This window comes from Prorops nasuta, unplaced genomic scaffold, assembly GCF_024137725.1.
Source record: "Prorops nasuta isolate Cenicafe-Biocafe unplaced genomic scaffold, Cenicafe_Pnas_1.2 PNAS00007, whole genome shotgun sequence".
Lineage (NCBI taxonomy): Eukaryota > Metazoa > Arthropoda > Insecta > Hymenoptera > Bethylidae > Prorops > Prorops nasuta.
This window is the reverse complement of record NW_027116804.1, coordinates 2,110,019-2,250,299: the sequence shown is the minus strand read 5'-3', so window position 1 is coordinate 2,250,299 and position 140,281 is coordinate 2,110,019. Positions and strand designations below refer to the sequence as shown.

Below are 140,281 nucleotides of genomic sequence, written 5' to 3'. Positions count from 1 at the left end.
CCCCCCCTGGAAAAAGAGGGTGGGTGGTTAATAATCGGGGTTGTATTGAAGGTTTACTGCTTGCTCAGGTGTGACGATGATCATGTGCGTCGGGGCAGCGTCGTCCGTTGCTGGGGCGGCGGCGTCATCTGTTACGATGGCATTGGATGGCAATGCCTGTATTGACCTGAGTCTTGGCTTAGGTTTTGGTCTTCTGTGAAGATATCGCCAGATTATGTAAATGGTTAATCCTATGATGATTAACGTTGTAGTAGAATATGAGATGGCCATATGTTGATAGGTGTGGTGTTGTCCTAGGTCTTCGTTTTGTACATCCTTTTTCAGCTGTTTTAACTGGATGCTGAGCGTGTTGAGGTCGTTGACCTTGTTCAGGATGTTATGCAGCCTGGGAATTTTGGTTGTGTTGATTGCTGCTACGTAGTTTTCAGGATCTATGGCTCTCAAAGAGAAATTATAGTGCGGGATATAGTGTTTATGTTTGTTGGGCTTGGAGGTTTGTACGGGTTCCAAAACAAAATCAGTAGCTGTTAGGATACAATTTTTATATAAATTAATTACTCCGGAGCCCATTAATTCTATATTATAAGTAGGTTTTTGTTTGCAGATTACTTCTACAATTTCTAATCGCGGTGTGGAGTATATCCACGAGGCTTGGTTTTTCATGGGAATTAGCATCGGTTGCACTAAATGTATAAGTTTATGCTCGCACGTATTTATCTCTATGTGTTTTAAGTATAATGCAATTTCGCATGGATTAATTGTCTTTATTTTGTTGGATGGTTTATCCGTTGGACAGAAATAATTATCTTTTATCGTATAACATTTTTGTAGTTCGTCTTCATTATACTCTGTATAGTGCTCAGCAATGCTGTCTATTGCTATGTATTCCTGTCTTAAATCTATTATGGAGTGTAATGTTGTAGAATTCTGAATAGGGATTGGAATTGGATATATTTGCAAGAGATCGAATTCTTTGGGCGTTATTAGAGGTATGTGAAATACTACAATTAGTTTGTTGGTTTTGGTATAAATTGTGGGTTTCATTAGTTTTGAAATTAAATGTATATTTAGTGTTTCTAATGGAAAAGGGAATTGCGTGCCAGGAGGGATGTGAGGGATCGCATCTTTAAGGTATTCGAGAATTTTTGTATATCGAATAATTTTTGGATTTATTACTCCTTGGCTCGCCTGTATTACGAAATTTAGTAAGTGTTCCGTGTCTATCATTAATTCTTCGGATGTAAGATTAATGTTATATAGAGCTTCTCGCTCGTCCGCTTGGGCTTCTAGATCACGTACTGTTTTCATCAGCATTTTTTCGTTCGCATCTATTTTTTGTATCGTGTTATTATAAGTTTCTATAGTTTGGTCGATAATTTGTATTTGTTTTAAGAGTGCTATTCTGTTGGTCTCTACTGTTTGGTCTATGCTTTGTAGATGTTTATTTATTTCTTCTTCGTCGTTACTGTCCATTATTCCGAATAAAATTTTTCCGATTGATCCTACTCCGTTTGCTAGTCCTCGTTTGTTTCTTTCTTGGTGTAATGTTATTTCATCTATTTCGTCTAGGTTCTTTTCGGCTGTCTCTAGCTTGTAGACGGTATCAATAACGGGGTGTTTACAGATTTTTCTTCCTTCTTGTTTGTAGCAAAGGGTTTGATCATATAGGAATTTGTCTAGTTGCGCGAGTCTTTGGCGATATTCTACTATGTCGGTGATTATCACTAATTTCCATTTTTCTTTATAAAAATTGACCGTGCCGAATTTTTCATAAAATAGTCCCGGTTGACCTTTGATGGGAATGTTTTGGACTTGCTGGGAGCTTCCGTGGATCGTTATGACCATAAGGGTCAGCATGCACCTATAATAAAGGGTAACTGTGGTTAATTGTGTAGTTTTAATGTGAAAAAATTTTAACGAGTTTTTAATTTTTACTGGGAGTTATTTTAGTCCGTCGCGAAGGTGCGTCTGGTTCGTAGACATTGGGTCAGCGTTTTTGCGTGAATTTGCGCGAAGTGGGGAATGGACTATATATTAGTGGTTTCCGTACGGGGAATTTCATTTCTATTCTCAAAGTTCGTAAACCGACAGTGACATGGCTGTACAAATTTACAAGCGAAAGGATATGTATGACCAAGGGGAAATTGACGGCCAGGGGCGTCGCCTTTTCTTAAGGCTGGATAATGGTGAGTGTCTCTCTCTTTTTTTTTGTTTTAGTTTTTGTTTCTACTTAATTTTAATTTCGTTGTTTCTATCCCTTTTCTTTTGTTTATTTAGTCATAATTTTCAACGTGGGTGCGGTGCAGTTCCGGAGGATGTGCCGAAAGTCGGACCGCATCCAGAGGCATCACGAGTGGGATTATGACTGCCTGGAGGACAGCTTCTGGGTCGTCTTCGACTTGTTTGGGATAAGGTGGCTCCAGTACACCGGGGTGGAGCCCTACCGTGGTTGGGGGTACCCCAACCAGCAGGTTGAGGGGTGGACGGGTCCACCCTTGGAGGAAAATGATGTCCTCCGATACCATGGCTTAATTTAGCCAAAAAAAAAATTTTTTTTTTGTATCTTAAAAATTCAAACAAATGTATTTATATTAAAAAAAATTCTTTGTTTAACAATTGTCAGAGACGGTGAGGTGATTCCTTGAATAAATTTCAATTTATTTAAATGTATGTCTAATTTCTAATTTTAGTACCTTTCCCTGATATTTAAGTTTTAGAGATAGTTAGGGCAAGAGGGAGGAGGGAGAAATTAGAGAAATTCTAATAATAATAAGGGAGGGGAAAAGTTATAAAAATATCTTAGGGATTAAAATTATGTATATATATCTCTTTCCCCCTTTTTTTTTTTTTTTTTTTTGAATCGAGCTTTACTTATTAATTGTAACGAAAATATTTAAGAGTTGATTATTCATAAAATTTAATTATTATGGTTAGATAATTCTAGTGGTAGTAGCATATAGAATTGATTTAATTTTAATAGTAATTATAAGAGTAAATTGTAGTAGGAAATTGATTAGGGTGATGGGAAAAGGAGGTGAGAGAGGATGGTATGTGTGGGTGGTTGAGTCGGTAACTACACGTGATACGGCTTTAGCCTATTGACGTGGGTTACGATTTTCTTTTTACCCACTGCTAACTCATAATTTAACTCGCTTAGTTTTGCGGTTATGGTATAAGGACCGTCGTATAGGGGTTCCAATTTCTTCGGTCTTCCAGCGCGAATCATTTCTCGCTTTAACAATACTTGGTCTCCTACTTCGTAATTTGATTCTTGTGTATTGTGATCGTAATAGATCTTCGATTTTTCCTTTTCCCATATTAATTGGTCTTTCATTATGTTACCCGTTGAGCGAATTCTTTCGCGGAGCTCGTTATAGTAATCTTCAAATGTATACGTAGGTTGCGGCGGATATTTGAGCGTGGTCGGTAATTCAACCTCGCGTCCGAATAGCAATGAAAAAGGCGTTCGGCCTGTAGCTGTGTGTGGCGTAGTGTTATAGGTGAACATGGCGTAGGGTAACCATTCGTCCCAGTTATCTAAATCTTCGTTGACAAAGTTTTTTAAGTACGACGCCAATGTTCGGTGCGACCGTTCTAGCGCACCATTCGACTGTGGGTGGTATGCCGTGGTCTGTATTTTGTCAATTTTTAATAGCTTACAGACGTCCTTAAATAGGTTACTTAGAAAGTTAGTACCCTGGTCAGTTAAAACCTTTTGGGGTAACCCGTAAGAAAAAATGATCCTTTCAACGAATAGTCGTGCCACAGTAGAGGCTGACTGGTCTTGAATTGGTAAGGCTATGCTGTATCTTGTAAAAAGGTCTTGGAAGGTTAAGGCATACTTGTTTCCTTGTTTGGTCGCAGGGTATGGTCCTATTATATCTAGGGCGACCTTTTCGAAGGGTTCTACTGGCGTGTCTGTTATCTGCATTGGTGCACGTTTCACGTTGCCTGTTTTATTGCGCTGGCACTTGTCACATTTTTTTATGTATTCTTCGATGTCCTTTTTCATATTTGGCCATACGTGTTTAATTTTAATTCTTTGCAGGGTTCTATTTACGCCTTCATGTCCTCCGAATGGAGTATCGTGATACTCGTAAAGGATTTGATTTATCATTGTGGGAGTATAGGTCGATGATTTCTCATCAGCTGTTTCTTCCTCGGCGTCGGAGTTAGCTGAGGCTGCATCTTCGTTTGAGTCGGTTGGCCTTGGGGCGGCTTGCCGTGCTCTGGAGCGCGTGGTTACGTATATACGACTTAGCGCATCTGCGTTTGTATTCTGAGTACCTGGTTTGTATCTAATTTCGTAATCGTACTCGGCTAACTTTAATCTCCAACGCATCAATCTGGAGCCTGGGTTTTCTACATTGAAAAGCCAAGTAAGTGGTTGATGATCGGTGATGATGGTAAATCTAGTACCATATAAGTAAGGTCGAAAATTTTGTACAGCCCAAACTATAGCTGCTAATTCTTTTTCCGTGGTGCTGTAGTTTACTTCGGCCTTGTTAAGCGTTCTGCTGGCGTAAGCAACGGGGAGGTCTTTGCCTACCTCGCCTTGCGATAACACGGCTCCTATTGCTTTATTGGAGGCGTCCGTGGTCAGAATGAAAGGAAGATGAAAGTCTGGATACTGTAAAAGTGGTGCAGTAGTCAATCTTTCCTTTAGATTTTCAGATGATGATTGTTCTAGGGAGGTCCAGTTGAACTTCACTCCTTTCTTTAATAGGTTCGTCATGGGTTTCGACAGGTCAGCAAAATGGTCAATGAACCTTCGGTAATAGCCTGCTAGGCCTAAAAAGGATTGTACGTCCTTTACGCTCTTGGGTGCTGGAAAATTTTTTACAGCTTCTATTTTAGTTGGGTCTGGAGAGATGCCTTTGTCCGTAATTATATGACCCAGGTAACAAGTTTCCTTGCGAAGGAAACGGCATTTTTCCGGTTGCAACTTTAGAGTATTTTCACGCAGTCGAATGAATACTTGTTTCAGTCTTTTGTTGTGCTCTATTAGAGTAGGGGCGTGAATTACTATGTCGTCAAGGTAAACGAAACATTGGATCCCTTGGAGTCCGGATAATACGGTGTTCATTAAACGTTGAAACGTAGCTGGCGCGTTTTTCAATCCAAAGGGCATGCGGTTGTACTCGTAGTGCCCTAGGGGTGTGGAGAAGGCTGTTTTTTCCTTGTCTTCTTCAGCCATGCCTATCTGGTGAAATCCAGAGGCTAGGTCAAGGGTGGTGAAATATTTCGAGTGGCCTAGTTGGTCCAATATTTCGGTGATGTTTGGCAATGGATAGGCATCACCTATAGTAGCTTCGTTTAGCTTGCGAAAATCTACGACGATGCGCATTTTTATATTTCCTTGTGCATCGGGTTTCTTGGGTACCACGAGCAGTGGCGCGTTCCACTGGCTTCGGCTCGGCCGTACTATTCCGTCAGCTTCTAGCTGAGAAATTTGTTTATCAATTTCTTGTTTATGCTTTTCAGGTAACCTATAGGGTTTTTTAAAGATAGGTTTGGTATTTTCTACCAAAGTAATGGTATGTTTTACCGCTTCAGTGGTGAGGAGTTTGTCACCTTCTAAGTGAAATATATCATTGTATTCCTCACAGAGTTCTGTTAGAGTGCGCAATTCTTCCTGATTTAAATGATTTAGTTCTAATTGAGACTTTAACCGGGCGAGTCGATCGCTGGCGCAGTTATTGACAGCGTATACGGTTATGGGTACAGAGGGGTCGTCGCCCTGAGTCGGTGGACTCGGGATATCTTCTAACACAACTGTAGGCAAGGGTATCTCTAGTTCTTTCTCCGTGATGTTCAAAATGCTGACGCAGCAGATAGAGTTGGTTGGCCTAGTGGCACAGTTACCTATATACACTCCAGGTAGTATTTGGTGTCCGTTTACAATGCCGTCTTGTTTACTATCTGTTAACGCGGCTACTAATGTTTGGGATCTCGGTTTTAGTGATACCGTGCGTGATACTACTTGTTTCATTGGCCAGGTGTGTCCCAGCATCGTCAAGGACATATCCTTTTCATAATGGAAGCTGTTTCTTTTCCAGAAATCCATGCCGATTAGTCCGTCGGCTATTAGCGAAAAGGTGTCTGGTACTATTTGAAATTTATGGGTTATAGTGTATTTTCCGACTTTTATGTGTAGGTAAACTGACCCTAGTATCTTCACGGGTGTTCCACTTATTCCTGTTAACGTAATTGGAGTTTTGTCAGCTATTGTTTCTTTGCGCAGGACTTTTATTTTAATTATGGAGACATCGGCTCCAGTATCGAAGAGTAAGGTTGCTGGTCGTATGAATTCATCGGCTTGTACTTCGATCAGATTTTTTATGGGAGTACATAATACCATATTAGCGGTTAGATTTCCTACAGGTGTTGGTCGATTCAAGTTTTCATTAACTGGCTGCTCTGAATTATTTGCATTCTGTTGAGCTTCTCTTTCTCGCTTTGCTTTTAGGGTGCGGCACTCTTGGACAGTGTGTCCTGGTTTTTTACAATAATTGCAAGAGGTGGATACTTTGTTAACAGAAGATGAGTGACTCTGAGTCCGTTTTGCGTTGCTAAGTCTCGCGTAGCATTTTTCGGCTACATGTCCTTTCCTATCGCAGCGTTTGCAATGGAGGTGCGAATTGTTCCGTTGTCCGGAGGATCGTTGTTGTCCTTGGTGATCGCGCCTGCCATGGGTCGAGCCCTGTTGAGTTCTGTACTCTTCGTCGGAGCGAGTCAAGGATTCGCGATCGATTGCGATAGCAATTGATTCTCTGAAAGTTGCGCTCTCGCATGATGCTACCATAACTTGGAGTTTAAAATTCAATCCTTTTATGAATTGATGCTTCGCTTGTTGCGTTAACAATTCTTCTATGGCTTCGTTTTTAGCCGGATCATTTGCTGGCGTGATGCATCTTTCTTTCAAACCTGATAATATGTCTTCTAGTCGGGAAGCATAGGATCGCACCGATTCATCTTTTCCTTGTCGGCATCGATTTAAACTATTTTGGAGGGTCGCGGTAGACCGTCGGGGTTTGAACGCTTCTTCTAATTCTCGTATTAATTGTTCGATGTTTTCGATTACTTTGTGCTTAGTTTCAGTATAAGCTTTGCCTCTTAGTATTGTGAATCTAACCTGCCGTAGAAATTCGTCTCTATCTAACGGGTGTAGATTTTGATTTGCCATAACTATAGAATTCACAAACGGTTCTAGCTCGTCTGGGTCTCCTTTGTATTTTGGGATTCTTCCGAGAGTTACATGTAGGGAAGCATATCCGTGGTGAGGTTCTTCTTCTTCCTCATCGTCTAGATCTGGCACGTATCGAGGTCTTTCGCAGGGAGTCACATACGATGTTCTTTGTGCCGGTCTTGCCGTGGAGGTCCTCGCGGGGAACCTATTAAAATTTTGGCGTAGCCTGGAGAGTTCGTCTCTCAGTCTCGCGTTTTCTTCTTCAATTGCGCTAATTTCGCGGGGCCTTATGCTGTTGTGTAATCTTCTAATTTCAGCATCTATGGCGCTAGGAGGTATGCTCTCGTCAAGAGGAATCGTGTTTGTTGGTGCGTCTTCTATTCTGACAGGCGGACGTTCCGCGGTGTAACTATGATCTAATTCTGGGGCGTCGTTATTCGCGTTGCCACGGTGAGCCATAGTTAGTCTATTCCGTCTTCGCGTATTTACGTTTCGAAATGGGGTTCCTTCGTCGGTTTCCCTAAGAGTACGCAAAGTTCTATTCCCTAATTGAGAGATGCAACTGTCTATCTCTCGGGAGATTGAAACACGATTTGGTCGATGTACACTATGTGTCGCGGGAGTTAAGCTGGGTTCAAATTGAGTTCGGTCTAAATTATCGGGATTACGGTACATGGAAAAAATTTAGTACTTACGAACGCTATGGGCTCGCGGTTACAATGTTCACAAATAAAATTGCTACTGATATGATTGGTACCGTACTCACCAAAAGCTCATTTTCACTGGTTGGCTGGCTGCAAGTTCTGCTGGTTTCCAGTCGTTGATTTCTTGTAGTCGTGAGGTAGTATGCGGGGTGAACCTCGAAGTTGTGGGTTTGTCGCTCCGTTGCTGAGAAAGGCGAAGTTGGCGGATGTCTCGTTGAGTATCGATGATCATCCACGTCGATTCGTCCTTGTAGAGGTTGGTAGATCGGAGAAATAAATTTTCCTGATTTTCCTTGGGATGAAGATTTATGTAGGTTTGATCTTCACCAGTCAACGGATCCCACCGCTGCCACCAGTTTGTTGTGGTTCTATCGCTGATTCACGACAAACTCGAAATTCTTTTGTATAATAAAGTTTATTGACGTTTGATTTACAATGTTTCTTCTTTATACAAATTGATAACCAGAGCTATGAGCTAGATAATTATAGTTTTAAGAGACAAAGGATTGCCTGGATAAGTTTAAGAGATAAGAGGACTGAAGGTCCTAGGAGACTCGACTTGTTCCTTCCAGCTTTTGACTCGAACTGATTTTTGGGGCTGCACGTTTGGAGCTCCTACCCTCAAAGTGCAGCGTCAAACATTACCTTATATGGTAACATTTGCGGGTCCCAATGGTCAAATGCGTCATTGTTCTAGAACATTCGACTGCCGTCGAAGTGCATTTTGCCACGTGTCGGGACTTAGCCTTGGCGACTGTGTGAACGAGCTGCGTCTGGCGCTTCGTATTACATTTAGGAATTTGTCGCTTTTAGGAGTATCTCTCCTTTACAATGAGGCTATTGATATTTTAATATAATCATGATAGATTTAGAGTTATTAATTATATCTTTAAATGATAATAATATTAATAATATTAATTATATAATGCTTATTGTAGCAATGAGTTATGTATGTTTATTCTATGTACATAACATATGTTAAAATTTAAAAGAAATAACTCTTCTTAGTCTGATTAATAAACGAGTGAATTTTATTAATTAAAATTATGTTATATTTACAAGAAAAGTTACATAAGTGGAAAGCAGTATATTCTTATATTTAAATGAGTTTCTTCTATAATGCCAATAACTTATTGGTTTAAAAAATTAAAAGTAAATTAACATATGTATATATATATGTGCATTACAGAATATCACATAATAATCCAGACTTATAATGTTAATTGCACCAAACGCTGTAAGCGACAATAATCTTTCATACTGACGTTTGACAGTGACAGGTGCACAGTATTTTAAAATCCCCGCTGTAATCGCAGTCTTCAATGGTGTCGCCTGAGAAAATCTTCTTTAGAGAGTATCCATTGGCGTAGAACTGACCTAAACAAGGACGGACGAATGATTCTTACCGAGCGAGAGAGATAGCCATAGGCAATGGCACAGATAGAAATAAGCCTCGGGACGCCTGGCTTGCCCTGCTATGCCGTATAAAGCTCTCTCTCTCGCACTCACGCATTTAGAGCGAGATAAACTAACTACTATAGTTATCGCGTTCCATTCCCCTATCTCCGCCTAGCAGAATAGAGTATACAGTGAAGGATCCTAAAATGCGGTTCCTAAACGCATCAAGGGACGCCATTTCTGCCGGTCATTGTACATACGCTGGACAAGGTAACAAGCTGCAGAGGGGAGAGGGGAAGCCAACTTTATTTACTCCGAGTACGCATCTTGTTACAGTTTGCATTATAATGACCAAAAGAAGCGTTGCAAAATTATGAAAATATTATAAAAGCGTCTCCCCTTTTCATGCTCTATTCAATGATGCCACCCAAGTTGTTGGTGCATTTTTATTTTGCTCGGAATAAATAGCAGAATGAACGAGTTAGTGACGCTTGAAGACCTGAAATTACGGCAAAACGCGGGACAATGGTACAGGCGTATTTCTCAATAGAATTTGATGGGACTAGTCATAATTAAAGCCATTCTTCATGTAGATTGTCCTAAAGAGCTCGCATTTTCAATAAAGCTCATAGTTTTCCAGTTATGAACGATTGAAGATGGACGTGCGCAACAGCTTATCTACGCGAGAGAAGAAATAAGTATTTGAGCGCCGTGCAACTTCAAACGTTCATAGCTGAAAAATTAAGTTTTATCGAAAATGTGAGCTCTTTAGGACAATCTACATGAAGAATGGCTTTAATTATGGCTAGTCTCATCAAATTCTGTTGAAAAATACGACTGTACCATTGTCCCGCGTGTCGCCGTATGCCCCATATTTCAAGCATTACGAAATCTCTTTTTCTACAATTTTATATCAAAATGATAATTGGATTATTAGCAATTTCATTATATCGGCGAAATGAAATGTTCTCAACATTATTTTAGCGGTATTTATATGAGTATAGCTACAGATAGAGGAATAGCGTAAATATGAGGAAAGCTTCGCAGTAAGTTTCGATGCTGGATTGGGGGAACACGTTAGCGTAAGCCGCGAGAGGGGAGGAAGCCTAGTTTCCTTCCTAAAAATTTTTGCTTTTCGTCCACCTCAGAAACGCGGGACAATGGTACGGCTCTATTTCTCAACCGATTTCAATGTTTTTGGGCTTGTTGGAATCGTTAGGTCTGGCATCTCGTCATAAAGAAGCCCGATTTTTCAATTTGTTTTGCGTTTAAATATTATTAATGCAAATTTTTAAACAATTTTATTTTTTTTACGTTTTTTGGAAAATACGGCTTTATTTATGATACGGTGCGAGTCCTAACGATTCCAACAAGCCAAAAAACATTGAAATCGGTCGAAAAATAACGCTGGACAATTCTCTCTCGTTTTTCGTTCCGTAATGTTGGCTACAGAGGGCTTGAGGGATCCCGTTAAGTGATTTTGTAACATCGGAAACACTTAATTTTTTTACTAGATTTAAAACTCCAACGGACATTTTAAAAGAAGATCCTAATTTATGGCAGGAACGGCAAGACTATAAAAAGGGAATAGAAATATTAACACATTTCAAGCGGGAGTTCTCAATAGCGTAACTTGACTGCGTAGCGGGGCGAATTACACCATGTATGGTGTGTGAAAAAAATTGCAACAAAGTAAAACGCTATAATTTTTTTTATTTTATTGAAAATAATCAAAAGTCGGAAATGACATCAAAATTCAGAATCAGTTTACATATTTGTGGAACCTTTAAAAAATTAAAAATAAGATGTAAAATAAAATTTCCTTATCTTATCTTATTTTATATACCAAATAATTACTTTTTATTTATTTCATTTTAAATATGTTTAAATTCATTAAGTAACAGGTATTTGTGCCTTATCCCGCATTTAACGTAAGTCGTCTTTCGACGGGTACTAATACCCGCCCCGCTTGAAATGTGTTAACATCCACCAGTAGTAAATGATGCAGTAGAAAGAGGCATTAAATTAATAGAAGAATATAATAGTATTTTAAAAAAAATTGAAAGTCAGAAACAATTTTTACTTCAAATTGTCAGTGATTATAGAAAAAATTATCCGGACTATAAAAAAGAAACGTTGCTTAAAAATGAACAATCTAATGTATAATTTGGTTGACTTTATATAGTTGCAATAAATAATTTGTATTAGCGTTTATGTTATTTCAAATTTATACTTTTCTAATTTATTTACCCAAATATTCCCAGCGCCTTTTATATCTTATTATTATTATAATCATTATCATTTAATACTAGTCATTGAATAATGTAATGAGCAAATATATTTTCAGTTAAAACTATGCATAATTAGTGTGACACTTTAGAGAAATTACAAGAAATATTAATACAAATTATGAGGCAAGGACATTGCTGGAGTTTCCGCTTTTAAATACATTGTGATACTTTTACCTCTTCTTACCGACGCGATACTTAACTACGATTATCTACAAAACAATTATTAACACAGAAAAAACATTAAAGACGTCTATTATAGAAAATTTAATGCTCTTTCAAAGCTATTAAAAAAAATTCGGTAGGAGTTATCATTCGTAAGATGTAAGTCGTAATATTCGTTAATGTAGTACAAAATACCTTTTTTTTCAACTTCAAATACTTTGTGGCACCAGTTAATATTTTTCAATCAAGCTTAATCTTTATATGCTGCATTTTTTCAAGATTTAAAAACATTTTAGAGAGTGAGGTACAAAAAAATTGAAAGTCAATATCTAAGGGCCACCCTAATATATATACATTAAAAACTAATATTACAGAAAATTTAAACAATTATATTGAATGTAAAAAAATCAAATAGAATACATTTGTTAAATTTATAACAATTTATGAGAAAAAATATTTTAGTTCTTATATTTATCATTCATTAGCTAGCAGCTATATATCATTTTTGCTATATGTTTGACGTTCAACACGCAAAATTAGTAAAAATATCGCCGTCGAAGGGTGAAAAATAGACAAAAATTAACTTGTAGGGGAGAGTGAGCCAAAATGATCCCCCTAAGGAAAACCCCTTCTTAGTGACGCTAATGTCGATTTTAACATAGCAAAAACTTTATTTAACGAAGATCACATATTCCTTTATATTTCTACGTGGTCGCGACAATTCAATTGTTAAAGATGTTTTGTAGTAATCAATTTAAAGTAAATCTTACAAAAGGATCAATTTACCCTCATCCGTGGGGTAAAATGATCCCATGCCGAATAATTTAAAATAATGAATTTATATTTATATATACGATAGACAAAAGCTATAATACTTTCTATAAAAAAGTAGAAAAGCATATTTTAGCGCTAACATTCAGAATTTTATGAAAAGAAAACGTGTTATTCAAGTATAATCGCTTCAAGCGCAAAAAGCGTGAAAAAAGTACACTGGATCCAATCTTCTCAATAAGTCTCGTTTTTAAACTGTTTGTTGTATGAAAAATACATTCGTTGTCATCATCGTTACTACTTTTTGAGCACCGGCTGCTTCTTACAAATGAATCCACTATGGGATCGTTTTGCCCTAAATGAGCTGCGCATCTTCCATCGAATCTTAAAATTTTACCAAAGCCGATTTTAAATTAATTTTAAGAGGAAATAAAAGTTCATACTTTTTATGATTTACCCAATTTTGCGATTTGAAAAGTATCCCCACATTTATTTCCTACATGATTCAAAAATCGCTTATCTTACAGAAAAATGATGAGAAACACAAATGCCACTAACAATTTTTTACGTATTAAAAATAGACATTACAATATTGTGTATTTAGAAGTTTATATTTTAATATTGATTAATGTTTAAACGAATAGTATCAAAAGCTTCCATAAAACCCTCAGGCATCATTTTACCCCGAGTGATCATTTTGCCTCACTCTCCCCTAAATATTTCGAAAGCTAACGGAAAAGCATAATACCAATTTGAAGTATAAAATAAATATTTCAGGTACAATATAGCGTCAGGAAGTACTTACCATCTTCGAGTCAATATACAGGGTGTATCAGCAATGATGCTTTTAATTTTAACCATATATTCTTGAGCATAAACTAAGTCGAAAAGTCCTGTACTATAAGGTCCGGAAAAGCATCATTGCTGAGATAAATCAATTTTAAACCGATAAATCAGGGATTTGATTAAACGAAAAAATTACTTTCATTTCACTTTCGTTGACAGTTCCCCTTCAAAAAAAGAAATTTGTATTTCTCCGCCGATCAGTATTGTCGTACACGCATATACACACACGCACGCAACTACGCCGATTATTAATATTATCTCCTAATGTTTTACATTCCTGATCCTGATGCTGATGAAATTCATTTTATGCCTATTTTTAAAACGATCCTTGATAGCACCCATTTTGTTGAAAAATCTGGAGAATAATACGGCGTTATTCGTAGATTAATTTTCAAGTCGCTTTATCTTTTCGGTGGCGCGGCATATGAACTGCCCCAAGGTAGTCAAAACATAAGTATTTTATTATAAAAGCTATTACAAGAAATTGTATGTTTTTCTGTTTTTGGAGGTCTCAAAATGTTTTATCAGATAGAACAGTTTGCTGCATCATTGGAAGATCAAAATGACTCGAAAATGGATTCTCAAATAAGGCCATAGTCTACAAGAAAGTTTAATCTAAGAGAGTGGAGAACTTGAAAGATCCCTTTAAGAATGAATTAGCCATTTTTTCTTTTTATGAAGGGACAAGCCATAAAATTAAAAATAATTTTTTCTTTATATCGTAGATTGTCCATAGTTTTTGCCTTTTTGCATAGTGTCTGCCTAAATGGACCAGCCAGTAAAATTAGCCAATTGCTAGGTCAGATTCTAGTTTATAGTGATTATAAGTTGATATGGTCAACAAAAAGAAATATTTTACAATTCACCAAGCAAATCGTAATAAAGTGAAGAGAAAAACATAAGCATTTATTAATTTATCTTTGAAATATTTTCATACCTAAGAGCGTGCAAAGACTGAATAATAATCTACAGCATTAACAAAAAATTATTTTTAATTTTTTGGCTTGTCCCTTCAGAAAATGAAAAAAGGCTTATTTATTCTTAAAGGGATCCCTCAACCTCTCCATTTAGATTGAAATTTCCAGAGAAGACTATGGCCTTACTTGAAAATCTATTAACGAGTCATTTTGATCTTCCAATGATGCACACAGCAAACTGCTCTATCTGATAAAACAGTAAGATTTTTAAAAACAGAAAAAAATAAAATTTCTTATAATAGCTTTTTTAATATAATACTTATTTCTTGACTACCTTAGAACAGTTCATATGTCGTGTCACCGCAAAGATAAAACGCCTTGAAATTAATCTACAAATAACGCCGTATTATTCTTTAGACTTTTCAATTTTGAAATGGATGCTGTCGAGGATCCTTTTAAAAATAGGCAGAAAATGAATTTCATCAACAACAGGATCAGAAATGTAGGACATTAGGAGGTAATATTAATAATCGGCGTAGTTGCGTGCGTGTGTGTATACGGATCGGCAGAGAAGTACAAACTTCTTTTGTTTTTTAAAGGGGAACTGTCAACGAAAGTGAAATGAAAGTAATTTTTCCGTTGAATCAAATCCCTGATTTATGGGTTTAAAATTGATTTATCTCAGCAATGATGCTTTTCCAGACCTTATAGTATAGGACTTTTCGTGTTAGTTTAGTCCCAAGAATACGTTGTTAAAATTAAATGCATCATTACTGATACACCCTGTATAATATACTAATGATTGAAAGGATGCATCGAGTGGCAAAAATGTAATTCCAACAAATTTCCTATAAATGGAGGAATATAAATTTTCATATGAACCAAATTACCTCTGCTTTTAATCTATTTAAAGTACGTAAAGGCATATTTTTCCGATTTAAAAAAAAAGTTGAATATAAATAATTATTTTTTACTCCTATCAGTAATTACAAAAAAAGGAGCCTATATTGCACTTTGGCAGAATTCACTGATTGATTTTTTGTTAGAAAGAAACAAACGTTCTTAGAATTGTATATAAAAGATTATTTTGACAAAACTTTAAGAGTAAAACGGAGACATATTTGAAATTTGACTTAGGCGCGCTATTACAATTATTCCAAGGAATCTTCTAAAATTTTAAGAATATCTACTTCTTTCTAGAGTAAAATTGCTCAGTGAATTTTTTCAAAGTGCGATAAAGTTTCTGTTCGATCTTTACATGGTAACAGATCGAATCCCGGCTTTTCTTCAGGTAATCGATATTAGTGGCGTAGTAATCGATTATAAATCATTGGCAAGTTTGGTTTTTGTTACACTACAAGAGTCAATTCCCTGAAACATATGCCGAAAGCAGATATCTTCTTGGTAATAGCCCTTCAATCAAGACGTCCCCGAGCACCTTAACCTGATTAAAAAGACGAATTACCTACCGATAATTGAAATATCGAAGTAATAAGCGAGCTCGGTTCCCCTTGAAGCTTTAAACTTTTGATCATACCGCAGCGCGGTTTTTTGTAAAGTTATAAGGCCTGGTCTTAAACGAATACGAATGATTCCGCACAACCTGGCTGCTCGCAAAAGACATAAGGCCCGATTCTAAACGAATACGAATGGTTCGACAGCTCGGTTGTTTGGAAAAATGACGTGACTCGTGCTAAACGATAATATGTACGAAATGTGGAATGATTCGCCAATTGAATGCGAAAGTACGTAACAAACATTGTAACCGGCATACGGCTTAATTCATTGCACGATCGTATATCATTTGTAATCGTGATTAGTGTAAAAGGTGTATAAAACAGTAAAAAGAGTTTTTTGTGCTTTCAGACTTTTTTTCTTAATTTGTATACATTTTATTTATTTAAATACTAAGCAGTTCCTTCATGCGGAGTTGCCCCTCAAGAATAGCCTTCTTTGCTATTGAACAGTCTCTATTTTTTTAAATTATAGATGGGTAATAAAATACATATAATTACACAGGACAATAAAATTAGGGGTTTTAAAAGTTGTTTAAGACTTCGAAGTGTAATTTTATATAAATTTTCTCGCTGAATCCAAATTTGGTTCTAAAATTATTACATCATCTGCACTTTTCAAGATATTAAAATTTTCAGATGTAAAAAAAATGTGTTTGGGTATGTTGATTAATCTACAATGTTACCAGCATTAATTATGCTGCGCAACTCTATATTTTTACAAATAGTACTAGATTAAACGTTTAAAAAAATATTGTGTTCATAGCGATGTCTGTTTTACATACTTAGATATATCAATCAAAATTGCTATGATAGAAACACGATTCTTAATACCAATGCGACTATGGAACAATTTTCGGTTCTTTTGTTATGCTTAAAATGAAGAAGAAAGTATCATATATCTTTTAATTACAAATCATCACCCTATAAAAAAAATATTTTCTTCTTATTTTGACGTAAATAAAAGAACCGAAGATTGTTCCATGATTATATTGGCCTTAAAATTTGTTTTTTATCTGAGAATTTAAAAAAAAATGAAAAATGATGTTCACTTTGAAAAACTAAAAATTTTACTTTGATTCGATGCAAAATAAATAGATAATAGGGAAATTATTATTTCATATTTTTTACAATAAAATTAAATTCAAGATGAGGAAATTGGCATGCCGAACATTGAAATATCTTACTTCTTCTTTTAAATATAAACATTTAAAACCTCGGAATCGTTAAAGCGTTGAATTTTCAACAATTCAAAAGTTTTTTTAGAATTAATGAAAAATTCTACAAATTTACACGGAAGTTTATATCAAAAAGTCCTACTCAGTAAACAATTTTCAAGAAAATAAAAAGTAGTTTGTTTTTTAGCTCCGTGATTTGATGAGGAATGCCCCATGTTTCAATTAGAACGTTTATTCGGAGTATTAAAATTAAAGGACAACCTTTAAAATATTTTAAATATTCTTTTATTGTAAACATTTAAATAAATTTATGATATGTAGAATAGTTAGTTGCAATTCATTTAAACGATTTTCGGTTCTTATAATATTTTGGTATTCAGTTTTCATTAAAGCTGGCTCCTTTCACCATATTATCGCATCAAACTAAAAGCATTGGATTTTTAATTATTTTGTTACTTTAATTATATTTTTTACTGTTCATTATAGATACCATTTTGTCTCAAATAATTTTATTCATTACGTTTAATACAACTGAATTAAACGAAATTTGGTAATATTCCTATAGTGAATTATGCTATAGTCAAGTAACAAGATATCGTCCTTACTAACCTAACGTGACCATTTTTCACCCAACGCATCAAGCACTGCTACAAACTTAAATACTGTATTTTCCTCAATTTTAACTTTTTTTAGTTGGCTAAGAATTGCCTTCGGTACAAATAATTCGAGCCTTCGAGGCTTGAGTGTCCAGCCCCTGGTCCTGAGCAGTCCTAAGTGTCCTACTACGTTTCGGCCATTAATCTTCCGCCAGGCGAGGGGAAGTAGGAATTAGAGGGGTGAAGGGATATCTAGGGAGTTTGTCCGTAGCTGTCAAATGGCGCGATTAACCCTCAATTTTGGATCGTAAACAAAAGTAATATTTTCGGAAAACGATTGCGGAAAAGAAGGAAGGATTTTAATACATAACACAGAAGACAAAATATATCAGATGAGTATAAATTAATAACAAAAAATGAAAATTATTGTGAAATTATAAGAAAATATATACTTTGTGGTTATTTTATTTCTGTTACAGGCTAAATCCTATTCTTCATGAGTTTAAATCGCAGGAAAGAAATACTTAAGCAACAATGAATGAAAAAGGACTAATTTATGAAGCGTTTCTGTGTGGCCTAGCCATTTCAATAATTGTGACATAATGTTGTAATAGTGAATGTATAAGCGAATGCTGTGTATACAAAGAAATTTTATTACAAAATAATAATAATGTAGGATAATGTTTTGATTCCTATTATTATAAATTAAAGCTAGTTCAAATAAAATTTATTATTTTAATTTCTTCCTTAACCACACACAAATTCTATACGTACATAGTAATTATATATTCTTGTAGAACCTATCTTTAAGCTATTCTAACCAAATTGCAACTATTTTAAATCCACAGCTCATAACTATTTACTTCAATGATTTTTATTATTCAATGTGAGATTATTTGTATAAAGTTTCTGCTAATTTCTTATTCATCCGTACTTCACATGCTTCCACATCTCGTATGACATTTATTTCCCTTTATTATTCCTTCTTCTTCTAGTTTTGAACACATATACCAATAATTCTCTAAATATTTTCAAATATGCTCAGATATGCTTATTCTGCTGTCTATTTATTTCTATAATAATTAGGATAATTGGTAAACTATTGCTGTATTAAATTTGAAGAATGGACACTGGACTTATTGTATTTAAATATGTTTGGCACCTCATCCACATGATATCTTTTCCTTCCATTTGAGAGGATATTGTTGACCAATATGTTTATGTATACTGCTGAGTTCATCTTGTTTTTAGCTTCAAATTATATTTTCCAGCTACATATTTGGATATCCATTCCCAATATGCAATACTTATTTTATTATTCCCATTTGTTCATGAGACTTATCTGTCCTAAAACTTTAATTTATCCAGTCGTCATATGTATATCCTATCATTTTCAGATGATTGAAATATCTTTCTATCAATCCTGACAACATTATAATAAGAGTAAGGAAATAAGATGAGTATTCTATATTCAAAATGTATATTCAAACACAAGCTGGAAAACTACTTGAAGCTAAAAAATAAGATGAACTCAGTATTATACACATATAACTTTTATGGAACTTTATCTATCCAACTATTATGAAAACATATCTCACAGAAGAGAGGCCCAATTTAAATTGCATCATGCAAATGCCAATTTTCCAAATTTAATAAGACAATGGTTTAACAATCATTCCAATATTTATAAAATTAATGACATATCAACATAATCATCTTATCTGCATGTATTTAAAATTGATAATAAAATTATTGTTATATGTTATAGACTAGAAGAAAATAGTGCAAAGGAGTCATATAAATATCATAAAAGGTAATATGTCGAAGAATGTGACAGACTAATAAGAAATTTGCAGAAACTGTACGCAATTTGTCTCACTTTGAAAAATAAAAATCATTGAAGTAAATAATTATGAGCTGTAGATTTAAAATAGTTGCAATTTAGTTAGACTAGCTTAAAGATAGGTTCTGCAAGAATATGTAATTACTATGTACGTATAGAAATTGTGTATGGTTAAGGAAGAAATTAAAATAATATTTTTATTGAACTAACTTTAATTTATAATAATAGGAATCAAAACATTATTAAACATCATTATTATTTTATAATAAAATTTCTTTGTATAGGGACCGTGCACATCAACACAATGACAGTGAGATGAGAATGTGTATTGGTGTATATGCATACTATCAGCGCAAACTATCTGTCAATTTTCGCAGTTTTTAAGTGTAATTTATTTATACGTATATAGTTAAGGGGAATCTGTATATCGACATTACAGAGCGAAATCTTGCGCCAAACGAAACGGCCTCATTTCTTAACCGATTGTAACGTTTATGAACCTTTTTGGAAACGCCAAAAGATTATTTAGCGATCTTCGTTGGCCGATTTTTTAAATTTCACTTTTTTTAAATTTTTTTTTAGTTTTTCATTTTTGGAAAAATCGGCCGACGAAGATCGCTAGATAATCTTCGGGCGTTTCCAAAAAGGTGCATAAACGTTAAAATCGGTTAAGAAATGAGACCGTTTCGTTTGGCGCAAGATTTGACTATTTTGTTGAAATATACGCAGAGCCGACAATAACAAAGAGAACGCTGGAACCTAACTTGCCTCACACCTCGTTGCTCAAATGGGGGGGGGGGGGGCAAGCTGGTTCCAGCGTTCCCTTTGTTATTATCGGCTCTGCGTATATTTCAACAAATTAGTCAAATCTTGCCCCAAACCAAACAGCTTCATTTCTTAACCGATTTTCACGTTTATGCACCTTTTTGAAAACGCCCGAAGATTATCTAGCGATCTTTGTTGGCCGATTTTTCAAAAAATTAAAAACTAAAAAAAAAATAAAAAAAAGTGAAATTTAAAAAATCGGCCAACGAAGATCGCTAGATAATCTTTTGGCGTTTTTCCAAAAAGGTGTATTAACGTTAAAATCGGTTAAGAAATGAGACCGTTTCGTTTGGCGCAAGATTTCGCTCTGTAATGTCGATATACAGATTCCCCTTAAGGGTGTCCCTCCGTGTGACGGTCAATATTTTGGCTTTTTTTTGGGATCGAATATAATAAAATTGTGAAAAGATATACACTCTAAGTTTTTATATCAAATTTATTACTATTTGAGGGGTATGTAAATTTTTTTTTTGAAGCAAAAACTTCAATAATAAATACGTGGCATCAGTTCAAATGAACCCATGTAGAAAAAACGGAGCAGGATGATCTCCACGATTGCGGCTGATCGGCTTGTCTAAAATGAAAAAAAAAACGGCGTTATAATCAGTAGAATTGCCGCTATCGTATGAACTACAATCGATCAAAAATATTAAAAATTGAAAAAGTGTCATGCTTTTGAAAAAAAAAAATAAATTTTTCGATTTTTTTTTATTAATTTTTATTTAAAAAAAAACGGCTTGGAATTTGTTATTGATTTTAGTTCATACGGAAACTATAGATGTGATGAAGCTACAGTTAAAATTTCAAAGCAATTGGTCAACCCGTTTTCAAGATATTATGGAGACCAGATTGAAAAATATAGTTTCGAGAAAAACGCGTTTAAAAGTTTGAATACCTTTCAGACTATGAATAATCGTTACTGACCATTAATCTGCAATTCCTGGTCCATATAAAACTCCTTCCTCAAGTTCTTGAAATTCCTTTAAGGCTGCCTGTTCCATTCTTGCTGCGATTCTTGCTTCTTTAGCTACATTACTCAAGCGCCGTTCGGACCGAGCCATACGTGCTTCGTCTCGATGTTGAACGTAAGCATTCACAATGCGGCCAATTGAGCAGCCCAATGTTGACAATATTTTTGTGATTCCTTCAGATCCTTCATTAAAAATAATTGCTACCAAAAATGTTGCAATTTCAATGATTTTGGGACCAGAATGAAGATGCTTTGGAGCAATAGTCCAGATCAATGAATTCAGAGATTCATTATTATTTTGCGTCTCTGCTCCTACACATCGGGTTAACAAATCTGTTCTTAACAAATCTTCGTACACAGGCTTTACAACTGCTTGGACTTGTGGCGCTAAAGGTGGTTTATCGTGACGAAATTGGCTAAGTTCGCCCTTGGCTTCAGCCTGGCGATATTTACACCAACTGCCATTACCTTTAGGACAATTTTGATGCTGAGGATTTTGATCTGATGAACATTTATGATAGAAAGTAGCCCAAACTGCTTTCTGCATTTCTTCAACACAATTTGAATGTCTACGAATTGCTAGTCCGTAGTATTTTGTCATATCATTGATGATCTTGTCAGTCAGTTTGCCTGTGCCTTTTCCACCGATTCCTTTGTTAAACTTTTTTGCATTACGGAGACGCGTTCCCATTCTTTTTTCTACGTGTCCAACGCATTCTTTTTTAACTACTGTGCTTTCTCCATATGGTGCAGCATTTACTATTCCATTGAATGTTTTACTCTCTCCGTCCCCTATATACGTTACATATTTAACACCATATTTATTTAGAGATCGTGAAAATATTTCCGTGATGGCATTTATTTCCATTTTACCGGAGCTGCCAGAATGATTCACGTCACATTGATCTTGGTGTTCTTCGTACCATAAATCGTATGCCATTGGATCAGTAGTTTTCTTTTTTTTCCAGTAATTACATCCACCGCAAAAACTGCTCATCACCATTGTATCTAAAACTTTTCCTGTATATTTTCCTATCAACGTAGAGACACCAAATAAAGAAGAGAAGCCTCGCTTCTTCCAAGTACCATCGCCTGAAACAGTTAGTTCATCCGGTGCTTTTCCAGCTTTTTCATTTGCATTTTGCTCTTGCGTTACAGCAAATTTCAACGCAGCATCATAAACTGCAGATGCAGCTATATAAATATTTTCCAAGAGTGCATAATATGTAGAACTACCAACACCACCACATATGTCCATAAGACTGCAAAAAAGTTTAATTCCTTCTTGACCAATACCTAATAAGCGCATCACAAACACAAAACGGCGATTAATTTCGTATGCATTCTGAATCAATAGGCACGAGTCGATAAACTGTTGTCTTTGACATTTGCACGAGTGTATAATTTTAAAACCTAAGCCTCGCAAGTTGGATTGCGTGAAAGACACTTCACTTTTGCATATCTTGCAAATGACATTTGCAGAGATGGCAAAAAACACAGAAGAAAACTCCAAAATACAGTATGCAAAACAAGAAGCAAGTGGTACGTTCATGTTCATGTTGCTTTTAAGTTTCTTAGCTGAAGTTGATGCATATTCTTTATCAGCTTCCAGTGTATAACGATTCGTAATAAACTTTCGTTTTTTAGCCCGACCCGGATGAATATTAGTGGTTCTGCTTCCTTTCCTGTCACACATCGCAAAAATATATAATTTTCAAACTAAGCAAGTAAGCTTAACTTTTAAATCTCACTCAACAGTCGTTTTGAAAAGTCTCAGATATAAACAAGAAGTGTCAAAATAAACCCGGAATCCCCCCCACCCCCGCGCCGACACCCAAGCCGCGCTCCGAGCTCCTATTACACTTCTCGCTTATAACCGCTATAACTTTTCAACGACTTGGAATATTAGAAAAATATTTTACCAGCATAATCTACCCATAATTAGGAATACATTTATGTAATAAAAAAAAAATCGATTTTTTTGACATGTCACACGGAGGGACCCCCTTAAACCAGAGATGAAACGGGAGATTGCTCATGCGAGGTCCCGAGGCAATCTCTACCGGTAGGCGGCGCTGGTTTTGACCAGTGTTGGCAACGCGTCTCAGGTCCATCTAACCCCTAACGCCATCTATCGGAAGAGACCACGAAGCACGAGCGTTAAGCTTAGAATAGGGTAAAACAGATATGCATTGTTGCCAGAAAGCGGACTAAAAGAGAGCGGAGATACTTTCTCGGACCTCTCTGTCTTTCTCGCTGTTAGCGTCTAGCAGAAGAGTCGAGGCAAAATCTTTCCGCTTCGCTTCGCCGAAAATCTACCAATATTCGATGTCATTTACATTTGCATCCCAATGCCTTTATAACTGATTTTTTCAGAATATTTATTTATAAGCATTGACTTATTTAAATCAATAATCAATTAAGGAAATGCGTATTTGATATATAATAATTCTTTTAATTACAATTTCATCGCTATATTTCGCTTATTTCCGTAAAATCTGCATTTCTTTAATTTATTATTGATTATTGTAAGTCAATGGCCATTAAGAAAAAAAGAAAAGAACCGAGCAGGAATCGAACCCGGGCCCACCAATCGCCACGCGGTTACCTTACCGCCTAGACCACGAGGCTTCTTCAGTGCACCGTAAACAGATAGTCTTCTTAAGGGCTTGAAATCTTCTTTTAAACCATATAAATAAACGAGCAACCGACAGCTTTACTCATTATTATTCTATCATAATGGTACACAAATTAAAGAATAATTATATAATGAATAGTTTTCAAAAGCTTTTCCAATAGCCAAGAACGAAGATAAATAATCAACGCTCGCAGTTTCCGTTCTTGGCTATTGGAAAAGCTTTTGAAAACTATTCAAAATATAATTATTCCTTAATTTGTGTACCATTATGACAGAATAATAATGAATAAAGCTGTCGGTTGCTCGTTTATTTATATGGTTTAAAAGAAGATTTCAAGCCCTTAAGAAGACTATCTGTTTAGGGTGCACTGAAGAAGCCTCGTGGTCTAGGCAGTAAAGTAATCGCGTGGCGATTCGTGGGTCCGGGTTCGATTCCTGATCGGTACTTTTTTTTTAAGATTAAATTTTTTTTAATGGCCATTGACTTACAATAATCAATAATAAACTAAAGAAATGCAGATTTTACGGAAATAAGCGAAATATAACGATGAAATTATAGTTAAAATAATTATTATATATCAAATACGCATTTTCTTAATTTATTATTGATTTAAATAAGTAATGCTCATAAATAAATATGCTGAAAAAATCATGTATAAAGGCATTGGGCTGCAAATGTAAATGACATCGAATATTGGTAGATCTTCGGCAAAGCGAAACGGAAAGATTTTGCCTCGACTCTTCTGCTAGACGCTAACAGCGAGAAAGACAGAGAGGTCCGAGAAAATATCTCCGTTCTCTCTTTAGTACGCTTTCTGGCATCTGTTTTACCCTATTCTAATCTTAACGCTCGTGCTTCGTGGTCTCTTCCGATAGATGGCGTTAGGGGTTAGATGGACCCAAGTTTGCCAAGTGTAGTACTTTCGGTACTACCGTAGTACCCCGACATATCTTATAGCGTAGTACTATTTTGGGTACTACGCTATAGTCGCTGCTGATAGTACTACTGGTCGGCGGAAATACGTCAGAGGGTAGAGACTGTAGAGGGACCGCAATATAGATATTTCTAATTACTAATTTCAAAATACATAATGGATGGTCCGTGAGCCAAGACAAATGTTAGTATTTATTCTATCGTACACTGTGCCAAATTGATTTTTTTTTTTTTTTTTTTCTTCTTTATTCTGCTGGGGAAATGCGTTTACGCATACCCGCCTCATCTAGGCGAGGTATGTGGGACTCCCCATTTCTGGGACTACCCACTAAAACCCCAACAGTGGCGTACACCCTTGTCCTGGTAACTTAATGTAAAATCCTTCGGGACAAGTGCAATGGGTGTCGCCTCTCCCACTTCACTCCTCTAGCGGGGGTGCCAAATCGCTCTCCCCACCATGGGTCTCCTCCTGGCTGCCCCGCTGGTCCTTGGCCCGGATGATCCTGCCACAAAACACAACGAAGGCCTTCCATTTGTCCTTGTCCTCCGCCATCTCCATAAATTTGGACAAGTCCAGCGTCCATTCGAACCTGCAGTCCCTAAGGAGGGTTGCCCGCTCCCTTCCCCATGCTACGCACTCCATTAAAGTGTGCTCAGGGCTGTCGCTGCACCCTCTGACACACCACACGCATGTGTCAGTTTCCACCTTTCTAATTCGCCGTCGATACGCTTGGAAATTACCGTGCCCGGTTAACATTTGCACGACACCTCTGTCGACGGAGGCACGAGTGTTATTGCACCATAGTGCCACAGATGGCAGAAACTCATACGTCCATCTCGCCTTCAGAGACGCGTCCCACTGTTGCTGCCACTCTTCTAATGTGCGCATGCGCAGCTCCAGCTTCACTTCTGCCATTTTGTCCAATTCGTTGGTAGCCCTGTGCTCGCAGTATCGGCCATAGACCGCTGTCCTCTCTTTTGCCAACAGCTCAATCGGAATGCGCCGGTTTATTACACATAAAGCGTCCGTGGACACTGTTTTATGCGCCCCACAAGCGCGTATGAGCGGGACCCGCATTGCCGACACAAGTTTATCCACATTTCTCCTTTTGTCCAATGCCGAAATCCATACCGGAGCCGCATAGAGGATTATGGACTCGATAACACCCACGTATAGTGATTTCACCCGTTGCGAAGGTCCCCTCAGGCGTGGCATCAGTGCTGACAGGTAGTTTGCCGCTCTCCTTGTTCTTTCCGCTACGTAGTCCACATGGGGGCCGAAGCTTAGCTTCCTATCTAGTATCACCCCAAGGTATTTCGCTGTAATGACTAAGGGGACCGCCTCCCCAGCAATTTGTACACTTACTCCCGCCAATCTTTCTGCCTTATACCGCGTGAAAGGGAGTGCCTCGCACTTATGGACCGCCAACGTTAGGCCGACCTCCTGAAGCCAGCCATGGATGGTTGTGAGCGCCTCATGTACAGCGACGTTAAGACTCGCCACCCCCCTAGCTTTAGCCACTAACGCCAAATCGTCGGCAAAGCCCGTTAAAAAACATCCCTGTGGAAGGTCAAGGCCGAAAACTGGATCAAAGGCGATGTTCCAGAGCAGCGGGCCCAAGACCGAACCTTGTGGGACGCCACACGTCACCCGAGTTTCGAACACTTCCGTTTCGTTCGCGGGGTTGGCAAACCTGAGTAGCCTGTTCTTAAGATAGCTTTCCACCAGTTCCACCAGGTATGTAGGCACATTCACATTGTTTTGCAGCTGTCGCAGAATGACTCCGTGCTCGATGGAGTTAAAGGCGTTTTTAATGTCAAGTGTGACGAGCACACTGACGTCAGTTACGCATACCCGCCCCGGCTGTTCACTATTTGTCGACACTGAGACCATATCACTCTCCGCTATAGCTGCCGCCGCCTCGTAGTTTGCCAACATCAAATTGGTGACCCGCTGAAGCGCATCGACCGTGGATCTCCTTTGTCTGAAGCCGAACTGACATCTAGATAGGCCTTCCGCATAAACCTGCTCGAGTCTCGCCTTAATAACCTGCTCGAACAGTTTGCCCAAGGTTGGCAATAGGCAGATAGGCCGAAATTTACCAGGGTCAGCCTTAGGCAAGAGTACCAACTGCTGTAGTTTCCACTGCTCGGGAAAAATTCGTTCACGCAACAGCCTATTAAAGAGATCGAGGAAGAGCGAATACTTCGCCGAAAACGCGATCTTTACCACCCCCGGCAAGATGTTGTCCCCTCCCGGAGCGGACGCCATCTTCATTCTATCCGCTGCGAGCAAAACTTCATTATAAGTGGCCACAGGTGGCGCTACCGTTGACAGAGCCCTTGGAGTCGGTGCACTGGGACGCGATGTTTGCGGGAAAAGCTCCGCAACTATGGTTGGCATCATTTGAAAGGGCACCATCGCATACCCGGTTCGCCTAAACTTACTAACGAAGCACCTATATGGCCTTCCCCACGGATCCTCGTTCAAAGTTTCCAAAAAAGAGTTCCACGCAGTGTCCTTGGTTTCTACAATGGCCCTACGCAACTCCCGCCGGACTTCCGAGTACTCTGCCGCCAGTATTTCTCGTGTAGTTGCGCCCTTTGCGCGCACTAGTTGCCTATGCCACTTGTTCGCATCTCTTTTCGCCGAAGCAACCGATTCGTTCCACCAGTATGACGCCTTAAAACTCCCAATTGGTCCGAAACGTTTCATACAAGCGTCCGAGGCGCCCTCTAGGACCGTTCGTACCGTGCCAAATTGATTCGTGGTCCATTTGGCTAACTTCAGTCCGTACTCCTCTGGCCTATACTGCGCTATAGCAAAAAGATTAAAAGTTGGTAATACACACAGACTGTAGCAAAAAGTCTACCCAACTGAGGATGCTTACGTTCAGTGATCTGATGCGGGTTAGGGTTAGACCCAGTTTCAGAGCTGCAACTTTCGAAAAAACTCTAGATGGATCCGAGTCTAGTGAGGAGGCTTCCGCGAGTGGATCTGATCGGATCCGGGTTAAAGGGGATTAAGGTAGGACGTACTCAGACGTGATCGAAATTCAAAACAGCATTGGTAAAATTTCAATAAGCAAATAAAGGTAAACTTAGTTATATACTTTTATTATTAACATTTTATCACGTAGTTTTTTAATTTCATCAGGTAAAAATAAAAAATTAATAAGAATTAAATTATATTTAAAATGATAACCTTAATCTTATTTTTATTGTATTTAAATGGCAATAAATTTTCTGTATATTTGCAATTAATTACTAAATTTTTTCAGAAATAAAGATGGATCAATACTACGCTCACAATAGATATGTAGGTATGTAAAGTTTAAATGTAGTACAGAATACTAAAATAGTAAAGTATTCAGTTTTATTAATTATACTTTAATTTCCTGCACAACCTAAAACATTGGAGTGAAAAAAGTGTATTTGCATTAATTATTAAATCTTAATTTCATTAGACTTTATTAAAAGGAAATATTTTAATTAATACTTTCTTTTTTTTGACAGATCTGAATAAATATTCCTGGACAATTGGAAGCACAAAATTGTTGTTGGAACATATAAGGAAAAATAAAAATATTGGTCAAAAAAAATTATGGGAGGTAATTGCTGCAGAATTAGGTAAAAAAGGATATTTAGTTAATGGCAAGCAGTATTCAAATAAATGGAAATCCTTTAACTTGTTGGTAAAACCTATTGCTATTGGTCACTTGTCCGTTTTTGACACTTCAATCACGTCGGAATACGTCCTACCTTAACCCCTTTAACCCAGGCCCGATCAGATCCACACGCGGAAGCCTCCTCACCAAATCCGGGTTAATCTACGGTTTTTTTCGAAAGTTGTATTACTGCGACTGTAGTAAATCCTAACCCGGATCAGATCACTGAACGTAAACATCCTGAAATGAAAATTTGACTATAGTGTCGAACAGTGCCATAGTTGAAGCCGAGTCAAGCAATTATGAAATGGTAGTACAATAGTTTGTCAGAAAATATAACCTGTGCATTATTTACTAAAGCGGTTGAGGATAATCTTGATTAATTATAAAATAAAATAATTGTTATATGTAAATAAACAATATTCGTTTTTATTTATTTAATAAAATATTGCCATTTATAATGTTTCAGATTTTTCTCCTACAAATTTCAACCCTGATTTTTCAGGTGACAGCTACCCTAAAATGTCAAAAATGTCAAATTAGTGAAGGTTAAGTCCTTTACATTCAGTTTCTGCGATGTTTTTAAATGCATAAGTTTGAAATATTATTAATTCTGGTTCGTCATTTGTTAAATATATTATAATGTTCATAAATTTGTTTTTAATTAATAAAGAAATTATTTAATTCATATAAATATTACCTGTGTTGTTTAATTGTTTCAAAAAATTAAATATACGGATGAACATTTTTGAGAAAAAAATTGATTGACTTTTCAACATTTAGGTGTAACAAAATATTTTGGAAGACATTTCATCTGGACCAATGAAAAGTAATTGTCTACGGCAAAAATGTATTTTTGGATGCTAGACAAAAAGGTTTGAATTATATATATACATTTATCCACATAATTATAGCTGCTAGGTATCTATACCATATAAGGACTGGATATCTAATCTTTGTATTGACACTAAAATAAATCAAAATTATATACAGATGTTTGAATAAATGTAATGTTCATGGAAAAAGAATCTATTCTGCAGAAAAGTTGCCTATTACGTAGTATGTATAAGCAAGACAATAAAAGTGACAATCATAATATTATTAAAAATATATGGGAATGATCGATCAAACGCTAAAGATTAGAGATAAAGAAAATAACAAAAACATTAAGAGACATTATTACAAGAGCACAGGAGCTGAGGAGAGATCAGGAAATAGTGAGTTTAATGAGAAAGAATTGTTAAAAGTCAATGGCATGGCCATTGTTATTTATAATCTGGTTTAATCTGCGAGGAACAGAGTTCACCAGATTCTCACATATTTCCGGTTCTCTTCTCAATTCTTCCCACTCCCTTGTAACATGTCTTCTTAATGCTTCCTTGGTTCTCTCTGCCTCTGGTCTCCAACGCTTGGTGATGATGCCCCATATATTTTCAATTACGTTGATATCTGGCGACTTGGATGGCCAGTCAATTAGTTCAATGTCTTAACGCCTATTAAACCAGTCTCTGGTATGGTATGATTTATGCATACTCGAGTTGTCTTGCACATACTTTATAATGGGCATTTCATCCACAGGATAAATTGCTCTAACCGTTGGAAGCATTACATTTTCCAATACATCTGTATATATGTTTGAGTTCATTTTTGTGTCAATCTCATGGAGTTCTCCAACTCCATACTTAGACATCCACCCCCAGTATGCCAGAGATATTCTGCAACTTCTATCACGGGGTAAAGTATATTTTTCATTCATCCTTTGATCGTCTGGTCTCCAAACATGCATCCTTCCATCTGCCGTAGACACAAATACTTTTTCATCTGTCTAGATGACATTGTCCCAATAATCATTAGGTACACTTAAATGTTGAAGGGCAAAACCAACTCTTCTCTCACGATGCTCATCCGTATATTTAATCTTCCTACAGGGTCGATGACAATGAATTCCCTGCCTGTGAAGAATATTACGCACAGTTTGCACAGTGATATTAGGATTCACTTGTAACAAACTGTGGCAAGGCTGAAAAGGATTTTGATCCATAATTTCAGCCATTCTCCTATTCTCTTCAGCTGTCGTTTTAGCAACTCCTGAATTCATTTTTCTTTTGTCTATTAACCCATCAAGGCCACTTTCTTCAAATCTATTTATCCACTTATTTACAGTTTTTATATTAATATTTAATTTTTGCGATATTTTCCTGTTACTAAGACATTGCTCTTTAAGGGCTATTATTTTCCCTTTCAAAAAGAAATCTTTTTCACTGCTATTCATGATAAAAATTGCACAATATATTGAGCCACTGTTTATTAAACAAAACAAATGAAGGTTTTAGAGTTGCTAAGACAAAAACAAAAGAATTCTCTATTGAATGAAAGAAATTCCTTTTCAACCTTTAATAATTTTTTTTAAGTACATAAAATTAAAACATTTTATTACTGATGATATGTATAGCTAGAGACAAGGTTTTAATTATTGTAGTTGTAAAAAAATCAAATATAGAGAAGAGTATCGTAATAAGAGAAGAATTTTATTTATATATAATATTTATTAATTTAATAACTTACAAGACTTTACAGAAAATATCATGCACAAATGAAAAATTATTTCTAGTTACAGCAGATGAAAAAATAGACATCTGGAGATTAGGTGATAATCGTTTCAATCATCCAGACATGCCAGTTATAAAGTATGTGTAAAATTATTTAAATATACATAATTTCTAGATAATTAAATATTAAATTAAATGTTACTGCTATTTGAATTAATCTGTACATGAAAGCTATTGTGATATAAAATACGTTTTGTAGTTCTACGCATTGATATATAATATATTGTTCCCTTTGACATTAGCGTAGACATACTCATTCTCCAGTTGACCAAACCGCATAAATAATTCATCCTCTTATAAATGCTATCTGTAACAGAAATTTTAAGAACAATTTAACAAAGATAATTATTCTCACTTCCCTATTATAACTGGAAATACTTATCTGATGATTTCCTTTTTATTGTTGCCACAAAATAAACCTCTTACTTTAATTATTCCAAATCTTGTACTCAAATTTATGAACATTATAATATATTTAACAAACGACGAACCAGAATTAATAATATTTCAAACTTATGCATTTAAAAACATCGCAGAAACTGAATGTAAAGGACTTAACCTTCACTAATTTGACATTTTTGACATTTTAGGGTAGCTGTCACCTGAAAAATCAGGGTTGAAATTTGAAGGAGAAAAATCTGAAACATTATAAATGGCAATATTTTATTAAATAAATAAAAACGAATTTTGTTTATTTATATATAACAATTATTTTATTTTATAATTAATCAAGATTATCCTCAACCGCTTTAGTAAATAATGCACAGGTTATATTTTCTGTCAAACTATTATACACAGTGGGAAATTGAATCGTGTGTGGTTCGGCTAGTTTCACTCTGTAATTTAACATGGAAAATGATATACTACACTATAGTTAAAAGCACACACGATTCAATTTCCCACTGTGTACTACCATTTCATAATTGCTTGACTCGGCTTCAACTATGGCACTGTTCGACACTATAGTCAAATTTTCATTTCAGTTGGGTAGACTGTTTGCTACAGTCTGTGTGTATTACCAACTTTTAATCTTTTTGCTATAGCGCAGTGAGGCCAGAGGAGTACGGACTGAAGTTAGCCAAATGGACCACGAATCAATTTGGCCCAGTGTACATACATACGGTAGTACACAGTGGGAAATTGAATCGTGTGTGCTTCGGCTAGCTTCACTATGTATTTTAACGTGCAAAATGATATACAACACTATAGTTTGGAAGCACACACGATTCAATTTCCCACTGTGTAGGTCAAGTGTCCTACTTTTCGGTGGGGATAAAATGGCGGCGACAGGAACGTTCTTGCATAGTGCGTATACAATCTACCATAATCATGATTCAATCCCCTTAGAAGTATGTCACGTGATTTATAGTACAGTCTGTACCAAATGTACTCTAATATCATTAATTGTGACAGATAATTAATATGTCAAAAAAATAATTTCTTAAAATTTGATTTAAAGAGTTCACTCTGCGTCAGCAATAAAAGGAAGGAGTTTAATTGTCAGATAAATAACTTGCTAATGATTAAGATTTCAAGTTTATCCTAAATAAAGATCAGATACTTTGCGTTATTTATGATGTGTTACAGGATAAAAGGCAGAGGAATACAAAAAAAAAGATGTTAGACAATTAAACATCTTTTATGTGCTACTATTTACAGCATGAGAATGTATGTAGATCAACTGGAATTTACTCAGAATGTCCTGTTTTCACATTGAGAGCTACTCATTATGAATTCTTCTTGGTTACTGGTGCACTGTAAGCTTAAAGGAACATCCTGATTTTTAATTAAAGACTAATAGTGATTCCACTATTATTTAATTTATTAACGCTACTGTTAAAAAGGAATTATTTTAACAAAAGCTTTTTTAGCCACTGGGGACTGCCTAGGTGAGTTATTTGTGACAAATTGACACACTTTCAGTAAAATTTCCTAGAATAGTATATGGTTTATCGCTTTTGTTTTAGCTTGTTAAAACAAAAGTCATAGACAATATATTGCTGTAAAAGCTTTATTGAAAGAGTGTCAATTGGTCACAACTCTCTCGAGTGGTCCTCGCAACAGGTTTAAGGATCTAATATATTTTACTTTTCTAGGTTATTGAAACTTATCACAATAGGAAAACATTTGCAGAGAATATCAATGAAGAATCTTTTTAAAGGGAGAGATAATAGACAGTTCCTGTTTCTATTTATGCAACTTTTAAAGCAGTTATAATTCTTACAGGTAATAGTTTGATACAGTATTCTATTATTGTAATAAACATTTTAATTTTTTTAGTCAGTTTAGTAAAAATGAATGTGTAATAAAATATATGGAGATATTTAAACGAATATAAAATATATATAAAATATTAAAAGACTAAATAACATATTTTTTGTAAAAGCTTAGATGAAATGTCATTAAAATTTACATACAACAGACGCATGCTTACGGTTTAATGTTGATATTTCTATTGGTCATGTTCTTGCGGCACCTGGTGGACTGAAATCAATAATAATGTTAAAGTATGTGGATTACATTTCCATGCATGTAGAAAGTACATAAGACAATCATATTTCTTCTGAACTTCATACCCAGTTTCATTTTTGTTCTAAGAGATAAACTTTTATGTTGAAACTTACTTTTAATATATAATAATTTATCACTATCTGCTATACTTAATTCTGCTTTCTTGCAGGGTATAGTATCATCTGTGGAATAATACATTAATCAATATGGTTTAGCATCAGAAATAAGGAATGTAAGTCATTTACAGAATTTAAATTTCCATTTTAATAAATTTTACCTGTGTTTCTTAAAATATTTCTAATCTTGTTTATCATAGATTTTTTTTTAAAAGCAGATATAACTAAAAAGTGTTTTATTTTTGTATTTTCTTCATCCGTTGATTGCATCAATTTCTTCCAGCCCCTATTTAACCAGTTCGCATAATTTATTTCATTTCTTGTTCTATTGCTAGCTGATATGTTTAAATTATTATTTAATTGAGAAATCTCAATGAAGGTTTTGATCATCAAATCTTTCAGTTTTACTGCAGTTATTGAAATAGTTATGGAATATTAAATAAAAAAAAATAATGGTTTTATAATATATTACACTAGATTTAATATTGATTGATATAGTTGAAAATCAGGAAGCATTAATAATAATACTTTGCTTTTCTATTAATTTATAGAATGTAAAGAAATAGAAAGAAAAGAGAAAGGGAAAGAGAAAGAATATTTACATATTAATTTGTAAAATGTTGGCTTATGCTTCACTAAAATATTTAGAGACCTATGATAACGTTCTTGACTGTTATTGGGACTCACATCTTGATTGAAAACGCTAAGTATTTCACTATTTGTTTGTTTAATCCAAAACCTTTCAATTGTGACGTGGCCAATTCTATGCGTTTTGGTGTCGTCATAAAACATAATTAGAAAGAACTATCGCACACCCTCGGATATAACATCCCGAGTTAATACCGTCAATCACATTAATATCCGATAATTGTGATATTTTGGCCCTCTGTCACTTACAATTTTATGAGCATGTTAGAGTAAGATTTTACAGCTCAAGGTCAAAGGAAGCTCCAGAATCACCTTGGAATTCCACCACAAACAAAGGTTAGAAATCTCATTTTCTCATTCATTTCCGTTTTATGTCGATGACGACATATGTTATTTTATTTTATATTAGACTACGCTTTGTAGCTCATTTTTGTAAAGTGTTTGCTCTGTAAATTAAACTCTCTGTACGGCGTGTCGATCTGGGTGGGGGCCTTGCCTCTCCTCCTTCTCCTCCATCACCAACCTAGAGGAAGACTACGTCATCGGAAAAATCATCGGAGGGAATACCGCATTTTCGTCTTCTTGCTATCGACCAACGAGGGATTTCGGCCAGTAAAAGGACAACACCTAGACTTGAGAAGATCTACCGAGGTCAGGATGCAGGAAGAACTACATTGGAGCAATAATGGAACTATCGTGGAGTCCTCCAAATTCGAGGAATAATTACATCAGAATGGGCTATCATCACTTGCTCATATTCTCCTACGGTTTTTATCCATCACTGGTTCACGAACGGCGACAGCCTATACCTCACGCTACCGCTATGCCTACCGACAATATTTAGAGTCGTTCAGGACAAGTCTTACTCCTGGCGACAGAAAGAAGAGAAAACGAGCTATCGACCAGGATCACAGAATATCGTGGATCCTCGTAATTATTCGGAAGTACGATCGATATCCGAACCTTTTAATCAGTAGGTGGGGATAATCGAAAATTACCGAAAGTACTGTCCTGCTATCGTCACTCTTTGGGTATCGCTTACGAGAGGATCACTTACTCCTTGTCTACCGCTTACGAGAGTAACACTCGTAATTTACCTGTGAGAAGAGTCATTCGGAATATAGCTCTTGGAGCAGTAACTTCGTATTCTGACTTTGAGTCGAGACCTAGCTCAGAGAGGACTCGTATCTTAGTCCTTACGGGAGGAGAGACTCATATTCTAGTTCTTGGAGCATTAAGAGTCGAAATCTAGTGCTGATGGGAGTCTGACGTGAACTCTGGAGCATCCTGGACCGAACACACTACCGTTCTTCTGAGGCTTTTTGACGACCAACTGACTGTTGTTTCCCTGCCGCTTCCTGTATCCGAGAGGAAGACTTATAGACTACCGAATAGACGAGAGTTTGCGGATTGGTGAGTGCCTCATTCAGGTCGACCTAGTGATGTTCAATAAGTCCTGAAATATCGATATCTAGTATCGATAATAATTGATATCTAAGTTATTGATACATATAATATATTACATAAAAGATATCAATATTATAGATATTGCTAACATTTTTTACAATCGATATTTTTTATGTAACATTATTATTTAAGTATTAGAATAATAGAGTATTAATTATTCATTAGTCTTTAGATTATATTTATTTATTGTAATTTGTACTTTGTACAGGCACAGCCCTTTTACAAAACCATAATACTACAATTACAAGTTAATAAAAAAATACAACTTTTACAAATATAATTAATTAATCAAAGCGCCAATCGTCAGATGATAGGGTCGATAAAAAAAGGAGATTCTGAAAGTGCTCCGATGTCAACCGACTTCTTTTTTCCGTTAAAATCAACGCAGCTCGTGAAAAGAGTCGTTCTGAAGGCACCGAAGTACTTATCACCGTTAAATATCGAATTGCAATCTTTGATAATTCCAAATCTGAGCTTCGAGTCCAGAACATTATAGGATCCTCATTTCTTCCTATAACTGGTTGATTTAAATAATACCTAAAATTCTCCGGCATTTCACTTTGACTCTGACTTTGTATTTTATTTGCGTGACTCTCTAGAACTAGCTTCTCATGATGACTCCAGAAATTTGCTTCAATATCAGTAGACTTACTTTGATTTTGATTGTTAGGATTGTTTTCACAGCTTGCTTTTGACGATTCTAGAATAACGCTATTAAGTAACTTAGTTATTTTATTGACAGCGCTTGAGCAAGCAAGTTTATCGGAGAAATACAAGCGTTTGAATCGAGGATCCAATATGGTTGACATAGCTATGGTTGGCATGCTTTCTATTTTTCCAAATCGATATATATATAATCATCTGTCAACAGCTTTTTCATTTGCCTGCCAAGATCCGTATCCACATCGAGTGAGTCTAAAGCTAATTTCAAATTCTTAACCACCGGGATAGCCTGACTACCGGTTACATAGTTTTCTCCGCTAACAATTTTCGTAGCCTCTTTAAAAGGTCTTAATAATCCTACAAATTCCTTTACAATCTTCAACTCTGATCCGGACAACATGTCAGGTGCTGATGAACTATTTAAGAGTATCGGAGCAATTTTATCCGATAATTCTGCAAATCTTTCGTACATGTCGTGAGAAGAGTTCCACCTTGTATCAACGCTCTGGATAAGCATTAAATCAGACACGAGTCTGAGCGCATCGGCGGCTGATACTGACTGCTTAAAATACTTTACGATAGTTTTTACTTTAGAATGAATTGGACTGATTATATCCGATTTGATTAATTTTACAGGTATCAAGTTGAGAGTATGTGCTAAGCAGGGTAACCATTTGTCAGCACCAAACCCATCAATTATCCCCTTCTTTATATTTGCAGCGTTATCTGATACAAAGGCAACGATGTTGTCCATATTTATTCGCCAGTCTTGAACGATAGTAAGCAACCAACTTTTTATATTCTCAGCAGTATGATGATCTGCTAATCCAGTTACTCCAATCATTATGGATTTGTGCTTATTATCAAATACATAGTGGCTGGTTACTCCGATATAACTCTTATTGTTTAATGTGTCCGTCCATATGTCAGCTGTCAGAGATATACTCTCGACAGTGGACAGTTCAGTTTTGATAATTTCTGATAGTACATCGTACTTATCTTGCATGAGTCGAGTTATAGTCAGTCTTCAAGGCATCTTGAATAATGGAGCTATGTACTTTACGAAGGTTTTGAACCCTTCGTTCTCTACCGTGCTGTAAGGCATTTTGTCCTTTGCGATCATAAAAAGAAGCCTGTTTATTGCTTCATTAGATCTAGTACCTCCATCTATGAAAAAAAATAATTTGTAAATAATTTGTAAATATAATTTATATTGAAATAGTACTTTGAAAAGATTTTTGTACAGCAAACGCTGTATCAATTCTGGTTTGGCATCTCTTTGAGCTTGTAGGAGTTGTATGAGTCAACTGCATTTTCGACGTACATTTAGGTGACGTACTGTTGGGATTGTCTTGTGTCAATTCTTTTTCAAGGACGTTAGCTTCATCTGTCACTGTCTTCAATCTTTTAGTTGATGATTGTGAAGTATCCGTCTCCGTCAACATGTTACATGAATCTTCAGAATTTTCCTGTAACTAATAATGAAAAATTAATTTAGTATAAAAGTGTACCTAAATTAGAGCAATTGTTCTATATGATATTTTTATAATACGTACAGTTTCATTTAATGTTCTTTTTGTAGATTGGCTCGAGCTTGAGGGACTCATATTGATTTCAGGGTGGTTGTGTATCATGTGAGAATACAAATTAGTGGTATTGCCCTTAGACTTTACATTCTTGTTACACCACTTACATTCGCCACCTTCAGATGTCTTCACAAAATAGGTCCAGATAGTACTTTTTTTTACCTTTAGGCACTAAATTAAAAAAATTTTTTAGTTAATTTGTAATGCATAATTTTGAATAAAAATATTTATATTTTTTTAAATTTTTGATGAAAATGAAATGATATATATGAAACTCGCGAAAGCATAAATTGTAAGTTAGTATTATTAATATCGAATTAGTTTTAGGGTGTGCACTATTCTTCCTATAATACTTACTATTTACTATCGTTTTATTTTTTTAATTATTCAACTCTTCCTCGTCACTACTAGTAGTACTACTTGTAATGATAACTGTATCTGATATATCTAGTAGCAAAGTCTGATCAGATATAATACTTAAAAGATTTTTAAGATTAGATAAATTATCTGTTAACTTAATGTGAATTTCGTATAGAATAACTGAATTATCATGAACTTGTATTTGGATTATATCTAAAATTTCCCTAATAGATTGTAGATGAAATTGTAGGTCTCGTAAATCATCAATAGTAAAATTATTATTTAGAAGCAATTTATCTTTCAGCAGTACTAATAAATATTTTAGTTTATCTAAACAATTTGACAAATCAATTATAGCTCCTGAATAATTATTCATCTATAAAAAAAAATTTGATCCCGTATTAAATTAGTGTAAGATAATATAAAATAATATTGAATTGTTATAATTATTTAGCAAAGGATAATGGAAATATGCATACTGTTTTTGGAGAACGGAGAATAGTGATTTGAGGATTTTGAGGTTATGGTGTTAATTCTGTTAATAAAAAATTATGAAAGAAAAGAATCCCTCAGTCTGAGTCCGTCACTGTAATGTAAACGTAACAATTACTGTGAAAATGCAAAATCAATAGCAACCTATTACAATATCATATATAAGTATTTACTTTAACTGTAGCTATAATTAAAACAAAACAAACCTTTCTACAGAATATATAGATGCTATGTTGACGGTATAACCGAGCGATGTCGATTGTAGTGAGTGCCGGCGCAACGGAAATCGAGTTCTTGGAATGTTCGAATCTTAACGAATATATAGTCGCCACTCGCCTTGCCAGTAGATGGATGTATTTACATTTAAAATATCTTGAATAACGTATCACTTGTTAGTTTATTTCTAAAGAAATATTATAATTTGATGTACTTACAATACAAATTCTTAGTCTTTATTAAAAAACGATGATAAAGTCGAATCTATAACCTGCACATACGGTGCACACACGATGGCGATGACCGACAGAAACGGTAGAGAGTTTACAAGTTTACATTTTTACAACTTCGAAGCTCGTACTGATTCCCGATAAATAATGTACTTACTAACAAAATTCTTAGTCTTTACTTTAATGTTTCGTTGATAAAATTTATGACCTACGCACAACTTCTTAACTCGTAGCCTCAAAGAAAGTGAAAGAGTATTAGAGTAGGTTAGGTATGAGCATTGAGCACAGACCCCGTATTCTGTAACTTTAACGAAAATTTTCGGTGTCGGTACGGACCGAAAACCATATATATAGATATACATTTATCATTGCACGTACCGATATTTATCGTTAACTTCTGCTTAACGATACCGAAATTTGTCGGTAAGAGTTACAGAATTGCCCTACAGGTTCTTGTGGGAATGAAAGTCACAATAACAGTTCACAGCGATGCCACTGTAGCGCTGTCGATAACCGGAACGGGGCGATGAGAAACGGAGACGGCCGAAATCCCGAGACACCGAGGCGTGAGCGTGAGCTTACAGTTTTACGTTTTACGTTTCTATATACTTACTTACGGCATACGGGCTACGCGGTGCGTAATTTCTTACAAATATTTACATTCGATATTGACATAAAACATATCGATACGTATAATAATTGGTTAACAAGATATTGATATTTTTTATCGATATATTGAAACAAAAATATCGATATCTAGACTTATCGATACATATTGAACATCACTACTTCAGAAAATTAAAAAAGGCTTATTTATTCTTAAAGGGATCCCTCAACCTCTCCATTTAGATTGAAATTTCCAGAGAAGACTATTGCCTTACTTGAACATCTATTTCCGAGTCATTTTGATCTTCCAATGATGTACACAGCAAACTGCTCTATCTGATAAAAATAGTAAGATTTTTAAAAACAGAAAAAAATAAAATTACTTATAATAGCTTTTTTAATATAATACTTATTTCTTGACTACCTTAGAACAGTCCATATGTCGTGTCTCCGCAAATATAAAACGCCTTTAAAATTAATCTACAAATAACGCCGTATTATTCTTTAGACTTATCAATTATGTAAATGGATGTTGTCGAGGATCGTTTTAAAAATAGGCAGAAAATGAATCAAGAGACACGGTAGTGTCTCGACGGCAAGTACATATAAAAGTAGATAATGACATGTCTATACCGCAGAGCACTACCGTTAACTTATACAGTAGGTTTGGCCGCCTCAATTTTCAAACCGATTTATTTTCGTGAATGATCCACTGTCATGATTTAAGTAAAGCTTTCCTTAAACTAGTTTGGAACAAGCTTTCATTTAAGACTATGAACATTAAAAACGGTTCATGCAATCCAGAGATCTCATACTGAGTTAGCTATAATATATCGAAAATTGAGATTCTTCTCCTTCATAATCTTCTTCTTCTTCTTTTCCAGCCAGAGTGTATGTCTCGGGCTGAAGTTGGCTGCTTAACGTAGGTTTAGTGACGTCAGTAGACGTAAACGTAAATATAGTTGCACACATCGTAAACAGTGTGTCTGTGTGTATCTCCTAGATATATGTTTTACTTCGTTTATTACGGTAAATCAGGTTAAGCTGCAAAATTGACAGTATTAACCTTAAAACAATTTGAATCTAATTATGAAATAAATAAATGAAAAAACATGATTAGGCTGTTCTTATTTAAATTTGATGAGGTTATACTCATTAAAAGGATTTTTAATTACATAAAGGACTCAACAGATTAGATAAGTATAAAAATGAATTTTATGATATAAAATGTAATATATTTTCTGGTACTTTGTGTGATTTTATTGCAGATTAAATAGTGATGTGTTTATTATCTGACTGCTAAGGGTCGAGCTGTGTGGAGTGAAAGATTAAAATATAATATACACCGTGTCTCTTGATTGCTGAGGATGAAACTACGTGGATTGAGTTGCTGAGGATAAAGCTGACTGGATGAAGTAAAATTAATATTTATATATTTTTAACACTGCCAAGAAGAAGTATACTGTCAACATTTATGTGCATCGGTAATTATCCAGAGTATATATTGTTATGGGTTCACACCGTGACAAACTAATTCAAGTACTTTTGGTACAACTAAATTTATTCAGTCCTTGTAGAGTTATTTTACAATGTTGAATTATAAAAATAAATTATAGTTATACAGGTTTTTAGAGGTTTTAAATAAAAAGATTATCTAATTGAAGTTAGATTGAATTTAGAGTAACTTGGGAGCTAATGCTCGGTTAAAGTCACAGATGACTTGTTCTAGTTACTGCTGGGCCTGGACTGATCGGTCAGGAACCGAGCAGTCAAGTCGTTGCCTCAAAATGCATCGATTCTCATGACCATATATGGTATGGTTTTAGGGAATCGATCGTGCGTCAGTGGTTACTAAGTCAACCGTGCGTCAATAAGACGATTGTTCTAATAGCTGACTAAGATTTTTAGCCACGCGCGCTCTGAGGCCCTGGCAACAGAGAAGTACTGTTGCCTAAGAAAGAGGTTCAGGTTGCATACGAATGACGCCACACGGCTCTTGGTTAGAATGCAACCGGAGCCTTTTTGAATTAAACTAACTTTTATTAATTAAATGTTTTAATTCTAGTTATTGGCTAGTTAATAGAGAAAAGTAGTATAAGTAGTTATATGTATATAACAATATAAATTGCAAGAAATTTTTAAGGTATTTGAAAACCATATGCTAAACTTCCAAGTATTGAAATCATTAACAAAATACATATTTAACTATTTCTTTTCTTTAAATTGATGAGGATTTCAACTGTCCGATAGGTTATCATACTGGGGGTGAATAGAGTTGACTGGATGAAGTAAGATTAATATTTATATATTTTCAATATTTATGTGCATCAGTGATTATCAGGTTTGCAAGAAATTGTTAAGGTATTTGAAAATCATATGTTAAAATTCCAGGTATTGAAATCATTAACAAAATACATGTTTAACTGTTTCTTTTCTTTAAACTGATATGGATTTCAATTGTCCGATAGGTTATATCATACTGAGGATGAAACTATGTGGATTGAGTCATTGCTGAGGATAGAGCTAACTGGATGAAGTAAGATTCATTTTCAACACTGTGCCAAGGAGAAGTATACTTTCAACATTTATATGCATCGGTGATTATCAAGAGCATATTAATTGCAAGAAATTGTTAAAGTATTTGAAAACCATATGCTAAACTTCCAGGCATTGAAATCATTAACAAAATACATTTTTAGTTGTTTCTTTTCTATAAACTGATGTGGGTTTCATCTGTCCGATAGGTTATACCTTTGTCAAGAATTAGCAGCATAAATGTGACAGTAATTGGTGCTAAAAAGAAATGTGGTATGCAAAACGACAATGTCAGCTTTAATTATATGCTTGATTGTAGTTTATTTAAAGCTTTGCGAATTGCTTGTCCAGTCATGCCCCTGCATTACCCCAAGCAGCTGATGGAGTTACTGAAGTTTCGCAAAGTCAGATGTTGGTAAAAAGTAAAATGTTGATTAATAAATGGAATGATTCATGTTTCTTTAAAATATTATTTTCTTTGAAGAATTGAGATTTTTAAATGATGAATTTGATTTTAGGTTTACTCAGATGTTATCATTTAGTATTTTACAGTCACTGTGCAATAGGGTGTATCGAAAAAATCGAAATCACAGCAATTGGTTCGGCGGGATGCGGAAAGTTTGTGTTAAGATATATAAAAGGAGTACCCAAAGTTTGATGGCGATCGGATAATTTTTACTATCCCCGCAACACGTTTGAAATTTACGAAATTTTACAAAAAACTGATTTTTATTGTATTTCACATTTCAGGTCAAATACTGCATTTCTGTATCCCTGCTATTCATTCAGTTATATAAAAAATATAAGAGTTGGAAAAATTATTTAATCCCAACAAACTATATATCCATTCATCTTTCTTCTTACCTTCTGCAAATGCTAATAAAGGAACCTTGCACTTGTTATTCTCACGGATACACATTAATACACAAGTCATCATATGCATTGTTTTAAGTCGCTAAATCTCTTACTTGGTATTTTGTATAGCATCCTTTCATATGATAACATAGAAATAGTCCTTTAAAATACAAGATTGAACTGGAAATAAAAAAATATAAAAAACTAATCTTTTGTAAAATTTCGTAAATTTCAAACGTGTTGCGGGGATAGTAAAAATTATCCGATCGCCATCAAACTTTGGGTACTCCTTTTATATATCTTAACACAAACTTTCCGCATCCCGCCGAACCAATTGCTGTGATTTCGATTTTTTCGATACACCCTACTGTGCAAGTCTATTATAGCAAATAGTAATACTTGTGCTTTGACTTAAATACATTTGGTACAATTGAATTAAAAATCCAAGGAGGAAGGTTCGCACACATACTGACTATTGGAGTTGAATCAACAATTAGGCTTTTCACTCCTGCATTCTGGTACTAGAAACAGGCAAAGATGCAAGCATTGAAAGATTGGCAAAGTAAGAATAAGCCAATATTCAGAAAAACGTCATCCATTGCTCAGCCATAATTTAAGGATGAGACTCATTGGATGAAATTCTGTAAAATTGAGTTAATAACTGTTGATTGTTTTCCTCTGTTACCTATGCTAGTATTCTAGGCCAAAGGCAGTATACTGGTCATTGGTATGGATGAAAAAATGCACGTTTATTCTCAATTGAAACTCAGTCCAAAAATTAATGGTTTCCACTCCATTTTGCAGCTCCAGAAATCCGACCAGTTTAACAGTGTATATAAATTAGCGAAACGAACATTTGAGGACTCTGGCACAGGAAATGTTATAAGGACGACTCGCCAATGTATCTCCTATATCACCTTTGTCAAGAATTAGCAGCATAAATGTGATAGTAATTGGTGCTAAAAAGAAACGTGGTATGCAAAACGACATTGTCAGCTTTGAATATATGCTTGATTGTAGCTTATTCAAAGCTTTGCGAATTGCTTGTCCAGTCTTGCCCCAATATCAATTCAAGTAGTTGGAAACTACCCAGGTAGCAAGGTGCCTTCATTTTGGCGTAAAGAATTAGTCAGGTTTGTCCAAATGAAGTCTAATGACGAAAGAAAGACGTCATGTAAAATGACTAAAATATGACCATATTAATATGACGTCTGTTAGACCTAAATTTAACGTCTTTATTATATAATTTCAAAAAAGGGATGCCAGGTTAATTTGAATTTATTATAATATATATATATATATATATAGTGTTTTGTTATACGTGCTAATTCATTTTTTTGTTTACATTATTCACAATATATAATAATAATCCACAAGAAATAATGTACCTAGCATTTAATTTTACTTGTCCTTCTATTTAAAATCTTTTGAAATTTTTTATTATCCCTATTGCTTCCGCCGCCATGTTATCGTTGTGCTGCCATCTGAATTAACTTGAGACCGCGAATATTCCGCGAACCTTTCTTTTCGTCCATTTGCAATTTGTTCTCTCCAATAAGCCGCAGCCGCCATATTGTATAATAATGTCCATAAAGTTCACTGAGCAAACCACGACAACTTTATTCTTATATTATTGTACTTTGCAGCTAGTCATTGCAGGGTATTAAAAAAAATTTATATCCCAGTGTATATGCTGTGAGTATAGCATATGGCATTTATCGGCGTTGAATTTTGTGAAACAGAAGAAAATACTCCAGGAGTAATTGCTCTGGTTCACAGATCGTGGGTGACTGCATTTAAGAAAGAAGTTTTCTGGCCGCCTTTCAAAAATAATATTAAATTTAAGAGACTTCTTTCATCGGGTGAGACTCCTGAAGAGGAAAGTTGGAAATTATTCAAAATTAAACGAATTTTGTTTGAAAATGGTAAGTACGCTTACACTAGCTGAATCAATTATATCAGCAGACATTCCATAACCTTTCTGAAAATGAAGCTACAACAAATTCCATCTATTATATAATTCTTAATACTTTAAAAAATAATTTGTTCTGTTTCCATTTTTTTACACTAATATTTTCCTATCTCCTAACATGTATTGCTTACCTCTCTAAATATAGATGATATTAATAAGGCATATAAATATTTAAAAAAGAGTGAAGATTACTCTGACGTACAAAGTTCTGATAAGGATTTGACAAGAAGAAAAAGGAAACGAAAACCGAATTTAAAATATCTCTTAAGTGATAGTAGTAGTGAAGAACCTAGTTGCTCATTACTTCCTTCTCCTCCTAAAATTCCTAAGCTTGGTAAGGACAGGGTTATTTCAAGAAATGCACTGAAGCTTCTAATTTGAAAATAAAACAAATATGTTGTATAAGGTATGGAGAAAATGTTTATTGCGATTTAAAATATATTCAATATTATAATGACTTTTAAGTAATATCGTTGAAACGACCATGATGAATTTTTAAATGCAGTTTGCTTAGTAAAGTTCGATTTTCCTTACACTGTTAATTATTTGGGCTAAATTCTATTAATAAATTAAATAATTATATTTTTCAATTAGTACATATCATTATTCAAATCATTGTTGAGAATAGCAGTCTCACTAATTGATATGTATAAAAATCTATTAAGGAAAATTTTACCATTCGGTTCGTCTTATAAACAAAAAACTGATCATTTAAATATAGCATCACTTTAAATCATAATATATGATATAAAATTTGTTTTTAATTACAACAATTATTTAACTGTTCTTATATCTTGCAGAACATGTTTTTTTTCAAATAGAAATTACTTATGAACACAATTATTGTAAGGTTTTGTATTAATCTAAGTGAATATTTTAGTATGAAGGTGTTTCCTAAGCTGAAGCAAATATAGTTTTATTAATGCACTAATTAATTGATTAATTAATAAAGATAATTTTGCCATAGCTTACTTTAAACACATTATTAATGCTAAAGTGCATACTCTCGGTATCATAAAAATCTTTTTAAAATTTTTATATTTGCAACATGCTGTTCTAATAATATTTTTATTAATATAGGTTCTACAATGACAAGACCTCCAACAAAAAATTCTTCTTTAGTAAAGAGTGTTATTAATATCAATGAGAATGAATTCAATAATGCTGTGAATCAAATAGGAAAATATGCTGCAAAAGAGGTTACTATCCTGACGAAAGGCACTGGAGATGAAGACGGAAGCACTACGCAGGAATTAATTGATAAGCCTAATATAACGTTTTATTTAGGTATCTACGGTTATCTAAAAATGAGTACAAACAGGAAAGCTTATGCAAGTAGAGGAGCTATGCGGTTCCGATGACAGGGAGTGGGGGAAGCTGTTTTGTGGTGTGGAAGGGGGATGGGTGGGGATAAGACTCTCTTAGTATGGTAGTGGTGGGGATGAGGAAGGAAAGGGTCTTATAGTGGGATCGCGTTTGGTTAGGGAGGGTGGGGGTATTTTTCACCCTATGTCACAGTTGGAAGGTCTTATAGTGGGACCGAGTTTGATTAGGTAGGGGGTATTTTTCACCCTATGTCACAGTTGGAAGGTTTTATAGTGGGACCGGGTTTGGTTAGGGAGGTGGTATTTTTCACCCTATGGTACCGTTGGTTAGTTATCCTACGGGGACCTAAGTTATCCTACGGGGCCCTAGTTGAGGGAAGGTTTTTTCACCCTTCGAAGTCGATGGTTAGTTACCTTACGTAGCCTAACTATTTCCGACTCTGCTACACAGATAAACTAGGTTGAGTTAATTGCTAGTTCCAGTAGTCACCGCTAGGTGACTGCCTTTCTTAATCTTCTTTCGCGCTAATGGTATTTTAATATTACGTAATTACACACACGGGTGAACTAGTTCAATTTAATTGATAGTACCAGTAATTGCCGCTAGGTGGCTACCGCAATCCCCCCTTTTCTCGTTAGTTAAATTGTAGATAGCTATTGTGATAAGTTGCTGATATCGTGCAAGGAATTAACTTTCCATCGAGCATGGAATTATAACTTTGCATGGCTTTAACAAAACCTATGCAGCGAATAACGAAATATCCTCTAAATGAAAGGGTATAGTTTTAATAGTCTCCCCTATTGGGGAGAATAACAATTTAACATCAATTTCAGGAATATTAATATTTTGATAGGGCAACTTATTAAGTCCTAGCTGTTACTAAACCTATGTATCTTATAAAAGAGATTGCAGTTTCAAGATTTTCTTAGTTCAACGTGCTACTTCACTATGTCGATAAATAAATTCGGATCTGGTTTCAATACCGGTAAAGTGAGAAATTATTCACACAAAATTGACAATGATACGTTAAAGTTTGATAAAAAAAGGAATGCATTTAATGCCAAGAAGAAAATAATTTCAAACTTAGAATGTGATGTTACTGATGAGACAAGTGCTGTGAATATGGCTGCTCTGTTACGTAATTCGATGACTGTACGTGATAGCTTAATGAGGGAATTGTTTGAATACAGTGAAAAGCTAACTCACTATTACCTAAAAGGTAACCGCCTTGAGGAAAAAGTTACAACTCTGCTGAAAAAAACTGATGAAATTGATGAAATTGATGAAAAAATTAATGATATTAGTGAAAGAATTAATCAATTGAATGATAAAGTCAATTATATTGAAAATAAATTGGAGCGAAAAGTTGAGGCATTACGGAAAGATATGTATGGTAGATTGAAAATTGTTGCAAATTATATCTCTAATGAGCATCAAAAAGAGGAAATCACGACTGCCAATGAGAAGAAAAGAGAAAATGATTGGAATTATGCTCTAAAGAAACTTATATTACCGCCAGTGATTGATGAGCTAGTGTAAACATAATACGTAGTGGAATAGTCATGGGAGTGAGGAGAAGAAAGAATTGGTAGAAGAGTTACATGACAGACGGAATTTATTTATATATATAAAATGAAATGTTTTTACAATTAAACTTATAATTAAACAAATATACATAAAATTTATATAAATGATAAAAACTTATAATTGATCTGATATACAAATATATAAAAAATGAAGGAAATATACATCAATTTATACAAATATATAAAATTAAATGTTTTACAATTAAACTAATAATTAAACTTATATCAATATATATATATATATATTTTATTCAATCATCTGAAACAGAGAAATCCAGTTAATATTTTACAAATTGTAAGTTTAACATTTGATACTCACATCTATTTGTTGATATACCCATCGTGCGAAAACGTTTACCTCTTGATATACACAATGTATAGGCTTTCTCGTATGATTGGTGAACATTTTTACGTGTAGTTTACACGGGGTGTTGCAAGGTTTTATAGTGGCTATCAAATTATCAAATTTAGGACAACCAAACCTTTCCAAATTTGTATTTGGGATATCCAAGTAATTCAGAACATCCCGTTCTACATGTCCCCCTTTATAAGCTACTAGGGGGTATTCACAATCCAATTTTATGCTATTCACAAATTTGTAAATATCTTCTTGATTATAATGTTCATATCCTGTGTTGCAATATTTTATCCCGTGAATATTTTTGAAGACGAAATTTACGCTTTTTTGGTCCTTAGTCGATAAACTTTTATACGGCTCATGAACACGAAATGCACCGTAATTCGTATTTCCCGTAGTTAAGTTTTTGATTGCCACTTCTTTATGCACAAACTTTCTGTTTATCATAAACCCGTCAAAATCGATTATATGTGTAATATGAAACAGTGAAGACATTTTTAAAATGGAATGTTATTTGTCGTACGAATCAAACGTTCAAGCAATACTGATGCCTGTCCTACGATTTCTTCGTACTTTTTCTAGGCACTCGCAGTCCTAAGCCGAGTTTCCGTTTTGCATTCATTGATGCCCAGACAGCAGTCGCTGTCGCTCGTTCACCTACGGATGAGTCACTAGCTATGATACGTTGTCGTGCACGGCGTGCAAGTACTTTATCAGCATGATGACGCGAGGGCAGGTCCTTATATACTGAATATGCGATATCATGCTCACGGCAAGCATCATCCAGAGGGTTTATTCCTCGATCACCACGTGCTAACCGTTCATGAAGGCGAGTACCTGGACCCCAATAATTGTAGCCAGGTACATGCAGCTCGAAGGGTAGTTTATTTAGCAGCTTATTGAAAAAAGATCCACAACCATATCTCATCATGTCATGCTTTCCTAACGGGTTCGTTGGCACATCCAGCAATTTTATATTGAAGGCGGTATTCCATCAAACTGATCTTGATTAGGTAAATTATAATGTTCCGTACAGGCACGATATTGTTGCACTTCAGGATCTGCACGAATGTGCTCAGGTAATTTACACCAAACAAGTCGAATACTGTTTGGAAAGCGCTTCAATAGTAAAATTTTTGGAATGTATTCAAGCTGCTCAATAGTTAAATCCTCCAAACGTAGCACATCTAACATTAACAACGACATAATGAGAACTGATGAGATAATCTGCTTCGAGCCTATAAATAGCTTGCATGATCATAGAGTTTTACAGTTATGGATTTCGTAAAGCAACCACTGCACATTCGTGTCTCCAACGCCGATCGTTTTATTGTCGGTGGGGGTTGTGGAGGAAGGAGTAAACGTCATGGATCCCTACTTCCATCTACAATTCGTAGTATAATTTGCGGACCCTCGAATTGCGGTAAAACAAACGTACTGCTTAGTCTCGTAGAAAGTCCTAACGGTGTGAGATTTGAAAATATTTATGTATACTCAAAGTCGCTTCAACAACCCAAGTATCAATACCTTGAACGGTTATTAAAAGGACTAAAAGGTATTGGATATTTTAAATTTTCAAACAATAGCGACGTTGTAAAGGTAACTGAGGCGTTACCCAATTCTATTTTCATATTTGATGATGTTGCTAATGATAAGCAGGATAATATCAGAGACTACTTCTCCATGGGTAGACATTCAAATATTGACTGCTTCTATCTCTGCCAGACTTATGCTAAAATTCCTAAACACATGATTCGTGATAATGCAAACCTTCTCATAATCTTTAAGCAAGATGGTACTAATTTAAAACATATTTATAACGATCATGTAAACACGGATATGTCATTTGAAAAATTCAATGAATTGTGTTCAAAGTGCTGGCACCATGATTATGGATTTCTAGTGATCGACAAGGATAGTACAATTCAAAATGGTAGATATCGGAAAGGTTTCGATGAGTATGCTAAGATTAAATAGTATACCGTTTGCTTAAGATTGTTCAGTTTAGAGCTAAGTGTCCATCAAAACACACACATCAAATGAGCATGGAATAAACCTAGTATAAACGTGGAAATAAAAACGTGGACTGAATCTAAATTGAACGTGAATTGAACATGGAAACGTAGATTGAACGTGGATTGAACGTGGATTGAACGTGGATTGAACGTGGATTGAACGTGGATTTGAACGTGGATTGAACGTGGATTGAACGTGGATTGAACGTGGATTGAACGTGGATTGAACGTGGATTGAACGTGGATTGAACGTGGATTGAACGTGGATTGAACATGGAAAGCAGGAAAATGGAAGAAAAGATGCTGCTAAAGAAGATTGCCGCGAAAAGTAAAGTAATTCGTGAAAAATATCGTGCACTCAAATCAGGAAGAGAAATGATGGAAACCAATTTAAATGAAACTTTTAAACCAATTGTTGAGCCATTGAAGAAGCTCACTGAACATAATGAGATGACCTTCGTGTCCCCGAAATATGAGTATAAACAGGAACCGCTACAGAAGACTACTGCAAGCGATAATTCTTTGATTATTCCATCGGAACGTAAAAGAACTTATTTCTCATCGACTCCACAACGTAAATATTTCGCAGACAACTCTAGAATTAAAATTCCAACCCCTTCATCTGATGATGATGATGATGATGAGCAAGGAAATTCACGACCTAATGAAACATTATACCTTTCTCTGGAAGAGGATGGGGAGGAGGAGGAGGAGGAGGAGGAGGAGGGAGTGAAAGTGGAAAAGGATGTTAATGATTTAGCAATACCATCACCAATGCAAGCAGAAACTCCATCATCACCATTGCAAAGATCCTTAGATTTAAATAGTTCTTTGTCAGAATATGCACCAATTGGACGTAAATATATAGAGATGTTTCTGCGTAAAAATAAGGATTTAATTGATGATAATTTTGGAATTGAACGAGATGTTAGACTTAAGAAAATGAGACTTGGAAAATGTTCTTTTAAAGTAAATCGTAAAGATTTTATTATTATTGATGATGAGTATTATCAGGGTACTATTGGTCTATTTGAATTGATCTTCATGAAAGAGCCACATGATTATACTGAAGATGATTTAAAAACATATAAGAATATTCTTTCTCAAACTAATGTACACAGAGCAGATTACAGTAGCGAGGGAAAGCTTCGTGGGAATAAGGGTCATAAATGGAAGAAAATAATTAGCCCATTATTTCCTCCAAAGAACCTTGTAAAAGGTAGCGGTTATATGTGTGTTAATAATAAACCAGTGAACTATGTACATTGGAATGATCCGAACGAATTAGTTGAACGTTTGAGACTTTTGATTGCATCATCTGCTGCAGGACATACGAATCATCATAATGAGATACAATCAATAATTGAGGAGCTTCATGAAGAACGTATTATCCTATAAAAGAGATTACACTTTCCATAATTTCCCAGTTGATTGTGTTACTTCACAATGTCGATAAATAAATTTGGAGGTATTTCCACTGCCAGTAATGTGAGAAAATATTTCCGCAAAACTGAAGATGAAACATTAAAATTTGATAAACGTATGAATGCATTTAATGCTAAGGGGAATATTATTTCAAATTTAGGATTTGATGCTACTGATGAGAAATGTGCTGTGAATATGCGTGTTCTGCTGGATAATATGAATGCTGTACGTGAGAACCTTAAAAATGAAATGCAAGAAAACAGTGATATTTTACGAAGTATTGCATTAAGACTGGATGAAACCGAGTTAAGGCTGAATGATTTTCAAGTGAAATTGAGTAATTTCATGCAGAAACATGCTGAAGATAATGCAGATTTAAAGAAATATGTATCAATTTTCATGGAGAATCAGACTAAAGAGGATGCTGAATCAAAGAAACATATAATGAAGATAATGCGGAATTAAAAAAAAAAAAGTGCTATTTTTCATGGGGAGAATCATGCTAAGGAGAATTCTTCTTGAAATAATTCGACAAAGAGTTTTATTAGGAAAAAGAAAGTTTTACTACCATCAGTGCTCGTTGTACCCCTGTAAACCCAACACATACCTGAAGAGTTATGGATAGTGAAGAAAAGAAAAAATTGGTCGAAGAACTGCATGTACCTGCAAGACGGAATTTTCAACGTAGAAGAGTTATAATACGAGGCTTCGATGACCTCTGGCAAGCAGATCTGGTTGATATGAAGAATTATACTGACGGAGGTTACCACTATATTCTCACAGTTATTGATGCATTGTCGAAATTTGGATGGGCAGTAGCACTAAAAACCAAAACTGGCAAGGAAGTGACAGACGCATTTACGAAGATTCTGAAAAGTGGGAGATGTCCCAAAAATTTGCAGACAGATGATGGCAAGGAGTTTTATAATAGTGATTTCAAATCGCTTATAAAAAAACGTAGAATAAATCATTACTCAACATACAGCGTATTGAAAGCTACGATAGTTGAGCGCTGGAATCGCACGCTGAAGACTGAAATGTGGAAACGATTTACGTTGAATGGAAATTATAAGTGGCGAGGCATACTGCAGCGACTAGTTGAAGACTACAACGCAAGAAAACATCGTACTATAGGAATGCGACCAGTTGATGTGACGCCAGATCATGCTAATATGCTCCTGACTACAGTATACAATAATATAAAGATTGTTGGTCGTGCCAAGTTCAAAGTAGGTGATTTTGTACGAATCAGTAAATACAAGAATGTATTCGCAAAGGGATACACACCAAATTGGACAACTGAAATATTTGAAATTATAAAAGTGCAGAAAACAAATCCTGTTACATATTTACTTAGAGACTCTAGTGGTACTTATATATACGGAGGATTCTACGAATATGAACTTTTAAAAACTGCTAATCCTAATGTATATCTAGTGGAGAAGGTATTACGTAAGAAGGGTGATAAGGTCTTTGTGAAGTGGTTAGGATTCGATAATAAACATAATTCATGGATAAATAAAGATAATATTTTGTAAAAACAATATTTATTAATAAAATTATTCAATTTAAATATAATTAATTTATTCTATAATGACCCCATGGTAGAGTCGATACAGTTCCGTGCACGATATAACGCTTATCATCGTATGGGCTGAGAGCTACTTTCCGTTGCGTAATCGAATAAACATTATGCAATTTTGAGCGAATTAAATTTTGATTGCGGACTTGTACAGTAAAATTTGTTAAACAGTCCTTATAGTCCTCGAAGGTTATGTTTCTAGCAACAACGTAAGTCTTAATACCTTTAGCTTTTTTGATAATTTTATTTTGTACTTTAAATGTGTACATTTTTGATCTCAGTCCAATAAACTCTGTCATTATCTGCCCATTATTCTCATCTTTCATCAGCCCAGGGACTTTTTTATTTACTAGAGGTAAATTGTACTGATTGTTGGGAGAATAATCGCTTGTATCGAATCTAGCAAGATTCTCCCTCATAATAGTGTAAATATCATCACACTCAATGCTGTATATTAGACTATCCGTATCGGTATATAACGCTTTACATTTGCTACCGAACGTAGGAAGCATATAATCATAATGAAAATCATACAAACATGTTTTCGAAATATCAAGAATGCTCATACCTACGTATATAGGCTTATCGAATTTAGCTGCTAATTTTGTTAATTCAATCGTGACCAAATTCTCACTGAATATAGTGCGACTGTGAAAATTAGGCTTAGCAATCATTGCTTCAGCACCATATCTTCCCTCCCACTTACTCACGAGTCTCACATCAACTCTATTTCTAACATTCTCCATAGTCTTACCGAACACCGCATTGTTCATTAATTTGAAAAAATTTTTCTCAAACTCATTTTTAGATGCTGCACGCAAACTAGTGTTCAAATCGATATATTTACGTAACCAGGTGGACTGCTGAAATCCTAAAACGCGATGAATGTGTTTTAAGACAACACCATTACGCATACATTGCTGTAAAGCACGATAGTGTATAACATAGCGCTTCTTATTTTCTAAAGTTGCAAGTAGCTTCTTCTGACGTGTACCCGGTGGTGCATCACGTACGGGACAAAATGGAAGGTCGGAATGTTTATCGTGAAGCATGCTTGGATACTCTAAGTCAACCTCTAAAATATAACCCTCGGGTGAATCTATCGGTATATTAGAGATATCCAAATTATTAACATTTTCAATCCAGCGAAATCCGTGAGTAGGTAGCGGTTGAGACATTGCCCACCCATACAAATTATTTACATCGTAGTACATTAAATACTTAGAAGGTTCCTCGGGATTGTAGTTTTGCATGTACCGATTGTTAGCCTTTTCATAGCGGTGCGAGCATTGGCTTAAACCACCACGTATGCCTCGTTCTACGAAAAGCAGCATTTCTACGTCAGTAAAAAGTTCTAATCTTATTTCTGTATGTTTGAGCATTGCATCCCAAGTGAAGCCTGGGAGTGTATAATAATGAGCAGGATCCAAATTATAAGTTTGCATGCAGCTATCACGAAAATTTTCGAAAACGTCAGCCAACAATAGTACATCAGTTTTCAAATAGAGATCGCTATACTCCCCAAGTGTTCGTATTTGAAATTTGGTCCATACCTCCTTAGCGTGATTATACGCACCCTCACTAATATCACTATCGGATAATCTATTATAGAATATCTCGCGTGGAGGTAAAGCAGTTTCTTCCAGACGGTTCAGACTATCTATGTAATCGTAAGGAAAAATACCTTTCCTTGTCAGAAGGTTAAATTGTTCTATGTTTAAATATGAGAATTCTGACTCTAAATTTTTTAACTGTGATCTCGTTAAATATGAACTCAATTTGTCTAAACTAGATGCCATAAATTTGAAAGAATCGATAAACCTTAGTTGTATATTATATTTACGGATGAATTTAGTGAATGAAATATACTTCTCCTTATGTACAGGTAACAAGTGTACTGAACCTTCATACAAGTTAGCGATTGTACCGAAACTAAAATGTGCGTCATAACCTGATAAATTATGAAAAATTACAGGTATTACATGCGAATCGTTAAAGTTTAAATTACAATTATTATGAGCAGGTCCCCTATATTTACCAGTTAAATGATCATGATCGCGAACACGTATTTGATCTGGAAGAAACGGCTTTTTACATATATGACAGTTGGGCTCAGTATAATGCCTTGAATTTTCACTAATACTTAGCGTTCTCATAGGCACTACAGTCTTTAGTTTTTCGCTCGCTATGCTAGCAATTTTATCGAGTTCTCGCACAAACCATTCTATACACTCGAGTCCACGATATGATTTGTAAGTTGAGAGCGATGAATCACGAACGCTTTTAAAATAATAACCTATACTAAAAGGTATGTGTTTTTGATAAATACCAATTTCGTCATCCGTTTGCTCAACTTTTTCAAGCAAGCATTCAATGTCAGCGTATATGACAAATGGCACCCTCTCACTGTTCTTCATGTTATTGAAGGAAACCCAACGGTCCTTGTCAGGTAGCACAATTCTGATGTTTTTATTGAGTTGCGCACAATCACGTTCATGCGATTTTAGTTTCTCATCATTGTGGAAATAGTGTAAGCAACTATAGGAGGGAAAAAGTAATATTAGAATATAGAAGCAGTAATTATATATATATATATATATATATATATATATAGTAAAACATACCGATCACAAATAAGATGAGAGCGTTTTCCTCTAGTAAGCTGTCCATTTAGCAGTCTGGAAAGGTTCCTGATGCATATAAAATGTGCTGCTCCTTGATGCTCGAGAAGAAGAAGATTAGCGTGTCTGGTCCTCTTGCATTTTGTTAATTGTAGAGGTGCTATGATTGTATTCTCATTCGTCTCAGTCTCTTCCACCATAGTAAAAATATTAATAGAGACATCATTATCTTCCTCAAATTTCGGAATCTGTTTTAATGTAGTCGGAAACGTTATACTTCTAACATCGAAAACATTTGTAAAATGAGGATATGAAGATTTTCGTTGTGGATGAGTATTCGGTTTTGCCGGATAGAGTGCAGCCGTTACAGCCCATGCAAAACATGTATTATCATCACTGTGTATGTTTATCACAGCCTGTTTATTCTTAATAGATTCTGGAAGCTCGATGGCACAACCTATATGCAGCGGGTTATAATAATTTATATTTATAATTAAATTCAGAATTTTTTCCAACGCCCATCCGCTATCACGCTCTTGAAACTCACTCAATTCTTTTAGAATTTTCTCTATTATATTTGTATTGTATCATTCACTAAAACTATCAGTTTTGTATAAAACTGCATTGCGGGTTGAGATATGTTTAATATCACTTATCTCTTTACAAATAAATTGTCCGTTAAAGATGCAATTTATCTTAACTGCGTTCACGTTATTAAACACTTTTTCTGTGTAGGTCTGTACTAAGTCTTTTGCACCTGTTAGAAAATCACGCGGTTCTATATAATTATAATTTACAACCATTCCGCTACATATTCGAGATTTAAATGAAGACTCGAGATCTTTCCAAATAAGCTTTCTCACTCCAATTGATTTCTTATTTTTTGCCGCATGCAGAAGTAGACGCTGGATAGTTGTTATTTCAGTCAGATTTTTGTGTACTGTATCGGGAGCTGCAGATCTATTAGCATCTCTTAAACTTCGAATATAATCACGACACTTGCGTACCCACTCATGATAATTATGCTGATTTCCTAAATCAGGATTCTTGAGAGCATGATTCAAACAATAACTCTTATCCTTAGCTGCTCTAAGTAGAAGACACTGTATTTGTGCAATTTCTGCAAAATTTTTCTGCAGCGTGCCTATAGGTGCGTTGCGATTAGAGATTCTGAGTTTATGAATATATTCACGACACTCGCGTACCCACTCGCGATATTCTTCTTGCGTTTTCAAAACTCTATTTCGTAGAGACATCTTTTGTTCTTTTCTTCGAGAGGACTAATCAGGAACTGAGGAAAAGTGGGTGGGAAACTGAGCTCTCTTTAGATAAAGGATCTCTGAAACACTTCAGGGGGTAAGAGAACATTGAGGACATGTAACGACATGTTAGAAAATAGATGCAAGCGTTTTTCAGTTATACATATATTCCAGATTTTTGCTCATACATATATTTCATATAATAGACATTTTTTAAGGCACATACACCTTCATGATTCAAACATGCTGGAAGATGTGAATTATGCAAGCTATCTTCTAAATCAAAATCCCCCCACATAAAATTATCTACATTAGTTATTTCTAAATTACAAATATCTCTTAACCAATTTGTATTTTCAATTCCTTTCACAAAAATCTCATCCTCATCATCATAAATATACTTCCTTATAATATCTTTATATTTATAGTAGGGTGAGTAGCCATCCGCCCAATTTAAACCGTGATAATTTAGAAAGAACCAGCTAAAAAGAAACATTATATTAAACAAAAATAATATATATTTTTTCTTTTTCATATACTTACTCTGTCCGCTTTCGCTCCTCTTCACTTAGCCACGAATATGAATAGGGCGGTGAAAAAAAAATATGGAACACTTTTTGTTCTTGTATAACAGCAAATTCTTTGATTATAAATGACTTATCCGTCAAACGGAATCCTTGAAAATCAACGAACGATGGTGCCATTATGCCTACGTTTTTTATACTAAAATAATTCTATTTAAATATGAATGTTTCATAAAAATTTCTCCCTCTCTTCAAGCTAATTGTTCTTCATCCCTCCTACTATCCTCACCATAGGTCAAAACTATCTCCCACTATACGTAGCATAGGTCATAAATATTTTCTTGAGGACCAATGACGTTTCCGTTCTTCCAAGAGTGGCAGGTCAGTCATTTCCCCACCGTAGGACAAAAGTTTTGTCAACCCTTAAAGCATCTTAGAATTACCGCCCACTACATGTAGCATAGGGCAGAAAATATTCTCTCTTAGAGCCAATGACGTTTCCGTTTTTCTAAGAGTAATATAGGCATCTTCCTACCGTAGATTAAAAAAATTGTTGACACCTCCCTAACTGTGCTTAAAAGCTCGAAGAAATCGTAGGACAGGCATCAGTATTGCTTGAACGTTTGATTCGTACGACAAATAACATTCCATTTTAAAAATGTCTTCACTGTTTCATATTACACATATAATCGATTTTGACGGGTTTATGATAAACAGAAAGTTTGTGCATAAAGAAGTGGCAATCAAAAACTTAACTACGGGAAATACGAATTACGGTGCATTTCGTGTTCATGAGCCGTATAAAAGTTTATCGACTAAGGACCAAAAAAGCGTAAATTTCGTCTTCAAAAATATTCACGGGATAAAATATTGCAACACAGGATATGAACATTATAATCAAGAAGATATTTACAAATTTGTGAATAGCATAAAATTGGATTGTGAATACCCCCTAGTAGCTTATAAAGGGGGACATGTAGAACGGGATGTTCTGAATTACTTGGATATCCCAAATACAAATTTGGAAAGGTTTGGTTGTCCTAAATTTGATAATTTGATAGCCACTATAAAACCTTGCAACACCCCGTGTAAACTACACGTAAAAATGTTCACCAATCATACGAGAAAGCCTATACATTGTGTATATCAAGAGGTAAACGTTTTCGCACGATGGGTATATCAACAAATAGATGTGAGTATCAAATGTTAAACTTACAATTTGTAAAATATTAACTGGATTTCTCTGTTTCAGATGATTGAATAAAATATATATATATATATATTGATATAAGTTTAATTATTAGTTTAATTGTAAAACATTTAAAGTAGACATGCTAGGCCGGTTCTGGCCCCCCCCACTCCTGTCCACTCGGCTGAGCCTGGTTGCGAGGTAGTGGGGGGAGCCAAGATGTGCTAAGCGGTGGTGGTGGGGGAAATCGGAGGCTCCACGTGAGCTCGCAGCAAGTATGGGCGAGAGGGTTGCGAGGGTGCGGGAGGATACTTGCAGCATTTTGACATCACACCCCCACTCCTCTGACGTCAGGTCTCAGTTAGTAAAAGCAATTTCCTAGATGGTAAAACAGATTCTCCCTGCGTTTTTTTTTTGCTCGCGTAACCTTGAATCTTTGCAGCATGCTACTACCCCGTTGAACCCCCTTTACCCTAAATGTAGCTGAGTATGTTACTTTTTTCCATAGCTCAGCAATTTTTGAACTAATATATAATAGCATGCACAAACACACAATTGATTCAAAGCATACTTGGTGCAATGTACTGTTCCGTTTTCTCGGTTAAATAAATCCGAGGATAGGGGCCAGGGGACGCGTCAGTTTAACACAAATTTTTCGAAAGATCGTAATCAAAACGATGGTTCCTACATTCGTGGACTTTCAAGGGTTTCGATTGAAAGATAATTCTTTTATAGTGAAAGAGTTTGCAGTTTTGCGCGATAAAAAAGTGTTTCACATTTTATTTTCACCACCATTTCCATATTCTTGGTTAAATGAGGCAGAGATAAAACAAGCAAAGTAAGTGAAATTGTTTAATTAAAACAGAAGCTTTTTACTGTAATATTTTTATTTTTACTTCTAGCTGGTTATATTATAACCATCACGGCTTAAATTGGACAGATGGCTATTCACCGTATTATAGGTATAAAGATGTTATAAGGAAATATGTGATAAATGAAGAAGAACAACAAGAGATATTCGTGAAAGGACTAGAAAAAAGGAATTGGCTTAGTGGTATCTCTGATTATACAATAAGTAATGTAGATGAATGCGAGTGGGGAGATTTCAAATTGAAAGACAGCAAAGACAAGTTGGATCTTTCTATGTGCATGAATCATGAAGGTTATGTGCATTGAAAAATGTTTATTTTATGAAATGTATGTATGAAAGAGAAATGTACAATAAATAAGAAACAAAATAAAATTACGTTTCAGTTATTTAAGCAGATTCCTACAACAGTCTTTTTGAAACGATTTTTAACACGTGTTTAAATTGAAGAATAAGCATATCGAGTTTCTACAGTAATTCTATTTTAAAACTAATTTTTACATACACACACATACACGCACACACACACACATACCAATTGACAGATGTCAGTGTTAACTGAAAAGTACATACAATCATCATATGCATTCAATATTACTACGTAAAGGCTAGAATGCTATAAATATACACCTATTCGTTTACTTCATCTTCAGTTATCATGACATTCTCGCTGTCGATTATTCCAGTAACTTTATTATTTTCAAAAATCGAGAAATTGTCCTCAATATCATCACTATTATCACTGTCAATTATTTCAATTACAGTATCAGCATCATCAGAATCATCTACATTGAATACTTCGTTTACTTCATCTTCAATTATCATGTCATTCTCGCTGTCGATTATTCCAGTAACTTTATTATTTTCATAAATCGAAAAATTGTCCTCAATATCATCACTATTATCACTGTTAATTATTTGAATTACAGTATTAGCATCATCAAAATCATCTGCGGTCAATACTTCAGTTACTTTATCTTCAACCATTGTCTCGTTCTCACCGTTGATCATTTCAATAACATCAATACATTCCTCGCTACAATCATCACTATTATCACTATTATCACTGTCAATTATTTCAATTACAGTATTAGCATCATTAGAATCATCTACATTGAATACTTCGTTTACTTCATCTTCAATTATCATGTCATTCTCTCTGTTGATTATTCCAGTAACTTTATTATTTGCAAAAATCGAAAAATTGTGCTCAATATCATCACTATTATCACTGTCAATTATTTGAATTACAGTATTAACATCATCAGAATCATCTGCGGTCAATACTTCAGTTACTTCATCTTCAATCATTGTCTCGTTCTCACCGTCGATTATTTCAATAACATCAATATATTCCTCGCTACAATCATCACTTATAATTTCCTCACAACGTTGCATATTTGTATTAATTTGAAATAGTAATTCAAATAATAAGTTCATATCCCTTTCAATTTCATTTAATATATTGTCACTACAATTGTATATAACTTTAATATTAACCATTGAAATAGTTTTTCTTCAAAATGTCTCCAATACTTTAAACTGTTAAAACAGAGGATGAAACAAAAATCTAATGAACTGTTTAGAGCTACTCAAGTATTTAAAACATTTCCACCACCAACTACCTTAATAAAAGACACCCTTTCAACAGAAACGTTGGAGGTGTGTGTACTTATCATTCATATTTTATTTCGTTTGATGGAATTACACCCTACTTTAGATAAGCAAACACATATCATCATCTTGCTAAGCGATGAAACCAAAATCATCGTGAGAATCAACGTAATAGAGTTTCAAGGCAGAAACGTTTAAGGTATAACACATACACATGCTTTTAATAAAAGAAGAAGAATAATTTTATTAATAAGCCTATGTCGTTTAATTCTTAAATATGATATATATTAGAAAGATTTGTATGAACGATGTATGTTTCGGATGTGCAAATACTTTTGATGCTTCAGATATACAATCATACGCATGCTTTTAATAGAAGAATGATTTTATTAATAAGCCTAGGTCGTTTAATTCTTAAATATAATACATATTAGAAAGATTTGTATGAACGATGTATGTTTTGGATGTACAAATACTTTTGATGCATCAAATTTCAGCGAGAGAGAAGCGTGCTTCAGATATACAAATATCTTTGTCGTATTAAATATCAGCACGTGATGAAAATTAAGTACCTCTTAGACGCTCCACGCTGGACCTTACCGTATAACGATATGTCATACGTGTGGGGGGTGAAATTGAGATCTTCAGCGAGATCATATTTTTTTACGAAATTTTAATATATATTTTATCCAGATGATAGATCTTTACAAATATGTTGATCGCTAACACATTGAAGATCATCAAAATGTGCTTGAATGATTCATGCATATTCTTTTAATAGAATCATAATTTGATTAATCAGCAGTATATCATCTTACTAATCAGTGTTAATGACATGTTAAAAATCTGCACACGTTTTCAACAAAAAATTATTTACCCCTTCCATCAATGAATTTTACCCCCTCCATCAACAATTTTTTCTATATAAATGGATTCGAATAATACTGAACCAGCTTCAATCTGTTCAAACTTTAGCTAGTGCATCGACCGCACAACCAGCAAGAATCTTCCGATCAGTACTTTAGTTAGTGCATCAACCACAACCAGTAAGAAAACTCAGATCAGTTTATACCTCAGTCTCAATTGCTAAAGAAAGGTAGGAATATATTATTCAAATATTGTTTTAATTTTTCAATAATAATAATAATAATAGTTTTCTCTAATATAGGGTCTACATAAAATGGCATTTTTAACTGGAGTTAATGCATTCGCTTTCATCCCTGAGAAGACATTTGTTAAATTAAACAGTCTCGAGGAAAATAAAGAATATGAAATAATTGAAATGATGAAAATAAAGACTAAATATGGAATGAGGATAATAGCGAAACTATCAACGGAGGATTGGTTTTATCTCCCTGCCCGGATGGTTGCCTTACTCGAATCGCAGGATCAGTTTACGGAGCTGATAAATGCAGCATCACAAAATATTTTAATCATGAAATACTTAGGCGGGAATTATAATAATTTAGAATTTAAGATTAAACAATAAGTGTTTTGCATAATAAATGAGTGAATAAAATGCTTTATATATATTTATTAAAAAGTGCTTTATTTTTTTTTCTAACCTTACATATCTAACTTACATTTCTAACAATATTCGTAAGCGGATTATAGTCTATAATTTTATCATGTATAATTAAACAATAGGCTGTAGTATTACTCGGAATATTTTTCCAACACTCGATTTCAATCTTAACATCGACCGTGCCGGTTTTCACTGACTCGTTCTGATGTGAACAATCAATTACAAAGAGCGGACCGTATTGCAAGAAGTTTAGGTAATCGAGCATTGGTTTCGACAGTTTTTCACCAGCATAATATGAGTGGAAAAATTTTACATACATATCATAGAGTACGGAGTAGCGAGATTTCGTGAAATCAGTATCGAGACGATCGTACGGATAAAATTCAGAATTTAAATAGACTTTAACATCACGTACATCGCAATCGCTAAATTTAAGTACATTCGAATATTGATCGTTCTTCTTATTCTTTCTAAACGCCAGTATCACGTATCGAGGCTTCTCCAATTGTGTAGCTGCTTTAACAGCCCATGTATGTCGCTGTGTTTGTGGTAAAAGGGGATATTCGTAGAGCTCCCAGGAACGAAAAGCCATGGTGAGATTTTTATTCTGCTCGATAATGCGTAGAAATTGTAGTTTGGTAAATTCATTTAAAGTTACGTGAGGCATTCTCCATTGCACTCGATGCAGTTCAATCCCAGAATCGGTAAACTGATTCGAAGAAAATATTGAATTTATATCATTACGCGCTCGTATCAGAACGAGCTCATGGCGTGCATTGATAACGACACGTTTGTAATCTTCGCAGAATCCCAACAGCATATGCAGGGGTACGCAAAAGCTGAATGTGTCAGCAACATTTTCACGCTCTTGAGTGGCAACGAACCAGCCAGAATGACGTAGACTCATACTCTCTTCACTGCTTAAAGATACGAGATTCTTCATACTGGTGGTGATACCAACGTTTTTGCACCGATCAATCTCAATACCGTTCAATTCATAACGAATTTCATCAAACAGAAATGCCATGGAATTAGCGTCGAGCATAACTTTATCCGTCAAAGGTGTAGTAGCAGCACGAGTACCTTCAATCAGCTTCCCCTCTATGTAGAGGTAACTACCACTGGGCAAAAGAATCAAATCTTGCTGTTGTATTGGGATACGAATTTCATCGCTATTTCCCAATGATGCAATCGCATACGGATTGTAAGCATGTATTTCCAATTTAGTGATGCGGTTGTCGTACGCAGGGTGTGCGGTAACGTTCAATGGATCCATTATTTCTTTTCTTCACAGTCAGACCCAATGAGTGTAAAAAATTTATATTTTTTCTTGTCAAAACTTTTTTGTCACCGATCACGTTTTTCCCTATTTCACTCTGAACTGATGTATTCAGCTCTGATGCAGCTAATTGACTGATTGGTTCATCGAGTAATGTTGGTTTATAATCGTCGGTATTCTTATAAATCAACATCTTCTAATATGTAATCGTATGGTGATTTCCTCCTTTCCAAAATTTACAGGACGATTGTCTTGATCGAGAATACGTAATGTGAGACGATCGATTACCCTTGCAATGACTGGCAAGTAAATGACGTTCTTCGGTGTTTCCGAGATTTTATAGCCTGGTGGAACGCTTGGGAAAAATTCGTGGATGACATGTCGTGGTCTACCGTTCGTATATGCACCAGCGGTAATGTTACATTCGATACGTAGAATATTTACTTTTAAAATGTTCACAGGCTCGTCTGATTCAGCCCAAGTGTTTGGTAGGATTACGCGGTCTGACGAAAATCCTAGCAGAGAACCAATATTATTAATTTTTGTAAAATCAATAGAATATTTACACATTATTTCACTTTTCAGTGTGTTATTGTTGGCGCGCAGAATAATAACATTATCATCATAAGGTAACTCCATCCGCATACGCAAGTATTCATTTATCGCACTCAACTCATAACAGCCTGTAGGTATGGTTATTAGTTTATTTTTACCAAAGTAAAAATTATTATTCGTCTCATCTACATTGGCGATCGAGTAGAAACTTTGAAAATCTACGAGCCCCAGTTCATAGTGACCGTCGTCTAGATTAATCGGAGGGAAAAAATTTGATTCCAACACATGACCGTGTCCTGATAGCGTAAATGTTAAAGACATTTTGTCTGTTCTCTTAGAAATTTAACACACAACTGACCACAAATGCTCGTATCATACGACTGATATTGGTCATGATTGTAATAAATTGTACTAAGCGGACCGAAGTACCGAACAAGTTCAGTCGGTGGTTTCAGATTACCGAAAGAATCGAAATACTTTACAAGATTATTGCATTTAACGTAGGCAACCCAGTGAGTGCCTGGACCATTAGAATCGTCAAGGTTAACGATTGCACATTCATTAGACCATGGACCGTTTCGTGGTAGACTTGTACGCATAAAGACTCCACGGAAATTTGGCATATCATGACATACGTGAGATAATTGAATATTACTTGTAGCACCAGATCTTGGTAGACCGTGTACAGTTACTTTTTTGTTCGCTTCTTTGACATTGATTTTTTTGCTACGCCTCCTCCGCTTCGTTTGTACGGTGCGAGATACAGCCCCCGTCCGTCTCTTGCAGTTGCTTCTATCATACGATTGTGACGCTGCATTTCTTCCAACTGTTTTTTCGCAGCTTTGGCATCGTTTACAGCTTTCGCTATACCTGATGCTCCACCTGCTAGTGCTCCAACCGCACCTAGCAGTGGGAGCAGAGGCAACAAGCCGCCCCGTTTTTTAGGCACTCGAATTTTACGTTTTTTTACAGCACTATTTCCAGTTTTTCTCACTGCTGCTTTCCTCACCATATCTGTTTGTAATCCTAAACCAAGTTTACGCTTTGCGTTCATAGACGCCCAGACAGCTGTTGCTGCAGCACGCTCACCCAAGGTTGCGTCACCAGCTGTGATACGTCTACGTGCACGTTTTGCGAGCACTTTATCAGCTTGATGACGCTGCGATAGGTCTTTGTATTGCGAATATGCGATATCGTGTTCCAGACAGGCTTCGTCCAGCTGGTTCACACCTCGATCACCGCGTGCTAATCGTTCTTGAAGTCGAGTTCCTGGTCCACAGTAATTGTATCCCGGTAAATGAAGCTCAATCGGTAGTTTGTTTATTGTTTTATTGAGAAATGATCCACATCCAACGCACGACATGTATAACAATCTTTTATCAACGGTGGTAGTCCATCCGCATGAGTAGTATTAGGTAGATTGAAATGTTGTAAACAATAGCGATATTTTTGAACCTCAGGATCTGCACGAATATGCTTGGGTAATTTATTCCAATATCTGTCAATACTGTGTGAAAAGTACTTTAAAAGTACAATTTTCGGTACGTATTCCAATTCATCACTGCTTAACTCCTCCAAACTTGTAACATCCAACACAAATGCAGGCATAATGAAAACTGATTCAATTCTCTGATTTCATGCCTATAAATAGCTCGTGCAATTAAGATTTAACCTCACAGTCGTTCGAGAATGCATTTCGTAAAGCAGCCATTAAGTATCAATATCTCTAATACCGATTATCACACTGCCACCGTTAGTGATATGAAACGTCATGGAACTTTGCTACCGTCAACTATACGCTGTATAGTTTGCGGACCCTCAAATTGTGGGAAAACAAACGTATTGCTAAGTCTTATTGAGAGTCCTCACGGTGTAAGATTTGACAACCTGTACGTTTACTCGAAATCGTTACAGCAACCGAAGTACCGTTACTTGGAACAGCTATTGACAGATATGGAGGAAATTGGTTATCATCAATTTTCAAATAATAGTGAGGTTATAAGTGTGACAGATGCATTACCAAATTCAATCTTTATATTTGATGATGTGGCAAGCGATAAGCAGGACAATATAAGAGACTACTTTTCAATGGGTCGGCACTCGAGCATCGATTGCTTCTATCTTTGTCAGACCTATGCCAAGATCCCAAAACATCTGATTCGTGACAATGCAAATATGATAATCATTTTTAAGCAGGATGGGACTAACTTGAAGCATGTTTACAAAGATCATGTAAACACTGATATGACATTTGAAAAATTTTGCGAATTGTGTTCAAAGTGTTGGCAGGAAGATTATGGATTTTTAGTAATTGATAAGGACAGTGGTATGCAAAATGGTCGATATCGGAAGGGTTTCGATGAATATGCAACCATCGAATAGCATAAAGCATCATATCAGTGCTGAAAAGTGTTAGTCTAACGTAGAGCATTGAACAGTGTAAATACATTATTAAGCAAATCAGTTATAGAGATAAACGGGTTAATTGAATCGCTAAACAGGTTGGTCGAACCGCTAAACCGGTCGATTAAACCGCTGAACTGGTCGATTGAACAGCTGAACCGGTTGGTCGAACCGCTGAACCGGTCATTTGAACCGCTGAACCGGTCGGTCGAACCGCTGAACCGGTCAGACGAACCGCTGAACCGGTCGGTCGAACCGCTGAACCGGTCAGGTGAACCGCTGAACCGGTCATTTGAACCGCTGAACCGGTCGATCGAACAGCTGAAGAGGTCGGTTGAACCGCTGAACCGGTCGGTCGAACCGCTGAACCGGTCAGGTGAACCGCTGAACCGGTCATTTGAACCGGTCGGTCGAACAGCTGAACAGGTCGGTTGAACCGCTGAACAGGTCGGTTGAACCGCTGAACCGGTCGGTTGAACCGCTAAACAGGTCGGTTGAACCGCTAAACAGCTCGATTGAACCGCTGAACCGGTCGGTCGAACCGCTAAACCGGTCAATCGAACCGCTGAACAGCTCGATTGAACCGCTAAACAGGTCGGTTGAACCGCTGAACAGCTCAATTGAACCGCTAAACAGGTCGGTTGAACCGCTAAACAGCTCGATTGAACCGCTGAACCGGTCGGTCGAACCGCTAAACCGGTCAATCGAACCGCTGAACAGCTCGATTGGACCGCTAAACAGGTCGGTTGAACCGCTAAACAGGTCAGTTGAACCGCTAAACAGATCGGTTGAACCGCTAAACCGGTCAGGTGGACCGTTGAACCGGTCGGTCGAACCGCTAAACCGGTCGGTTGAATCGCTGAACCTGTCGGTCGAACTGCTAAACTAGTTGATTGAACAGCTTTAAAGATCGATTGAACTAGCACATTGACTGCTTAAACAATTAAAAGTTTATAAAAAAATGGATGAAAAGTCACTACTTAAGAAGATTGCTGAAACGAGTGAGGTGATTCGTGAAAAACATCGCGCACTGAAATCGGAAAGATCAATGGTGGAAAGTAGATTGAATGAAACTTTTAAACCAATAGTTGATCCACTGAAAAAACTAGTTATGCAAACAGATAATAGCAATGAAGAATCTTATGACTTAAACATTGATCTAAATCATGACAAGAAGCGGAAACGTTATCATACTTCAACCCCCAATGAGTATATTATCAAGAAAAAAAAGAAATTGCATAACAATGACGGTACTCTTACAAATAAATCATTGATGATCTATGATGATAATGATGAAAAATCTACTTTTGATAAATCAATATTACCAATGAAATCAATGCCAGAATCTACATCATTACATTCAGAGCCTGGACAAGAATCTGCATCATTACATTCAGAGCCAGGACAAGAGTCTACATCATCATCACATTCAACATCAAGACAGGAAACCTTAGGATTGCTCAAAAAACAAATAAATCATTCCATAGATTGGAGATCATTTCCACCTATTGCACGTCATTATATGCATTTGCTCCTTTTCGGTAATAAAGATGAAATCGATCACGGTTTTGGAGTTACATTAGATGAAAGGAACCAATATGTGATGGGAAGATGTACATTTGATATTAGTCATGAAGGTGATATTTTAATTGATAAAAAGCGCTATATTGGTACGAGAGGGCTTTTTGAATTAATCTTCATGAAAGAGCCTGATAGAAAGCTCTACACCATTGATGACAAGATCATATATAAGCAAATCCTTGAACAAACTAAATCATATAAAAGAGCAAATGATAGTTACCAACAGGTTCAAGGGAATAAGGGTCCAAAGTATAAGAAAATTATTCAACCACTAATTTACAATAAAGTACCATCACAACGAGTGATAGCTGGTAGTGGATTTATGCGTGTTACTGATGAGTCTGTAAACTATATACATTGGAACGATCCTAATGAATTAGTTGATCGATTGCGACTTTTAATTGCATCAACCACCGCAGGTCATACAAACCACCATAATGAAATACAGTCAATAATAGAAGAGTAGCGTGAAGAGGATCTTATTCTATAAAAGGGTACAGTTTATAAACATTTTCTTCAGTTGCGTACTACACGTCAATATGTCAATTAACAAATTTGGTAGTGGTTTTAACGTAAGGAAAGAATTTAATATTGGTACAATAAATGTGACTAAAAGAGCACTGGATTTGAATAATAAAAAAATAGTAAATTTAACTATTGATTCTGATAATAATACATGTGCTGTGAATATAAAGTTCTTGCAACACAGTTTAGCTAAATTGGAGGAGAAAATTGAAGAAAGAATAAATAAAAAAATACAGGAGATTGAGGCAAAACTTTTGCAAATAAACAGCAAGATTAATGATGGATCCAAAAAGTGAATGTTTAGGATGCATCATACATTTTATACTCATGATAATCGATTGCTTTCGAAAGAAAAAGAATCATGAGTGAAAAAAAGAAACAGAAATTATATGTGCATGGGGGAAAGGTTGTAAAAAGCGAATCAGGGAAAATCGTGAGTGAAGAAAAGAAACAACTGGTGCAAGAGTTACATGTCCCTGCGAGCAGAAATTTTCCACGACGAAAAGTCATAATACGTGGTTTCGATGATCTCTGGCAGGCTGACCTTGTTGATATGCGTTATTATGTTGATACTGGTCATCACTATATTCTGACAGTGATTGATACCTTATCGAAGTATGGTTGGGCAGTAGCGCTTAAGACAAAAAGTGGTAAGGAAGTGACCACAGCTATGGGAAAAATTTTAAAGAGTGGAAGATGTCCCAAAAATTTGCAAACTGATAATGGTAAAGAATTTTACAACAACGAGTTTCAACTGCTCATGAAAAAACGTGGAATAAATCATTACTCCACGTACAGCACGTTAAAAGCGTCAATAGTCGAGCGTTGGAATCGAACCTTAAAAACCGAAATGTGGAAACGTTTTACACTGGACGGTAGTGACAAATGGCGAAATATACTGCAACAGCTGGTAGATGATTATAACGCGCGAAGACATCGTACTATACGAATGCGACCCGTTGACGTGAAACCTGAGCATGCTGAGCATCTGCTTGCTACTGTATATAGCAACATTAAGATCGTTGGACGTACCAAGTTCAAGGCTGGTGATTTCGTGCGAATCAGTAAATACAAAAATGCGTTTGCTAAAGGTTACACACCGAACTGGACTACTGAAATATTTCAAATTACAAAAGTGCAAAGGACAAATCCTGCCACGTATCTACTTAGAGATTCTCGTGGTACAGACATACATGGTGGATTTTATGAATATGAACTTTTAAAAACAGCTAATCCTGATGTATACTTGGTAGAGAAGATATTGCGTAAGAAAGGGAATAAGGTATTTGTAAAATGGTTAGGAATGGATAAAACGCATAATTCGTGGATAAATAAGAATAATGTTTTGTAATAATAATAATAATAATTTATGTAATTGCGTAAGAGTACCTTCACACATGAGGGAACGTGGATAAATATTGTACGCCAAGGAAATGCGTACATCACGTGTCGTATATAAGGATGGAATGTATCGTGAATTCAAATCCTTGCGAAATGTTATTCTACTTTTTTTTTATATAATTAAGCCAATTCCTTTTTTCTAGTCCTTTCACGAATATCTCTTGTTGTTCTTCTTCATTTATCACATATTTCCTTATAACATCTTTATACCTATAATACGGTGAATAGCCATCTGTCCAATTTAAGCCGTGATGGTTATAATATAACCAGCTAGAAGTAAAAATAAAAATATTACAGTAAAAAGCTTCTGTTTTAATTAAACAATTTCACTTACTTTGCTTGTTTTATCTCTGCCTCATTTAACCAAGAATATGGAAATGGTGGTGAAAATAAAATGTGAAACACTTTTTTATCGCGCAAAACTGCAAACTCTTTCACTATAAAAGAATTATCTTTCAATCGAAACCCTTGAAAGTCCACGAATGTAGGAACCATCGTTTTGATTACGATCTTTCGAAAAATTTGTGTTAAACTGACGCGTCCCCTGGCCCCTATCCTCGGATTTATTTAACCGAGAAAACGGAACAGTACATTGCACCAAGTATGCTTTGAATCAATTGTGTGTTTGTGCATGCTATTATATATTAGTTCAAAAATTGCTGAGCTATGGAAAAAAGTAACATACTCAGCTACATTTAGGGTAAAGGGGGTTCAACGGGGTAGTAGCATGCTGCAAAGATTCAAGGTTACGCGAGCAAAAAAAAAACGCAGGGAGAATCTGTTTTACCATCTAGGAAATTGCTTTTACTAACTGAGACCTGACGTCAGAGGAGTGGGGGTGTGATGTCAAAATGCTGCAAGTATCCTCCCGCACCCTCGCAACCCTCTCGCCAATACTTGCTGCGAGCTCACGTGGAGCCTCCGATTTCCCCCACCACCACCGCTTAGCACTTCTTGGCTCCCCCCACTACCTCGCAACCAGGCTCAGCCGAGTGGACAGGAGTGGGGGGGGGGGGGGGGGCCAGAACCGGCCTAGCATGTCTACTATTTAATTTTATATATTTGTATAAATTGATGTATATTTCCTTCATTTTTTATATATTTGTATATCAGATCAATTATAAGTTTTTATCATTTATATAAATTTTATGTATATTTGTTTAATTATAAGTTTAATTGTAAAAACATTTCATTTTATATATATAAATAAATTCCGTCTGTCATGTAACTCTTCTACCAATTCTTTCTTCTCCTCACTCCCATGACTATTCCACTACGTATTATGTTTACACTAGCTCATCAATCACTGGCGGTAATATAAGTTTCTTTAGAGCATAATTTCAATCATTTTCTCTTTTCTTCTCATTGGCAGTCGTGATTTCCTCTTTTTGATGCTCATTAGAGATATAATTTGCAACAATTTTCAATCTACCATACATATCTTTCCGTAATGCCTCAACTTTTCGCTCCAATTTATTTTCAATATAATTGACTTTATCATTCAATTGATTAATTCTTTCACTAATATCATTAATTTTTTCATCAATTTCATCAATTTCATCAGTTTTTTTCAGCAGAGTTGTAACTTTTTCCTCAAGGCGGTTACCTTTTAGGTAATAGTGAGTTAGCTTTTCACTGTATTCAAACAATTCCCTCATTAAGCTATCACGTACAGTCATCGAATTACGTAACAGAGCAGCCATATTCACAGCACTTGTCTCATCAGTAACATCACATTCTAAGTTTGAAATTATTTTCTTCTTGGCATTAAATGCATTCCTTTTTTTATCAAACTTTAACGTATCATTGTCAATTTTGTGTGAATAATTTCTCACTTTACCGGTATTGAAACCAGATCCGAATTTATTTATCGACATAGTGAAGTAGCACGTTGAACTAAGAAAATCTTGAAACTGCAATCTCTTTTATAAGATACATAGGTTTAGTAACAGCTAGGACTTAATAAGTTGCCCTATCAAAATATTAATATTCCTGAAATTGATGTTAAATTGTTATTCTCCCCAATAGGGGAGACTATTAAAACTATACCCTTTCATTTAGAGGATATTTCGTTATTCGCTGCATAGGTTTTGTTAAAGCCATGCAAAGTTATAATTCCATGCTCGATGGAAAGTTAATTCCTTGCACGATATCAGCAACTTATCACAATAGCTATCTACAATTTAACTAACGAGAAAAGGGGGGATTGCGGTAGCCACCTAGCGGCAATTACTGGTACTATCAATTAAATTGAACTAGTTCACCCGTGTGTGTAATTACGTAATATTAAAATACCATTAGCGCGAAAGAAGATTAAGAAAGGCAGTCACCTAGCGGTGACTACTGGAACTAGCAATTAACTCAACCTAGTTTATCTGTGTAGCAGAGTCGGAAATAGTTAGGCTACGTAAGGTAACTAACCATCGACTTCGAAGGGTGAAAAAACCTTCCCTCAACTAGGGCCCCGTAGGATAACTTAGGTCCCCGTAGGATAACTAACCAACGGTACCATAGGGTGAAAAATACCACCTCCCTAACCAAACCCGGTCCCACTATAAAACCTTCCAACTGTGACATAGGGTGAAAAATACCCCCTACCTAATCAAACTCGGTCCCACTATAAGACCTTCCAACTGTGACATAGGGTGAAAAATACCCCCACCCTCCCTAACCAAACGCGATCCCACTATAAGACCCTTTCCTTCCTCATCCCCACCACTACCATACTAAGAGAGTCTTATCCCCACCCATCCCCCTTCCACACCACAAAACAGCTTCCCCCACTCCCTGTCATCGGAACCGCATAGCTCCTCTACTTATGCAAAATATATTTTAATCCTATTATAAATATATTTATTTTGTAGAAAAAAATTTCTGTGAAATAAAAAAGTTACAAGAAGATGTAATAGAAGTTAAGAGTATGGTAAAACAGTTATATAGTAGTAAAATTGAGGGTGTACTTCTTCCGAAGGATGTTCCAGTTATATTTCCTCTTGAGACTGAAAGAGATTTAGATTTGTTGGACATTTTTTAAGCATTCGTGAAAATCAAATTGCTGTGGTAAGAATGTACATAAATCATTATAGAGTAGATGTAAGTGAGAATTGTTATAAAAAGCTGTATTCCTTTTTTTAGTCACAGCCATCCTAAAAACCAAGTATTAATTTTTCCTTGACCATAATAAAATATAATAAGTAATACTTATATATTATATATATATATATATTCTCTTGTAGGCTCATTTTTTATCAACACTAGGAGGTGAGACTGTAGTATTAAGGACTAACCGTATTTTAAAATATGTAATGACTAATGAGTTGGCAACAAGCTACAATTATGCAGGACACAATACTCTTAAAAAAGCTTTTGCGAAGTTGAAACTGAAATCAGTTATAGTCCGTGAGTATATTTACAATATATTTCAAGTAACATAATTGGTGTAATAGTATGCGTGTTATAAGTGTTTTTAAATTACACAAGTTCAAATTTAAGTAAAGCAGCTAATTTTAATAATGAAAAAATTAGTTATTAGTTTATTAATTAGCTTCTTCATGTTTAAATATTGAGCTTGTATATATATATATATATATATATCTATGTCATTTGAATATTTTGGAGACATTTTGAGGTAAGAATTACACAGTTTAAAGACTTTTATCGTTTTCGGAGACCGTCCCTAAAAAAATCTACATTAATTGGATAGTTTGAGGACGGTCTCGGAAGTATACAAATATATTAATTTAACACTTTCAGGACAGTCCCTAAAGTGTTAAGATATATTAATTTATTAATTTGAGGACAGTCCTGGAAGTATTGAATAGTTTATATTAAATGATCAGTTGGAAGACTTCAAATAGCTCAATAAACCTCTAATGTGTATTAAAGTTATTTAAGAGATTGTAGCATTGAAATTTGCTATGAGAAGTGTAATTTTAATCGTATAAAAATCGAAAATTGAATAAATTCAGGACATTCGAGATATAAGTAATATTTAATCAGAAAAAATATAGGAATATAGTAAACTACAGTTAGAGATAGTTTCAATTGCCTACAAAGAATGACATATTAATAATGGTGAAACCAGAATATAAGTACAATATAAAAGTAATACGATATGAGCAGTTAATTTAAATGGATACAAAACTAATTTCAATGGTCAGAAAATAGGATAATGATTAGATTGCGGATATGATAGGATGAATGGGAAGATTAAAATCATGCAATATCAACAATATCGAGAGAAGTATCGACGTACGCTATATAACTCAAAGACCGACGATTCAGTTTGATATTGTGCAAAACTAGGACATTACCATAGAAAAGTATATCAGACTTCATCACTGTACCTAAACTAACCATTTTAAGCCAGAAATATTTCAATAGTACGTATAGGATGGATTTCATGTCGCCTTAACATAAATGTAAGAAGTATATGGAGATGATCAAACACATGACTGTTGATTAACAGGTACTTCTGTGTGGATGATACACATAATAAAAATTCTACATTATTAATGGATTTCTCATAAAATTACCACTTTGTGTAAATCATAAAAATATTACAGAGATTATGGAATGGAATTTGAATGAAGAGAAGAGAGAGAGAGAGAGAACAGGCAGAATAAATTGTTGATAGAATAAGTTCGAAGAAAACAAAATATGTTATAAACACCAATAATAGCTAAGCTGGTAACACCCAAATCAAAGCTTTAGTATTGTATTTAATAAAATTTAACATCTTAAGAAAATTCTTTGGAAGGAATTTATTAGTTTCAAGACTTCAATTAATATGAAACGTTGCATCCATAACAGGGATTATTGTACTAAAAAAATGATGAAGCTTACTAAATTTAAAATTATCTAGAATCCATTAAATTTAAGTTTCTATGATAATGATTTACTCGTTCTTTCAGTTGGATAATATCAAAGGATATTCGGAACGAGATCTGAAGATATTTTTATAAAATCGAGGATACAATAGCTGTATATGAATAAACTGGTTAACTGTTTCGTCGAATACATTAAGGATTATTGTGCAGGTCAAGGTTGAAAATAGCTTTTCAGCTTTGAAGAAGCTTATGCCTAAGATGAACGTTGCATTGTACAATTTTCAACTATAATTCCAGGAAATTTGTTACTCGGCAATCATGCTGACAGTAATTTACAGGTGGCGCTTTCTATATAGCTAATAAGCGTATAATGTAAATAATATATTAACACCGTATGCATAAAAAGCTCTCTTGAAGTTAAGAAAAAGAATATGCGATTTGAAAATCATGACTATTGTTAGCCTGTAGATGACGGGTTTAGCCACTTAAAAATTCGCCTGTTTTATATGTATATGCTTTACATTGCATACATGGATAGATTTGTTGCAAAATAAATAATCAGTTCCAATGGAAAAATGCTGTCCTCTTAAAGGTAATTTATCCATGGTCAAGTGAATAAATTCTTCTGACATACCTTATTTATTTAAATAGCTTTTGGTGTAAACACTTATTTCAAATCTTATATTTCTGAAATAATAGTCCATTTCTTTGTTATCGATTCTGTTAGATACATATAACGCGTGTCGCATTGTATAATATCGCACTTGTCCCAAAAGTGAACAGTTTATGAATACAGAAGTCTCCAAACTAAACAATTCATGACTATACGAGTCCCCAAACTAAGCAATTCATAACTATACGAGTCCCCAAACTAAACAATTCATAACTATATGAGTCTCCGAACTAAATAGTATGTACCTCATGTATTTCAAAAGAGCAAAGCCTCGAACACTTATGCTACTATAGTTTGAAAACACATTGGATACGCATCTTCGAAACTATCATCTTAAATGTTTAGAAGCAAACTCGTAGACGGAGGTGGATAAAATTAATGTTATTTGCTAGCAGTAACTTTACGGCATCGAAGACATTCTTCACTGGTAATGGTGTCAGAGTATCTATAAAACATATTTTAAATGATATAAGAAGAAAGAGAGAAAGAGAGAAATTGAACGTTGGGTGGAATAAGCTGGAAACGAGTCAAATAAACTGTAGATATAACACGTAACAATGTAGTCACACCGATGCTCATGCTTCATTGTTATATTTAATAAAATTTGAATCTTATAAAAATTAATATGTGGAGACTGGTTATGTAGAGACTATATATTTTTGGGCGTTTTCCAATTATCGGATAAAAATCGACACAGTGATTCATAAATAGACGCCAATTATGTTTGTTTCACTATGTCGATTTTTGCGCTAGTTAAAAAACGCCCTGTATAAACCGTTTCCCTAAAGCCTATGCCTGATTGTACTCAAAAATTTATACAACTTTATTAGTTTAAAAGCGTTTTGGTTATATTAAATATAAAATTATTTTTATAAAGATTTACTTACTTTTTGATTTCAAAAATACCAAAAAATTATTATTAAGTGGTACTGAAAATTTTTTAAAATACCGAGGATATAATATTGGAACATGTGATTAATATTTACATTTCAGTGAAAATTTAGATTAGAAATCACGTAGTAATTTTTTGACGATGCATTTATGTCACTGACATTCTTTAAACAATAAGCAATTGCGTATAATTTTTGTCCAAATTTACCCTTTTAACCATTGAAACTAAATTATGGAAATATTTTCTTCACTGCTTCCTTGTGCACAAGAGTATGTTGAACATAATGGCAGACGAAACTAGGTAGCAAAACTGCATACACTATTATTAAAGCAACTGAAAACGGAAGCATAAGCTGTTTCAAGATAATTTGCTTTCGCTCTGGTTTCAGATTTCTTGAATTAGGTTTATGTGCTCTATATCATTTCGTTTAGTAATTAATCTAATCCAACACCAGTACGACGTGAATAACTACAACAAATTCTCTGAGTAGTTTTTTTCCAGTTATGCAGATACTATGTGGTAAAAAATATAACCTAACCCTACGTTTGTCAATTTTTTTTCGACAATTTACTTCAATGAAGACAGTCTTTTACATCTTCCACATTTTCCCCCTATGAAAAAAAGAATAATAAATCAGAAAGTAATCCTGCAAATTCTTCAGATTTTTTGTTTCGTTTGTCAACCATAAGATAATTGAAAAAAACAGTTTTAATTAGTATACTAAATAGAAAAATACATTTTTCAAAAAATATTGCAACATTGCTTTAATATAGTAATTTTTGAGTATTGACATATAATATTAACGCTTTTTTAATAATAAATAAATTTATAATAAACATTCATAATGTTAAACATTTGTGCCAAAATTGTTTACAATTAAAATAAACAAAATAATTAATCTCTGTACGATATCCCTTAAAATAAAACTTTTGCTCACACAAACGTATATAAAATCATAGTTTATTGGTTCCTTCTATATTTTTTTCGCTAGTGCTAATACTTTGACTAAATCAAAAGAGTATTAAACAAAGATACACGTAATAATTCGACGATCGTACCTTCCATTCCACATACAATACCCCTAAAGGAATTATGAATATTTTCAGGCCGTGTATACATTAAGAAATATGTTGATAAAGATACGCTTTCCCATTTTCAACTTTCGCTCTCAAATATCTAAAATCCTAATGTTGCTATTACTATATATATTATTAAACTGTTGCAAAATCAGTAAAAAAAAATTTAATCGATAAATAGTTTTTCAGACACGTGAAAGCGATAGTTAAAATATGAGAACCTTTATATTTTTCGGTTTTATAGCAGTTAGACTTAAAACAAATTATAAAAAATCAAAAAAATTTGGATTTTTGGAGATGTAACCAAGTACGTACTTGAGCAACTGTTCTATTTTCTAAACAAGGTGTTGAATTTATTAATGCTTGTATTTCCTTCGTATGCAGAGTTTTATTGTTTTTCTTCATATTTTCATAAAAAGCATTAAGAACAGTTGACTTTGCTTCTTCCGTCCACATTATTCTTTGACGTTTTTTCGCATTATTTGCATGACCTAGATGAAAGGAATACATTAATAGTATAAACTTTTTTAAGCATTATAACTTTAAACATCAATTAAGTAAAAATAGATTAACTTACCTATATTGAATTTCCTTTCTCTTTTATTAGACGTATCGTTTTTATTAGGACTCTCATATTCAGATTCTGTAAATACAAAAATTGAATATATATAAATACATGAAAAATTAGTAATTAAATAATATTAATTTACCATCACTCGACCCTGACAATTCATTTTCCTGTATATTTTTGTCACTTTTATTATAGTTTTCGCCATTAACATTTTCATTCTCCAAATTATTATTTTCATCATCGCTACAATCACTATCGTTGTATCCTTGCGCATGCTCTAAAATTTTTGATATTCCCAAAATATCCTTAGAAAGCAAGGGCTGCCGATAATGTTTTAAGTGAATCTTTTCGTGGTGACCCATGAAATCGGCAAGATCGGTAACCTCATTGGAACTTAAGTTTAAAGCTATGCAGTTCGTTGCTACATGTTTTCGAAGTTTTGTCCCGCGTAATGTCTCAGGCATATCAGCGCCACATTCATTTGAAAAACGTCTCAATAACTGACAGGCATTTAGATGCTTTTCCACGAGATTATCTGGACCAGGTAATCCAAATACATATTTATTGTTTTCGTGAACTCTTGCTTTTTTTCTGTATTTTAACATCATCTTAATACTCTCAAGCATGCCGTTGTCTAGCAGAACGGAAACTGTCCGGCCTAATTTTCCTCTAATTTGAAAACGTACATACCGCTTTGCAACCTCTCGTCCTCTTTTACTTAAAGAGGCATACTCCTCTGGATTTTCATTCTTACTAATTCGCTGATAGTTATTAAAATCGTCCAATAAAATTCTCTCCATTTCACCTGGTCGGCGTCTGTTAAAAAGTTGAATGGTAATTAGAGTTGTTTCCGCTAAAGCATGCCATGCTGTTAGTACGAATTTTTCTTGCAATTTTTTATGGGCTTCATTTCTTCGTGTTAACAAGAATTTTGTTAATTTCTTGATATCGTTTACACTTGGAAGTACTGTTTTTTTATGCCTTCGAATTTGTGTTTGAGACTCAAGTACTGTTTTACTAACTTCCGCCGTGTAATTAGCTTTTTTTATTTTCAAAAAATTTTCTGCATTCGTTTGTTTTTGAACATTATTATATTTAATACACTCTGATATCCAATGCTGACCAATATCGGATATCAACGTGCCAATAGTTGCAGCCGTTTTCGGAGAAAGATATAGTTCTTTAGTCTGGTCATATCTTCCAATAATATTAACAGCTTTTATAAAAGTGTCGTAAAATTTGGGGTTGAAAATATCTTCAAAATTTGCAATATCATCTCTTAAGTCTTTCATCGTTAATAATAGACGTGCTATTAATCTTAACTGTGCACGTATCATTTTAAAATGATGAGCCGAATGTTTATATTTATTGCATAGATGATTACCGTATATAACAATCAGTTCATCATTCCGAACAACGGATGTCACAATGTCTTGTCGTAACGGTGGTAAAACCTTACTTTTTAATGTAAAACATGCTTTTTCGTGAACATTTGGAACAAGTCTTCGCCCTAAAACTTTTATTGAGTGACTTTTTCGCGCACCTCGGTTAGTACATAATCTGACATGTACATGAGCTGTTTTTTTACTTAGGTATACTTTACAGCTTGGGCAAGGTATATAATAATCCGCTGTTCTCGGCATTTCAATATTTGGGCGACGACTAACAACGAAATTACAGGTTTCTAAAGATGACGTAGTATTATGAAGAAAATTTCCCCTTTTTCTGATTTCAGCAATAATTTTCTTACGCTCCACATTGTTTTTCGGAAGTACTGCAAATCGTTTCACATCTACCTCCTCGCGGTGGACAGTTTCCAAGTGTCTCGAAAGTTTTGAATAAAATTTGTTACAATAAAAACAACAATTTTTTTTGGTTCCGTCGCTACTATGTTGAACAACAACTTTTTCTGAGTTACGAATTGCAGTACCGACTGCTCTATCCATTAAAGACACATTTAAGCCATGTGATCCTGCGCTTTCTTCGTTTGCTTCTTTCCTCGATGTCTGTATATTTTCGTCTGAATGGATGCTTTGATCAGATGGAACATAATCTGGATCATTCTCATTTTCATGATCCAAATATTTTTCCTCAAAATTATCTACAACTTCCTCCAAATTATCAATTGCAGTAACGACCGTTGTTCCCTTTACATTTTGAGGCTTGCTAATATCTGAATTCCCGTTTAACTGGCCATCCATATTAGAAACTTCGTAATCATTATTATTTTCATCTCCACCTAAAAATTAAACGTAATCAGTAGTATTCTTTGTAATTATACTAGAAATAATAAGAAACAACATTTAGATTTAAGAAAAAAACATGGTCAAACCTAGCTCATAAGAAATATCTTGACCACAAATTCTTTAAACTGCTTTGTGTAAAAAATACAAAATTATTTTTAATATCTCGTACCATTTTTCTATTATTTGATTTTTACTTAGGTTATAACATTGCATTAGCAGCAAGAATGAGAAAGAGAATTACAAAGGTAACAAGAGCAAGTGCTTTCTCTTTCTTTCGCTTTTAATTCTGAACAATGTTATAAACTAAATTAAAAATGAAAATGATTTAAAACTGGTGCAAGATAAATGAAAGTTTTATTTGACTATTTTACTTAAAACGGTCCAATGAAACTGTGTTTACAATATTTACTATAACCATGCGTTACACTCTGCATTACGTCTTGTATTACTTAAGATGTGGAATTATTTTAAAATTCAATTGCATACAAGCTAAATACACTTGAAAGTATAGCTTTTATTCTTTTGACGTTTCCATAAAGAAGTCAGTATAAATATTTCCTTTGCATGAGATATTGCATATGTGACAAAAACTCCTATTTTTCTGTATAATTATCGATAACTCTATGAAACATGATCGTGTAAATATCGTTGGGAGCCATTGTAAGAAAAACATATAATATACTAAAAGATGGATTTAGTTTTGTTTATGTATAACTTCTATTAATTTCAGTCGTGCATATTTTTTTTAGCGAGGGCCTTTATTTGCAAAGTTATACGATTCTATTTTTTTTAGCGGCTTTTAAATAAAAGTACGACTTATAATATGGTTTATGTATTTTTAAAACAAACGTTTTATGCTTCATTCTGAATTTTTCACAATATTGTTATACTCATTTTATTCTGAGCTACAGTGGTTTGAATTCTTTTTTATTTGTATTGTACACACCCAATTTTCAGTACAGAACTGCTCAAATTTGCTGTTCACATAGTATTTTCGATACGCAAAATATATTTTGTACATATTATATGAAACAAAATGTGCTTCGCATTCTAACTTTGCAGGCTACTATGATAAAAATATTGTATGCAATACCTACGTAAGTTTCTCTACTCGTGAAAAATTGATACTCTGCGCAATAATAACATAAAGTAGTGCGCAGTTAGAAGCTAACCATGAGTTCATTGTTAAATTTATGATAAAATGTATTTCCTATGTACTCACCCAATTCATCTGGACTTCTCTGAGGAATAAGCCATGGAGTGCTAATAGCTGTATTAGATATACCTTTCAATTGTATCATTACTGTAACGAAATTTATATATGAATATTAATTGAAAATTTATTTACTTAAATCATGAAATTTACCTTCAATTTGTTCTTGAGAGGAAAGAATTTTATCTTCGATTATAATTGGCTTAGACGAAGTAAACGGTGAACTATTTCCGCTATCTCCTTTTTCTAATAATGTAGTGTTATTTGTTGGAGGTATTTCAATAAATGTAATATCTTTTAACAAACTATCCGTTATAATTAATTGCGAAAGACAGTTTTCTGTTAATTCTGCAGGTTTAAATGGAGTAGAAGCCGCGGTTTTCTTTACAGCTTCTTTCTCGAATAATGTGACGTTATCTAATAGAGGTATTTCGGTTAGCTCACATTCATTAAGGAAATTATCAATCTTAGAAGTATTTAATAATTTCTCATCTAAAACATTAATCTGTTTTAAATTTCCAAATAAATATACGTGTTACTTTTTTGTAAATTTGTTGTTACCTTTCGAAGAATCCATAATATCAGGATAGTTAAAAGAACGGTAATTAATATTTGCAATACTTTCATCCATACTTTCATCTCTAATAGTAAATACATTATTGAACTGTTCAATACCTGAAAATAATATATCAGTCTTTAATATATTAATATGTATATATATAATAATCAATAGAAGGTTGAAGTTATTCTAGAGTTTCAGTCGACAGTTACAAGAGCCAGTTCATTACAATTTAGCTATAAACCATACTACTCACAATCACTAGAATATATAACTTTTAACTAAAAGTTCTACTATTTTAATAGGGAAAATGAAATTTTAAAATAATTACTAGAATTATATTCCTTCAGCATTAGTGGGTTAAGTATAATTCTTTTTGATGTGAATTTTAGTACCATATAAAAGACACTAGTTTTACGCAGGTAAACTAAATCCTACACACTAAATGTTGCAGTCTACCAATCATCTAACTTATATAGAGTTTGTTAAATGAAACAGTCAGAATCTAAATTTAACGTCCTTGCGTATTATTTTGAATACAGAAATTAATTTTGGGTTTTAAACCTATATGAATGCCAATTGAAAGACACCATAAAAAGATCTCACACAAAAGATTGATATCTCTTATAGTTATGAAGTAAAAAAGAACTTTACTTAAATGGTTAGAGTTGTTTTGTCTGGATTACCCTATATAACTGTTGATCAAAAGCAATTTATGCATCCAACAATTTAAGTTTGTAAAAAATAGCTTTCTCTTGTTGAACAATACTTAGATAATACTAAACTATTAAAACTATAGAAGTAGATACATAAGTTTATATAATACAGATTAATTAACCACCCTTTTTAATTCCTTTGAAACTACTCACTTTATAAGAATTATTTATTTATGACCACTATTCAGTCTTACAAAACTTAGTCAAGTGAAGATATTCAGTTACTTTCAGCTATAACTTAATTTGTAATGTAAGCAAGTAAATATTTAACCATGGATAAACTTAACCACAAGTAAGTGTAATGAAGCTTAACAAATAATTACAAAAAGCAGTATTAACATTTTACCTGAATGGCTAGTCTTACCATTAATTTTTTCCAATCGAGTCAACATCACATTTGGAATATTTAAATGAAGATTCCTTTGAATATCCTTAAGAATTTGATAATCATCTGAAATTTTTAATGTTTTTGTTAAACGATAACAGGTATTTTATTTTTATAAAGTTTAAATGCATTAGATATATTATATTCTACAGTGCCATGTTTAAAATTTTAACCAGATCTAATCAATATCTATTAGATTAATCTGTTCGTTAGGTTGAATATTCTGAAGATATTTAAATGAAAACCAAGCTAAAAGATTACATAACAGGAGCTATACTACTTTTTTTAGCTGTATCTTAACTTAATCGTACTTAGTGATCTAGGCTGTAATAACAGTAGCTATCATTGAATTTAAAATAACTTACAAAAAATTACATATATTTAAAGAGCAGGAATTTTATAGCCAATAATATTATTTAATGTTCTATGTTCTTTCTTAAAATATTGTAACTCCTATAGATATTTTAAAATGGAATGTAAAATGTTAAGCAATATTTTGTGCTTGTAGGAAGTTAATAATAAGTAATATGTGCAATAATCAATAAGATGAGAATTTAATTAAGTCATGGCAGAATTACGTGATTAGATTTATTATATTCAATGCACTGATAATTATTTTATTGAAAGAGTTATTGAAATATTTAGATTATAAATGACATGATTTGTTTATTAATTCTTTCGGTCACCCCCTAGACAAATGGCTGATTCAACTTTTCCAATTTATTGCATGAAAACATAAAGCATTTATAAATTTTATCATGTGATAAAAGATTTAAAATACATTAATTTTTTGGTAAAGCACCATTATTAATCTCATTATCGAACGATTGAATCTTGAAAAAATAAATTCATTCTACCTTCAAACCTCTTATTTTCATTTTGTAAATTAAAAAATGGTAGCTGAAAGGTTTAATGTATACCGTTTCGAATTGATATATTACTGTTGGACGAAAAAAAGTTATTAAAGCAATTTTAATAATATATTAGAAATACTTACTATGCCTAAACACTATATTTTTCAATTTATTTCTACTAATATTTTTCTTGATATCATAACCAGAGTTTGTAGAAATTAAAGCAAACATTTCTTCACCGTTAGTACACCAAAGTCTAATTCTTTGTGAAGAATAAAATGGTATAATTAGAATTGTCGACGTCTTTGTTGAAACAATGGAGTACTGCAATAATCCAAGTTAATTCGTATTAGTGTTGCAATGGCGGAAAGTAAAGGATATTGGGAATATGGGAGGATCAGATATTCACTTTTTCAAAAATGGAATGTGTTCAGCGTAGTCAAATGTAGTGATAATAGATGGCGAGAATTGGCTACCCCCACTCTGACTACTATTCCTATTGCAGCACAGGGTAATGGTGGTCAGAGTAAAGGTACGGAAATCTCGCAATCTATCATCATTGGCCATATGTTCTGTAACTTTAACGAATATTATCGGTATCGGTATAGTGCAATAACGACATGTCAGTATATATATATGTATACAGATATGCTATTGTTTTTGGTTCTTACCATTATGAAAATTTTTGTTATACTTGCAAAATACGGGGACTAACCAACATTTAAATAAGCGGTTACGATTTTATCATATGAATGGTCAAACTTTTGCTTCAAGCAATCAGTTGATAGAGGGTACATTTATGTACCGCGCGATTCGAATTAATTGCTCTATCAATCTTACTACCTACATACTCAGATAATTTACTGTGCGTACTAGGACTGTTAACGTGTTTGGCGCGAATAGTGTACTGCGTGAACTCACCTAGAATCTATAATCAGTTATTTAAATGTTCAGTGTGCTAAACATAGTGAATGATTGATATAAAAAGTGGTAAAGGTGAGTCCATTCAAACCTGTAAGGCAAAATATTACCATGTGGGTAGCTAATTTGTTGTTAATTAACCAATCAACATAGGTATTTTCGACAAGTCTCAATCCTACACATGGTACAATTTTACCTTATAGGATTTGGTTGGACTCACACCCTAAACCACAATTTAAATAAAGATTTTCAATGAACTTTGAGCTGAAGCTTGGAGAATACCTATACAGATTTATGAATAGTGGATTTAGGGTGTCTGCTGAAACATTCAACGCAGCATATAGAATCTGATGTATATTATCGTTGATGTATGTACTAATAAGTTTCATATCTTGTTTTCCAATTAACACTGTACTGACAAACGTCGTTATTAGATTTCTTTTGTATTTACATATGAAGTAATTATACTAATTTTAAGAGATGAGTCTTAACAGTGCCACCTGACTATTAAAGATGATATGAGACAGTGTGTGCTTTTTATAAATTGAATGCAACCTTATATTATTTTTAATCATTATTATTAACAAAACTATAGATAGGTTTAAATAATTTTTGTAATTGTTGGAAACGAGAAAATTCCAGATACTAATTTGATTAAATTCAAAGCTGTTTTATTCACCCATTTTTGGTAAATATTTGTCATTAAGTGCTTAGTGGGATCTGGTTTATTTGATATTATCACAGTACTACAGTATAAATTAAAAACGTATTTAACAACTGCAAATATTTTGTCAAATTAACGAGATACTCTGAGACGTCTAGTTTTATTTATAAAAAACTTATTAAATTTTCCTTTCTCCCTTTCTTTCTCTCTTAATATCACGTTTGAAAAATAAGAATGAGGGGTATTAGAAGGTATAATAGGCACACAAATGTATGATATAGTATAGGTATAAATCATAAAATACACTTAAGAAAGGAGAATATTGAATATTTAAAAAAGCAGACATTTGATTGATATAATTAGTCTGTTTGAAGTAATAGCAAATTTATTTTTAAGTTAATTATTTAATGATGTATATTAGCTTTACATCAGTTTAAGCCATCAGATATTTAATATAAAATTCAAACAACTTACTTGTATTAAAGCCATAATATAGATGATAACGATCAATGAAAATAACTTTAATTTTTTCCAGGACTCCATATTACCTCTCAGTTTCATTTTGATAAGTGTAAATGAAAGTATTATTTAGAAGAATCTGCAAAAAAATAATTACATTTAATTTCATAATAATATATAATTTACTACAAAGAGAATAGAATAAAATATTAATCTGAAATTACCGTTGAAATTATACATATATGTATAATTATATGATGTCCTATCCGTTATAATTCTTTCAAAAGCTATACCTATTATCAACTCTCTAAATCATCAAAATGGGATAAAACCTATACTACCAGAAACACTGCTTCTATCAAATCAAAACAAACTATTCATCAGCAAGATTTATTTGCTTCATTTTTTATTCTATCATCACCTTGACTTATATTTTATTAACCTTAAATATGAAAAGTCGATCAGACGATGCATACATTCTGGCGGCAAGTAGATTCATTGCTGCACATTGCTAGGTTGGTGGAATTCAACATTTAACGGAAACAGGTTTTGAATAATTATTGAGGGTGCTTGTGCTTGCATTCCGCAATCAAGTTCTGGTTATAACTCAACGGATTAGCAGTGATACAACTTTCAGAAAAATATACTAGACGATACTATTATTGCTATTAAAAATTTAAGTTGGTATACCTACTTAATCCCGACTTTTGAGATGACGGATCAGGACTATATACATCTAACGATAAAACGTTTATACTACTTTGACGTTAGATATTAAAAGCTATCGTAGTAATTTTTTATTGTTATACATTACTTTTAATTCGAACATCATCCAGTTTTATGCATGTAGCACAGAATCTCATTTCTAATAAAATAAAAATCATATAAGTATTTTTAGCTTATTAGATGACAGACTATAAATTATATTAAAATGTTATTACTTTGTTAAGCAATTTGTAATTTGTTCACAGGATGAAATAAAAATTTCCTCGAATACACAAAATAAAAACTTCATTGCAGAAAAATGAATGAAAAATACGTTTTTATTAGCCACTGTAATTTCATTAGAACATTTAATGAAATTGACGAAAGAATGAGATAATTTTAAAAGTTAAATTTTTCCCGACAAACGTTTTATTCAGTGGTGCAGCAGTAGCAATTGCATCTGCACACTTTTTTAGTTAACATATATATTCACTCGTCATTTATATATTTATATATATTTAAGATGATTAATAAATACTGTAATAAACTGTTTATCTATTTGCTTTGTTTTGTGTTGATATATGAAAATTCTTAAGAAAATAAACTTTCACAGTTAATTTCTTAAAATGTAAAATGAGTATTTAATTTTTATTTGTATGATCTATCTTAGTTATCCACTAACGATCTCAGTTCTACATATGATGATACTTTACAATTCAATTCACCTATAAGCGAGGCCATGTGCAACATCAATAAAATCAACCTGGCTATGTAGTATATATATAGTTTAAACAATTAATATTATACACATAACTAATAAGTCTATACTTTTGATAAAAGTATTGGTGGTACTTACAATATAAAATGAATATTGAATTTTTTGTTGGTATTCATCTTAATAGTTCTCTAATAATCTCATCTGCTCTACATATGATGTTACTTTACAATTCACTTCACATATAACCGGAGACATGTGCAACATCAATAACATCATTCTTTGTACGTGGTATATAATTTAAGTAATTAAGATTATACGGATAAATAAAAAACCTATTTTAGGATAAAATTATTGGTGATACTTACAATGCAAAATGAATATAGAATTTTTTGTTGGTATCTATCTTAACTGTTATCTAATAATCTCATCTGCTCTACATATGATGTTACTTTACAATTCACTTCACATATAACCGGAGACATGTGCAACATCAATAACATCATTCTTTGTACGTGGTATATAATTTAAGTAATAAAGATTAAACGGATAACTAAAAAACCTATTTTAGGATAAAATTATTAGTTATGCTTACTATGCAAAATGAATATTTAATTTCTTTTGTATGAATCATAATAGTTGACTAATAATCTCATCAGTTCCACGTATGATGATATTTTACAATTCACTTCATATATAAGCGAGGCTATGTGCAACATCAATAAATTCAACCTGGCTATGTAGTATATATATAGTTTAAACAATTAATATTATACACATAACTAATAAGTCTATACTTTTGATAAAAATATTGGTGGTACTTACAATATAAAATGAATATTGAATTTTTTGTTGGTATTCATCTTAATAGTTCTCTAATAATCTCATCTGCTCTACATATGATGTTACTTTACAATTCACTTCACATATAACCGGAGACATGTGCAACATCAATAACATCATTCTTTGTACGTGGTATATAATTTAAGTAATTAAGATTATACGGATAAATAAAAAACCTATTTTAGGATAAAATTATTGGTGATACTTACAATGCAAAATGAATATAGAATTTTTTGTTGGTATCTATCTTAACTGTTATCTAATAATCTCATCTGCTCTACATATGATGTTACTTTACAATTCACTTCACATATAACCGGAGACATGTGCAACATCAATAACATCATTCTTTGTACGTGGTATATAATTTAAGTAATAAAGATTAAACGGATAACTAAAAAACCTATTTTAGGATAAAATTATTAGTTATGCTTACTATGCAAAATGAATATTTAATTTCTTGTTGATATCCATCTTAATATAGTTATGTAATAACTTCATCCGTTCACCATATGATGTTACTTTACAATTCACTTCATATATAAGCGAGGACATGTACAACATCAATATGATTAATCTGTGTAAGTGGTATATAATTTAAATAATTAAGATTATACGGATAACTGAAAAACCTATAATATTTTATAGTCGAATGAACCGCTGCATTAATATTTGGCTGAAGTTTAAAATTTTACAAAAAAATAATCTTTCAATTTCTAAAAATACTGAAGATATTGTAGATGAATTGTATGGATGAATTTTGTAATTAGTACCCAAACCATGCGATTGTTATAACTTAATTTTTTTAGGAAATATTTTTTAAACATACATTATTCTGTTAAATTTAACCAATATATCTTTGTGCGCAATTTGAAACCATGCGTAAATATGTATTAAAATGAAGTTCTTATGGTACTTTATAAGAAATATAAGGATATATAATTTAAGACCCCATATCATTTAATTAATATAAATTTACATTTTTTGTAAATATCTATTAAACCAAGACATTTTACATTATCCTGTTAATATATTTACGCTCAGAATGTAAAACTATGCCTATATATATATTAAAATTAAATATATAGGCAAAGTCTCCAAACTGTTCAATTGACATAGATATATATATATATATATATATATATATATATATATATATATATTGTAACCGGTGGAATCGATCCAGGTTAAAATAATCTACACAATCATTCCGAGAACACTAACTTTATTCCAACACGAATAAAATTAACTCAAAGCAGGGGCCTCCCGCGATGCTCTGGCACACTTATTATACGTTACACCAATTGTCTTATCACTAAAGAGGAAGGGGGGGGAGGACTTAAGGGAGGTTGGCCGGGACAGCAACAGGGGGGCACTAACTGGGAAGGTGGACGGCCGGGAGAAAAGCAGGGAAAAGGGACTCAACCGCTCCGACGACGTCTCTCGGCTTCCTCCCGCGTCGACACTCTTCTTGAACTCCGCACGAAACCGATGCAAAGATTGGGGCCAGGAATGGGGAGTCGGTACTCCTCACTAATCCCGCGGCGACCCAATCAACTTCACCGTCCTCGACGTGCGGTCTGCTAATCACGAAGCGCAAGCGGTGTCCAACCGACTCGTACGATAGCAGGAAAAGATCTGGCAGTCCTCACTGCCGGCAGAAGTGGCCCGATCCTTAATTCCTCGTTTGTCCAAGGGTCCGGGTCCGTTTCCTAATTCCTAGGACATTAGTAATCAGCAGGGCAACAGCGCATGCTCTCGATCATCGAGCCAATTATCAGAGGTAATATTGACTATGATCCGCATTCGCACTGTTCCCTGGGTTTCTCAATCTCTCTTCCAGCGGCGTCGTCTGCTACATGGCTTGGTGGCTGCTCGGGCGGGGCGATGCGGTGCGGGGTCGGCAACGATGGGCCGGTAGTGGCGCGGTCAGGGGAGATCACAGCTCGGCGCGCTAGCGGCGCGGCGCGGTAGAGGAAAGGAATGGGTGGGGCGCTCAGCGGGGACTTGCGGTGAGGGGACGGTAGGAGCCTCGCGTAAACAGTCGCGCTCGGCAGGAAGGTTAGAGTGAGAGGGCATTATAAGCATTGGGGCATGGGAGAGTAAAGGATAGCAACAACAACAGTTTTCTAGCTCATGTTGGAGCAGAGGAGACTTCTTAATACTAAATTTAAGTAAAATAAAATATTCTTAATTCGAATAAGCCTATTTACAACTAATCCTACAAACATTCGCCCAATCCCCGATCATACCGTTTCCTAAAAACATACACTCTCCTTCCGTGGGCGACAATTACAATATTCCTTCTGCGGAAAACTACATGGTAGCTCCACGGAAGGTTCATCATACTACACTCAAACATCAGCAGGCATACTGGGGGGGCGCGGGAGGCACTAAGGGGGAGAGAGGAGAACTCAAAAATATGTACATTTCTGTAACGTGTTTCCACCACGTTACAATATATATATATATATATATTATTCAATCATCTGAAACAGAGAAATCCAGTTAATATTTTACAAATTGTAAGTTTAACATTTGATACTCACATCTATTTGTTGATGTACCCATCGTGCGAAAACGTTTACCTCTTGATATACAAAATGTATAGGCTTTCTCGTATGATTGGTGAACATTTCTACGTGTAGTTTACACGGGGTGTTGCAAGGTTTTATAGTGGCTATCAAATTATCAAATTTGGGACAACCAAACCTTTCCAAATATGTATTTGGGATATCCAAGTAATTCAGAACATCCCGTTCTACATGTCCCCCTTTATAAGCTACTAGGGGGTATTCACAATCCAATTTTATGCTATTCACAAATTTGTAAATATCTTCTTGATTATAATGTTCATATCCTGTGTTGCAATATTTTATCCCGTGAATATTTTTGAAGACGAAATTTACGCTTTTTTGGTCCTTAGTCGATAAACTTTTATACGGCTCATGAACACGAAATGCACCGTAATTCGTATTTCCCGTAGTTAAGTTTTTAATTGCCACTTCTTTATGCACAAACTTTCTGTTTATCATCAACCCGTCAAAATCGATTATATGTGTAATATGTAACAGTGAAGACATTTTTAAAATGGAATGTTATTTGTCGTACGAAGCAAACGTTCAAGCAATACTGATGCCGGTCCTACGATTTCTTCGAGCTTTTTAAGCACTGTTAGGGAGGTGTCAACATTTTTTTAATCTACGGGAGGAAGATGCCTATACTATTCTTAGAAGAAGAACGGAAACGTCATTGGCTCTAAGAGAGAATATTTTCTGCCCTATGCTACATGTAGTGGGCGGTAATTCTAAGATGCTTTAAGGGTTGACAAAACTTTTGTCCTACGGTGGGGAAATGACTGACCTGCCACTCTTGGAAGAACGGACACATCATTGGTCCTCAAGAGAATATTTATGACCTGTGTTACGTTTAGTGGGAGATAGTTTTGACCTATGGTGAGGATAGTAGGAGGGATGAAGAACAATTAGCTTGAAGAGAGGGGGAAATTTTCATGAAACATGCATATTTAAATAGAATTATTTTAGTATAAAAAACGTAGGCATAATGGCACCATCGTTCGTTGATTTTCAAGGATTCCGTTTGACGGATAAGTCATTTATAATCAAAGAATTTGCTGTTGTACAAGAACAAAAAGTGTTCCATATTTTATTTTCGCCTCCCTATTCATATTCATGGCTAAGTGAAGAGGAGCGAAAGCGGACAGAGTAAGTATATGAAAAAGAAAAAATATATATTATTTTTGTTTAATATAATGTTTCTTTTTAGCTGGTTCTTTCTAAATTATCACGGCTTAAATTGGGCGGATGGCTACTCACCCTACTATAAATATAAAGATATTATAAGGAAGTATATTTATGATGATGAGGATGAGATTTTTGTGAAAGGAATTGAAAATACAAATTGGTTAAGAGATATTTGTAATTTAGAAATAACTAATGTAGATAATTTTATGTGGGGGGATTTTGATTTAGAAGATAGTTTGCATAATTCACATCTTCCAGCATGTTTGAATCATGAAGGTGTATGTGCCTTAAAAAATGTCTATTATATGAAATATATGTATCAGCAAAAATCTGGAAAATATGTATAACTGAAAAACGCTTGCGTCTATTTTCTAACATGTCGTTACCTGTCCTCAATGTTCTCTTACCCCCTGAAGTGTTTCAGAGATCCTTTATCTGAAGAGAGCTCAGTTTCCCACCCACTTTTCCTCAGTTCCTGATTAGTCCTCTCGAAGAAAAGAACAAAAGATGTCTCTACGAATAGAGTTTTGAAAACGCAAGAAGAATATCGCGAGTGGGTACGCGAGTGTCGTGAATATATTCATAAACTCAGAATCTCTAATCGCAACGCACCTATAGGCACGCTGCAGAAAAATGTTGCAGAAATTGCACAAATACAGTGTCTGCTACTTAGAGCAGCTAAGGATAAGAGTTATTGTTTGAATCATGCTCTCAAGAATCCTGATTTAGGAAATCAGGATAATTATCATGAGTGGGTACGCAAGTGTCGTGATTATATTCGAAGTTTAAGAGATGCTAATAGATCTGCAGCTCCCGATACAGTACACAAAAATCTGACTGAAATAACAACTATCCAGCGTCTACTTCTGCATGCGGCAAAAAATAAGAAATCAATTGGAGTGAGAAAGCTTATTTGGAAAGATTTCGAGTTTTCATTTAAATCTCGAATATGTAGCGGAATGGTTGTAAATTATAATTATATAGAACCACGTGATTTTCTAACAGGTGCAAAAGACTTAGTACAGACCTACACAGAAAAAGTGTTTAATAACGTGAACGCAGTTAAGATAAATTGCATCTTTAACGGACAATTTATTTGTAAAGAGATAAGTGATATTAAACATATCTCAACCCGCAATGCAGTTTTATACAAAACTGATAGTTTTAGTGATTGGTACAATACAAATATAATAGATAAAATTCTAAAAGAATTGAGTGAGTTTCAAGAGCGTGATAGTGGATGGGTGTTGGAAAAAATTCTGAATTTAATTATAAATATAAATTATTATATCCCGCTGCATATAGGTTGTGCAATCGAGCTTCCAGAATCTATTAAGAATAAACAGGCTGTGATAAACATACACAGTGATGATAATACATGTTTTGCATGGGCTGTAACGGCTGCACTCTATCCGGCAAAACCGAATACTCATCCACAACGAAAATCTTCATATCCTCATTTTACAACTGTTTTCGACGTTAGAAGTATAACGTTTCCGACTACATTAAAACAGATTCCGAAATTTGAGAAAGATAATGATGTCTCTATTAATATTTTTACTATGGTGGAAGAGACTGAGACGAATGAGAATACAATCATAGCACCTCTACAATTAACAAAATGCAAGAGGACCAGACACGCTAATCTTCTTCTTCTTCTCGAGCATCAAGGAGTAGCAGCACATTTTATATGCATCAGGAACCTTTCCAGACTGCTAAATGGACAGCTTAATAGAGGAAAACGCTCTCATCTTATTTGTGATCGGTATGTTTTACTGTATATATATATATATAATTACTGCTTCTATATTCTAATATTACTTTTTCCCTCTTATAGTTGCTTACACTATTTCCACAATGATGAGAAACTAAAATCGCATGAACGTGATTGTGCCCAACTCAATAAAAACATCCGAATTGTGCTATCTGACAAGGACCGTTGGGTTTCCTTCAATAACATGAAGAACAGTGAGGGGGTACCATTTGTCATATACGCTGACCTTGAGTGCTTGCTTGAGAAAGTTGAGCAAACGGATGACGATATTGGTATATTTATCAAAAACACATACCTTTTAGTATAGGTTATTATTTTAAAAGCGTTCGTGATTCAACGCTTTCTAATTATAAATCATATCGAGGACTTGATTGTATTGAATGGTTTGTACATGAGCTTGATAAAATGGCTAGTATAGCGAGTGAAAAACTAAAAACAGTAATACCTATGCATAAACTAAGTATTAGTGAAAATTCAAGGCATTATACTGAACCCAACTGTCATATATGTAAAAAGCCGTTTCTTCCAGATCAAATACGTGTTCGCGATTATGATCATTTAACTGGTAAATATAGGGGACCTGCTCATGATAATTGTAATTTAAACATTAAGGATTCACATGTAATACCAGTAATTTTTCATAATTTATCAGGTTATGATGCACATTTTATTTTCGGTACAATCGCTAACTTGTATTAAGGTTCAGTACACTTGTTACCTGTACATAAGGAGAAGTATATTTCATTCACTAAATTCATCCGTAAATATAATATACAACTAAGGTTTATCGATTCTTTCAAATTTATGGCATCTAATTTAGACAAATTGAGTTCATATTTAACGAGATCTCAGTTAAAAAATTTATAGTCAGAATTCTCATATTTAAACATAGAACAATTTGACCTTCTGACAAGGAAAGGTATCTTTCCTTACGATTACATAGATAGTCTGAACCGTCTGGAAGAAACTGCTTTACCTCCACGCGAGATATTCCATAATAGATTATCCGATAGTGATATTAGTGAGGGTGCGTATAATCACGCTAAGGAGGTGTGGACCAAATTTCAAATACGAACACTTGGGGAGTATAGCGATCTCTATTTGAAAACTGATGTACTATTGTTGGCTGACGTTAGTAGTGGTTGCTAGGGGGTTCCTGTGACACGGTGGTGAGGGGAGTGCGGGTGTGCGGGGGGAAGTGTCTTGGGTTCCTGTGACATGGTGGTGAGGGGGGTGCGGGTGTGCGGAGGAAATGCTTTGGCTATGGGGAGTGAGAGAGAGAGAGGGAGAGAGAGAGAGAGAGATCCCTCTCACCCTCTCTTTCTCTCTTAGAGTCTCTCACCCCTCTCCCATGTCACTAGGGTCCGGATGGTTAGTTATCCTACGGGTCCACTAGTTCCCTAAGGGTTACCCCTCTCCCATCACCCTAGGGCCCGGATGGTTAGTTATCCTGACAGTTACCCAGAGAACTTTTTTTGTATTTTAGTTGGTGTAGGAAAAAGTTTCTTTTTTCCCATGTCACTAGGGTCCGGATGTTTAGTTATCCTACGGGTCCACTAGTTCCCTAAGGGTTACCCCTCTCCCATCACCCTAGGGCCCGGATGGTTAGTTATCCTGACAGTTACCCAGAGAACTTTTTTTGTATTTTAGTTGGTGGAGGAAAAAGTTTCTTTTTTCTCCACTAGGTGGCGATCACGAAAATTACTGGGGCAGCTACACCGCTAGGGGTCCTAAGCATCTTACGGACTGCCATTTTTGTTTTCTTAGTCCTGCCCTCGGAGGGTCTTTTCTCCCTCCACATACTTATCCTAGACCCTCTCACTATTTTCCTACTATGGACCCGCCATTTAACTTGATTTCACATTTAACCATTTTTCTTCCCTCTCAACCTACCTCTACACCATTGAAGGGTCTTTTTCCCTCCACATACCCATTCTATTCCCTCCTACTATTTTCCTCCTTGGGTCCTTCTTTAAATTTCACATTATACCTTTCTTGAACCTTGGATACAGATCCCTTTTTTCTTATACAAGCTGTCGATAAATATAAAGTGAAAAAATATGCAGTATCAAATGGTTATTAATTTAGCGTATAGACAGAATTCTCAAGTAATTCCTATAATTACAAGAATAATAGGTGAAATCATGTAAAATTTATTTCCTTTTTTCTTTTTTCTGTTTTTTTTTTGTTTTTTACAGATTAAATTAAGGGAAATAGGAGTAGGGGAAAAGAAAGAGTCTTTTAAATAAAATTTATCATATAATTAAAAACGAACATGAAACTTATATAAAAACTAATACAAATGAAACTTATATAAAAAACTAATACAAATTAAACTAATATTTAGCCCATTCAGCTAATAACAGACTCTGAAACATACAAAAAATTTAGAAATATCAAGTAAATTGCGAACTTAATTTTTATTGTTTACCTTCTATTTGTTTTCGCACCCACTTTGCAAAAACATCCACCTCCTGGTAGACACAGTGGATTGGTTTTCCTGATCTGCCACTGAATTTTAATTTATGCAGTTCGCATGGGAGGTTGAAAGTTGTAAAATGTTGCCTTAAGTTGTCATACTTGGGGCACTTGTAATATTCTAAATTAATGCATTCAATGCCCATTAAATTTAGAATATCACGTTCTATAGTGCCCCCTTTGTATGCAACTACTGGGTACATATAGTCTCGTTGCACAATTCTTATGAAGTCATATATTTCACTTTGTATATACTTTTCAAAACCCATATTTCCATATTCTATGCCATGTACATTTCTATACACATAGTTAGCACTTTTTTGATCTTTAATACTTAAATCATGAAATGTGTTATTCACTTTAAACGAGGCGTAATATGTGTAATCAGTTTTTACATCTTTTATGGCTACTTCTTTATATACTATTTTCTTGTTCACCATAAATCCATCAATATCTATTATATGGGTGATACTGTTTAAACTGAACATTTTCTAACTTGAGCGAAAAAATAAAGTAGTATTCAATATTCTAAAGCTAGAACTGAACTCAAGACTACCCTACACGCTCCTCAAGATCTTTTAAATGCTGTAAGGGATGTGAAAAATTTGGTCTGTGGTGGGAGGTGACTAACCAGACACTTTTAGAAACACCATTGGTCCAAAGAGAGAATAGTTAAGGATAGTGGGAGAATTGAAATACTTGGTTTGAAGAGAAGGGGAAAACTTTAGAGAAACAAAAAAAGAATATATTTAAAATAACGGCAAAGTGTAATAAATTTAGTATTAAAAACGCTAACATGATGATTCCAACGTTCGTCGATTTTCAAGGATTCCATTTAATGGATAAGACATTTATAGTTAAAGAATTTGCAGTTTTACAAGAACTAAAAGTGCATCATATTTTATTTTCACCCCCCTTTCCACATACTTGGTTAAGTGAAGAGGAGAGAAAGAAAACAGAGTAAGTATATTTTATAAAAAACAACGAATTATTATTTTCAATGAATAAGGAATTTCTTTTTCAGTTCAATCTTTTTCAATCATCATGGCTTAAATTGGATGGATGGTATTTCACCATATTATAAATATAAAGATATTATAAAAAAATATGTATATGAGGATACGGTTTTTGTAACAGGGGTGGAAAAGTTAAATTGGTTAAAGAGTATTTGTGATTTAGAAATTAGTAATGTAGATGAATATGTGTGGGGAAATTATAATTTAGAAGATGGTTTATATAATTCACAACTTCCTATTTGCATGAATCATGAAGGTATATGCGCACTGAGAAATGTATATTATATGAAATATATGTATGAATCAAAAATCTAGAATATATGTATATTTTAAACTTGAATGCATTCTTTTTACTTCAACGCGAAACCTGATCAGTAAAGTATTTATGTTACTGAAGTGTCTCGGAGACTGATTATTTGAAGGGCTCTCCATCTAAGATTTTTCATTAGTTTCACGCTGATCATTTAAACGGAAAGAACTACGATGTCGCTTCTAAATAGAGTTTTAAATAGCCAGGATGAATATCGTGAGTGGGTACGTGATTGTCGCGATTACATTAAAAAATTGAGAGTTGCTAGCCGCAATGCACGTATAGGGGCAAGGCAGAAAATATTTACGGAAATTGCTCAGATACAGTGCCGATTAATCAGAGCAGCAAGAGAAAAAAGTTATTCTTCAAATCACGCTCTTAAGAATCCCGATTTAAGAACTCAGCATGATTATCGCGAGTGGGTTTGCAAGTGTCGTGATTATATTCGAAATTTGAGAGAATCCAACCGGAATGCAACTCCAGATGCTATACAGAAAAATCTTGCAGAAATAAAATGTATTCGAAAGTTACTTCTCCATGCGGCGAAAAATAAAAATTCAATTGGAGCGAGCATTAATGCGGAAAAGCTTATTTGGAAAGATCTTGATTCATCATTTAAAAGTCGAATGTGTAGTGGTATGATAGTAAACACTAATTATATCGAACCACATGAATTTCTATTGGCAGCATCAGAAATGCTGTTATCCTACATGAACAAAGTATTCAGTAAAGTAAGCGCTGTTAAGATAAATATGGTATTCAACGGACAATTTATTTGCAAGGAAATTAGTGATATCAAACATATTTCCACAAAAAATGTGATTTTATTCAAGACTGAAACTTTTAGTGATTGGTATAAAACAAACGTCATAGATAAAATTTTAACAAAATTAGGTGAATTTCAAGAGCGTGATAGTGGGTGGGCTTTGGAAAAAATATTAAATTTAATTGTGAATATTAATCACTATAATCCACTACATGCAGGCTGTGGAATCGACCTTCCAAAATATATTAAGAACAAACATGCAGTGATAAACATACAGAGTGATGATAATACCTGTTTTGCATGGGCTGTAACGGCTGCACTCTATCCGACTATTTCAACCAAAAACCCACAACGACAATCTTCATACCCCCATTTTAAATCTGTTTTCAACGTCAGAAGTATAACATTTCCAACCACATTCAGGCAGATACCTAAATTTGAAGAAGATAATGATGTGTCGATTAATGTTTTCACCATGGTGGATGAGCAGGAAGGGCAGGAGAATAAAATTATTGCACCTCTTCAACTCACAAAATGTGAGAAATCGAGACATGCGAATCTTCTTCTTCTCGAACATCAAGGTGCAGTACATTTTTTATGTATCACGAATCTTTCTCGCTTGCTAAAGAAACAACTGACTCGAAAAAAACAATCTCATCTTATTTGTAATCGGTATGTTATACTGTTTATATTTTAATATAATTTTATTTAATGTTTATATACTAATATGATTTTTCTCTTAGATGTTTACACTATTTCTTCAATGAGGATAAACTTCAATCTCATAAACGTGATTGCAGTCAGCTCAATATAAACGTCCGTATACTGCTATCTGAAGAGGACCGTTGGGTGTCCTTTAAAAATGACAAGAACAATGAGAGGACCCCATTCGTCGTATATGCAGACATTGAATGTTTATTAGAGAAAGTGAATGAAACGAGCGGTAATAGTAGTATTTATCAAAAACATTTACCCTTTAGTGTAGGATATTATTTTAAAAGCGTTCGTGATTCAACGCTCTCAACCTATAAATCATATCGTGGACTCGAGTGTATAGAATGGTTTGTGCGAGAACTCGATAAAATTGCTAGCATAGCGAGCGAAAAACTAAAGACTGTAGTGCCTATGAGAACGCTAAGTATTAGCGAAAATTTTCGTCATAACAATGATCCCGACTGTCATATATGTAAAAAGCCATTTCTTCCAAATCAAATACGTGTTCGCGATCATGATCATTTAACAGGTAAATATAGAGGACCCTCTCACAACAATTGTAATTTAAACTATAAAGATTCGCACGTTATTCCAGTAATTTTTCATAATTTATCTAATTACGATGCACATTTCATCTGCAATGCAATCGCTAACATGTATGAGGGTTCAGTATACCTGCTACCTATACATAAGGAAAAGTATATTTCATTTACAAAAAACATACGGAAATATAATATTCAGCTCAGGTTTATTGATTCATTTAAATTTCTTGTATCAAGTTTAGACAAATTGAGCTCATACTTGGAGAGATCTCAATTGAAAAACTTAGAGTCAGAACTTTCGAATTTAAATACGGAACAATTTAATCTACTAACAAGAATAGGTGATTTTCCTTATGATTACGTAGATAATCTGAATCGTCTGGAAGAAAATGCTTTACCGCCTCGCAAGTTATTCTATAACAAATTAACTGACAGTGATATTAGTGAAGAGGCATATAATCATGCTAAGGAGGCATGGATCAATTTTCAAATACAAACACTTGGGGAGTATAGCGATCTCTATTTAAAAACTGACGTATTATTACTGACAGACGTTTGTGAAAATTTTCGCGATAGCTGCATGGAAAATTATAATTTTGATCCTGCACATTATTTTATACTCCCAGGCTTCACTTGGGATGCAATGCTTAAATATACTGGAATAAAATTGGAACTTTTCACTGATGTTGAAATGTTGCTTTTCGTAGAACGCGGAATACGTGGTGGTTTGAGTCAGTGCTCTCACCGCTATGAAAAAGCAAACAATCGGTATATGAATGATTATGACTCAACAAAACCAAGCAAATATTTAATGTACTATGATGTAAATAATCTATACGGATGGGCAATGTGTCAAGCTCTACCTACTCATGGATTTCGCTGGATTGAAGATACTAACAACTTTGATATCTCTAGCATACCTATAGATTCATCTGACGGTTTTATTTTAGAGGTAGACTTGGAGTATCCAAGCGTACTTCATGATAATCACTCTGACTTGCCATTTTGTCCGGTACGTGAGGCTCCGCCCGGAGCACGACAGAAGAAGCTACTTGCAACTGTCGAAAATAAGGAGCGTTATGCTATACATTATCGGGCTTTACAACAATGTATTCGTCATGGAATGGTACTGAAACGTATCCATCGCGGATTAAGATTCCAGCAATCTGCATGGCTAAACAAATATATAGACTTAAACACAGGTTTGCGAGCTGCATCTAAAAATGAGTTTGAGAAAAATCTTTTCAAACTAATGAACAATGCAGTGTTCGGTAAGACGATGGAAAATGTAAGAAATAGAGTTGATGTGAGGCTAGTTAGTAAGTGGGAAGGAAGATATGGAGCAGAAGCATTGATATCCCAACCAAATTTTCACAGTAGCGCCATATTCAACGAAAATTTGGTTGCGATAGAATTAAAAAAATTAACGGCGAAATTTGATAAACCTATATATGTAGGTATGAGTATTCTCGATATTTCAAAAACATGTTTATACGAATTCCATTATGAATATATGCTTAAAACGTTTGGTATTAATGTAGAGCATTGTATACCGATACAGATAGTTTGATATACAGTATCGAATGCGATGACATTTACACGATCATGAGAGAAAATCTTTCAAGATTCGATACTAGTGATTATTCGCCTAATAACCAGTATAATTTACCTCTAGTAAATAAAAAAGTGCCTGGTTTGATGAAAGATGAGAATAACGGGAGAATTATGATTGAGTTTATTGGACTGAGATCGAAAATGTATACATTTAAAATACAAGATAAAATTTTTAAAAAAGCTAGGGGCGTTAAGAGTTGCGTTATCGCTAGAAAAATAACGTTTGAAGATTATAGAGACTGCTTACAAAATTTTACTGTTCATATCCATAATCAAAATTTAATTCGTTCAAAATTGCATAATGTTTATTCAATTGTACAGCAAAAAATTTCTCTCAGTCCACATGATGATAAGCGCTATATTGTACAAGGTACTGTATCAATTCTACCATGGGGTCATTATAGGATAAATGAAATAGAATTAAGTAAAGTAGATTTAAATGAAGATTAAATAATTGCTTCTTTATTAATAAATTGTATGTTACAAAATATTGTTTTTATTTATCCATGAATTATGTGTATTATTGAATCCTAACCACTTTACAAAGACTTTGTCCCCCTTCTTACGTAATACCTTCTCAACTAGATATACATTAGGATTAGCAGTTTTTAAAAGTTCATATTCGTAGAATCCACCATATATATCTGTACCACTAGAATCCCTTAGTAAATATGTAACAGGATTTGTTTTCTGCACTTTTATAATTTCAAATATTTCAGTTGTCCAATTTGGTGTGTAGCCTTTTGCAAATACATTCTTATATTTACTGATTCGTACAAAATCACCGACTTTGAACTTGGCTCGACCAACGATCTTTATATTACTGAATACTGTTGCTAAGAGCTTATTAGCATGTTCAGGTTTCACATCGGCTGGACGCATTCCTATAGTACGATGTTTTCTTAAATTGTATTCGTCAACCAGTTGTTGTAGCATAGCTCTCCACTTGTAATTTCCATTCAACGTAAATCCTTTCCACATTTCTGTCTTCAACGTTCGATTCCAACGCTCGACTATGGTTGCTTTCAATACACTGTATGTTGAGTAATGATTTATTCCATACTTTTTCATAAGCGATTGGAAATCACTATTATAAAATTCCTTGCCATCGTCGGTCTGTAGATTTTTCGGACATCTCGCACTCTTCAGGATTTTCAGCAATGCAGCTGTCACTTCCTTGCCTGACTTGGTTTTCAGGGCTATTGCCCAGCCATATTTCGACAATGCATCAATAACTGTGAGAATGTAGTGGTAGCCTGCTTCTGCATAGTTTCTCATGTCTACCAGGTCTGCTTGCCAGAGGTCATCGAAGCCTCGTATTATTACCCGTCTACGTAAAAAGTTCCGTCTGGCAGGCACATGCAACTCTTCTACCAATTGTTTCTTCTCCTCACTACTCATAATTATTCCACTACGTGTTATGTTTACAGCAGGTCATCAAGCACTGGCGGTAGTATAAGTTTCTTCAAGGCATAATTTATATCGTCTTCTCTATTCTTCTCATTTGCAAAATCTTTTTTTGCGAGCTGATTAGAGAAATATTCTACAACAATTTTCAATCCAACAATCATATCATTTCGTAATTCCTTGTCTTTTCGATCCAATTTATAATCATTATGATCGACTTTATCAATCAATTTATCGATTCTTATACCAATTTCATCAATTTCATCGATTTTTTTCATTAGAGTTGTAAATTTTTCCTTAAGAATGTTACATTTTAATGCATATTCATTCAGCTTCACACTATATTCATTCATTTCTTTTGTAAAGCTATCACGCAGTGGTGTCAAATTACTCATCAGAACACTGATATTCACCGCACTTGTCTCATCCGTAACATCACATTCTAAGTTTGAAATTATTTTCTTCTTGGCATTAAATGCATTCTTTTGTTTATCAAACTTTAACGTATCATTATCAATTTTGTAGAAATAATTTCTCACTTTACCGGTATTGAAACCAGCTCCAAATTTATTTATTGTCATAGTGAAGTAGTACGTTGAACTGAGAAAATCTTGAAACTGCAATCTCTTTTATATAGAATAACGCTTTCTTCTCTTATTTAGATTCTGCCAATTTGTAACTATTATGATCGATTTTATCATTCGATTTTTCGATTCTTTCATCAATTTCGTTGATACGTTTTTTCAACAGATTTGTCATATTTTCCTCAAGAATTTCACATTTTAATGCATATTCATTCAGCTTCACACTATATTCATTCATTTCTTTTGTAAAGCTATCACGCAGTGGTGTCAAATTACTCATCAGAACACTGATATTCACCGCACTTGTCTCATCAGTAACATCAGATCCCAAGTTTGAAATTATTTTCTTCTTGGCATTAAATGCATTCTTATATTTATCAAACTTTAACGTATCATCATCAATTTTGTGAAAATAATTTCTCACTTTACCAGTATTGAAACCAGCTCCAAATTTATTTATCGTCATAGTGAAGTAGTACGTTGAACTGAGAAAATCTTGAAACTGCAATCTCTTTTATAAGATGACACCTTCTTCATGGAGCTCCTCAATTATTGACTGTATCTCATTATGGTGATTCGTATGACCAGCAGCAGATGATGCAATTAATAGTTTTAATCGCTCGACCAGTTCGTTTGGATCGTTCCAATGTACATAGCTCACGGGATTATTATTAACACGCATATATCCCTTGCCTTGTACAAGTTTTGTCTTCGGTGGAAATAATTCACTAATTATTTTCTTCCATTTATGTCCCTTATTCCCACGAAGCTTTCCTGTACTAATGTTATCTGCTCTGTGCACATTAGTTTGAGAAAGAATACTTTTTTATGTGTCTAAATCATCTTTAGTATAGTCTTCAGGTTCTTTCATGAAGATCAATTCAAATAGACCTTTCGTGCCAGGATAATACTCCTTATCGATAATAATAAAATTACTGTAATCATCAACATTAAAAGCACGTTTCGCAAGCCACATTTTATTCGTCACTTTATCTAACTTAACTCCAAAATTACTGTTAATTTTATCCTTAGCATTATTCGTCAACAATTCTATATATTTGGATGCAATTGAACCAGACTTTATCGTACTTCGATTAGCATCTTTTACATCCTCGATGGATGTATGCACAGGTAATTCTATTTGTTTCGCTAAATCTTGCGTGCCATATTCATTATTCTTCTTCACCTCCTCCTCCTCCTCCTCCTCCTCCTCCTCCTCCCCCTCCCCCTCCTCTTCATCATCTTCCAGAGAAAGGTACTGTGTTTCGTGCGACTGTGGATATTCCTGTTCATCATCCGATGAATGACCTTGAACGTTAATTTTGGATCTGCGTATGAAATCTTTCTGCTGTGGAGTCGATGTGAGATAAGACTTTCTTCGTTTCATCGGAATTATGAAAGATTCCTCGTGTGAGAGAGATCTCTTTATAGGTTCCATTTTCATCTCATGTTTCGGTGCAACGAAAATTGCTTGATTATTTTCGGTGAGCTTCTTTAATGGTTCAACTATTGGTTTAAAAGTTTCATTTAAACTGTCTTCCATCATTACTCTGTCTGATTTGAGTGCGCGATATTTTTGACGAATTACTTCACTTGCCTCAGCAATCTTCTTTAGAAGCTTTTTCTCCTTCATTTTGTAAAGCTATTCTCTATTCAATATATACACTTGTTCAACGTTCAAGGTTAAACTAACATTTTTGACCATTAACATCACTCTTTAATCACAGCATATTTATTGAAACCCTTTCGATATCGTCCATTTTGCATTGCACTGTCTTTATCAATTACTAAAAATCCATAATCACGCTTCCAACAATTTGAACACAATTCACAAAATTTTTCAAACGCCATATCTGTATTTACATGTTCGTTATATATATATGTTTTAGGTTAGTTCCATCTTGTTTAAAAATAATTAAAAAATTTGCATTATCACGTATTAGATGTTTTGGTATCCTTGCATAAGTCTGACAAAGATAAAAGCAATCAATCTTAGAATGTCTACCCATGGAGAAGTAGTCTCTTATATTGTCTTGCTTATCGGTTGCAACATCATCAAATATGAAAATTGAATTTGGTAGTGCTTCAGCTACTTTTATAACCTCACTATAATTAGAAAATAGGAAATAACTAATTTCTTCATTGTCCGATAATAGTCGCTCCAAGTATCGATATTTTGGTTGCTGCAACGATTTTGAATAAACGTATAGGTTTTCAAATCTCACACCCTGAGGGCTTTCTATAAGGCTCAGCAATACATTTGTTTTTCCACAATTTGAAGGGCCACAAACTATACAGCGTATGGTTGATGGGAGTAGAGGTCCGTGACGTCTCATGCATTTATCGGTTGTTCGGTAATCTATACTAGAAACACGAATACCGAGCGGCTGCTTTACAAAGTCCATGACTGAAAACTCTGTGGTCATACAACCTATTTATAGGAATGAAATGAATTGTTTGATCAGTTCTCATCATGCCGTTATTAGTGTTAGATGTGTCAAGTTTGGAGGAATTAACCGCTGAGCAGTTTGAATACATACCGAAAATTTTACTTTTAAAGTACTTTCCGCGTAGTATTCAAGAGGTTTGGAATAAATTGCCTGAACATATTCGTGCAGATCCTGAAGTACAACAATATCGCTGGTGTTTTAAACATCATAATCTACCTAATACAGATCACATTGATGGACCGCTCCCTTCAATAAAAGATTGCTGGGCTTGTCAGCAAACTCTGTGTGAGAAACAGAAAGAAAGTTCCACATGGTAAGCTACGGTTGTGGAACTTTTTTCAATAAAATACTGAATAAATTACCGTTCGAAGTACACATACCTGGCTACAATTATTGCGGACCAGGTACTCGACTTCGAGAACGGTTAGCACGTGGTGATCCTGGTATAAATCCTCTAGACGAAGCCTGTCGTGAACACGATATCGCATATTCAATATATAAGGATCTGTCACCACGTCACCAGGCTGATAAAGTTCTTGCACAGCGTGCACGAAAACGTATCACTGCTAGTGACTCATCTTTACGTGAACGAGCAGCTGCAGCAGCAGTCTGGGCATCCATGAATGTAAAACGAAAACTTGGCTTAGGCCTACAAGTGCATGGAAGAAGCATGAAGAAAAGAAAAATTCGTGTACCGAAGAAACGAGGAGGTTTATTGAGGAAAAAGCAATTTACTCAAAAAAAAAACGGGGGGGGGGTTATTACCTCTGCTCCCACTGTTGAGTGCAGTGGGCGCATTAGCTGGGGGCGCAGCAGGTATAACAAAAGCTGTAAACGATGCGAAAGCATCCAAGAGACAATTGGAAGAGATACAGCGTCACAATCGTGTAATAGAAGGCAGGCGTGGACATGGTTTATACCTAACCCCTTACGGACGAAGGGGTGAGGGTTTGAAAAGGAGGAAAAAAACCTCGCAAAAAAAAAATAAGCAACCTCCCGAAATCTGGAGCTACTAGTAATATTCAATTATTACATGCATGTCAGGATATACCACATTTTCGAGGAGTCTTTATGCGCACATCTCTACCACAAACCGTACTATGCAATGAGTGTGCAATCGTGAATCTTGATGAAGATAAAGGTTCTGGTACATATTGGGTTGCCTACGTTAAACGTAATAATTACGTAAAGTATTTAGATTCCTTCGGAAATTTGAAACCTCCAATTGAACTTTTAGATTATTTTGGTCCTTCTGCTATAATCTACTACAACCACGATCAATATCAATCGTATGATACAAGCATATGCGGTCAGTTGTGTGTCAAGTTTCTACGTGAACAATGTCTTTAACGGTTACGCTGCCTGACCGCGAGTCCATATTAGAGGCAGATTTTTTCCCACCGATCAATCTTCGGGAGGAGCAATATGAACTTGGTCTCGTAGACTTTCAGAGCTTCGATTCAATCGCTAATGTTGATGAGTCGAACAATAAGTTTTACTACGATACTGAAGATCTGACTATACCTACAGGTTGTTATGAATTGAGTGCTATAAATGATCTTTTGCGTACATTGATGCATGAGGCGGATAATGAAGATATCATTATTCTACGTGCTAATAATAATACGTTGAAAAGTGAAATAAAGTGTAAATATCTGATCGATTTTACAAAACCTAATAATATAGGCTCTTTATTGGGTTTTTCGTCAGATCGAATTATTCAGCCGAACACTCTAGCCGAATCAGACCAGCCCGTAAACATTATAAGGGTCAATATTTTACGAATTGAATGTAATATTACTGCTGGTGCATATACGAACGGCAAACCTCAACATGTTATACATGAATTTTTTCCAAGCGTGCCACCAGGCTATAAAATCTCGGAAACACCGAAAAACGTCATTTACTTGCCAGTCATTGTGAAAGTAATTGACCGTCTTACTTTGCGCATTCTCGATCAGGAAAACCGTCTAGTAAATTTCGGTGGGGAAGAAATTACAATTCGATTACACATTAGAAAATGCTAATTTACAAGAATACTTATAAATCACCGATACCAGATGAGCCTATCATCAGTCCAACAATTGCTGCAGGAGCAGATACATTGGGTGGGGATTACGTTAGAAGACCGCTAACAAGAAAAAATATAACCTTTCTTCAATCACTCGGTTTCAAGGTCAGAAATAAAAATGGACCTGTTGGACGTAACCGCACAACCTGTGTACGACAATCGCATTACTAAAATGGAAATACATGCTTACAATCCGTATGCAAATGCATCATTGGGAAATAGTGACGAAATTCGAATTCCAATACAACAGCAAGATATAATTCTTCTACCATGTGAGAGTTACCTATACATAGAGAGAAAATTAATCGAGGGCACTCGTGCTCAGGGTGCAACAGTTCAAGATACAGTGGGACTTGACTGCAATTCCATGGCATTCTTGTTCGATGAAATTCGCTATGAATTGAATGGTATTGAGATTGACCGCAGTAAGAATGTGGGTATTACTAGTTCCATGAAGAATCTCATTTCTCTGACTGGGGAGGAGAGTACGAGTCTACACCATTCAGGATGGTTTCTATCAGATTATAAGCCTACGAAATATTTTAATTTTTGCGTACCACTGAAAATGCTGTTGGGTTTTTGTGAAGACTATAGAAGAGTCAAAATAAATGCACGTCATGAGCTCGTTCTCATTCGAGCGCGTAATGATACGAATTCGATATATTCTTCAACGAAAACCACCGACTCCAAAATTGATGTTCAAAAAGTGCAATGGAGAATTCCTCATATATCATTGAATGAATACACAAAACTTCAATTTCTACGTATTATCGACCAAAACAAAAGCCTCACCATGGCTTTTCGATCCTGGGAACTCTACGAATATCCACTTCTACCTGAAACACAGAGGCCTATATGGGCCGTAAAAGCTGCAACACAATTGGAGAAACCTCGATATGTTATACTAGCATTTAGACAAAATAAGAAGAGTACGCAGCATATGGAGGTGCTTAGATTCAATGACAGTTCTGTTCGTGATGTTAAAGTCTATCTGAATTCAGAATTTTATCCATATGACCGAATTGATAGTGATAGCGAGAAAAACCGTTATTCTGTACTATATGATATGTATGTTAAATTTATCCATTCATATTATGCAGGAGAAAAACAGTCGAAACCAATGCTTAATTACAAAAACTTTGTGGAATACGGTCCTCTCTTCGTCATCGATTGTTCGCATCAAAATGAATCTATAAAGTCAGGCACTGTTGATGTTAAAATTGAGATTGATTGTACTAGAAATATTCCAAGTAATACTACTGCGTTTTGTTTAATTATACATGATAAAATCGTTGAATATAACCCGCTTACTAGTATTGTTAGAAATGTAAGTTAATAGAATAGATTTATATGTATCTTACTAATGTAGTGAGGGATAAAGAAAAAATAAATAAATAAGATATAATAAACATTTATTGATGTCATTCCTTAAAAACATTCCTTACAAACATTTCCAAAATTTATCTTATGATTATCATTGGGTAACTTTAAATTCTAAATTATTGTATCGTCCTCCAACATATAAGATTTTTAATGTATTCGCTGATGCAGCATTTTGAAGTTCTTTGATTAGTTCAGGCGACTCCAGTAATTTCATCATCCTTGAGGGTAGGAAGAACCATTCGTCGGTAGCCAGCTTCGCTATTAATTTCTATCCATATCTGGTCTTAATTTTCACTAATTCAGTGATTTGATACTCCTTATTCTCCTCAAAAGTATTCAGCTTTACGAAAGTCTTAGGTTCGTAAGTTACACTTGCAAGTGCATTGATCTTGGTTAAATCCATTTTTCTGTGAAAAAACATAGAAATTGAGAAAAGAAAAATATTCAATTAGAATAGCAAGAAAAGAGAATAATAATAAAAGAATAATTCTTACCACCCAAAAGAGTTTCTGTGGTACAGCAAGGAAAATATTCGGAATATAGCTTTGCACTGGATCTTTCACCTCCTTGAAGCTTCTAATGAAAACTGACCTACTGAAATTTCCCGATTGCTAACAACAAGGGTTTTAAAAATAGTAGAAGGGATGAGATGCATTCATGGAAGGGGATGAGATGCATTCTTATTGGAAGTTAATATTTGGGTGGTTGGGTATTCTTTCCCGCTTACGAAATTTGCGTCAAACAAGTCGTAACACGTTACAAGCGGTTTCTCCTGAATTCTTTTAATTGCATAATCATGTTGTAGACTTTTCTAAAGTGAACTGGGGAAAATTTGCGTCAAACAGGTCATGACACGTTACCAGCGGTTTCTCCAGAATTCTTTTAATTGCATAAACGTGTTGCAGACTTTTCTTAAGTGAAACGGTAAAATTTACGAGCACATTCCTCTCGATAGCTAGGCATATACAAAATTGAGAGAATATGAAAAAATCGAGGATTTAAAAGGTAATAAATCAAGTAACAAGTCATGACACGATCTCAGGCGTCAGGTACTCGAGCATATCCGTTCTAGAAGATATCAGCATACTCAGCAATCAGTTCTCTAATCGCTAGAATGGTGCCAATACAGTTTCTTAATGTCTAGATAAAAGTTATGTTTTGCTTTACCCTTCAAAAAAACTGAAGTGCTCTGACAACTCTTTCCCTTTCTAAAGCCTAGCCTGCTTGTTAGATGGACTGTATGATATGCTTACTTGAAAAATCGAAAAAAATGGCTAAAAGATAAGTCCGGGAGAAATGGCATGACATAGGTTGGGATAATCTTAAGGATAGGCTATAAAAATTCTTAGAACAGTTTTTTATTCAATATCTAAAATTTTATAAGAGCTAGGATTCAATAAATTGTTCTATCAAAAATGTTAATATTCCTGAAATTGATGTTAAATTGTTATTCTCCCCAATAGGGGAGACTATTAAAACTATACCCTTTCATTTAGAGGATATTTCGTTATTCGCTGCATAGGTTTTGTTAAAGCCATGCAAAGTTATAATTCCATGCTCGATGGAAAGTTAATTCCTTGCACGATATCAGCAACTTATAACAATAGCTATCTACAATTTAACTAACGAGAAAAGGGGAGATTGCGGTAGCCACCTAGCGGCAATTACTGGTACTATCAATTAAATTGAACTAGTTCACCCGTGTGTGTAATTACGTAATATTAAAATACCATTAGCGCGAAAGAAGATTAAGGAAGGCAGTCACCTAGCGGTGACTACTAGAACTAGCAATTAACTGAAGCTAGTTTATCTGTGTAGCAGAGTCGGAAATAGTTAGGCTACGTAAGGTAACTAACCATCGACTTCGAAGGGTGAAAAAACCTTCCCTCAACTAGGGTCCCCGTAGGATAACTAACCAACGGTACCATAGGGTGAAAAATAGCCCCTCCCTAACCAAACTAGGTACCACTATAAGACCTTCCAACTGTGACATAGGGTGAAAAATACCCCTCCCTAACCAAACTCGATCCCACTATAAGACCCTTTCCTTCCTCATCCCCACCACTACCATACTAAGAGAGTCTTATTCCCACCCATCCCCCTTCCACACCACAAAACAGCCTCCCCCACTCCCTGTCATCGGAACCGCATTGCTACACTACTTAACCCTTAAATGGACGATTTTTTTTTTACGTTTTAAAAAAATATATTTGTGTAATAGACATGTATTACTGTCTAGGAAAAATGAGTAAAAAAATCTAGACATGAATTTACTATTTTTTTTTTGCAATAATGTGAGTGTTGTTTATAAACTACATTGCGCTTTCAATGACATTTTGCAAGTATGGGTAAAATAAGAGTGGATATTGTTTTTGAAATGTGTTTATTTATTCTAAATTATGATATTTATAAAAACAATTGCTTTTTTTCGTATCACATAAAGATACACGACATTTTTGGCACATTTTGAACGTAAATCCTGAACATTTCGGGAATTTGCACCTCTGCTGCTTATCCAGCCAAACTGCCCAATGACATGTCTGATCCAATCTGACGTCTTTCAAAGGAATTGCTTGAGCTGGTCCTCGGAACTTCTTCATTACAAGTTCTCTTTGTATTGTGCTCCCACTAGGTCGACCACGTTTAGCGCCATTTGCAGGTAGACCCAATTTGCAGAGGGTTTCGGCAAGTTCTAGTCTAAATGTACCCAAATTGAGAAGTTGATCATTTCCTTTTATATTATTTACCTTCTTGAACATAACCCATGAATTTATAACTGCGAGGTCCAGGAAATGATAAAATAAGCGCATGGTCCACTTGCGGCTCTTTATTGTGATGTGATAACGACCTATAAATGAATCTAATAAGTCCACGCCCCCCATGTGAGCATTGTACTCCTTGATGACTTTGGGGCATGGAATAGCAACTCTCTCTTTCTTCGATTTATCAAAGCGCGTGACTGTGGTTGCTGGTTCTGCTCCTACGTAAGTGGAAAGAATGTTAACGGGCTTGTTATCTTTCCACACAACAGCACTTACGTCAATATCATCCACAGTCGCCACGTTTTCCTCATAGAATCCTCTGGGTACGTTCTTTTTCATTATAGTGTTTTTGTCAGGCAATTTGCAGTTTCTCAATCGGTTTACTCTTACTGTTCCCAGTGAGAAAATTCCTTCCTTAGCTAAATAGGTGACGAGAGGCACAGAAGTATAGAAGTTGTCGAAGTATATAATGTGATTCACATTGCGTGGTACCATTCTAGTTAACCTGACGACTGTATTTCCAGACTCTCCCAAATCTGGCTCACCAGGTAAGATGTTATTTTTGGAGCCGCCTCCACTGTAAACCTCAAATCTATGAGCATATCCTTGTAGACTGCAGATGAGATATAATTTGAACCCCCACTTGTGGGGTTTATTGGGCATGTATTGTTTTATGTAATGGCTCATTTTGGTTGCACACATCTGCTCGTCTATGGAAAGCCTTTGGTCTAAGGGAACCTTTCCAAACTGGCAGTTGAGCATTTCCTCAAGAGGTCTTATTTTGAATAGCCTGTCATAGTCTGGATGATCTTTGGGTAAGCATAGCGTATTGTCGGCAAAATGGAGAGTGGATCTTATTTTTTCAAATTTTTTTAACGGCATCGTATTTTTTATGTGATCATAACCAAATTTATCACTCCAGTAAGCCCTGGTGTTTGGAAATTTTATGACTGAGGTGTAAATCAGAATGCCTAGGAATTTATTTAGGATATTTTCATTTATAATTTCAGGATTGGATATTTGTTTCTGGGCCGCGTATAAGTTACTTTGTTCTACAATTTGCTTTTTTAGATCTGATGTAAAATAAAATGAAAAAAAATCATACGGCGTGTTACAAGACATCAATGCTTCCGTTATCTGAGTTTCTCCCCTAAAAATAAGGCTGTCTTCAGCAGTAACAAGATTCCGTTTTCGCCAAACCAGAGGTCGCTTAGAAATCCCTTGTGATCTACTCTGGGGTACTGCTTCTCCGGCTTCCAAAATAGGAGGGTCTGGCATATTTTGATCGTTGCCAATTACGAGAGGAGGATCAGCATCCACTTTATCAGACTGGGCATTCTCACCTTCATCACTATTTTCAAGGTCCCGAAGAACATCTCGAGCTGTTTGATAATAGTGACCTTCATCCTCTACTTCGGAGTCCGAGCCGTCTAAGCCATCTTCTGAATCTTCAAGAGTTTCTAAATACTTTGTAATTTCGCTTTCTAGTAATCGCGGCATGCTGAAAAGCAAAATAAAAACCCTTCACCAAACATGCATTTATTTAGCAGGCAATGCGCATTGTAGTTTTCCTACAACATACCAGATTTCGCGTAATTCGACAGTAGCATCAAGTAATTTTCAATGTTTTACAACATGAACATGTAATTGAAGATATAATCAAGCAAATAAAAATATGTTATATACTTACATTATATTTTATCAAAGTCCGAACACAGCTTCAAAACTTAGTTTCGCGCCACTAGAAAAGTTTTCTTCAAAGTGACATTTGACATTCATTTATTTTTAATGCATAAAAATATTGGATAGTGCCAACATTAAAAAAAGTACAAAATTCGTTCAGAAATAAGAACTAGTTGTCAAAATTAACAAAAAAATAAAATAAAGATAATTTTATCTGTGATGTTTAGTATGTTGTTTAAAAACAACATTGTCCATTTAAGGGTTAATCCACTGGATTATTATTTATGGGGGCTTGTTAAAGATTTGGTCGAAAACCGGCGTGAAGGTAACCAAGAAGAAGTACTCGAGTCTATCATAGCGGCCTTCAATACCATCACGCCGGACATGGTGCACAGGGCAACGAGAGCAATTGTCGACAGAGCCAAACTTTGTGTTAAGCAAAAAGGAATGCACATCGAGCATCTGCGTCATTAAACGCATATAGTGGATTAGGCCTCCTGGGGAAACCACTTTAAAAAACGCACCGCGCTATCTACCGCCAGGTGGTAGGGAAATGATAGTAAGAAATAGTAACATAAAAAGTCATTTATTCTGCCATCCTAAGCCTCGGTTGAATTTAGTTTAATTAGATTGGTTTATGCTATGCACGATTTTGAAATTGATAAAACCATTAAAATAAAATTATTCAAGGTTTCCCTTAGTTTTCATATCTTGAGATATTGCCATGTGTGGCCGTGTGCAGAGCGAAAATCTTCTGTCAACACGGTAAACAAAAAAACATGTAATCCTACTCACAAATATTTTAACTAGTGAAAGTCATGTGAGAATGAGTTATAATTATTTTTAATGATTTGTATCTGTTATTAAGATGAAAACGAATTCAAAAAACCCCATTAATACGACTATTTTTGTGTATCTCTAATTATTCAATAGTTTATTCCATTAAGTTTCAAATTAGTCGTAATTATACCGCGTTTGGACTTATTTTTATCGTAAAAAAGTATACAATTAATTTATAGTAATTATAAAAGTGTTGCATGCAATTTGCGCAAATTAAAATTTTTGTCAGCCAAACGCTCAGATTTGTTTACATCTGGCTTGTTTATTTCGCTGGGCACTTGATGCTCGACATACTACTAATACTAAATCAGATCCCACACGCATACGTTGAGCCACTTGAAACAGAGACGCATACATTATTGGACTTTTAAAAGGCAATAAGACGTCCCCTCAAATCTTAGCCAATCACCGGCCGGCACGGTTTATTAAATTCAATAATTAATTACTCCTAAACTAAGGGTAATAGAAAAAAAATTTATTAGAATTTTCGTTTTCAGATCCCCACCTCTTTTCGAATTTCACTGGTTGGCCACCTTAAATCACACACCCTGTATAAAAAAAAATAACTTTCATGCACCATTTACTAACAAATATTCAGCATCAGAAGGAATACAATGTTATCTTTATTTTATATAGAGCACTGCGATTTTATTCAATTTATTCTTTATTTGTACTTTAAGATTTAAACATTTATAATATTTTTTAAGTATTTAAACTTTTCAGAACAAAAATTTAAGATTGGCAGGTCAGACTGATATACAGGGTGTAACAGCAATGATGCTGTTAATTTTAACCACATATTCTTGAGCATAAACTATGTCGAAAAGTCCTATACTATAAGGTCCGGAAAAGCATCATCGCTTAGATAAATCAATTATAAACCGATAAATCAGGGCTTTAATTTAACGGAAAAATTACTTTACTTTCACTTTCGTTGACAGTTTCCCTTCAAAAAACAAAGGAAGTTTGTACTTCTCCGCCGATCCGTATTGTCGTACACGCATATACACTAGGGTGGCCATTAAAAAAAAAATTTTTTCCGGTGCTTTTATTTTGTTAAGAATGATGAAAAAATAGAAGTCCAATTTTTTTAGATTTTTTTGAAGCCGTTAAATGGTGCCGATATCGTTTTTAAAGTTAAAAATCCGATGTTCTTCCACTTTTTCGATGTTAGATGTAAACCAAAATTCCAATAAGCTTTTAATTTGTCAAAAATTATGAAAAAAAGAGATCCTCGAATTTATAGAATTTTTTGAAGCCGTTAAATTGTGCTAATATCGTTTTTAAAATTAAAAATTTAGATTTATTGAAAACGATTTAACGAAATTATAAATTAATATTATGCTTTGAAAAGTCCTTTAGTTAAATTACAAGAAAATGTAATAAAAAAAACATTAATCCAGCACAATATTAATTTATAATTTTGTTAAATCGTTTTCATTAAATCTAAATTTTTAATTTTAAAAACGATATCGGCACTATTTAACGGCTTCAAAAAAATCTAAAAAAATTTGATTCCTCTTTTTCAACATCATTCTTAACAAAATAAAAGCACCGGAAAAAATTTTCTTTTTTTATGGCCACCCTAATATACACACATGCACGTAACTACGCCGATTATTAATATTACTTCCTAATGTCCTACATTTCTGATCCTGGTGTTGATGAAATTCATTTTCTGCCTATTTTTAAAAGGATCCTCGACAGCATCCATTTACATAGTTGAAAAGTCTAAAGAATAATACTGCGTTATTTGTAGCTTAATTTTCAAGTCGGTTTATCTTTTCGGTGGCGCGGCATATGAACGACTCTAAGGTAGTCAAAACATAAGTATTTTATCATAAAGTCATTATAAGAAATTGTATTTTTTCTGTTTTTGGAAGTCTCACTGTTTTATGAGATAGAACAGTTTGCTACATCATTGGAAGATCAAAAAGACACGAAAATGGATTGTCAAATAAAGCCATAATCCACTAGAAATTTCAATCTAAGTAGAGAACTTGAGGGATCCCTTCAAGAATAAATTAGCTATTTTTTTATTTTATGAATGGACAATCCACAAAATTAAGAATAATTTTTTCTTTATACCATAGATTGTCCATAGTTTTTGCCATTTTACATAGTGTCTGCCTAAATGGACTTGCCAGTAAAATTTGCCAATTACTAAGTCAGATTCTAGTTTATAGTGACTAGCAGTTTATATGATCACCAAAAAGGAATATTTTACAATTCACCTAGGAAATCGTAATAAAGTGAAGAGAAAAGCATAAGCATTTACTAATTTCTCTTTGAAATCTTCTCGTACCTAAGAGCGTACAAAGACTATGAATAATAATCTACAGCATTATCAAAAAATTATTCTTAATTTTTTGGCTTGTCCCTTCAGAAAATGAAAAAAGGCTCAATTATTCTTAAAGGGATCCCTCAACCTCTCCACTTAGATTGAAATTTCCAGAGAAGACTGTGGCCTTACTTGAAAATCCACTTTGGAGTCATTTTGATCTTCCAATGATGTAGCAAACTGTTCTATCTCATAAAACAGTAAGATTTTTAAAAATAGAAAAAAATAAAATTTCTAATAATAGCTCTTTTAATATAATACTTATTTCTTTACTATCTTAGAACAGTTCATATGTCGTGTCACCGCAAAGATAAAACGCCTTCAAAATTAATCTACAAATAACGCCGTATTATTCTTTGGACTTTTCAACTATGTAAATGGATGCTGTCGAGGATCCTTTTAAACATAGACAGAAAATGAATTTCATCAACACCAGGATCAGGAATGTAGGAGATTAGGAAGTAATATTAATAATCGACGTAGTTGCGTGCGTGTGTGTATATGCGTGTACGACAATACGGATCGGCAGAGAATTACAAACTTCTGTTGTTTTATGAAGGGAAACTGTCAACGATAGTGAAAGTAGAGTAATTTTCCGTTGAATGAAAGCCCTAATTTATCGGTTTAAGATTGATTTATCTCAACAATGATGCTTTTCCAGACCTTATAGTATAGGACTTTTCGATTTAGTTTATTCCCAAGAATATGTGGTTAAAATTAAAAGCATAATTGCTGATACACCCTGTATACAAACCAACCTCCTTGGAAGCCCACAATCGAGTTGTACCAAATGATTTTAAGTCAAAGGGCAAGTATTACCATGTTCTACAATAGACTTGCATAGTGACTGTATAGTAGTAAACGATAGAACTACGAGTAAGCTTAAAATCAAATTGATGATTTAACAATTTGAATTTAATTATCCGCAAATTTAATTATTTAACCTGAAATAAACTAGCACAAAGTATCACAAAATATGAAATTAATTTATTATATAATACATTGTTACTTATTTGATTTTCCTGCTTACTCGTTTATCGTTGTTCCCCTATTTAATTTAATGATCCACAGTGTTAATTGTATCAAACTATTATCGTCACAATCAAATATTTAGGCTTTGACTTTATTGACAGTTCGGACAGTGCTAGTTCTTTGATTCTCTTGCTGACTCCTTCATGTTTATTCACTTATTTTATTTAATCATCCATAGTTTTAATTATATCACACCATCATCACAACCGAATAATTTTGACATAATATTAGAGTTATAGACGTAGAGCTGGCTACATGTCGAGCAATATGCCGCGGTCCATGGAATATTTCACATGGAAAAGGTTCGATCGACATCCAAAAAGCAAAAATCCGACCGTCAGAAGACGCGCAGGAAGCTGTTTGCGTGGGCGGGCGTTCAATCATGTAAATTTTCCGACAAAAAAACTGACGATTGGCATGACTGAAAATTTATAAAAATATTGAGGAACACGTGGAAAAGCAAGGAAAAAATTGTCAGAAGGCTAAGTGAAAGATAAAAGTTTGTCAGAAGCTGCAAAAGTTGCGAAAAATGTCGGAAAATTTACATGTTAAGCGGCACTTCTGACAATTTGTATTTTTATTGTTTACATATTTAATAAAGTGTGTGCAAATTGTCAGAAGGCAAAGTGAAAGAGACAGTGAGAAAGTCGGAGTCGAAGTACGAGAGCATATTTCGGCATGTGGCGCAGCGCCCAGCATACCGATAGCTTTTCCTATGATTTTCACGCCGTACATTTTTTCTGGCATTTCTGACTATTTGGATTTTTATTGTGTACGTGTTAAAAAAGCTGTGTGCAAATTGTCAGAAAACAAACTGGAAGAGATTTATAAAAATTAAAGTGCAAAGTGTGATAGCATATTTCGACGCGCGGCGCCGCGTTTAGTAAGACGATCGCTTTTCTCTTGATCTTTGCGCAGTATAATTTTTATTGCAATTATAATTTCTTGAAATGTTTATAAGAATAATTATAAACAAAATAAAAATAAATTTTTTAACATTTGATTTATAAATGTACATAATATATGAAAAAAAAATTTATAATGGGACTGCCCGCGTAAAAAATTCAGTCTTAGAAAGATCTTGATGGTGATTTGAACGATATTTGTAAGATCTTGGAAAGATCTTACATTCGTATTTCATGAAGTTTTGCTCTCGTTTATTAACAAGACAAATTGTAAGCTCTTTGTAAGATCTTTCTAAGATCTTTCAAATACAAAAATGGCGTTTTAGATTTTCAAAGATGATTTCCAATATGATTTCAAAGATAATTTCAAGAATGGTAATCAATATGATTTCAAAGATAATTTCAAAGATGGTTTCCAATATGATTTCAAAGATAATTTCCAAGATGGTTTCCAAGACGGTTTCAAAGATATTTTCAATGATCTTTTCCAAGACGGTTTCAAAGATTTTTTGTTAAAATTTGTAATTGGTAACCCGAGTAGACAAAGAATATAGAGTATTTGATTCAATTGCCGATACTATATATGCATTTTAAAAAATGCAAAAAATGGATTATTATTAATTAATTAATTTATTTATTTATTTACTTTGCTGCACTACAAAAATTTTGGCTGACCCTTCAGTATTCATAAATGATAACTAGACCAAAATCTAAAACATAAGTTGGGCGCTAGGTTCCCTAAAGAACCACTGTACTGTAGTGATCGCGAAATACGGTAAACGTCAAAACTGTAATACCAACTAGCTCAGTGTATATAGAGTTAGGATCGTGTAAGCGGAGAGTGGGTGAGTCCCTGAAACGTAAAAGGAAGAAGGATTTGGCAATTCAGGTCAAATAACGACATACTGTATTCGATAACAAGTTCTCTATATTTCCTTAAAGACATCGTTATATATGTCAGATCTTATGTCGCAACGATCGTTGTTCATATACTATAAAACTATAACTAGGAATGTCGTTGAAAATGGTTTTTCGGAGCGCTCGGGATTAATCCAACGAATTCCTCTACTACAAACGACTAACTAATAAACTAAAGGCCTTCTCAAGGCAGGTGTTTCTCCTGCGACCTTTTACCAAAATAAAACGATACTTTCTCGAAGAGTACCGAACGGAGTAGCTCCTTTCAAGGAGATTTCACCTCCGGGGTTCCTTCCAACGAGAAAAACTGTACTCCCACGAGGTGATCGAACGAGGTAGCTCCTTTCGGGGAGAATTCGACCTCGGGATGCACCCCTGGTTAAACGCGACGAACTACACTAAACGTAACTGAAATCCGGACCTGAACGGACATCCCGGTCACTCCTTACAACCGAATTCGACCCATTAACTGTACTATAAGCGCATACCCAAAGTTTCGGAAATGACAAAGAATTTAGTACGGCATTAAATACACGGTAATCGATAAAAGAACTTAACGTAAGTTACATATAAAACTATATACATTCCGTATCCGAAAATCCATAAGTGACTTGGTCGTCGAATTAATTGCGAATCTCAGAATTTCCTCGACGATAGACTATTATTCCAACTATCATTTTATGGCTCTACTTCCCAATTCACGCACTTTTGGAACATGTTTAACCCGTAATTCGTGATTTTCGACAGTCTCACTGCTAATTAGCGTGTTTTCCAAATCTTGCTCATACTAAAGAGAATTGCTAGAAGCTGGAACTCCCGCTAACCTTTTTCGCCGAAGCTGAAGGAGGAGGCTGGATCCCTCGACGGAGGTGGAGCAGAGCAGCGTTGAACAGGGCAGCGATGAGCAGGGCAGAGCAGAGCGGAGCAGAGTTGAGCAGAGTAGAGCAGAGCGGAGCCGAGCAGAGCAGAGCGGAGTTGAAGGTGCTTCCCTGCTCTTCCAGAACTAACATACGGGTGTCGCAAAATTCGAAAGACGCAAGCAACGAGCTGCTAGTTCCTTTACCCCCAACTTATCATAACTCTCAATTTAATTGGTAAAGCTGATTAGGGTATGGGTATCACTAATCAGACCCAGGGTCCGGCTTCTTCCGAAAATTCAACTTGAATGTTCGTGAGTCGCGGAAAGCCGAAGTTCGTTAGGCCTATTTAGCACGCGACTTATGGGCCAGAATCGTTACTCTACTTTTATGGCCCATCATTCACCGAGCTTTATACAGTATTTCGGATGATAGGTAGGCCAATCGTATATGACTCGGTATTATGGCCTTGATAATATGACCATAATAGATATCATTGTTCTATACGAAAACATATATGTCTTTTTAGTGAACATAGACTATCTTAAAATAGTACAGGGTCACAACTTTTATATATTACCTATTATAATTATAGACTAACAGTTATCAATTAATTTTACAGCATGAAAATTTTTTTCCGCAGTGGGACTCGAAGCTGGAACCGATGTCAGTCTCACGTGCAGCAGTCCTACATTTGGTCCACTCGGCTAAACTTCGATTTCTATCAATAACAATTTTCGCATGGATAGAAACAATGGACAAATATATCGTATATTTTAAGTTAAATAAATGAAGTTATGTACAATAACTTTTAGGTTAGTTGAGTGGACTAAACGTCGGACCGCTGCACGTCAGATTGACATCGTTTCCAGGTTCGGGTCCCAGTGCGGAAAAAAATTATCATGCTGTAAAATTAATTGATAACTGTTAGTCTATGATTATAATAGGTAATATATTAAAGTAAACAAATAAATAAATTAATTAATTAATTATAATCCATTTTTTGCATTTTTTAAAATGCATCTATAGTATCGGCAATTGAATCGAATACTCTATATTCGCTGTCTACTCGGGTAACCAATTAGAAATTTTACCAAAAAATCTTGAAACTGTCTTGGAAACTATCTTCGAAATCATATTGGAAACCTTTTTAAAAATTATATTAGAAACCGTCTTGGAAAACATCTTTGAAAATATCTTTGAAAATATCTTTGAAACCATCTTGGAAACCATCTTTGAAATTATCTTTGAAATCATATTGATTACCATCTTTGAAATTATCTTTGAAATCATATTGGAAATCATCTTTGAAAATCCAAAACGCCATTTTTGTATTTGAAAGATATTTGAAAGATCTTAGGAAGAGCTTACAATTTGTCTTGTTAATGGACGAGAGCAAGACTTCATGAAATACGAATGTAAGATCTTTCAAAGATCTTACAAATATCGTTCAAATCACCATCAAGATCTTTCTAAGACTGAATATTTTTACGCGGGCAGTCCCATTATAAATTTTTTTTCATATATTATGTACATTTATAAATCGAATATTAAAAAATTTATTTTTATTTTGTTTATAATTATTCTTATAAACATTTCAAGAAATTATAATTGCAATAAAAATTATACTGCGCAAAGATCAAGAGAAAAGCGATCGTCTTACTAAACGCGGCGCCGCGCGTCGAAATATGCTATCACACTTTGCACTTTAATTTTTATAAATCTCTTCCAGTTTGTTTTCTGACAATTTGCACACAGCTTTTTTAACACGTACACAATAAAAATCCAAATAGTCAGAAATGCCAGAAAAAATGTACGGCGTGAAAATCATAGGAAAAGCTATCGGTATGCTGGGCGCTGCGCCACATGTCGAAATATGCTCTCGTACTTCAACTCCGACTTTCTCACTGTCTTTTTCACTTTGCCTTCTGACAATTTGCACACGGTTTATTAAATATGTAAACAATAAAAATACAAATTGTCAGAAGTGCCGCTTAACATGTAAATTTTCCGACATTTTTCGCAACTATTGCAGCTTCTGACAAACTTTTATCTTTCACTTAGCCTTCTGACAATTTTTTCCTTGCTTTACCACGTGTTCCTCAATATTTCTGTAAATTTTCAGTCATGCCAATCGTCAGTTTTTTTGTCGGAAAATTTACATGATTGAACGCCTGCCCACGCATACAGCTTCCTGCGCGCCTTCTGACGGTCGGGCTTTTGCTTTTTGGATGTCGATCGAACCTTTTCCATGTAAAATATTCCATGGACCTAGGCATGTAGCTCAAATTGTAGCCAGCTCTTAGAGTATTACGCCGGTATAGGTTTATGAACTATATTTACGTTTACATCCGTTTATTTCTACTAAACTAGATATCACAATCTTACGAGCTAACTTTCGCCCGAGACATATATACATTCGACTAGAGAAGGAGAAAGCGAAGAATAATTCATTTTCAATATATACAGGGTGTAACGAAACTACCGTCTTTTCTCGTAACTGAAGGTTCAAGGTAACAACCCGAGTGCACATTTAAAATTTCATTCGAATTGTTCAAGGGGTTTAAAAGTAATTTACATTTAAAAATCACCCTTTTTCGGTCCTTTTCGAACAACTTTAACTGCACAATGGAAAGTGGAAAAAATGAAAAAACAATTGATGAACACCCTGCTAGAATGCAAAAATTATCGATCGCATGCGATCATATATTTGCTATTTTTTAAATTAGTTTGGCTATTAGATTAATTTCATAAATAGCAAATTCCTTTTCATTACCATTTCAGTTTAATTCAGTATAAGCATCATTGACTGAATTGTTAAAAAAAGCGAATTGACGCAATGAAGGAAAGTATCAGAAGCTAAGATGTCACGCGAGCGCACTGATAGTTTAATAGGTGATGCATGAGAGCATTCTGTTTTTAATAACAAAGCTAAAGATGTTTTCGAATTAATGATTTTACATATATTGATGACTAGTATTACTAATGCTGTCAAGGGATAGGAGGTTAAGTAATCTTTATTTTCAGTGAACAAAACCTTTAATTACAGCGCATTAAAAAACCCCTCAATGAGAGGAAAAAAGCAGAAAAATTCCACAACACCTTGTATCCTTACATAATTTGGATAATTCAGATTCAGTTTATCACAAATTCTCAGTCAACAATTACTGAGGAACAGCCTCCTTTTGTTACAATAGTAGTCCAATGAAATAACAACAGTACGCTCGCTAGCTCGTCTCAACTCACAGTGTCTAGAGAGAGTCCCCTTTCCCCTCTCAACTCTGTGGCGGAGTTAGCGCCAACAGAAAGATTAAGCTATAGTTAGCGACAATATGATTGGTCAGTCCGATTCCCTATATTCCCTTTCTTTTCATGTATACTTTCAGTTACCTTTTCCGTTTTCGGTTATAAAAGACTCTCTTACTCGTTCTGTAACCTTTTTGGAATGGACATGTTAATAAGGAGTTTTGATTGTAATACCAGTGTGAATAAATAAAGCAATATACTTATATTAAAAATATATAGACTTGAAATAATTTATTTAGCCGCAACAAGGAGGGCTAAAATGGTGACCCCGACGTGATCCCGAGAGTAAAAGTAAAATCAAGAGACACGGTAGTGTCTCGACGGCTAGTGCATACAAGTAGAAAAAGTCATGCTTATACCGCCGTCGAGGCACTACTCTCTTATACAGCTAGTTGGGGAGTCCCAATTTTCAAATCGATTTTTTTCCGCGAATAATCCATTGCCATTATTTAAGTAAAGCTTTTTTTAAAATGGTTTCGAAAAAGCTTTTATTTGCGCCTAAGAACATCAAAATCGGTTCACGCAATCCAGAGATCTCATACTCTGTTAGCTCTATATATATCGAAAATAAAATTTTCCTTCATAATCTTCTTCTCCAGCCAGAGTGTATGTCTCGGGCTGAAGTTGGTCGCTAAGAAAAATGACGTCATTTTCACAACGCTTCCAACATAATATACTCAACGATCAAACTATATATGGTTGTGAACTGTCAATTCGGCGACTATATTGAATTGTGTAAATAGTAATGTGAGGTTATTTTTTTTTAATGCAGTGAAGTTATTCATCGTGTTGCGATATTGCATCTGTTAATTTCTACAATCACAAATAATTCAATTAACAGTGACTGAAGGATTCGCGAATTAGATAAGTATAACATTATATTTTACAATACAGGATATAGTATACTTTGTGGGGGGGGGGGGTATTTCTTTTTCAGATGAAATTAAGACAGAACATTTTCATATTCATTGATTAGGATAGAGCTGACTGGATTAAATAAGATTAATATTTACAACTCTGTGCCAATGAGAAGCATACTTTCAACATTAATGTGGATCGGTCATTGTCAGGAGGATATTAATTGAAAGAAATTGTTAAGGTATTTAATAATCATATGCTCGACTTCCAGGTGTGGAAATCTTTAATAACATTTATGTTTAACTTCTTCTCTTTTTAAAGTGAAATGGATATCAATTGTTCGATAGGTTATATGATTTATGCAAACAAATATTTCAGACTAAATTAAAATAATGCTTGTTTGGAAAATATGAAATATTCCGATGAACCTTTATCTACGTAAAGTACCAGTTGACTAGTGTTTGGATTTAAGATAATTATACGATTATAGATGTTTACAAAAGATGCGAAGACAACCAAATATTACAGAAGTTAGGTCACCAAGCAATAAAGAAAATGGAGATGGGGCAACATCAACTACTGGTAAGTAACTAAGATGCTTCATGTTCCTTCAAATATTTTTTTTTCTTTGAAGATTGAGATTGTTAAATGATGAATTTGATTTCAGGCTTACTCATAGTGTTATCATTTAGTATTTTACAGTCACAGTGCAAGTGTATTATAGCAAATAGTAATACTTATGCTTTGACTTAAATACATAGGTACAATTGAATTAGAAAACCAAGGCAGAAGGTTCGCCCACATACTGACTATTGGAGTTGAATCAAACATTGGGCTTTTCACTCCTGCATTCTGGTACTTGAAACAGGCAAAGATGAAAGCATTGAAAGATTGGCAAAGTAAGAATGAGCCAATTTCCAGAAAAACATCGCCCATTGCTCAGCCATAATTTAAGGATGAAATTCATTAGATGAAATTCTGTAAAATCGAGTTATGTTCAAGATTGACTTAAAAACAACTGGGAAAGGAGTTGTAATAAAATTAATTATTTAACAAAATAAATAAATTGTTTATTTCTATAAAATAACAAGATTAACAGATTACATGAAATGTATAGTTTAATAAAACACTTGAGAATCTCTCAAAGTGTCTATTGAATTTTAAAATGTTTAGCTGTTACAGCTGAAAATAATTAGAACCGAGACGTTTAAGTTGGCGCTATGGCCGAAAGATGTCGCTAGAATCGAGTGAAGCTAGGTCGACGTTAAAGCCGCAAAAATCAGAGTTTGGCGCTTGGGCCGTATAAGTAAGAAGGCGCGGTGCCTACTCTACCCCGGAATGTACCCTGAATTTACCCACCCTTGGATTACCAGAATGGCCAAGGTCCCACAGGATAGCAGTACGATACTGGGGATCCCCCTAGAAATCGTACGGAAGAGATTAAGGAGATGAATATGACGATACCTCGAATTCTTGAGGATGGGTGGGTCGAGTGAGTGATCCCTCACCCAGTGCAGTTAGATCGTGCCGGATTTCTCTCCCCACCACGCGACCGTAGTCTCACTAACCAATGGTCAGCCGGTAGCATCTGTGAGAAATCCCTACTCATGCGCTACTCCCTAGTCAAGCACACCATTGCAGCGATACGTGCGTGTCTCGGCTGTCTTCGCTGGGTCTCGGTCGGATTCGGCACAAGTGCAGAGCGAGAGAGAGCAGTATAGTTTTCTCGGCCCTCTCACTCTCCCCCGATCTTGACTGTCTCTTAGCCAAGGAAGCGTGGCAAAATCCTTTTCAGCCAGCATGGCGAGTGTAGTCCAGTCAAATCAATAAAAATAATTACAAAAAAATCATAACTTTTGTATTTTTTTTTAAGTGGTAAATCCTAAGGATCGAAAATTTGCAGAATTCAAACTTTTAAGGGGTTTGCTAACGGGGGGGGGGGGGGGGGTGAAAAAGGGGTATCCAAAAATATTTCGACTCCTGTACTTCGTAGAATAACAATTTTTTTTATTTAACTTAGAAAAAAATTCTCTACAACTATTATTGGACAATATTCTTTGTAGCGAAATCGGTTAAAAAGTTATTCAGGAAAAAGAAATACAAATTTTGCAATTTTAACTTATTTAATTTAATATTTTGAATCCGGCTATTTTCATCGAAAATAAGTTTAAATATTTTTTGTAGGGTATTTAATTAAGTAGAATCTAAGTTAATTAAAATATGATTTTTGTCAAATGGAACCTTAGGTAGGGTAGATCGCGCGAAGTTTATTATTTTAATGACTTATTTTGCTGAGCGAATGAAGTACACATCTTTACTTGCTATTCTTTACGTTCAAACATTGAGCTCCTCTTGTTTTTAACACTAGGTTTACGGGCGTTTCTTATATACCTATCTCTACGAGCATCCGTCAAATTGACGGGTGGATGAAAATACATATTTATTTTTAAAAAATCAATTTATTCAAACTAAATCTGAGTTTAACAATATAAGGCTTCACGTAAAAATAAAATACTAATAAGTCAAATTTTTTGTTAAGTTATTACGAAAATGATAACAATAATATAAAGGCTACATAATCATATTTATCGAGGACATTTTTTACATACGTATTGAATTTCTTTTGTGCATTTTCCGCATACGATATTTTTACAATACATACAGCAATTACTGCTTCTATTTTTATTACAGTAGCCCACTTGGCAACTTTTTCGCACTCCCGATGTTGAAGGTGACCGATCTGAAACGTCTGAACTGTGACGAACGTTCTCCTTGTTTTTTCCAGCTAATTCATCGGCTAAAGAAAATATAAACTCCTTTCTGGATATTTTCGATCCGGTACACTCTTTGTACAATATCCACGCGTTTATCGCTGCCAAATCTAAAATATTATAAAAAACTTGGAGAGGCCATCGAAAACACCCTGCTTTCACACTATATTTGCGTGCCATCTGGTCCGCGACATCGACACCAAACTTTGTTTTATTATAAAATGTAATAGTTTCTGGAACACATTTTCTATTGTTTTCTATCTGTATATTTCTATGCTTGGTGCTTAGAAGAAGAACTTTTATTTTCGGTTTACTTTTATATACAGTAAGCGTGCAGTTGTCTGATTTATATAAATTTGATGAAAATAACGGCATTTTGTCCTTTGTTTCTTTCGCTGGTTTTGGTAGTTCTCTCTTGTTCGAGCGGATGGTCCCAACCAAAGTTGTCTTTAGTTCAAGCAATTTTTTGGCCAGCGGGATGCTTGTAAAAAAATTGTCGGTCGTGATATTTCTTCCTCGATGTAAATACGGTTCGGCTAATTTCAACGTTACAAACTGGCCCAACGAATTTGAGCATCGAGTGTCATCTTTTCCCAAGTAAGGGAAACCATTCAAAATATATTTTGATTTAACGTCAACCGCTAACCAAAACTTAATGCCAAATTTATACGGCTTATTTGGCATGTATTGTGTAAATCTGCAACGGGCTTTAGTTGGAAACAGTTGTTCATCCACTGTGATATTTTGATGTGGTTTATAACAAGCCTGGCTGTTACTTATAAATCTGTTCCATACTTCAGAAATGAGTGCAAATTTATCGGTTTGTAACCTTTCGGATCGTTCGGTTCTTTTATCAAAGCGTATAAATCTTAGAATTTGCATAAATCTATCTCTGGTCATTGTATCTCGGAAAAAAGAAGGTCCCCATTTTTTGGACCATAGATAAGATACTTTCAATGCTCTTACTCCGTACGCGCCCCGGGCATATAGTATTGCTAGAAAACTACGTAATTCGGAAACTGTAATTCTCCAGTCGTTCTTCAAAACTCGACGTGCCTCGGTTTCGGTGCAGTCTTTTATATGTTTCATAATGTGAGCGTCAATTATCAATTCAAAAGCACTAGTTACACAACCCGACATAATATTTCTTTTTGTGTAACCAGTAGGCCCTACGATATCCTTGAATATAGTATGAACGGACGGCCTACCCCTAGATTTCCCTGCTTTCAGTCTCACCCACCGTGTCCCGTCAACTGCAATTTCAATTTCTTCCATTACATCTCTGGATGTACTTGGAATACTCGTCCTCTCATCCTCGGTGTCAGAACTAGAAATAATCCGCCTCCTTTTCTTGTTACGACGTATATTGAAGAGGTTTTCCTCTTCACTATCCGAAGATCCTTCCATTTCTGCAGTTTCAGTGGATTCAGAATCTTTACTGTAATCATCACTTTCACCTAATTCATATTGATCTTCTTCGTAGGACACCTCAGAACAATCCTCATTGATGTTGGTAATTTTTGTCAATTTCTTATTATATCGCGTGTTTCTAATCATGATTGCTAGAAAAGGGTGATCGGTGAAAGTAAAAAATACCGTGCAAAATTCAATTACCCTATTCTAAAAACTTACAATAAGCGGGTGACTACAATAACCAAAACTTGCACACTGTCTTCGAAAAATGTTCTTACCACTGTCACTGCAGCGACTATACTGAATCTTATATTTGCTATTGGAGGTATAATTTTACAAGCGAAGCAAATATATAAGGATTGTTGACGTAATCAGCTAACCCGTCAAATTGACGGGTTCCGTAGAAATAGGTATACAAGATACAATTTTCAAAATTTATAAAGCTTAGGAAAATAATAATTGTGCGTATAAACTCTTTTAATGAAATTATAAATTTACGATGCAAAATAGTTAAGATTAATGCTATGGTTTTTTGCGTGTTTCATTTACAAAGTATGAAATCCGTCAAATTGACGGGTCCCGTAAACCTAGTGTTAATATATTTACGAAAAATGCTTTAAATAATAAACACTTTTCCACCCTACCCTGGAGATAGAGTTGGAGGCGCATTTTTTTCCCCGTTGTATCCCCAGAAGGTATATTCTACAGGAATGCTTTTTTAGCACACATTAACACAATTATAACGAAATTTGTTAAAGGGAACAATGCCAAGACGCGCATTTGGAAACATTGGTGGCCTGGCCTAGTTTTGTTAAAATCTTCGGATAGTATTTTATTTTAGTATTATAATCTGCTAATAATTGCATTTTTTATTTATTATTGAGTCCAATAAGTTATTGGTTATTAAAAAAAATCCTTGCAATGAAAAAAAATAAAAAAATTTTAAACTTCGCCAAGACTCGTACAGGAGCACGCCGCGTTACAAACGGAGACCTTACCATCTGCGCTACAGCGCTCACTTGGTGTACCAGAGGCAAAAGAGCTTTTTAAAGACTTCTTACAATTCTTTCATTAACCAGTCATAAACGATCAAGAATTAGCAGCAATAATAAATACATTTATTTACACACCATTATTGCACTAAATTTATTATGTTTTTCATTTGAAGCATACATTTTGCATGAAGATACGACAGTTTAAGGGTGTTCAGGCAATACTCTAAATACAAAAATGTTCATACGCTCAATTATCATAAATCAATTGAGTAATCTTATAATATACACTTCAGGCCAAAAGATTAGGACCACTTGGTAAAATTGTGAAAAAGACAGGCTCTCTTTTTAGTGCATGTAGTTTGGCATCCCTAAGAGGTAGAACAAATTTAAGTATATCGTCGTAAAGCTTATTAAATTCCGCGTCTTTCTACATTGATTTGACCTAAAAAAAATCTAATGGGGGCCTGTATTAAAGGTGAGAGAAAACATACATTTTTTGATGTCTTTTTATATATGGATATCCAATTTCAATGTCTTGCAACGGGTATAGTAATAGTCTTACGAAGTTAAAACTTAAGTACGTGAAAGTTAGAAACTTAAGCTTTCATTTAAGTCCAAAAACATATATGAATTGTTATTTGGTCCGTAGTTATTTGAAAATTAGTCGAGCAGTGTGCGACCAGCATTTTATCGGCAAAACATTTGCTCGCTAATCTTTAAGAACAAATGCAGGCCGCTATACACTGTGGGTGCTAAAGGGGTACCACTTTTAACTTTTTTTTCACTTCATTAATTACTATTCAACGGTTTCAAGTAAATGAATGAAAGCTTAAATACGATTAAATAACACATTTATTTACAAAATAAGAATATACAATTATATTTTCTTTTCGTCGAAAAAACCGCCCCTTCTTTTGATAACTTCAGCCACTATCCTTGGCATCCTAGCGATGAGTTTATCTATTATTGTCATAGACATGTTTTCCCAAGCTTCTTGCAGTAGAACCCACAAGTTTTCCGCCGATGTTGGGCAAATTACTCTAACGCGTCTGTCGAGTTCATCCCAAATTAATTCAATTGGGTTCAAGTCAGGGGACTGAGGTGGCCACTTCATTATTTTTAAAATTTTCCTTGTTTCATTTTCTTCCAAGAAAGACATGCATAGTTTTGATTTATGCTTCGGGTCATTGTCCTGCTGATATATGAAGCCACGGCCATTCAGTCGTAGAGCAGAAGGAATGGCATGGTCTTTCAAAATATCTTTGAACTTCTCCTTGTTCAAAATGCCTGTAATTCTAACAAGTTCTTCCGTACCTACGCCAGAAAAGCAACCCCATACCATAACTGAACCGCCACCATGTTTCACTGTAGGAATTACACATTGTTGGTCCATTTTTTCATGTGTAGCCCGACGCACAAAAACTCTTCGCTTATTGCCAAAAATTTCAAATTTGGATTCGTCGGTCCATAATACCTTTTTCCAGTCATCTAGGGTCCAATGTTTGTGTGACTTAGCCCACTGTAATCGTTTTTGCTTATTAATAGACCGTAGCAATGGCTTCTTAACTGCAATTTTGCCATGCAAATTTGCTTATCTTAATCTTCGTTTCACGGTGTTCAATGACACCGATTTTGTTTTCATTTCTTCTAAATTCGCTCTTATTTTTGGAGCTGTCAATCTTCTGTTTCTCTTGCTTTGGATAACTATGTATTTATCCTGTTCGGGTAACGTTACTCGTGGTCTCCCTGACCGACATCTGTCCATATTTCTTCCAGTTTGTTCGTAGCGTTCAATTGCATTGTGCACCGCAGTTTTTGAAATTTTTAACTGAGTAGCAATAGCGCTTTCAGATTTGCCTTCCTTATGTAATGTATTAATTGCAGAACGAGTGTCTGAATCTAATTGTTTTTTGCTCCCATTTCGATGGTTGTAATGACTTTAGTTCTATGAAATTTAATCATAAATGATTGGTAAACTGATCAGAATAACAAATGCAATAAACATAAAACAAAGGACTCGCACGATATTTAATACATTTGTTATTCTGGTTATTTTGTGCCAATCATTTATCATTAAATTTCATAGAACTAAAGTCATTATAAACACAGAAATGGGAGAAAAAAAAACAATTAGATTCAGGCACTCGTTCTGCAATTAATATATTACACAAGGAAGGCAAATCTGAAAGAGCTATTGCTGCTCAGTTGAAAATTTAAAAAACAGCGGTGCATAATGCAATTAAACGCTACGAAGAAAGTGGAAGGAATACGGACAGATTTTGGTCAAGAAGACCAAGAGTAATATTAAAGAACAGGGTAAGTATATTATTAACCAAAGTGAAAAAAATAGATGGTTAACAGCTACAAAAATTAGAGCAAATTTGGAGGAAATGAAAAACAAATCGGTTTCATTAAATACCGTAAAACCACGATTGAGAGAAGCAGGTTTGAATGGCAGAATTGCAATAAAGAAGCCTTTGCTAAGGCCTATCAACAAAATAAAACGATTACAATGGGCTAAGTTACACAAAAATTGGACGGTAGATAATTGGAAAAAGTTTTATGGACTGACGAATCCAAATTTGAAGTGTTTGTAATAAAAGAAGAGTTTTTGTGCGTCGGACTACTCATGAAAAAGTGGCTCCATAATACTCGATACCTACAGTTAAATATGGCGATGGCTCAGTCATGGTATGAAGCTGTTTTTTGGCATAGATACTGGAAACTGATTAGAATAACGGGCATTTTAAATAAGGAGAAATTCAAAGATATTTTAAGGGATTATACTATTCCGTCTAGACTATAATTGAATGGTCATGGCTTTACGTACCAGCAAGGTAATAATCTGAAGTATATTTCGAAATTATGCATGTCGTATTTAATACAGCTAGAAGATGCAGCAATTTTGATAATTATGAGCTGGCCACCTCAGTCACCGGATCTTAATCCAATAGAGCTCCTTTGGGACGAACTCAATGGACGCATCCGACAAATTTATCCAAAATCAGCGGATAATCTATTGGCTTTATTACAAGAAACTTGGAAAAATATTTCTATCGCTACAATAGACAAGTTGATTTCCAGAATGCCAAGAATAATAAGAGAAGTTATTAAAAGAAGAGGCTGCTTTTTCGATGAAAAACAAAATTAATCTCTTGTAAGATTTTACAAATAAATATGTGCTTTAACGGGATCCCTCAAGCCCTCTGTAGCCAATATTACGGAACGAAAAACGAGGGAGAATTGTTCAGCGCTATTTTTCAACCGATTTCAATGTTTTTTGGCTTGTTGGAATCGTTAGGATTCCACTTTGTCATAAATAAAGCCGTATTTTCCAAAAAACGTAAAAAAAATAAAATTGTTTAAAAATTCGCATTAATATTATTTAAACACAAAACAAATCGAAAAGTCGGGCTTCTTTATGCCGAGGTGCCAGACCTAACGATTCCAACAAGCCCAAAAACATTGAAATCGGTTGAGAAATAGAGCCGTACCATTGTCCCGCGTTTTTGAGGTGGACGAAAAGCAAAAATTTTTAGGAAGAAAGCTAGGCTTCCACCCCTCTCGCGGCTCAAGCTAACGTGTTCCCACACTCCAGCATCGAAACTTACTGCGAAGCTTTCCTCATATTTACGCTATTCCCCTATCTGTAGCTATACACATATAAATACCGCTAAAATAATGTTGAGAACATTTCATTTCACCGATATAATGAAATTGCTGAAAATGCAATTATCATTTTGAAATAAAATTGTAGAAAAGGAGATTTTGTAATGCTTGAAATATAGGGCATACGGCGAAACGCGGAACAATGGTACAGTCGTATTTTTCAACAGAATTTGATAAGACTAATAATAATTAAAGCCATTCTTCATGTAGATTGTCCTAAAGAGCTCGCATTTTCGATAAAACTTATAGTTTTTCAGCTATGAACGTTTGAAGTTGCAAGGCGCACAAATACTTATTTCTTCTCTCGCGTAGATCAGCTGTTGCGCACGTCCATCTTCAATCGTTCATAACTGGAAAACTATAGGCTTTATCGAAAATGCGAGCTCTTTAGGACAATCTACATGAAGAACGGCTTTAGTTATGACTAGTCTCATCAAATTCAATTGAGAAATACGCCTGTACCATTGTCCCGCGTTTTACCGTAATTTCAGGTCTTCAAGCGTCACTGACTCGTTCATTCTGCTATTTATTTCGGAACAAATAAAAGTACGATTGCACATTGAGAAATTACATTAGAAGCTCTCGATAATGTACATGCTGCTATGAGTATTTCTTAATCTTATGAAGCTTGTCGTAGAAGGTGCAATGCAATAAATTTAGAAGGGCAATTTCACGATTGAAAATATGACCCACGTACATACATGGTAAACGCTATGTGTGTTTGTTTACAGTACACTCCACGAGTCACTAACACAGTCGCACCCGTATGTATGTAGGCCTACTATGCTGGTTTACATACGCTGGACAAGGCAACAAACTGCAGAGGGGGAATGTGTTATTTAAATTGCGCGCGTTTTTACATATATATTTAGAAGTAAGTCCTACGTCACTGAGTGATTTGAAATTAGAATAATAGATTGATAATTGTGTAGCAGTCGGCAGTAGTCAGTCGTCGCACGGACTTCTGACAACAAGGTCATTGTAGAGAGTGTTCAATAAATAGTCAATATAACAAGGTTCTGGTGTACAATCATTTCAAAAAGGCTATACCTTATTGAAGCAATAAAGGGCAGCAGCCCTAACAAAGGAAATCTCTAATGTTACAACAGTTGTGCTATTCTTTTGTAACAGAAGGGGAAGCCAACTTTATTTACTCCGAGTACGCATCTTGTTACAGTTTGCATTATAATGACCAAAAGAAGCGTTGCAAAATTATGAAAATATTATATAAGCGTCTCCCCTTTTCACGCTCTATTCAATGATGCTAACCAAGTTGTTGGTGCATTTTTACTTTGCTCGGAATAAATAGCAGAATGAACGAGTCAGTGACGCTTGAAGACCTGAAATTCCGGCAAAACGCGGGACAATGGTACAGGCGTATTTCTCAATAGAATTTGATGAGACTAGTCATAACTAAAGCAGTTCCTCATGTAGATTGTGCTAAAGAGATCGCATTTTCAATAAAGCCTATAGTTTTCCAGTTATGAACGATTGAAGATGGACGTGCGCTACAGCTGATCTACGCGAGAGAAGAAACATGTATTTGTGCGCCGTGCAACTTCAAACGTTCATAGCTGAAAAACTATAAGCTTTATCGAAAATGCGAGCTCTTTAGGCCAATCTACATGAAGAATGGCTTTAACTATTACTAGTCTCATCAAATTCTGTTGAAAAATACGACTGTACCATTGTCCCGCGTTTTACCGTATGCCCTATATTTCAAGCATTACGAAATCTCCTTTTCTACAGTTTTATTTCAAAATGATAATTGCATTTTCAGTAATTTCATTATATCGGTGAAATGAAATGTTCTCAACATTATTTTAGCGGTATTTATATGTGTATAGCTACAGATAGGGGAATAGCGTAAATATGAGGAAAGCTTTGCAGTAAGTTTCTATGCTGGAGTGGGGGAATACGTTAGCGTGAGCCGCGAGAGGGGTGGAAGCCTAGCTTTCTTCCTAAAAATTTTTGCTTTCCGTCCACCTCAAAAACGCGGGACAATGGTACGGCTCTATTTCTCAACCGATTTCAATGTATTTGGGCTTGTTGGAATCGTTAGGTCTGGCATCTCGTCATAAAGAAGCCCGATTTTTCGATTTGTTCTGCGTTTAAATAATATTAATGCGAATTTTTAAACAATTTTATTTTTTTTACGTTTTTTGGAATATACGGCTTTACTTATGACAAAGTGCGAGTCCTAATGATTCCCATAAGCCCAAAAACATTGAAATCGGTTGAAAAATAGCGCTGGACAATTCTCCCTCGTTTTTCGTTCCGTAATGTTGGCTACAGAGGGCTTGAGGGATCCCGTTAAGCATATTTATATTTTTATTGATTGAATTGGAATACGTAGTATTGTTAATAATCAAAATAAACAAATTAAAAGTGGTACCCCTTTCGCACCCATAGTGTATACCGGCCTGCATTTGTTCTTAGAGCTTAGCGAGCAAATGTTTTGCCGACAAAATGCTGTTCGCACACTGCTTGACTAATTTTCAAATAACTACGGAACAAATAACAATTCATATATGTTTTTGGGCTTAAATGAAAGCTTAAGTTTCAAGCTTTGACGTACTTAAGTTTTGACTTCGTAAGACTATTACTATAGCCGTTGCAAGACATTGAAATTGGATATCCAATTATAAAAAGACATCAAAAAATGTATGTTTTCTCTCACCTTTAATACAGGCACCCATTAGATTCTTTTAGGTCAAATCAATGTAGTAAGACGCTGTATTTAATAAGCTTTACGACGATATCTTTAACTTTGTTCTACCTCTTAGGGTTGCCAAACTACATGCACTAAAAAGAGAGCCTGTCTTTTTCACAATATTACCAAGTGGTCCTAAACTTTTGGCCTGCAGTGTATGTTACGTCTAGTCGAATAATTTAGGGTAATGAGCGTATGAATACTTTTGTATTTAGAGTAAATACCCTTAACTGTCCTATCTTCATGCAAAATGTATGCTTCAAATGAAAAACGTAATAAATTTAGTGCAATAATGGTGTGTAAATAAAAGTATTTATAATTGCTGCTAATTGCTGATCGTTTATGACGGGTTAATGAAAGAATTGTAGTAAGTCTTTAAAAAGCTGTTTTGTCTCTGGTACACCAAATGAGCGCAGTAGTGCAGATAGTAAGGTTACCGTTTGTCACGCGGCGGGCTCGTGTTCGAGTCTGGTCGAAGTTTATAATTTTTTTATTTTTTTTCATTGCAAGGATTTTTTTTAATAACCAATAACTTATTGGACTCAATGATAAATAAAAAATGCAATTATTAGCAGATTATAATACTAAAATAAATACTATCCGACGATTTTGGCAAAAGTAGGCCAGGTCATCAATGTTTCCAAATGCACGTCTTGGCATTGTTCCCTTTAACAAATTTCGTTATAATTGTGTTAATGTTGGCTAAAAAAGCATTCCTGTAGAATATACCTTCTGGGGATACAACGGGGAAAAAAATGCGCCTCCAACTCTACCTCCAGGTAGACGGAGAGCTGGCTACATGGCGAGCAACATGCCTCGGTGCAAGCAAAATTTTACCTGGAAAAGGCTCGATTGTCACCGGCAAAGCGAAAGCCCGACCGTCAGAAGGCGCACTGGAAGCTATATGCGTGGGCGCGCGATCAAACTTGTAAATTTTCCGACAAAAAAAACTGACGATTGGCAAGGCTGAAAATTTGCACAGGTATCGAGGAGAATGAGAAATAGCAGGGAAAAAATTGTCAGAAGAGCAAGTGGAAGCTAAAGGGTTGTCAGAAGCTGCTAAAGTTGCGAAAAATGTCGGAAAATTTACATGTTAAGGAAAACTTCTGACAATTTGCATTTGTATTGTTTAAGTATAGAATAAAGTGCGTGCAAAGTGTCAGAAGCCAAAGTGGAAGAGATCACGAGAAATTCGGGGGTAAAGTCCAAGAGCGTCTTTCGGCGCGCGGCGCAGCGCCCAGCGGACCGATCGCTTTTCTCTTCATTTTCACATCGTTCATGATTTAGAGCACTTCTGACAATTAATATGAATATTCGTAGAGGGTTGAAGGAACTATCATTAAAATGTCAGAAGTCAATTGAGAAGATATACATGTTTATAAGAAATTTTAAAAATTAATTTTATTTACAAACAATTCAATTTTGAAATTATCAATCGGTTTCGTAATCAGTATCTTGCACATTCTCTTCACATTCAGGATCTTCATCGCTATCATATTCGGACTCCTCGTTATCAACTGAAAATAATAAATAGTTTAGTAAATGAAATAAATCATGTATGCAGGTAAGAGTTGCGAATTGAATATTACCTTCCGAATCGTCATTATCCAAAATGATATCCTTCACCGATGGGGGCAACTGTGGGCCTTCAAACCACAGGAAATCGTATTTATTTTCAGTTAAAGTCCATCCCGACGTTGCTGGCTCGAATTGGATTGGATCCGATAATGTAGCGTTATTCCACAAGTGTGCAATATAGTGTGCTCTTCTTATCTGTTGTTGAAGTTCGGTGTAGCAAGGTGGCAAATGTAGACATTTTTTTTTCACTTATATTTCATTATTTTAATATGCTTATATTAAAGATATTACAATCACTCAAAATATTGCCGACGTAACGATAAGTATAGTTAATTAAATTTATGATTTCTTCTCAATTGACTTCTGACATTTTAATGATAGTTCCTTCAACTCTCTACGAATATTCATATTAATTGTCAGAAGTGCTCTAAATCATGTACGATGTGAAAATGAAGAGAAAAGCGATCGGTCCGCTGCCACGCGCCGAAAGACGCTCTTGGACTTTACCCCCGAATTTCTCGTGATCTCTTCCACTTTGGCTTCTGACACTTTGCACGCACTATATTCTATACTTAAACAATACAAATGCAAATTGTCAGAAGTTTTCCTTAACATGTAAGTTTTCCGACATTTTTCGCAACTTTAGCAGCTTCTGACAACCCTTTAGCTTCCACTTGCTCTTCTGACAATTTTTTCCCTGCTATTTCTCATTCTCCTCGATACCTGTGCAAATTTTCAGCCTTGCCAATCGTCAGTTTTTTTTGTCGGAAAATTTACAAGTTTGATCGCGCGCCCACGCATATAGCTTCCAGTGTGCCTTCTGACGGTCGGGCTTTCGCTTTGCCGGTGACAATCGAACCTTTTCCAGGTAAAATTTTGCTTGCACCGAGGCATGTTGCTCGCCATGTAGCCAGCTCTTAGACTAAGGGTAGGGTGGAAAAGAGTTTATTATTTAAAGCATTTTTCGTAAATATATTAAAAACAAGAGGAGCTGAATGTTTGAACGTAAAGAATAGCAAGTAAAGATGTGTACTTCATTCGCTGAGCAAAATAAGTCATTAAAATAATAAACTTCGCGCGATCTACCCTACCTAAGGTTCCATTTGACAAAAATCATATTTTAATTAACTTAGATTCTACTTAATTAAATACCCTACAAAAAATATTTAAACTTATTTTCGATTAAAATAGCCGGATTCAAAATATTAAATTAAATAAGTTAAAATTGCAAAATTTGTATTTTTTTTTCCTGAATAACTTTTTAACCGATTTCGCTACAAAGAATATTGTCCAATAATAGTTGTAGAGAATTTTTTTCTAAGTTAAATAAAAAAAATTGTTATTCTACGAAGTGCAGGAGTCGAAATATTTTTGGATACCCCTTTTTCACCCCCCCCCCGTTAGCAAACCCCTTAAAAGTTTGAATTTTGCAAATTTTCGATCCTTAGGATTTACCACTTAAAAAAAAATACAAAAGTTATGATTTTTTTGTAATTATGT

General features: G+C 34.7%; 4 protein-coding genes and 1 pseudogene across 8 annotated transcripts; all 5 read right to left on the bottom strand.

Moving 5' to 3' along the window:
• Positions 1-36,624: 36,624 nt before the first annotated feature.
• Positions 36,625-44,910, bottom strand: LOC136774840 (E3 SUMO-protein ligase ZBED1-like; annotated as a pseudogene).
• Positions 44,911-60,693: 15,783 nt separating this feature from the next.
• Positions 60,694-61,461, bottom strand: LOC136774839 (coiled-coil domain-containing protein 1-like). The gene has a single exon (XM_066729323.1). The coding sequence runs from the start codon at positions 61,459-61,461 to the stop codon at positions 60,694-60,696; it is 768 nt and encodes a 255-aa protein (XP_066585420.1).
• Positions 61,462-78,176: 16,715 nt separating this feature from the next.
• Positions 78,177-90,392, bottom strand: LOC136775126 (uncharacterized). 5 transcript variants are annotated; one of them, XM_066729629.1, is made up of 11 exons: positions 87,447-90,392; positions 87,020-87,143; positions 85,370-85,538; positions 85,104-85,284; positions 84,086-84,172; positions 83,008-83,121; positions 82,600-82,938; positions 82,456-82,536; positions 79,127-81,226; positions 78,994-79,059; positions 78,177-78,907 (listed from the first exon to the last, which is right to left on the bottom strand). In XM_066729629.1, exons 4-11 carry the CDS (start codon positions 85,189-85,191, stop codon positions 78,690-78,692), a joined length of 3,093 nt encoding a protein of 1,030 aa, XP_066585726.1. In that variant the 5' UTR covers positions 85,192-85,284; positions 85,370-85,538; positions 87,020-87,143; positions 87,447-90,392; the 3' UTR covers positions 78,177-78,689. The 5 variants fall into 5 exon arrangements, with proteins under 5 accessions (XP_066585726.1, XP_066585723.1, XP_066585722.1 ...); XM_066729626.1 differs by lacking the exon at positions 85,370-85,538; XM_066729625.1 differs by lacking the exons at positions 85,370-85,538; positions 87,447-90,392 and adding an exon at positions 87,229-87,249.
• Positions 90,393-112,527: 22,135 nt separating this feature from the next.
• On the bottom strand, positions 112,528-114,402 carry LOC136774838 (piggyBac transposable element-derived protein 2-like). Its single transcript, XM_066729322.1, has one exon. It carries the CDS (start codon positions 114,400-114,402, stop codon positions 112,528-112,530), a length of 1,875 nt encoding a protein of 624 aa, XP_066585419.1.
• A 12,563-nt stretch (positions 114,403-126,965) lies between these two features.
• LOC136774837 (piggyBac transposable element-derived protein 4-like) lies at positions 126,966-129,970 on the bottom strand. Its single transcript, XM_066729321.1, has 2 exons — positions 128,408-129,970; positions 126,966-127,061 (listed from the first exon to the last, which is right to left on the bottom strand). Exons 1-2 carry the CDS (start codon positions 129,968-129,970, stop codon positions 126,966-126,968), a joined length of 1,659 nt encoding a protein of 552 aa, XP_066585418.1.
• Positions 129,971-140,281: the final 10,311 nt, after the last annotated feature.

What these genes read in the sequence shown, in the direction of transcription:
- LOC136774839 (XM_066729323.1), bottom strand. Translation starts at nt 61,461, where the DNA reads ATGCAACGTTGTGAGGAAATTATAAGTGATGATTGTAGCGAGGAATAT.
- LOC136775126 (XM_066729626.1), bottom strand. Translation starts at nt 87,106, where the DNA reads ATGAAACTGAGAGGTAATATGGAGTCCTGGAAAAAATTAAAGTTATTT. An exon ending in ATTGTCAGGGTCGAGTGATG is followed by an intron (nt 79,060 to 79,126) that starts GTAAATTAATAT and finishes TTGTATTTACAG; the next exon opens with AATCTGAATATGAGAGTCCT. An exon ending in AGAAAGGAAATTCAATATAG is followed by an intron (nt 78,908 to 78,993) that starts GTAAGTTAATCT and finishes CCTTTCATCTAG; the next exon opens with GTCATGCAAATAATGCGAAA.
- LOC136774838 (XM_066729322.1), bottom strand. Translation starts at nt 114,402, where the DNA reads ATGCCGCGATTACTAGAAAGCGAAATTACAAAGTATTTAGAAACTCTT.
- LOC136774837 (XM_066729321.1), bottom strand. Translation starts at nt 129,970, where the DNA reads ATGATTAGAAACACGCGATATAATAAGAAATTGACAAAAATTACCAAC. An exon ending in CTGGAAAAAACAAGGAGAAC is followed by an intron (nt 127,062 to 128,407) that starts GTTCGTCACAGT and finishes TACGATTTCTAG; the next exon opens with GGGGATCCCCAGTATCGTAC.